Below are 131,786 nucleotides of genomic sequence, written 5' to 3' on the forward strand. Positions count from 1 at the left end.
TTCATTGTAGTCTGAAGAGTTAAAGATCTATAATCAATCAATTTGGTAACCAACTCTCTGTCATTTAGCTGGGGACCACCACCTGGAACCCCCTCAAGGACCATTGGTGGTCCCCGGAAAACCACTGCATTACAATGATTACAATGGAGTGAATGGACTAGAGTAAAGTAGGCCTACTCCTGTATCTCTGTCCGATTACAACATTTTTCTTTCTCAAGAGACAGCCACTTGTGAAATGTAGGATTGGAATACAAATTATACAATCATGACACAGGTAGGTTAGCAAAATAATAGAAGAACTGACTGTATCAGACTGGGCCAAAACGTATTACCACACACCTTTAAGTTGTGTAAAGTAACTTATGACAGGCATTGACAGCAGTTACCTGACAGCCAACTAACTAGCCGATCACAGTGCGACCTGCCGTCTCGTCTCTACGGGCTCTAGGATCCAGAGTCAGAACATAGCCAGACAGACTCCGCCGGTCGGGTCGGACTCGGCATCGTGTTCGTCTGTCCAATGAGGAGAGAAGAGGCCGGAGAGGGGCGTTCTGTTCAAGTTAACGGCAATAGCTACTGTTGTGTTGTGTCCTCATTGCTCACTGGTAAACAACATCGTGAAACGAATGACACGCGATTGTGAATTTAAAAAATCAATAAGGTAAGCGAATAAAACACTGTTCACACAATGCAGACAGTCCATTGTAGCCTACTATTAAATGCAACGCTATCACGACACGCACAGTAGGCCTACTTTTAGCAGAATAATATGACAACATTAAAGCGTGGAAATGTTCGTGCACATTGTACGACATATATGTGTGCGGAATATTGTGGTTAGGCAGCGAAATCTAGACTGAATGACGATTTCCTTTCGGGAGGTACATTGTGTACTTATTGGAGAAATGTCTGAGCATGGCGGCCACACAGCCGCTCGCTCAGTGTATAGATTAACCTCGCATCACCAGGCTTTCTGCAGGTCTGTGGAAATCCGGGTTTCCATTTACTTCTCAGTACTCTGATCCGGTCTACCTGCCGCCTACTGTCTGACTCTGTATCTGGTTATCCGCTGTAGACCGGATCTGCAACCTACTAAGCGAAATGATCCTATCCTAGTATAGACTGAGCGAAAACGTAAACATTACGCTGACACAGGGTTTTAAAGAACTTCATATGACCACCGCGCTCTGACTATAGGTGCGTCACCCGTTCAAAACATATCAAAATAAAGGGTAGTGGGTCGCACACACCAAGACTGCAGTTCAAATATAGTTCATTTGAAAAAATGGACAAACGTTTCGGCTATCCAGCCTTCATCAGTGTCACTGATGTAGGCTGGATAGCCGAAACGTCTGAAAAAATGGGACAAACGTTTCGGATATCCAGCCAGCCTACATCAGTGACACTGATGAAGGTAGCCCTGGTCCAGGGCCCGGGGCTATGATGAAGGCTGGATAGCCGAAACGTTTGTCCATTTTTTCAAATATATTTGAACTGCAGTCTTGGTGTGTGCGACCCACTACCCTTAATTTTGAGGGTATTAAACCGTCCTAGTCCAATTTCACATTCACATTCTGAATTAATTATGTGACTTTCTGTCCAAATCAACATGTTGGACTGACTGTTTGTTCAGCAGAAAGCTCTCGGTATGGGCAAGTCACACTCCCTGTTGGCCAAGCAGAAAGCCTCAAGCAAGGAAAATCTGACAACGGCCGATGATGGAACAGATGCACAGAGTGAGGAAGATAAGCATAGAGATGTCTCTCAGTTCCCCTATGTGGAGTTCACCGGAAGGGACAGCGTAACATGTCCTACATGCCAAGGCACAGGCAGAATCCCAAGAGGTGAGACTTAATTGCTGCTAATAATTAGAAATGTGTACCTAATTACTTCAGCTGTGACTGCGTTTAGTACCACTATCATACTGCAAAATCCTGAGTGATTTCTCCTTGTAGCTACAACTAGGATCACTACTACTGTAAATGCAAAGTGCAGCAAAAAAAACTAAAAACATCCATTCTAAAATTCGGTTCAAAATATGATTTGCACATTGGACCACTATTTCCTTTGTCAATAGGCTATGTTGTTGTTCCAACAGGTCAAGAGAACCAGCTCGTTGCTCTTATTCCATACAGTGACCAGAGGCTTAGGCCCAGCAGAACGTAAGTCTCAGCATACTAGACTTAGCATGCTTTATTTTGTGCTGAAAATAGTTGTATAAGTGGAGTTGGCACTGTTTTTCCTAGAGGATGATGCTCTCTGATATTGAGTAAAAATTAGCCAATAGTACTTCCCTAAAATAAGCGGTTTGCGGCGTGTCACACTTCTGTTTTTCTTTATCCCCACAGAAAGCTGTATGTCTCTATATCAGTTGGCCTTTGCCTGCTGCTGTCTGGCTTGGCTGTTTTCTTCCTTTTCCCTCGTTCTATTGACGTCTCCTATGTGGGAGTTAAGTCGGCCTTTGTCTCCTACGACCAAACCAGACGGATTGTCTACCTTAACGTTACAGTAAGGCTGCATTGTCATCCCCCTGCTGTTTGTCGAACCAGGATTCTAGTGTCTAGACTCGAGTCTAACAGTCTTCCTTCTTTCCGATAGAGCACCCTGAACATCACCAATAACAACTACTATGCCATATCAGTGACCAACATCACTGCACAAGTCCAGTTCTCCAAGACGGTGATTGGCAAGGCCAAGAATAACAATATTACATTAATTGTACCTCTGGATAAACAGCAGGTGGGTCCTAACACTCTTCTTTGTACACATGTACTGTAGATGAGCTACACTAAAATAACTAAAACCACTATTTATAGTACATCGTTTCTTCCAAACCATTAACCAATACAAAATAGATGGTAAGAAACAGGTTGTCAGAATTTTCATGTGACCAACAAAATATTTAAAATCAGAAGTAATTGATGGTCTTATTGTCCTGGAGTCAAATACCAGTCAAACAACACCCTAATACCCTATTCAGGCACAGCTGAATCAATGCATCTGAAGATGATGACATTAATTGTGGGTGTGTTTTAACTGTACAGGGATTAGTTACCCATGCTGGCACAGTGCAACCTAAATGAAACATGCACAATGAATGTTTATAACTTTAGCTGTGTTTTTACAAATAAAAATGGTTGCTGTGGACTGTTGCCCTTTGAGTCAAGCACTTACAGGAGCATCAATGTTCAACCACTGACTGAGTCAACATAGTTCAAGATATAATTATAGAAAAACCCTACTGTTGACCTAGTTATGTATGCCTTGACATATCTATTTTACAGGTTGATTACATGGTTCCAACTACAATTGCTGATGAGATGAGCTATATGTTGTAAGTATCTCATTAAATAAGATGCATAAACACAGATCAATAGTGCAATAACACAATTAAACTTCCATTATGCCTTAATCCCTTCATTATAGTTAGAAATCTTAAACTACTTCTTCTTTCCTTGCAGTGACTACTGTACCCTGCCGTCCATTAAAGTGCACAACATTGTAGTCATGATGCAGTAAGTATGGCTTCATATGCTACGCCAGCAAAATAAACATTTGTCGCTTCCAGCCTGCATCCTTGTTAAAGTGTTCTTGATTAATGTATTCATTCGTTTAAATTAACACCCAAAAAAAAAATACATTTCGAACTATAAGGCCAACCTTCACTTGAAAAAATATATATAATATATATATATATATATATATATAAAAGTATATGAAAGCCATTTAAAATGTTTATAGAATACACAGGTGGTCCCAATAATTAATTACACCACTGCACTGCAAAAGACAAAGGTTGGTCAACTGTCAATTAACTACCGGTACCTGTAGATTATTAAAATAGCCAATCTATATACCCTGGTGAGCTGCAGACCAGCTATTTTCAATGAAGTTGAAAATTGAGTTAACGTGGAGATTAACAATCAATAAAAAAAACGCACCAGATCTAGACCTATTATATATTGTTAATAAGTGTTCTTGAATCATAGCCTACCATGTGTTATCATAGAAAATAAACGGCACTCAACTAGAAAAAAGTATTGGCGCTTTTCTGTTTTGCACCCACCAGCAGATGTAAAATAAACATGGGGCGGAGATAAAGCTCTCTTCCTTAGCTTGTACTTTGCCTCGTCTTTCCATTAGTTTTCTGTTCAATCTTTAGTTGGCAAATGAGTCATTTTACAAACGCAAATCGTGTGAATTGTCATTCACACCGTTCAGCTAGATTCAGTTTGCCCCACAACACGGCGAGGGGCGGAGATCAGAGAGAGGGGGCTCTCTATGACGAGACATTGCTGGAAACTATAGGGGCATCTGGGTGGCACAGAGGTAATTCACTTTGTGTGTGGGAGAAGACTAGGTGGGTGGGACTAGGGAGAGTGATCTATGTTGCTGGCTGCCTTAGCAACTCCTACAGGTTGGTCTGAGTGCCTGCTCAGCACTGAGCAGAACTGAGAGGGAGTGTGTTCCAAAAGGTTTGCAAAATATGTTTTGGAAATCTGTGGTGGGAACACTAAATGGGGGTACCTTCGGGGTTTGCCTACAAAAATATGTCATCATCCAGTACAGTATCACTCGAACTATTGTTATTGATGAGATGTTTATTGCTTTACAGGGTGACGGTGACGGCATCTTACTTCGGCCATGCAGAGCAAGTTTCACAGGAGATGTACCAGTATGTGGACTGTGGGGGAAACACAACGTCACTGCATGGTCATGTGAAGGTGTACTAATAAGGCTAGTGACAGCCTAATGCTGAAATGCTTTGAGTGAGATTTTTGTAGGGCCCTACTAAGCTGGATTCCACTGAAAAAAATAGGAAAGTAATGAAGTGCCAACCAGGGTAGAAAATGTATTTTCTTCCATGAAGTACAGCTGCTTGTGGATTACAGGATGTTTCAAGAACTTAACAGCCAAATTGTTGCTGTGCCTGTTTGTTCAGTTCCTTCCTTGCATTGCAGGAGTATTATTCCCATCCTGGCGTCAAATTGTATAGTAAAAGAATATAATTTAATAATTAGGATTCATTATTTTACTATTAACCAATTAAGTGACACTCCTTATTGATTAATAAGTTAGTGGTTCTCAACCTTTTTAGGCTGTGACCCCCCAAAACTTCACTGTCATCTGAGGACCACAATGGTGTTCAGATGTGATGCACTTTATCTTGGGAATTTAAATGTGATGATCAAAAAGGAAAGAATGTTAATTCAGTATTGTACCGGTACTGTATGGGATGTTGTACTTTATGCCACTGAGTGACCATAGACCACTTTTAAACCCTTCTAAGGGAAAATGTCATCCTAGATACATATGACAGAACCCCTTTGACCAAGTTAATAAAACCGAATCACTTTATTACCTTTTCCCAATCCTTCCTACACAAATACTTTCACTTTGTTTCCTAGAAAGACATTTCTTTCTGTCTGAAAATCTAGTTGTATGTATTTAATTTCTTATATTTTATTTGTTCAGAGTTCATCTATATTCAACCTATTTTGGGTTTCCATATCATACATATTTGGATGACAAAATAAAATGTGACTACTGTGAATGCTAGCATTACATGAGCACTTTTTTTAAAGGATTTTATTTTATATTATAAGTTTTCTGCCATGCATCTATGTAATAGAACCCAGCTCAGAAAGACGCATCAACATGTTTTGACATGCCCACTTGACTGGGGATGCATGATGTTGACATTTTGGCCGATATTGATTGAATAACCAATAAATGCTTATACAGTTACTGATTCCGGGTGCCGATGTAGAACTGCTGGCCTATTGATGCTCGTTCAAACAACTTATTTATACTTTTTCCAACTTCTTTTCTTTAATTTGTTCCACAGTTGGACTTTTGATAGCTTCCCCAGATAACATTGATTACATTTTCACATTCAAACAAACAAAATTAAATATTGGATTATTTTGTCTATACCAACCAAATGTACCGTTTTTAAGTAGTCTACCGTATATATCAACTGATGCAGATAGGTTGAACAATTAAGTGTACATCCCTAGTTGATGCCTCCAGTATGGGTGCATTTAATGACAGTCCTTTAAGTCTGTTGGAGCCTTTAGCCTTCACATGGTATGTGTGCTAAAAAGCGAGGTGACCCACATGAGCACCTTTTTGATGTTTAATAGATTTTCTGCTCTTATAATTTTATGTTGAGTATAAAAAATTCTTGTGTTGAAAACATGGGAGTGTGGTTGCTGTATGTAATTCCATATTACTAATAGTGTGTCTTGCATTGCCTCCCTAGCTTCCACAGTATCTTAGCAGTAGCACATGTTGGAACACAGATCTCTAATGTTGCAACATGTTCTGGAGATTTTGTTTTTGCGAACGCAGTGAGCCACTTACTATGACAGCAAGGGCTGAATGTCTGTGTATGTGTGTGTGTGTGTGTGTGTGTGTGTCTGTCCCGCTGTTACACCACCCGCCCACCACCAGAGGGCGCAGCTGTAGCACACACACACACACACAGGGCGCAGCTGTAGCACACACACACACACACACACACGAGCTGCGTTCGCTTCCCGCGTTTGCGCGTCTTACTTGTATTTTTGTGTAGGATGTGGTGTCATTGTTTTAACACTGTTTTAATTCAAAATAACCTTTACTGTATCATGTATAGATGGGTAGCCTTTTGTCTTGACTATCCCATACTATAATGCAGTGTGATAAGTAGTATCATTTTCTAATTGCATTACACATGTTCTAAACAGCAGTCTGTTCTCAAAGTGGGGCCTGGGGACCCCCAGGGGTTCTTGGGAAGGTTCCAGAGGGTCCTCAGCTAAAATCTGTTATTACAATCAGTTGAGCCAATTTAACGCTATTTTATACTTCGGCTACTCAAAAATAGTAGATATAAAAGAGAATGTAGATCTGCTATTTTGTAAGAATTTTGTACAAATTTGAAAGAGAAAAAAAAGTAACACAAATATTATCTTCTTGGGCTCCCTGGCACATTATATTTTCAAATGGGGTTATGGCCAATTACATTTTGCAGTTTGGGGGTTAACATGAAAAGGGTTGAGATGAGAATCAATGCTGTGCAGAACTGTATATTAAATGTGTGATGACCGTTTGTATAACAAAGGCTGAGGGCTCATGTCACTGCATTATAGATCCCTGCTGGATGGCCAAGAGTGCCTGTTCGAGGCGGGGTTGGCGAAAGGGCCTTTCTGTGTGGAGCTTGCATGTTCTCCCCTAGGGTAGGTACCTTCACAAAAAACATGCAGTAATCCTGGTCTCTAAACTGCCTCCCCCTGGCCAGCCGGGGCGCCTGATGGAGGGGAAAGGAACTGGTTGGAATAACGTGTTCCTTCCACGCGCTATGTCCAACCAGGGAACCCCCCCCCCCCTGTCGGGTGTAAAGGAGCGACTTGGACACTCATGCATGAAGGAAGCATGAGTTCAAGTCCGTTGCTCTCCCCAGGTTGGCGGAGGGTGTGTAGAGCCCAGGATCACATTAGATAATAATTGACACAGGGACAGGGGTGAAAAATGGGTTGCAAAATCGTGGGATGGAAATTATATATATAAAAAAAAAAAGTGTGCCTGTTCACCAGAAGATCTAGGGGGACATCATGTGAACGTGTGTGTTATGCGCTCCTGGTGAAACTCCTCACTGTAAGAAGTGGCTGCACTGGCTGGTTACTTCATATTTATTGGAGGGAGCAGGTGAAGGTTACTCATTCCAGTTTAACCCATTTTAGACCTGAGACCAGATTCTACAAATGTTTCTATATCAGTGGTTCTCAAACTATTTCATGTCAAGGACCCCAGAAATATCTGTATTTGGCTGCGGACTATTTTCAAGAGTTTTCAAAACAGTACCCTTCTGCTTGTATTTGTAACAGTGAAGACCATGAGAAGCCTGCTGCCTGACCTGCTTTTCTCAACCAAATCCATGACATTATTTTGTTCATGTAAATGTGAATACTGTACAATCATCCACTGTGGTGTAGTTTTAGTAGTTTACCTGCATGAAGCAAAAAAATAAAATCACAACTGATTTAGACAACTTTGTTTTGCTTATTTTGTTTAATTGCAGAGGACTGCACTACAGCTTGCAAACACTCGGTGGTGCTGAGTTGTCAAGAAATATAGCCACTAGCGTGGCTCAGTCACTTTGTACACAGCATGAAAGCATGAAGATTCTGGGTAAAGTATTTCAAAAGCCATGATCCATGCATTTACATCAAATGTAAAGAGAAACAAATCTATTATGAAATGGTAAATGGTGCATTTATATAGCGCCTCTATCCAAGGCACTTTACATAGATTGTGCAATGTGCATTACATTCACCCATTCACACACACATTCATACACTGATGGCGGCGGAAACCATGCAAGGCAGGGGTTCAGAGTCTTACTCTGGGGGAGCCTGGATTGGAACTGGGAACCTTGCGCTTGCATCCAGCCACTCTACCCCTGAGACACCGCCGTGGGGGTGTCTCAGGGTCTCCCCATATCTAGCTCTTTAGTAAACAAACTATATTTCCAGTTTGGGATAATGAAGCTGATTTGATCAAATCAGAAGAGATAACTTATAGTCTTATACAGGACATAAACAAGTGATATTGGAAAGCGATGAAGGGGGGAGGGGGGTGGAATGATAAAATTGGAACTGGAACACTATAAAATGTGCAGATCTTTTATGTTTACTAAAGAGCGGTAGGGATGGGGAGACGTGTCTCTGATAGCAAAAATAACAGAATATAGAGCTTTCATAACAAAAGAAAATTAAAACACTTTTTTACTCCAAAGATATCACTTAACACCCCCTTTAACATTGTGTATTATTCTTTGTCTCTATCTCTATCTATTTGGCATATATATGTATAAGTATAACTATCCCTTTCTTTGTCCTTTGTCTTTGTCCTTGACCTCATCAGTCGACCAGCGTGTCCCAAACTTTATAGCTCAAGACCCAAAAGACATATTTTATGGGACCCAAACTAACGGTGAAAGTAGCAGATGGGCTATTTTCACTTCTTAAAAGCTAGATTTGTGGAAAATCATTTGAAATAATAATATTAATAATAAATCACACTAGGTGTATAAGTCCATAGACTTGGCTGGCAAATTATTTATGTTATTTATTTTAGTGCTCTAAACAAACATTAAAGGTATATTCAGTGATTTCACTCAAAAAACCTTAGGTTTCGTTTTTGGCTGTGGGACCCAGCCTTTCGTCCAATCAGGATAGAGAGTCAAAAACGAAACCTAAGGTTTTTTGACCCCCAGGGGTTAACTGGGGACAGGGAGGAACTCCTTATATGGCCAGCACACTCTATAGTAGGGAGGAGTATCACAACAAAACAAAAAAATAAGTGATATTTGAATTAAGTGAAATCACTGAATATACCTTTAATAAGTCCATACACTTGGCTGCCACATGTTGTAATCTTCAAAAGCCATGCATTGGAACAAAAAGAAAGAAAAAAGTGGGATAGTTACTCGTGACTCACAAACATCGGTCGGCAACGCACAAATGGGTCCCGACCCACTGTTTGGTACACAGTCTGCTAGACAGAGCTGGATGCATGTCACTGTGCTACTCTGTTGACTTCCACACCAGATATCCAGTGAGTACCGGTGTGCTGCCTTTGGAATGGCAGTTTGGTACATGTTTAACTAGAAAAAGTGCCCTTCCGGGCACAGGTCTCCACCAGGTTATCCACAGATCCGTGCAGTTAGAGGTAAAAACACTTTTCGGCCAGTTATAGCGCCACCTTGAGGCTGAGTTGAAATTGTTCATGTGGCATTTCGTCCTCGGCCTAGTGGGAATGTGGGTGCACAATTTCACGGAAATCACGCGATGTGTTCATGATTTGCAGCATTTTGTTTGAAACTGAGCACTCCTGTGAACTTTGGAAGCCAATCTTAACCAATCAGGATGGAGTCTGATAAATCTGAAAGACCCGTTTCGTTGAATGGCTCTAGAGAGACTGTGTACCAATTTGCGTGATGTTTGGACAAAATCTGTAGGTGTACTGTGCAAAAACGTGTTTTGCACAAAGCGACCTCCTGGTGGCGCTATAACAGGCCGTTCTGGAAAGTTTGGGGCAGAGGTTCATGGTTGGCATCCAGGGAGTGTGTGTGCAAAATATGGCATTGAAAAACTTGTTTTGCACAAAGCGGCCTCCTGGTGGCGCTATAACAGGCCGTTCTGGAAAGTTTGGGGCAGAGGTTCATGGTTGGCATCCAGGGAGTGTGTGTGCAAAATATGGCATCGACCGGGTTAACGGTGGCCGAGATTAGCTGTTCACGGACACACACACGGACACACACGCGGAAGGACGGAGTGCAAAACATACTCTCCCCACATGCCTTCGGCCTGGTGGAGACAATAATTCTGTCATTTAATTAAGTTACATTAAAAGGTGAAGTGTATTGTAACAGGTTTTACTGCCCTCCAGTGGTGGAAGTAGAAAGTGAAACGAAACTCAGTAGGGCCAGCATTTCCCAGTAAAACGAAACTCAGTTGAGTCAGCATTTCCCCACAGAACAGTGAGCTGTGCACATGGTCTGCTGAGAATTCTTCTTATATGCCTTTGCCTTGGACATTATTTGTCTGTAAGTACATTTTAGTTGTAGTTAATCAATGGGATGTTTATATTTCATGATGAATGATGTTTGCAACTTTCCTATTAGCTTAACAACATTTAGCTTACTGCAGCAGTGGCTGCAGTGCTTTCTGTGTTTCAACTTTGTGTTCCTACTAGTTCAATGCAAATAGCCTACAAGGCTTACTATTACTCACACACATTTACCTGTGTGGTAATTCCTTTGTTGTTTATTTACAGTACATGTGTGCTAATTCATTTTTATGTTTATTTCTGTACTGTTTCAGTTTTACAAAATTACCTGTGGAGACTTCAGTAAATTCAAGAAAAGTCTTGTCTCTTTATTGGAGGATTTCAGAAAGTGTTAACTAGCTGTCTAGCTGCACATAGGCACGTGTTGCAAGGGCAGCATAACCGGTATGTTCACATCAGTTGGCCTTTGCCTGCTGCTGTCTGGCTTGGCTGTTTTCTTCCTTTTCCCGCGTTCTATTGACGTCTCCTATGGGGGAGTTAAGTCGGCCTTTGTCTCCTACGACCAAACCAGACGGATTGTCTACCTTAACATTACAGTAAGGCTGCATTGTCATCCCCCTGCTGTTTGTCGAACCAGGATTCTAGTGTCTAGACTCGAGTCTAACAGTCTTCCTTCTTTCCGATAGAGCACCCTGAACATCACCAATAACAACTACTATGCCATATCAGTAGTGACCAACATCACTGCACAAGTCCAGTTCTCCAAGACGGTGATTGGCAAGGCCAAGAATAACAATATTACATTAATTGAACCTCTGGATAAACAGCAGGTGGGTCCTAACACTCTTCTTTGTACACATGTACTGTAGATGAGCTACACTAAAATAACTAAAACCACTATTTATAGTACATTGTTTCTTCCAAACCATTAACCAATACAAAATAGATGGTAAGAAACAGGTTGTCCGAATTTTCATGTGACCAACAAAATATTTAAAGTCAGAAGTAATTGATGGTCTTATTGTCCTGGAGTCAAACATCACCCTAATACCCTATTCAGGCACAGCTGAATCAATGCATCTGAAGATGATGACATTAATTGTGGGTGTGTTTTAACTGTACAGGGATTAGTTACCCATGCTGGCACAGTGCAACCTAAATGAAACACGCACAATGAATGTTTATAACTTTAGCTGTGTTTTTACAAATAAAAATGGCTGCTGTGGACTGTTGCCCTCAAGCACTTACAGGAGCATCAATGTTCAACCACTAAGTCAACATAGTTCAAGATATAATTATAGAAAAACCCTACTGTTGACCTAGTCATGTATGCCTTGACATATCTATTTTACAGGTTGATTACATGGTTCCAACTACAATTGCTGATGAGATGAGCTCTATGCTGTAAGTATCTCATTAAATAAGATGCATAAACACAGATCAATAGTGCAATAACACAATTAAACTTCCATTATGCCTTAATCCCTTCATTATAGTTAGAAATCTTAAACTACCTCTTCTTTCCTTGCAGTGACTACTGTACCATGCCGTCCATTACACACAACATGGTAGTCATGATGCAGTAAGTATGGCTTCATATGCTACGCCAGCAAAATAAACATTTGTCGCTTCCAGCCTGCATCCTTGTTGTGGGGCAAGTAGGATGCATAACAGTCAAGCACTGGTCATTTAATTAAGCCACATACACAATTATATAATCTGAGGTTTCTATTTTAATTGGGTGTCTAGCTGGTAGTGAGCTTGCAGACCAGCTATTTTCAATTAACAGATTTAACAGTTTAAAAACCACCTGATCTAAATTGTATTGTATCTTGTTAAAGTGTTCTTGATTAATGTATTCATTAGCCAATCTACATACCCTGGTGAGCTGCAGACCAGCTATTTTCAATGAACAGAGTTAACGTGGAGATTAACAATCAATAAAAAAACGCACCAGATCTAGAGGTAGGCCTATTATATATTGTTAATAAGGGCGGCGGTGGCTCAGGGGTAGAGTGCCTGGATGGTAACCGTAAGGTTGCCAGTTCGAACCCGAGCTCCCCCAGAGTTACTGTCGAAGTGTCCTTGAGCAAGACACTGAACCCCTAATTGCTCCTGATGTGCTGGTTGGTGCCTTGCATGGTTTCCGCTGCCATCGGTGTATGAATGTGTGTGTGAATGGGTGAATGTAATGCACAATCTCTGTAAAGCGCCTTGGATAAAGGCGCTATATAAATGCACCATTTACCATTTAATAAGTGTTCTTGAATCATAGCCTACCATGTGTTATCATAGAAAATCAACAGCACTCAACTAGAAAAAAGTATTGACGCTTTTCTGTTTTGCACCCACCAGCAGATGTAAAATAAACATGGGGCGGAGATAAAGCTCTCTTCCTAATAGCTTGTACTTGTGCGTATGTTGAGCGCAAGCCTCGTCTTTCCATTAGTTTTCCGTTCAATCTTTAGTTGGCAAATGAGTAATTTTACAAACGCAAATCGTGTGAATTGTCATTCACACCGTTCAGCTAGATTCAGTTTGCCCCACAACACGGCGAGGGGCGGAGTCTAGATCAGAGAGAGGGGGCTCTCTATGACGAGACGTTGGACACTATAGGGGCATCTGGGTGGCACAGAGGTAATTCACTTTGTGTGTGGGAAGGAGACTAGGTGGGTGGGACTAGGGAGAGTGATCTATGTTCCTGGCTGCATTAGCAACTCCTACAGGTTGGTCTGAGTGCCTGCTCAGCACTGAGCAGAACTGAGAGGGAGTGTGTTACAAAAGGTTTGCAAAATATGTTTTGGAAATCTGCGGTGGGAACACTTCATGGGGGTACCTTCGGGGTTTGCCTACAAAAATATGTCATCATCCAGTACAGTATCACTCGAACTATTGTTATTGAGATGTTTATTGCTTTACAGGGTGACGGTGACGGCATCTTACTTCGGCCATGCAGAGCAAGTTTCACAGGAGATGTACCAGTATGTGGACTGTGGGGGAAACACAACGTCACTGCACTGCAGTGAGATTTTTGTAGGGCCTATTAAAGTAATGGAGTGCCAACCAGGGTAGAAAATGTATTTTCTTCCATGAAGTACAGCTGCTTGTGGATTACAGGATGTTTCAAGAATTTACCAGCCAAATTGTTGCTGTGCCTGTTTGTTCAGTTCCTTCCTTGCAATATTACTCAGCATTTTTAGTATTATTCCCATCCTGGCGTCAATGTATAGTAAAATAATATAAATTAATAATTAGGATTCATTATTTTACCATTAACCAATTAAGTGACACTGCTTATTGATTAAGTGAGTGGTTCTCAACCTTTTTAAGCTGTGACCCCCAAAACTTCACTGTCATCTGGGGACCACAATGGTTTTCATTTCAGAATGTTCAGATGTGATGCACTTTATCTTGGGAATTTAAATGTGATGATCAAAAAGAAAATAATGTTAATTCAGTATTGTACCGGTAATCGGAGCAAATACCGGGCAGTGTGTATGAGCCATAACGTGTTGACTACACTACACTACACTAATAAGGACACATAATAATAACTAATAACCCATCCGTTACTACATGTGGAGTCAACTCCCGCAATTTCCTTCTTCCCATAGTGCGCGGCAACGTAACTCTGGGATGAGCGGCCGCGAAATTCTAGTATTATACGTTTTCTGCCATGCATCTATGTAATAGAACCCAGCTCAGAAAGACGCATCAACATGTTTTGACATGCCCACTTGACTGGGGATGCATGATGTTGATATTTTGGCCGATATTGATTGAATAACCAATAAATGCATATACAGTTACTGATTCCGGGTGCCTATTGATGCTCGTTTCAAACAACTTATTTATACTTTTTCCAACTTATTTTCTTTCATTTGTTCTACAGTTGGACTTTTGATAGCTTCCCCAGATAACATTGATTTAATTTTCACATTCAAATAAACAAAATTAAATATTGGATTATTTTGTCTATACCAAATGTACCGTTTTTTAAGTAGTCCACCGTATATATCAACTGATGCAGATAGGTTGAACAATTAAGTGTACATCCCTAGTTGATGCCTCCAGTATGGGTGCATTTGATGACAGTCCTTTAAGTCTGTTGGAGCCTTTAGCCTTCACATGGTATGTGCGCTAAAAAGCGAGGTGACCCACATGAGCACCTTTTTGATGTTTAATTGATTTTCTGCTCTTATAATTTTATGTTTAGTATAAAAAAGGAGTGCATTTCTTGTGTTGAAAACATGGGAGTGTGGTTGCTGTATGTAATTCCATATTAATAATAGTGTGTCTTGCATTGCCTCCCTAGCTTACACAGTATCTTAGCAGTAGCACATGTTGGAAGTAACACAGATCTCTAATGTTGCAACATGTTCTGGAGATTTTGTTTTATTTTTGTGTAGGATGTGGTGTCATTGTTTTAACACTGTTTTAATTCAAAATAACCTTTACTGTATCATGTATAGATGGGTAGCCTTTAAGGTCATTACACACTGGCGAATTAGCGACGCGATGCGAATAAGCGATCTGAAAATGCGAAATATTGCATGTTGCAGTTCGCCTGCGAATCTCTGCAAAATACGACACCAGAGCGAACAAATAAAAGCGAAAACGGTCGCATTTTCGCACATTCGCACATTCGCCACTGATGTGGAAGCTTGCATGGACTTCAATTGTTTTTTTTTAAATGCGAATTATTCGCACGAATATATCGCGTCGCCAATTCGCCAGTGTGTAATGACCTTTAGTCTTGACTATTCCATACTATAATGCAGTGTGATAAGTAGTATCATTTTCTAATTGCATTACACATGTTCTACACAGCAGTCTGTTCTCAAAGTGGGGCCTGGGGACCCCCAGGGGTTCTTGGGAAGGTTCCAGAGGGTCCTCAGCTAAAATTTGTTATTACAATCAGTTGAGCCACTTTAACGCTATTTTATACTTCGGCTACTCAAAAATAGTAGATCTAAAAGAGAATAAGAGATAGTTTTGTAAAAAAAAAAAAGTAACACAAATATTATTTTCTTGGGCTCCCTGGCACATTATATTTTCACATGGGGGGGTTAACATGAAAAGGGTTGAGATGAGAATCGGTGCTGTGCAGAAGTGTATAATAAATGTGTGATGATATGCCATTGCCCAGAGACCGTTTGTATGACTTCATAAAAAGAAAGGCTGAGGGCTCATGTCTGTCACTGCATTATAGATCCCTGCTGGATGGCCTAGAGTGCCTGTTAGAGGCGGGGTTGGCGAAAGGGCCTTTCTGTGTGGAGTTTACATGTTCTCCCCGTGTCCCCTAGGGTAGGTACCCTCACAAAAAACATGCAGTAATCCTGGTCTCTAAAACTGCCTCCCCCTGGCCAGCCGGGGGAGACCTGAGACCAGATTCTACAAATGTTTCTTTCTATATCAGTGGTTCTCAAACTATTTCATGTCAAGGACCCCAGAACTATCTGTATTTGGCTGCGGACTATTTTCAAGAGTTTTCAAAACAGTACCCTTCTGCTTGTATTTGTAATAGGGATGCACCGATCCGGCTTTTTGGCATTCGATACCGATTTCGATACATGGGGGTCCAGTATCTGCCGATACAGAGTACCGATCCGATACCCCCCACAAAGAAACGTAATAACCTATTAAGCTGTATGCCTCACTGTGTGGAGTCTGGAATCATTATTTTGTGTAAGGCAACATCAAGGCTTAAACATTACTTTCCCAACTTTGTAAAACAAAATGTAACAAACACAGATATAAATGCACTGAATTATTTATTAAATAACTGTGCAACAATTAGACCAGGTTAATGTGTGAGCAGGCTAGCCTGGCTGCATTCCACATGTTATACTGTCAATACTACACTGCTGTGTCACAGAGGAGGTAGAGTTGTTTTCATACTGTAATTACACATAATTATCGGATCGGATAATGGATCGGCCCATTTGCCACCGATACCCGATCTAGAATTTTAGCCTGGATCGGCGCCGATCTCCGATACGAGTATCGGATCGGTGCATCCCTAATTTGTAACAGTGAAGACCATGAGAAGCCTGCTGCCTGACCTGCTTTTTTCAACCAAATCCATGACATTATTTTGTTCATGTAAATGTGAATACTGTACAATCATCCACTGTGGTGTAGTTTTAGTAGTTTACCTGCATGAAGCAAAAGAATAAAATCACAACTGATTTAGACCTTTGTTTTGCTTATTTTGTTTAATTGCAGAGGACTGCACTACAGCTTGCAAACACTGGGTGGTGCTGAGTTCTCAAGAAATATAGCCACTAGTGTGGCTCAGTCACTTTGTACACAGCATGAAAGCATGAAGATTCTGGGTAAATTGGAAAAGTATTTCAAAAGCCATGATCCATGCATTTACATCAAATGTAAAGAGAAACAAATCTCTGAGCCGAGCTCTATTATGAAATGGTAAATGGTGCATTTATATAGCGCCTTTATCCAAGGCACTTTACATAGATTGTGCATTACATTCACCCATTCACACACACATTCATACACTGATGGCTGGAAGAAACCATGCAAGGCAGGGGTTCAGAGTCTTGCTCTGGGGGAACCTGGATTGGAACTGGGAACCTTGCGCTTGCATCCAACCCCTGAGACACCGCCGTGGGAGGGCCTCCCCATATCCAGCTCTTTAGTAAACAAACTATATTTCCAGTTTGGGATAATGACGCTGATTTGATCAAATCAGAAGAGATGGTAAATGGTAAATGGTGCATTTATATAGCGCCTTATAGTTTATCCAAGGCGCTTTACATAGATTGTGCATTACATTCACCCATTCACACACCGATTGCGGCAGAAGCCCTGCAAGGTACCAACCAGCACATCGGGAGAAATTTGGGGTTCAGTGTCTTGCCCAAGGACACTTCGACATGTAGACAGGAGGAGCCGGGATTCGAACCGCCGACCCATGGATCATTGGACGACCTGCTGAGCCACAGTCAGAGAGATAACTTATACAGGACATAAACAAGTGATATTGGAAGGGGGGGGGGGGGGAATGATAACATTGGAACTGGAACACTATAAAATGTGCAGATTTTTTATGTTTACTAAAGAGCGGTAGGGATGGGGAGACGTGTCTCTGATAGCAAAAATAACAGAATATAGAGCTTTCACTTTTTAACAAAAGAAAATGAAAACACTTTTTTACTCAAAAGATATCACTTAACACCCCCCTTTAACATTTAGCATTACCATTAACTGTACATTGTGTATTATTCTTTGTTCAACTATCTATTTGGCATATATATGTATAACTGTCACTTTCTTTGTCCTTGACCTCATCAGTCTGCTAGACCAGCGTGTCCCAAACTTTATAGCTCAAGACCCAAAAGACAAATGGACACAGTCTGCTAGACAGAGCTGGATGCATGTCACTGTGCTACTCTGTTGACTTCCACACCAGGTCTCCAGTGAGTACCGGTATGTTCACATCTGTTGTACACATTAAGAACGCCAGTTCACTTCCTTTGTAGGATTCAGGTCAGGAGCTTTGGAGCCTATCCAGTCCGATTTACCAGGTGCACTGCAGACAAAATGCAGGAACACATACTGCACTAAATTCAATCAAGACCACCGTTTCTCTGGTAGATAGAATATCACTTTTGGTACAGAGGAGGGTTAATGTTAGTATGTGTGAATGCATTTATTTCTCCAACATCCCACGGCCCCATGCATGTGTCCAAAGAGCTGAGTGAGGAAGTGGTTTCTGAGCCGGTAGTCAGCCAAGACTGGATTCTGCATTAATCCTTAGTTCTTGTATGGCAACTGACTGTGCGTTCGTAAGTAGCCAATTGGCCCAATTGAATTGGGTAATTTCCAAAGGACAAAAAAATTCCACAGACCACATGTATACATATAGATATGACCATAAGAAAAGGGAAAAAATGCACAATGCATGTTCTAGTGGTTGGCGTAATGAAAATGGCTAAACATATCAACAAAAGCCACTACAGTATATAGACATGGTCAATTTCATTTCGGCCAAGATGAGAGCAGCATCCTAGATAGATTTGTCTTAATTATGACAATCATAGATCATAGAGTAGACTCAGAGTTTCCTCTCTCCAGGCATAAGGAAATGGCTTTTCCAGATGTAGCCTATACTACTCTATATGGACCCAGGACCGCCATCATAAAGGAAATCATGCCAACTTGTCTCAAGCTATTGGTTAACCATACTACTATATAGCCAATGCTTACATGAACTGAGGTAGATATTATTGCATTACTCTATTCCTCTTGAAGTAAATATGAAGTGTGTCAGAAAAGTAACAGGACTGTGGCAGTTACACTCATGACTCAAAGCTAATTGAGTAACCACTTATTTCACTGTGCAACATCTCACCACTATTCTGCTCTAATTTAGTTCACTTCTCTCTAGAGGTGCTCCGATCCATTGGCCACCGATCAGTGATCGGCCGATGTCGTTTAATCCAATGTAAACGACTTAGGACTTGACAATCTGTGATCGGCAAGATACTCGATCTGGAGAAGCCGTTCCTTTATTTATACCATTTAAGTGGTCTAAAAGTCAATCAGATATATAGTATAATTTCGTTTTGCATCTTTGTGACAGGCCTGAATATTCTCCCCTTCCTCCCAACACACACAGGAACAGTTTTGACGTGGGTTTTTGACATAATAATTTTGGAAATATTAATATATTCCCTGTACGCACAAGATCGGTATCAGCCGATCGTGAGAAAAACAATCGGGATCGCGGTCCCAAAAAACCTGATCAGAGCACGTCTACTTCTCTCACTCTGTGCTTCTGTTCCAGGCTGCGGGGTACACTGCCACCACCCTCTGTCATGCAACCAGGGGTCATTGCCATGCTGGCTTATAGTGGACATTTTTGTCAAAATATTTTTTTTTCCAAAGACATACAAGCTAGCCCAGAATGACCATAACGGGTCTGTAACTGAGTGTTCAAATGGTTCCATTTGTACTCTCTCAGAGTTAAGGGGGCCCTTGCAAATAAAACATTTGACAACCCGGGTCTCCAAATATGCCATAGTGTCATATAGTAGTAAATAAGGTTTAGACATATTCTGAAGAAAACCTTCAGAATATGACTTTCAGTAAGTAAATAAGAACATTATAATGGTGGGTACAAAATAAATTTGCCACGGACAAGACCAAGTCTACAACGGACACTGCATGGAAGGAGGCACAAGCATGGAACAAAGAATGAATTTGAAATTCCCGGTCAAGTTGGGTTAGGGTTAGAGCCAAGGCGGGCTACTAGAGTTAGGGCTAGTCCCTAACCTTCCACTACGACCCGGATGGAAACCAAGAGACAGAGCCTGCCACAACTTCACCCACAGACCCAAAAAGGAGTGCATGTCCATTGTCCATATCAAACATCAAGGTCATGCTCATCATTGCTGATGGCAGCCTAGTGGGTCCTCAGCTAAATGATTAATAGTTAGGATAGGGCGGGTGGAGAGCCCAGTGTTTCCATTTGTACACTTCCTGAGTTAAATGAACGCTTTAAGATTTAACAGTAGGCCTATAGACTTGGGTGCCAGCCATAGCTTAACCCTTTTTCGATTTTGACATTTTCAATCTACAAGAGTCGTGTTCATTTCCCGGGGGAGGGGACAGCACTATAGCTGCCACAAATGTTAGAGAGGACTACGGGGTGCTTCAATGCTTGTGCAATGTACTTATAGTCTGTACTTTTAAATAAAGAAGTGTTTTAATCCCGTTTGTGGTCGAACGCCATTTCCCCATTGTTTACTTCCTGTTTACGTTGAGCATAATTCCGGCGTTCACCGGAATCTGAAAATGTCAAAATCGATAAAAAGGAATACGTCTACGAGTCTAAATCTTAGTGCCAGCCAGTATCAAATGCATCAAGTCCATGCATGACCTTGACTGTGACAGTTTACTAAATAGTGGCCAAAGTAACCCACCTGTACAGAAAGGGAGCAACAGAACAAAATGTGGAACGCCCTACCAACAGTCATTAAGACATGCGAATTCCTTGACTCCTTCAAAAAGGCTCTCAAAGGGCGGTCTACGGACGGCTGCAATTCGAAACTGGCCCCGGAAAAACGGAATCCCCCGCCCCTTACCTCCTCTATGATGATTTCCTGTTTTTGGCTATAGTGTTGTGTATATACGTCTCTAAATGTTATGATGAATTGAACATGGTGGAGTGGACCCTGTTGTAAACAAGTCATGGAGTCGTCCAGTTTCTCCAATCTGTTAATAAATTCAAAAGGTTGGGAATCACTGCAAAACTTCCACATTTTGCACTAATAGCACACCACACTGCACTGCTGATATAGCACCAGTGAATCACTATAAACAGCACTTATTGGATCTGTTCTTTTTTGGTAAGCTGCAGTGCCATACATCTATGAGCAGTAGGCCTACAACAACATTATCTTCCTCAGGCCAGCCCCCAGAAAAAAGCAGACCACCACCCCAACCCACCCACCCACCCCCGTCCCCACTCCGTCCCCTGCTGTGCTGACATTGCCTCCACTAACCTTGTTCGTAGATTCTATCTTTCTAGTTGCAGCCACTAGCCAGGGGCGAGGGGGAGGAGAGGTGGTTGTTTGACAGACTTTCTGCACGTCGCTTTTTTCTTCCAATTCCATCTTCTTCCAGAGTTTAACTCAAAAAGTCGCGAAAAGCCAAATTCATCAGTTAATAATGGGTCTCGCTGTGCGTCTTTCATCTCCTTCCTCAACGGCGTTGAGTAGGACGAGGCGGCTCGCACAGCTGCTGCTCTTGCTGGCGGTGGCGTTCGTGGCCATGTGCGCCGCGCGCGGCTCCGACGCGCCTCGAGGAGTAGCGGTGGGCTTCGTGTTTGATCCCGCTGCGCGGTGTGATCCGCCGTGCAAACACGCAGGAATATGCATCCGCAACAACACCTGCTTCTGCTCCAGAGGTTATGAAGGAGAGACCTGCCAGTATGGTGAAGTTACAACCTTTTGGTTATTTCAACCTTTTTGATTTCAAGGATCCCCAGTTTAATTATGCATTATTAGGCCACGGTGTCTATTTGTATGTCTCTAAATGTTTTGATGAATTGAACAATGTGGACCCTGTTGTAAACAAGTGTAATGCTTAATTGGGTCGTCCACTCACAGTTGACAGTCTTTGTATTGAGTTTGTGCTTAAAATGTACTGTAAATTCTACAAACTGTTAATAAATATTTCAATCAATCAATCAAAACGGATAAGATATTTTATTAATTTATTTTGTAATCTTAGCCTAGTAGCCAAAAAGACATGTTGAGTAGCCTACACCAACGTTTTATGTTCAGTATGGGTCCCCAGCATGTAGAAACTGCCAGATGCTAACTTGCATATGTTGAGCAATTTTCATAATTGGCATAATATGTGACCATACCATTAACAACCTATAGAAGGCAAAATATTTAAAAGAAATCATTATGCTTTATCTAGCATGTGATGTGTCAAACTAGGGGGTTTTCATGATGCTGAATCCATTCCAAGCATTAGTTTTGCAAAAAAAAAACACTCATTGGGCTTAAAACGGCAATGCCCACTTGCCCAAATGTGCTGACATCATCAATTTGTGATGACGGCATTGGCCGTTTTTAGTCACATGCTACATAAAGCATGATGACATTTTGAATATTTTGCCTTCTAGCCTTAGGTTGTAATTGTTATGGTCACATATTATGCCAATTATGAAAATTGCTCAACATATGCAAGTTAGCATCCGGCAGTTTCTACATGCTGGGGATCCATACTAAACATTTCTAACATAAAACCTTGGTGTACTCAACACGGGTTCACAATGGGACTCTATGGGCTGGCTACTAGACTATCTCTGGGACCCCAATGTAAGAACATTTGGCCATGTTACATGGTTTGGTCCGATAGTTTGTAATTTGGTGCACATTTCCTTATGTCTTAGATAGGAAAACTGTAGCCCTATAGAAATAATAACTGCATGTGAAACTCTTATCAAATGATTGTACGTTTTCTAATATAATTTCCCCTAGAATAATAAAATAACCCCTAGGACTCCAGGGCCCATGCAGATATCTGTCAGTGTGGTTTTTATTTGGCAGTGTTAGAAATGATAATTGATTGATACACGGTAAACACAGACTAACATTACATTTATGTGTTGAATGGGATTGAATGCTCTTGTGTTGAATGCAGCTAATTGTTATCCCAAATGTAAGAATGGAGGAGAATGTCTTCGTCCAGGGAAATGCAGGTGTCGCCATGGATTTGGAGGGAAATACTGCCATAAAGGTAATATGTGTTGTTTGCAACTTGTCGGAATGTTTGAATAAACCGACTTAAGAAATCACTTTATTATGGCATATGTAGGCTATTGAAATCAAGTGCAAAGTTTCAGTTTTTAGTAAATTGATTACAATGTTTTCCCCCTGAATTTCCAAATTTGCCACTATGAAATGATCAATCCTTCGATCAATCAAATCATTCACAATATTAAATCAAAGTCTCATTGATTCCACTGCTGTGTATTTGTCAGTGACGTGTATTGGTGGATGCTGGAATGGAGGGGAATGCATTGCTGTCAACGGAGTGGCCAAGTGCATCTGTCCATCAAGCTGGTCTGGCTCCAAGTGTCAAGAAGGTCTGTTTATAGCCTTAAGTACCCTATTAGCACCAAAGGTCAATGTCCCCAAATGACTGGCTGATGTCTCAGCTGGAACTATTCATCAAAAGTTGGCTTGCTGACTTTGGCCACTTTCAACCAGCCTTCCCTATTTTGGGCATGTCGAAATAGCAGATCTACAACGTCACTATGTGATGTGACGCATTGTGAGCTTGTAGATTCACTAGATTGGCTTATTTCCCCCTGTGACACAACAGAGTGTAATTGAGGCTAACGTGGCTAAAGGCTTTCCCAAAAGGCTTTTCCCAAGGCCAAAGTTACTGCCATGTGGAGTATCATCTGCCACAGTAACAGTCAATCCAGTTATCATGAATGGGATATCATTTTTATAGCCTATACATACTCCTATAGAATGTATTCTTCTGGTGAATGGTGATTTACAGTATATCCGGTATTTTGAGAATGTGTTACTGTGGTCCGTTTCCCAGCTATCTGTCCCCAAGGGTGTAGGAATGGAGGAAGCTGCGTTGCCCCAGGAATCTGCAGCTGTCCAGAAGGGTGGCTTGGTGGAGCCTGCCATACTGGTTAGTGTCTGTCCGACTTTTTCTCGCACACGCACACGCACACGCACACACACACACACACACACACACACACACACACACATGCACGCACACACACATACACACTCTCTCCAGTGCTAAATAATACTGCAGTAATCAGTCTGTCAACAGTTTAAGATGAGGCCAAATGGTTTCTGCTTTTGCACTGAATTATACTGTAAATCTGCCACCTACCTACTATAAGGCAAACTGTCCCTCCGCTTATCATTTATTTCTCCAGGTGCGATAAAAACAGATGAGTTCATGAATTCTCTTTAAAGTTGTCATTGGGTTTGTACGATGAATACCGGAGAACTCGCCAGTTTACCAAGACAATTCTTCATCAATGTCTTCATCGTTATGCTAACATGCTGTCTTCATCAGTGTAGTATGTCAAACTCACAGATGTTATAGTTCATTTCCAAAGTGATCAAATTATTTTGTGCAATTAAATGGTCAGCTAGATGATGATAAAAAGGTGAGTATGTGAATACCAATGATAAGTAGGCCTACCATTTCAGGAATTGTTTACTAATGTGAATTACATTGTTTCTGTACTTTTAGCATTCCTACTTTCTCTACTGTTAACTCTAAACAACTATCCTCTCTCTCTCTCTCTCTCTTTCAATTCAATGCAATTTAAATGAAGGTGAAGTAAAACTAAAATGCACTAAATCGTGGCGATTTCTCCGGATACCTGTACTATTAGGTTTTAAAAGTTCCTAACTGTTTTGTTTCTTATTTCTCTTATCTCCTTGTTTCTTTCCTCAGTGAAATCCACTGTCCTTAACAATTTACTTTTGGCTGAAAGCACACCACAGACCCCCAAAAATGAGTATTTAACCCTAAAAAGTGGCATTCTTTTGACATTCAGTCAATTTTGAGTTCAGCTACATTTCCACGATGTAACCTTTTCACTGAATATCATTTTTATTTGGACTGATCTGTATAGTTGAGTATGTTCATCTAATACATCTAACACAACTGCAGTGGTTGTAGTCGAGACATTTAAGATCCTGAGGTCGGGTTGGACTGTAGGACCACTACTGGTTGACAAGTGGTACTGCCTGAAGGTAAAACTTATATTTCTCCCCTGAGTAAGTAGATGTGCTCTATTAGCTCATTGGTAATAAAAAACATCAGCACTTGTGCAGGGGACCCAGATTCGAATTGTGGGTAGGACAAATTAATAACAGATGCTTTTTGCCTTGGTTCAAAGTTGCCGCTTTAACACAGGATTTTTAGTACACGATCAACCAAATACTTTCCTGATTGTTTTCCCTGTCTCTCTCTGTTGTAGCTGTATGCAGTCGGCCCTGCCTAAACGGAGGGAAGTGTATTTCTCCCGAGACTTGCCGCTGTCGCCCTCCTTACTCTGGCCCTCGCTGTGGGGAAAGGAAAAAGTCTCACTAGTTTGCCCTGTATGCCTGTTTTAAGCTTGGTGCAACAATAGCAGATCTACAAGATCACAACACATTGCAGTGCAATGCATTGTGAGCTTGTGGAATATTACCAAATGGTTTGAACTGCAGGTGCTGTGGTAGTTTTGTTTTAACATGTGTAATGTTTCTGTAAACCATTGAACCCGTTTAAAATGTATCTTTGAACTGTATAAACACACTATGTACTGTATTTTGCGACATTAAATGAATGTTTGTGAAATGTGTATATCATTGTGATCAGGTATAGTAAATTTGAGCAAAATACCTCAGTCAAAGAAGGCATAAGATAAATTAAATAGTATAGATCATTTTATTTTTTATGTATGTACAACACAACATAAGTTTGTTAAGATAATCTTTTTAACAATAAACAATACAAAAAACTGCATACTGTAGAACACCAACAAGTCATCATTTTTGATAAATAAGTCTTCAGTGGAATAACAATCAAAATGTAGACAGATTAACCAAACACTATTAAATCACAAAAAAATAAACAAATGCAGTCTTTGATATGTTCATAATACAACAATTGAATGTGTGACATGAACGTTAATCATAATGAGCATAAGCAAAACAAAGCTAGTGGATTTGAGAGAAACAGTGCACATTGGTGACAGATCAAGCAATACTTGACTATTACACAGCAAACTACACAATACAAAATGTAGGAACTAAAAGCATCATTATCTAGAAACAATCTTGTATTTATCAATGAATCATCGCACATGTCATCTGATTCATTTGTATTTTGCTTCTATTACATAATATTGTGTAGTAACACCTAGCTTCTGTATAACATATTTGCATAAAAGCTGCTTTGAGGCTTAATGCAGGCAACAGATGTGCGACTCCGAGTCCTGAGGTAGTGATATACAGGAACCATACGACAAGTGCAATATATCAAGTCACTCTGTTATTGTTTAAATATGCACAAAAACACAAGCAAACAGGCATTTTCTCACTCACACACACACACACACACACACAAACAAACTTGCTATTCTTGCTTTGTGCATTTTGTAGTCACTTTAATTTCATTGTAGCATTTCATTTCCATCATGCATGTGGTGCCTGTAAATATACAGACACAAATATTATACAAACTGTATTGTAGGCCTACTTTGTATTGAACAATAAAACAACATGGCGACAGTATAATCATGAAAAGGTGCTGACCTTTACTCCACAGGCGAGTCCCTTGTAGCCTTTACGACAGTGGCAGAAATCAGGAAGGACACACCTCCCACCGTTCACACATCGATGTTTACAGATCGCTAAATATGAAATACATTGGACAACATCAGATATTGTTCCACATGCATCTTAGCATCACTATTCTGGGGCAAACATTCACCGAAAATATCAGAGTGTTGTGTTGTGTTTAATTGTGAACTTTTAATAAATTGTGAAATTCTAATAAAAAGGGACATACGTTTCTCACTTTAGATACACACACCATAATGGCACATTAAGGAACTGCTGCATAACCTTTTTTTCTTCTTTTTTTTTACCCCACCCATCTGGATGGTGTTTGGGTCCCTCTCACCATTCAAGAGTATCACCAAGGGATCAAAAGACTCACGAGTTTGACACTGAAGGCCCTCCCAACCAACTGGACAATGGCAGGTGTTTGGTCCCACACATTCGCCACCATTCTTGCACTTTTGCAGACACATAGCTACACAGAAAACAGATTAATGTACGAAAACGTGAAATATACACAGCATCCTGTGAAAATGAGTTCCAGAGTATGGTTTGGGGCTTAAATTTGAGCGGAAACAGGCATGATTTATTTAGATAATATAGGGTGTCACTCACGTATGTTACACCGCTTTCCCTTCCAGCCAGATGTACAGGAACAAGTGTTGGGACCCACACACTTCCCTTTGTTCATACACATGGGCTCACAGACACCTGGAACACGTATGTAGTATTTATAATATGTTATGAGATGTCCTATAGCATCAAACATCCATTCAGATAAAACCAAACTAAACTTACTCTTTTGACATCTCTTTCCTGTGTAGCCATCAGGACAGGAACACACATTGTTTCTCATACACTGACCACCATTCTTACAAGGGGGATTACACACAGCTGAAAGACATAACACGCATAATGGAATCAGCATATGGGATGAAGAGAAGGGGGGATAATAGGAGGATTTGATACAAGGCCAGCAAGTATACATGGATATGGAATCAGGGGCCTTAACTACTATACCATATCTGGGCACAATAACTTGGATTTTTCAAAGTCTTACCAATCTGACACTGGGCGCCATAGAAGCCACTGGGACAGGCGCAGATATTAGGCTTAATGCATGTTCCTCCATTCAAACAGACAGGACTACAGACAGCTATGGAAGATACAGAGAATTTCAAATGCCAAGTTTGCAAACACCTAAACTTGTTAAAGATATAACTGATGTGTTCTGAATCTGAGCCACTTTCAGTGCCATCTGAAGTACCTGAATTACATGTAGGTCCATACCAGCCAGGCTTACATTTGCAGACATCAGGGGAAAAACACTCACCACCATTTTCACAGTGTCGATTACACACCACTAATTATGGAGAAAAACTATTAGTATCCACACTTCTATCTCATATAGTCAGTGATAAACAAACCTGTGTCCAAACTTGTATTGTAATCATCTTAATATATAACATTGCTATATCACATAAAAACAGAGTAATGAAATGAGTCCTCACTGATTTCACATCTCGGCCCTACATAACCGTAGGGGCAGGTGCAGAGATTTCTGGCCAGGCAGGTCCCACCATGTTGACAAGGTGGCTCACAGCTAGCTACAAAGCAACAAACACATGAGAAGTCCTATTCATATTCAATATTATATTAAGCATTGAAATATTTGTGTTGTGAACCATGCATGTCCTGAAATTATGTTATGTTATATTATGAAAATAATAATTATGTTCTTCTCTGATTCACTTGCACTGCTCTAAAATGACAAAGCTGTCAACCTAAGAAAAAAAACACCCTGACATTTTAGTGGTGAGTTTTTGTTACACAGCAGAGCAGTGATTAACACTATCTTCCGTATTCCATGACAGCGTGTTCGGTTTACCTTCATCACAGGTGTGCCCATTGTAGCCCACAGGACAATCACAAACATTAGGTCTCACACACTTCCCTTGATTCTTACAGTCAGGCCGGCATACCGCTAGAAAGAAAAGGAAGATCTTAGAGGTGGTACATTGGTCATTTCACTCGCCTCTGCTCTCTCTCCCTCCCTCTCTTTCTCACCTATATGGCAGTTGTATCCAGTGTAACCTTCTTTGCAAGTGCATGTGTTGGGAAGAGTACATTCCATCCTCTTTCCACATTGATACCTGCAAACAGCTGAAAAAAAGTACTTTACTGTACTCGTACTGTACTGTATTCGTACTCATACTATACTCGTACTGTATGCCAGTGTACGGTACTGCACAAGTACTGTACACGTACTGTACTGTACGAGTATGTACTGGTACTGTACAGTACTGTACGATTATGTACTCATACTGTACTCGTACTGTGCACAGTGTGAAGCTCAACGGCACCACTTTGTCACCTGTTGGTACCCTAAACAGACAGACATAGGAACACACAAAGCTACATGATGGAGACGGTGTGCCACCGCTCAAAAAGAAAACAGTTTCTAGGCATCCATCCATTATGGTATTACTTCTCCTGATAAAGATATGGGAATAAACTTCCATTATCATAAACAAGCAGAGAATATAATAAACTATCATGGAAAGTTTTGATCAACCCTTGTACACCAAAGTAACTTTTGTGAATCTATTGTAGTTCAGTGAGCAAGCTCAAGAAGATACTGAACGCTACCTTTACATGTGATTCCATCCCCAGTGTAACCATAGGGGCAGCGGCCACACCTGAAGGATCCTGTGGTCGTGGGCTCACACTGCACACCGGAGAAGCAAGGAGAGTCAGCACAGGTCACTATATGTGATGAGACAGTGGGGGAGGACACAACAGTGACCGCTTGGCTCACTGGGCTGGTTGCCGTCTTCCTGTCTGCAGATGACACCCTCTTTGTAGAAACGATGTATGCTTCTGTTTTTGTCCTTCTGTCAAGGGGTCTTCTGGGTGCAGACGGTGAGGATGAAGATGAGATGGCAGGGATTTCTTTGCTGGAATCTGGTTCTGTGACTTGAAATCTTCCATTTGCTCTGCCGGAGACTGTTCTCTGCCCTGAAAAACACTGGAAGTTAGAAGATAGGGCTTGAAAATGTACACACATCACCTTGAGATGTGAACGAGAAACTATTTCCTGGTGAAATTAGCACGAGTTAGCCAATGGACTGCATTTATATAGTGTCTTCATCCAAAGCGCTTTACAATGTATTTCACATTCAACCATTCACAGCATTCACAGCACCATGAATGGGACCAAACTGCTCATCTGGAGGAGGAAGAGCCGGGGAACAAACCAGGATCCTTCCGATTCCAAGACGGACACTCTACCTCCTGAGCCACTGCTGCGCAACTATTTATTCTTACCAGATCCAATGAGCTAAGCTAATATATTAAAAAAACTAAAAAAACACAATCTATCAATTTATTTCTTCCGATATCCTCCTATCCACTTCACCAGAGGGGTCAAAGCACAGGCGGGTTAAGTTATGATTGGGAGGGAATGTAATCTCTGACAGTGCTGCCATGCCATTGTTGTAGTATTATTATTATCAATGATACATTACAATAATTGTGTCATTCTCACCTATAGTGTAACTCTTGCTGCATGTCTGTCCATTCCCTTGGAGCCCAAGTGGACAGGGTCCACAGATGAAACCCGTTGAGACGTGGGTGCTCTCAAAGCACTGAACACCAGGGTGACATGGCCTTCTAGAGCAAGGAGAATGTCCAGAGGGTTTGGTTTTGCCTGAACCCTGGGGTACTCTTGCTGGTGTGAGCACATCCTTGCCAAGGGACTCTGTGTTACCTTGACAAAACAGAAAGAGTTTGTTTTTTAAATCTCCCAATTAGTCATTGCGAATTCCACCCAGGTTTGTAAAGTCCCTGCACCACCCACCGCGGATGTAGGCCTACATTTTGCACTCCTGTAGGTTGCTTGTTGTTGCAATGAATCTAAATTTATTCTACCACTGCCATCATCCAGATTCAAGTCAGTCTAAGATCTCTAAAAATGTATTGTAATATGATATGAAACATGGAGGAGAGCAACAGATTTGTGTGAAAATCAACCGATACTCACCGATACTTATCACTCAAAAGCAATCGAGCCAGCGCAGAGATGTCGGACGTTGGTCACGTTGTCCAACTATTATCTAACTAAATTTATCTAACTAAATCTAACACGAAATCTAACCCTAACCTCAGTCTTAACCGGCCACGTAATTCCCTAACCTCATATCAGTCTTAACCGGCCATGTAAGTCAGTTTCACGATTGTTTTCGCTTCGACGGCAGTAATTTCACTTCCGTGTTTCCTAATCGCAGCCAGTATACATGCAGTAGGCTCCAGCCAAGCCTGTTGGCTCTATTGCAATTGAGCGCTAAGTGACCTGCTGGTTCATAACATTCAAAGCGAGAGAGGAGTCTAGACTTACGTGAACAGCTTTTTCCATCACCGCTGTAGCCCTGTGGACAGGAACCACAGACAAAAGAGCCCAGTGTGTTGTTACAACCCACTCCAGGGACGCATGGTTGGGAAACACACTCATCAATATCCTCTCTGCATGTATGACCTGAAAACATGCAATATTACAATTAATTAACGTACAGCAAATCTGTTTAGTGATATTTTATGTATAGCGTGCTATTGTATTGTCTATTGGCTTTGTCACCTTGCATTGACTCTGAGTTTGTCCATTTGTTCTGTGTCAGCTTGTTTATGTTGCTTACTTGATTTATTAGTTAATGATTTGTCCTTGAGCTAATGCCATGAAGATGAAATCCAGTAACTTCAATGCTCTTCAAAGCTATTCTGATTATTTTTTTGTGCAAATTAATGCACAAAAGGGGACAACAGGAATACAACAGCATGATATAAAAATAAAAATAAACTATGCATGCAAGTAGGCTACCTGTCATCCCAGGGGGACAGATACAGGAGAAGGAGTTGGGGCCATCTATACAGCGACCCAGCCTGCAGGGGTTGGGTTTACAGTCATCAATGTTCACCTCACACCTGTCCCCTTTGAATCCTTCCAGACAAACACATAGGTACTGCCCGCTGCCAGTGGGGAAGTTGATGTTGGTTACGCAAGAACCTCCATTCAGGCAGTCACAGGAGTGCACAGACACCTGGGAGGAATGGGGTACAAAAACAGGGCTTTGGTTGTTTGTCTAACTCATTCATCTTTTAGAATCCAGTTTGAAATGGCCACAGTGGCTCACTGGCTCCTAAGAAGAGGGGAAATGTGTTATGCAGATGCTTGTGGTTTATCAGATTGTCCAGCTACTCAGCAAGTGAACATTGGATGCACTTCTTACATTAGTAGTCTTCACATTCAGACTGCACACACTGAGCTCCCTCTAGTGGGTAACTAACAACTGTGCCATAAGGACTACAAACAAACCTTTTGAATTTGAGATTGGAAGCGTTTCAAAATGTCTATAAATGGTTTCCTATGCCAGTATATGGATATAGATGCAACACGTACTCAATTGTTACAAAGACATTACATGCACATAAACTCCCACCAATACCTGTACAGAGGCCCTGGTCTCAGCATTGCAGTCATCTGTCATGGTGAACTGGAAGGTGTGTGTTTCAGACGTGTCGGTGCTGGCCTTCCAGGCCAGAAGACCAGCAGGAGACAGTGATGCGTCTGCGGGACCGGACTCTAGGGTGAAGAATACCAATGAGCCCTCGGGGTCCCGGGACTGTAGCTGGTAGACAAAGTCTTCTCCCTGGAAGGACTGGATGCCAGACGGGAGCGACTGGAGCTCTGGAGGTGCATTCTCTGGTGCAGTGGAATGAGCAAGCGTGACAGTGAAGGAGTAATTTAATGAATTAATTAATGGATAAATGTTTAAATGGATATTGTATGCACTGGTATTAATAAATAATGAGTAAAAGATGACACATCAAGCACATATGACATTATTTATTACCACACACTATACAATGTATGTTGTGTGGCATTAGTTGATGAATCTCACGTAAAATTATAAATTATTATACATTTAGAAGAATACTGTCTGTGCAATTTTAAGTTGAAGAAATAAAGAAAAGATGGTCTATAATTACAACTATCAATTTCTTTATAATTTATATTTTTTGTCCCACGATTTTGTAACCCATTTTTCACCCCTGTGTCAATCATCCTGTGATGTGATCCTGGGCTCTACACACCCTCCGCCAACCTAGGGAGAGCAACGGACTTAACTCATGCTTCCTTCCTTGAGTGTCCAAGTTGCTCCTTTACACCTGACAGGGGGGAGTTTCCCTGGTTGGACGTAGCGCGTGGAAGGAGCACGTTATTCCAACCAGTTCCTTTCCCCTCCATCAGGCGTCCCGGCTGGCCAGGGGGAGGCAGTTTAGAGACCAGGATTACTGCATGTTTTTGTGAGGGTACCTACCCTAGGGGACACGGGGAGAACATGCAAACTCCACACAGAAAGGCCCTTTCGCCAACCCCGCCTTCGGGTATGGGCACTGAGGAGGAGGAAACACGCCACCAGGACCCACAGCGCCCCGAGCGTGAATCGAACCCAGGACCTTCTAGCTGTGAGGCGACAGCACTACCAACTGTGCCACCGTGCCCCTACAACTATCAATTTCTGTCTCATAATTCCAGGTACAGTGACGGAACAACACTGACTGAACTGCAGACAGAACTGCATGGAAAGGGATCTTTAATTTGACTGTCTTTCTAAGTGTCTAAAAAGAATGCAGCATAATTATTATCTGTCTGATCATTTTATATATTACTTTTGTGAAATATGAAAAAGCTTGTTCTTGTTGTACATACTGTCTACAATAGACCATGTGTGTTTGGAAGATTCTGGTCGGCATATCAGGCAAGGACTGCTGGGATTGTGGTCCCCATCAGCATAGCACTGACCATCAATGTTGCAAGTTTTCTCCTAGGAAATAAAGGCAGCAAATTGAAATGAGACTGAAATTAAATCAAATTCAATGTTTATTTTAAACAAATTGACACAGTATAATACAGTTACTTGCCATGCAAACAACTCAATTGTGACCAACATCCAGTAGTAAGAAAAACCCAACAAGCTGATTGCCAAACATTCGCCCGCTAAGCATTCAACCCATGTGTGTAGTATTTACTTCCTCCCTACGCAAAATTACTAGCAGATCTTTTCTGATCAACAGAACCCCATTTCAGTTGAAAATTGTATTAGCAATTGTATTAGCATGTATGATGTTTTTCACAATGGAACGTTAGACTGAAACTCTTTAAATGTTATCGCTGAGTACAATTTTTAATACTGAAGACCATTGCTGACCAAAAAATCATATCGTTGCAAATTGTTTCCATAGACAGTTTTGGATATCGTGCCACTTACAGTAGGTCCTCATGTTTGACAAATTGTCCTAAATGCTATGTGTTACAATTCAACAGCATAGAATTAGTTCCTACTACTGCTATACTTACCCTCAGTGTACAGAGTACTTCAGAGTTGAGACTACAGATCTGACAGGCTCCGTCATACAGTGTGAGAATCTTGGCATTGCTGTAGCCATAGCCATCATTAGACACCTGTGAACGGTAAGGGTTGAGTGCTGTCAAATGGTGGGAAACGAGATTCCTAAATGGTTATAAACTATTAAGTTATTGTAAGTTACTCAAAGAAGTCTCAAGAAGTTCACTTTAAAAATGTAACATGAGAAAGTAATAATAGCCACTATTCAAAGCAAATCAATCAATCAAGTCAAATGTTTTTTTCTGTAAGCTTTCATTTGATTTTTTCATTGTAAGGCCAGGAAAATAGATAACAAGTTAACCACTAAACCTTATATACTTTGTTGTATGTCAAATAGTGAAAATAACCGATATACACGTTTTACACGCTATTTTCGCTGAGTTTTTGTCTATTTCCGTTACATTTGCCTATTTTTATCGAGTGTTCACCTATCTTTGCAGAAAGTTCACCTATTGTTTGTCTATTTTCACTTATTATGACATGCCCAGAATAGGGATGCATATTCAGTATATGCTCCGAGCATGCTATTGCTGTGAAGTTGTGACGGCTGAAATGGTGATAAATGTTCACATGAGCTGATAGCTGTGAGAAGGCACGAGCAGGCATTGCCATCTTGCAGCCACATGGCACTTGCGTACACTGCCCTTTCTCCATTTTTTCTCACTGTTGAATACAATACAATTCAGATTCTGAACACTGAATAAAGCCTCTGTTCCACAGCTGTACTCAGTGGACTGGTTCCATAGCAGCAGCTCGTAAGTAGACTATCATCATCTGTGACTATTTTGCAACGTTTTCAGCACAGATCTCTCTATTCAGATCTAAACTTGGCTGCTCTCATCACATCCAGGAGTTGGTTTTGAGATGGAGAGAAAGTATGGGAGGGAAAAGAAACAGAGTACAGCCAGAGGAAGCGGGGGAGACCCAGGGAGAACTGTTTGCACAACAACAATGTACAGTATTTTCAACTGAAATTAATTATGTAATTTTTGTTGAGCGACAAAGCTGTGCAATAAAAGCATGAATCAGTGAAGAGACATGAGCAGCATGTGCTACAATATGTAACTGACTTTGATCTGCCACCGGGCCAGAGGTCTGTCTAGTGTGGCCGTCTCCAGGTCCAAGCCTGCAAGAGCTTGTCTGTCCTCCAGGGGGAGCTGGCATTCCAGAGCCGTCACATCCAGGAAAGTGGCCAGGGCGAACTGGGGATCATCCAACACCCATTCCCCATCCACAAACTGGAAAACAAATAAGGGAAGCAGGGATGGAGGAGAGGGTAGAATGACAGTAGAGATGACCAGGGAGGGGAGAGAGAGAGTAAATGTATACCTTTAATACATTTATTTCATTATTAATTGTAGTGAATATTGTCAGTGAGCCAGTCATATGCAAGTTATAAAATTAATTTGCTCTATCATATAAAAGATAAACACTATAAAATTGAAGCTGATAAATAGGTTCTCTTCTCTCTCCTGACTGGATAAAAGAGCTTTTGTTTTACCTTTAGAGTAAACCTTTATAGGATGAAGTGCACATCATTCATAATAAATACTCATCACAGAAGTATAAAACCAAAGTACCTTTTCTTTAACAAACTCACACTTGAGCTCATAGGAATCCTTAAATCCCTGGCCATATATGTGGATGGTGGAACAGTCTCCCTGTCGAATGTCACACAGACCATCCTTCTCCAACTCAGTGATTTCTGGGATCTGGTCTTCACCACATCAACAACAACAAAAACACAGACAATGTTGTCTAGACAAACTGTGGTTTAGTCATTCAATGGGTAAGCCTAAGATTTAGACTCGCGTAGATGTATTTATGAATTCTGACATTTTCAATCTTGAAAATGTCAGAATCTTAGGCTAGGGTTGACAATGACATTAATACCATGCTAAAATACATGCACTCATTTTACTGTAAGAAGCTTGGAATCAAAGGATCCAAATCTGAATTTACATGTGAAGTCAGACTATAGACTAACAAACATAACATAATATTAGAGAAGTAACTGGGTGACCAGACAAACATTCTGCTCATTTCGAAATTATGAGCAGTCTTCATGAATCCTGTAGTTTTTTTATCCCAAAACCCCATTTTGATTCGTTATAAGTCTTATCTGTAGCCCACATTAATTCATATGACAATTGCTCTGCCTATATGCACCAAATGTGTGTGAGAGAGTGTGTGTGTGTGTGTGTGTGTGTGTGTGTGTGTGTGTGTGTGTGTGTGTGTGTGTGTGTGTGTGTGTGTGTGCGTGCGTGCATGCGTGCGTGCGCCACTGTTGACACTGAATGAAATGTACTTGCGTAATGTAGTAGCAGTCTGCTAACCCTAACCCAAGTGAGGGGCGATCTTATCACCGTACCTCATCATACATTATCTCATTCCAGCCAATCAGAATTTGTGTCCTCACCTTCGTCTTCAACGTTTGTGTTACACAATATTTGTGTTTACACGAACACTCAAAACTGGACATAGGAGGGGCTATCGCACCTCAACAAAATGTATAATCCTCAGTGTTCATTTATTAATATTTTCCTGTGTAGGGATGTACAGTTCTATAACACTTCTTACCAGACAGCAAACTGCAGTCATAGGATCCAAATCCTGGGAAGCACACACAGCCCCAGTCAGAACACTGGCCATTCCCGCTGCACAGATTGGGACACTTGAGGGCAGACAGCACCTCCTGGTACTGCCCCTCTATCCTCCTCTCCTCCATCAGCCTCCTCTCGCATTCATTCTCCAGCAGTGGTAATGTTGCATTGGCCCATGTCTCATCATCCTTCAGCTGCAGGTCACTAACACACATGGCCACAACACGGCCAACTAATGCCCGCCCTAGTAGGCGTCCGCATGCTATCGTTATGCTGGAGTTAGCAACCGCTCGCTGGCAGTGGGCCCTGGCTTGCCGATGGGTTAGTCCAGAAGGAGTGGGCCATGTTGGAGGAGAAAAGGCCTCAGGGAGTCCCACTGGTTCATGGTCCTCTGGGAAGAAGTAGGTAAAGCCTTCTAAGTCAGCCTGGCTGAGGCTCTGGTGTGCTGGGTGGGAGATGTACTGGTAGGACTGTCGTCTGGCTCTGGACGTCTGGCGGTGGACTGCGGTTGATGCTCCATTCCTGGGGGCTCTTCCACGTGGCTGTGCGGCGGGGCTTCCATCCTTGTGCCCGTCAGAGAGTCCTGCTGTTTCTTGGCCACTGAACAGTTCCACTGATTTAATATATTCAGCTGTGACATCTAATGTGGGGATGATGCTACGGAGTCTTATATTACTACGTTGAGAGCAGGTGGAGTCAGAGGAGGAGAGGGGTTGAGAGCGGGTCCTGGGGGTTGAGAGGTGGGGTTCTGACTGACAGCTACAGTACTTGTGGGAGGCTGGAGTGCTCTGATAGGACGGAATTGTGTCAAACAGACTGGTACCTGGGGAAAGCCTGGCATGGGGGAAAACAGCACTGCCATGAAAGCAATGACAAGAATGGCCTAAGGCCAAGCTCTAACTATACAGTAGTAGTACATTATATCCATCTGCATAAAACAATCAGGAGAAACTGCTGCACCCTTAAAGAACTGTTGAAATTTTCTTTTCTTTCTCTTCTTTACACACGGTAACAAAAAATAGTATGCTTTCAGTATACACATTTGCACGTACAAAATGTGTAATGACCAATTATATTTGAGTACTACTGTATAATGAAATTGATTAATGAAATGAATATGGTACATCGGAATCTCCCTCTGAAGGCTTCAATTGTCTCTGACTACTAGATATCTACCATAGAGTAATTCTAACCTCCATTCAGCAAGGAAACCATGTATATCCTCCAACGTGTTGCCCCCTGCTGAGTGGAAGTCATTGTCCGACTGTCCATCATATGTCCCACAAAGCCCTTCGGTGTGGTCCCAGTCTGAACTGGAAGCTCGCAATGTCAGACTCATCCCCCAGTCAGACACATCAGCTCGTATGAACGCTCCAGATGAGAAGGTCACCTGCGGCATTCACAAACATGTCAAATCATAATGACAGTATTGTAGAGTTGCACATACTCTTCCAGCTGAAAGTAGAATTTTGATCATTTAATACAGTTTTACTTTGTGTTCTTGTCTATCCATTTTTGATAATCCATTATATTTGGAGGCTGAAAATGCAACTTGGTTTCAGTTCAATGGTAAATGACTTAGTTCTATGCTATGTTATAGCGCTACATAAACTTGTTGAATGTACTGTATTGTCAGACTCACAGTGACTTTACGTCCCCGGTAAGACTCAGTGATTCGAATGCCGCTCTTGCCCAAGTCTCTGTTCTTGACGGACAGGTTTGGTTTTGTCTCACCCATTTCCCCGTTGCACATGTCAAAGGAAATGACATCACCCCCATCCCTCGCCACAAAGCCACACACACAGGAAGCGGCGTGCACCACACTGCCACACTCCCACTGCCGGACGTGGACCTCAAAAGGCGACACATTGCTCTTGTACAGAACAAAAGTGCCTATTTGGTAGTTATCATAGTGTCTGGAATAAGCAAAAAAACAAGGCATTATTTGGTATGTATGCAATCATATAATGCATTTCAGCATATTACTATAAAAAGGAATATCCTACAGTGCTCAACAGGAGACTTAAGTACCTGCCATCAAATGTGATGAGGTGAGGGTCAGTGAAAGCGTAGCAATATGCAGAGGGTACATCCTTCACTACTATCTGAATACAAGGCAAAAACAAAACAAAAAAACACAAGTTGTGTACTGTGAGTATTCTAAAGACAAATTGAAGTGTGGATCTTTAACCCAAGGCAATTACTCTAAACTGTGGGTTATTGGGTTAATACATAATATTATGAGTGTGAAACAAGGTTAGGTTAGCCTTGGCTTGTGCATAGCCTAGGCCTAGGACTTAGATTATCCCAAGGCTAAGTGTGAAAAACCCAATAGATGGAGTAAATGCCATTTCACAGGAGAAGAAAAATAAGTAATTTAAAAATCTGCCTGTACCTGAATAGGCGCTGGTGAGTATCCATTCCAGAGGAAGTTGTCTGTGACAATAGGTTTGACAGAGATCTGGGTGCTCCTGTCTCCATGCTTGACAAAGTCAACAACAGGGCTGAAGTGGATCAGAGCTGTACTGCACACCCCATTCCTACAGGGGGCACTGGCCAAGTCCACCACACAAGAAGACAGAAACAGATCTGGACCCAGCCTTCCTTCACTTGCTGTATAGAGGAGCAAACATCCAACACTTAAACATTGTATTTGTCAATGAGGATAAATGTAAAGGACAACCATAAATGTTTGCCTGCCGTCAGCAAATAACGAAAAGCAGTGTACTCGAATTGCAGTATTCAGTGACAGTATTGTTACATTTACATTACATTTACATTATGAAGAATCTAACCTTGATTGCTTGTGCTAAGCTGTAAGGTGAGGGTGCACTGCTCTGTAGAGGTGGAGGTATCTCCCAGACAGGGGATAGCAACAGTGCTCTCCACAATCAGCTCATACTGCCTCCCGTCCTCAGACACTGTGCTCACTGTGGGCCTTAACTGAAACATAGTTACTGTTAACAGTGTGTGATAGCTATGCTACAATGTGCCGTTTCCTATTATAAACATAATTTGTGACGACAAATATAGCTCAGTCAGGACAATAAATCCTGTCATTATTCAACATACTGTACAGTAAGATATCAAAAGCTTTTTACATGCACCCACCCATGCACACACCACAAGCACACACACAAATACAAATAAACTCATAACAGTTGAGTTCACACACACACACACACACACACACACACACACACACACACACACACACCTAATATTTTACATCAATTCTAACATTTTACATCCATTTTAGATACCCTGATCCCAGCAAAGAACTCCTGACTCTCTACTGGAGCTCCCTGTATGTCTGGAGAGTCCAAAAAGAAACACGAACTGATGCAGTATATCTGAGAAACATGAGGGGACGGGGGACGGAGAGAGAAACAGGGGAAAGGGAGATGATGAGAGAGAGCACAGATTGCAACAAACTGAACAAAGCAACAGTCTGAAGCAACACAATCAGGAGGTATTAAAGGTCTTTTATAGTTTAAGCCAGTTCACAAATGGCAACCTTTATTGACATATTCTAAGATTTACAAATAAACTCATAACAGTTCGCACGCACGCACATATGCGTGCGCAAGCCATATGTTTTTTTCATAGGTCTAATTTAGTGTGTGGGAAGCCAACTGTGGTAAAAAAAAAGAAAGGTTTGGGAAACATCGTATGAAATATTGTATGAAAAGATATTTATATCTATGGCTTTCAGTTTTACAACCTTATTTTATGTTTTCTGTCTCATTCAACTCTTTCAACATCAGTTAGTGATTTATTTTAACAATGGGCTTCAAAAGCCATTGGTTAATTTGATCCTTTGCCTCATAGAAATGCTCAAATATTGAAACGCTGCATGGGAAGAGTCTGAAAAGAAAACAGGCAAACTAATGATTATACCTCTGATAGGCTTAAAATGTTACACGTGTTAAACTAGCCAACACCTGTACAATCCACATGTCATCAGACCTTGTCCCCCAGGCGGAGGTTGAAGCCATCCAACTCAATGAATGCGAAGGTCTGCATGGTGGTCTCCTGTTTGAGTTCCTCCTTCCTGCCTTCAGGGGACAGGCGGGACCAGGCGACCACATAACCGAGGGAACTGTTGGTGGTGGGACCCTCAAAACTGCACTTGAGGTAGGTGGTACTGCCAGAAAGCTCAGATGTGATCACGGGGACAGACGGAGAGCGAGGCTGCTCGGCTGGATAGGGGAAGGAGAGATAAGGGCTGGGATAACATGTAAGGACTTGTTTGTATTTTTCTGCATGGTACTGATGTTTCTGGGCATTATTGATGTTTTCTGTTCCAGATTGTGTTTTGTGTGTTGTAACTTGTAACATCTGGAGTGGTCTGGAGAGAAACCTCATTTATTTATTCACTGGTCACAACGTTGACAGCTTTCACTGTCCACTTTATCAAAATAAACGCTACATACTTCATTATAGGACCCCCTCTAAAATGAGATGCTGCATCTCAAGGGGCTATCCTCTAATTAACTTCTGACAAAAAAAAAAGGATTCTACGATGATATGTAAACTGTAGTAGTGAAAATAGCACAATAAACACAGGTACATCACCACAGCAACATGTTTATCCCTATAACCATTTGAATGGTCCCCAGCACTCTTCTGGAGGGAACATTCAGAGAAAATAGCAGATAGCAGACAAGCTCACAACATGTCACACTGCAACACGTTGTGAGCTTGTAGATTGGCTATTATATTACTATACTGTAGAGGGAAAATAAGTGAATGAACTAAGTATAGCTAATTAAAACACCTCTGTAGTCCCCCCAAAAGAAATCTACAGTGGGATAATTCATGACCTGGCTGAGGGCTGTTACCATGGAGACAAAGCTCTGTGGACGACAGTACACATGCTCAGCTCATTAAGAGCAGCAGCGAGGGGGCCAGTGGTGCATTCCTTGCCACATGGCAACTGTCTGACCTGTGATTGTTTGGTATTCGCCCTAACACGAGGAGACGGGTGGTGGGCCATATGTACAGCAGTGGGTTCCTAACACGAGGAGACGGGTGGTGGGCCATATGTACAGCAGTGGGATCCTAACATGAGAGCCGGGGTAGTGGGCCATACAGTATGTACAGCAGTGAGGATGATCCTCACTTTTACATGATCCGGCGTCCACGTCTGCCTCATCAGGACCACAGGGTGCCGCCGCCGTAGGAAAGGAGACATCTGATATCTCTGATGCTGTAGACAGACAATAGGAGTTCAATAGGAGTTCAAAACTAGAGTTGAGGTTTCATTAAATTAAAAGGTTATTATTGAGGCGTGCCTGTGGCTTAGGTGTTGTCATATGTCCATATGTCCATAATGGTTGTCAGTCCATCACACCTCGTGACATCATGCCTCGTGACACGCTCCATATATGGCAGTCTCCATATGATTATATGAAGATCACGACATGGACAAGACTGGATCATCTACATCTGCATATATGGAGCCGGCCAGCAAATCTACATCTCACTGACACCAGATTAATAGTTTAACTCCTGCTTCTCAACTGTGCCGTATTAAGAAGCTTTGTTTCAGCGCTTCTCGCCCTCAGGGCGTCTTACTGGTGTATACTTTAGTACAATATCAATATGAATGCAAGGACATCAAATAATAGTTTCCGACTTCACTTATTGAACAGACTATATTTATGCACACAGTCGTCACACCTTTTGCACTTAAGGAAAGCCCTGCTCTGTGGGAATCATCATTATGTGAATGTGTGTTTGACTAAACTGATTGCTTGACTGAACCTACAAACCTATACAAACTTACCTTGGGCACAGTAGCCCATGCATCCCTGAGTGGGCTGGAGCAGGTAGACATAGAAATCCCCACAGTTGCGAACAGTGACAGGGATGCGGAACAGACAGCAGTCTTTGCTGGCGCTTGGGAAGAACTGCCAGGCAGCACAGGCTGTGAGCTGCCTTACTTCCAGCGGCCCAGGCAAGGACTCCCCCTCACCCAGGGAGAGCCAGACCGGGGCTTGAGTACCACAGTGGTTCACCTAGGGGATTATGGAGAGAGACAGAGGAGACAGACAGACAACCAGAAAACAGTAGAAGAGGTAAATATATATATATATATATATATATATTATATATGTATATATATATATATATATATATATATATATACACAGTATATATATATATATATATATATACACACACACACACTAACACCACTACACTATCACCCAGGTATTTGTCATTGCCCAAGCTTATCCAACGGTGGTGGGCAACAATGAATGCTGTGTGAGGCAGAAAAGCCAAAAACTATTCTTAAGAAATGGCTGTGGGGCTGTTTCCACTCTCTGTGTTCCGTTTTCGTTTTATCAGTGTCTTTTTTTGTGCCCTCAATCTGGCAAGACCCAGCAAAGAGTCCCTGTGATTGGCTAAATACTATGCCTAACCTTAACCTCAACATCACAACAACCTAACCTTCACCCTAAATTTAACATCCCGTAGGGAAGATACAACAGCTGACCACTTAGTGCAAGCTTATCTTGGCCCGTTAATCACTCCCTTCACCAAGGGAAAAGAAATGCTTGGTGTGTGATTATAATATACATATATAACGTATACGGTATATGACTAAAACATATGGTTGTGTTCAAACACAATTGTTTTCTATTAACAATTCAAACTGTTCAATAATATGTATTCAGGCCGGTATGTTAATGGGGCACATACTGTAGATTAAACAAAGTATTATGTTGAATATGACTTTCACTTAATCCTGGTTTATGATAACACATGATCATAGCCTTCCAGAACACACTTCTGTGGACAATCATCGACCAGGGAGGGAGGAATCCAGAGAGAGGCTGGACACAGCAGGCTCCCCAGAGGAAATGAGCAACATTCCAGCCCACACTCTCCTTCATAAACGTACAGTAAAAATGAACAGACAGACACCATCCGCACACACAAATCACAGGCACATACTGTATCAATTCACATCAATCAAACACACCTACACATATGTACAGTACATCTCATCATAGTTGACCTGCTTCATAAGGCATTACCATTACTATTTGCTGTGTACGATAAGGGGAAACTCTATACTTCAGTTTAACTAAGGCCAGAGACCTGATGTCTTATACGTGTTCACATTGTATTATATCGGTCCATCAACTGTTTCACCCTCCGGGTTAGAAAAATAATCATTTCACAGTTATCACATAACAAATCTACTCTCTAAATGTAATGTACAACAGTCTCTGTGGATTTGTCCTCAGGTGCCCTTATAGAACCCACCACTGCCACTCACACAAGACATTCTTTCTCACTCACTGGCTGTAATTTGCTTTCAAATAAATTTTCCTTATTACTTGAAACAATTTCCAAATCACTAAACAGCACGATATAACCTGGCATACTGAGCACCCTTTCTTTATTAAACCCCGAAATTTAAAAATAAATTGGGTACTATTTTTATTTGTATATCAAAGGATTGTTGTAACATTTTGTATTTGTACATTACATATGATATAACCACGAGTGTCAACAACAGAGTGTGGAGGGGTGTTGTCCAGGGGTTTTCTTTTTTTGACTGCTAGGTGTGTTTTGTTTGTTTGTTTTTTCTTGTCTTTTTCTTTTGTGTAAGTCATGTGGATTTTGTATGCTTTATTTAAAATCATTAAAAAACTTTGATGACAAAAAAAAAAAATTGGTTGACACGCATTCAAATTTAAATCCCCCATCTGAATGGATTAACCTACAATGTTAGATCTCTTAGATATTATAATAATGCTTCTTATGAATTATTCTTGTTCTTAACTACTGTTATTGCAAATTTGTTGTATCTAATGCATTGATATAATATTTCTAAGGTGTGTGTGCTGCTGTATTTCAATAATAATGCTTGTACCCTGCTTGCGCATGTTAATGCATGTTTGTGTTCATATAGTTTTATATTTTATATGTCTCCATATGACGTTTGCTACTTTGTGGATTAACTTGTGGGGTGTGAGCGGCTACTTTTGGAGAGCTCTCGTCTTGTCTGTCTGAATGGATAACTGTGTTTTTTTACCAGCTTCAAGCTGGTCAATATCCTCTCGATCTGCCTATGAGGACCTTGTTTACAAAATACCATCATATACTGTATTTATTCCCCAGTTGACTGGCAATAGAGACCATGTATACAGGAACAAGGGCCAAGGTGGTGACCCCAGATGGCAACAGTGAGGAGATTGACCACTTCAAGGGGACACCCTAGCCCACTTTCTCTTCATAGTCCTGGACTACACGTTAAGGAAGGCCATCAATGGTGGTTCTCCTCCTACCTCCACAACCGGACCTTGGAAAGGTTTGCTATCATCCCCCGAACCCTCCAAACTGGGGTCCCACAGGGATTTGTACTTGGTCCCCTCCTTTTCTCACTGTACACTAAATCCCTTCGCACTATCATCTCTGCTCACAATATATCCTATCACTGCTATGCCGATGACACACAACTGTTTCTATCCTTCCCCCTCTCTGCCACTCAGGTGGAAGAGCGCATCACTGCATGCCTGGCTGACATCTCACAGTGGATGTCTTCCAACCACCTCAAGCTGAACCCAGACAAGACTGAGCTTCTCTTCTTCCCAGCTAAGTCCTGCCCTATGCGGGAGCTAACTATTTCCGTAGACAACGCCCTGGTTACGCCAGGAACCTTGGTGTTGAACCTTGGTGGACAGTCAGCTCAAAACACACATCACAGCTGTCACTCGATCCTGTAGATTCACACTCTATAACATACACAAATTAGACCGTTCCTCACTCAGGAGTCAGTCCAGCTCCTAATCCAGACAACAGAAAATAGCAGCCGGGAGAATGAGACTAGCAGGACACTGCCAAAGACATGCACCAAGAGCTGCCTGCCAGCAAAGTAGTGCTGTGGGAACCAACACATGGGCACCGGTCACGAGGACGTTCCACATTAACATATGTGGATGTGCTCAAGAAAGACGCAGGAGCGCAAAACACCAACGAGCTGGCCAGATGTATGGAAAACTGGGATGACTGGAAGCAACGATGGAAGGCTCGTCTGAGTACGACCTAGAGAGATAACATTTGGAGATTGTGGAATAGTATAGAGGGTATGCGCATGCATAAAGTGAATGACAGATCGAGTGGCAAAGTGAGTGACAAAGTTAATTTAATGTTGATTAAAGTAATGTAATGCAATCAAATATGACTTTTCTGTTTGGATGTATGGGCTGTCAAGGCCAGAAAGTAGTTTTTTGCCACTCAGTAGGCATTTCCGCATAACTTCCTGGTATGATGATGATGTCACGCGCATACTCTCTATAGTTGTCTTGCTACGTGATCCTAACATGAGAGAGTGTGGCTTGTACTTGTAAATGGCACATTTATATAGTGCTTTTATCCAAAGCGCTTTACATAGACACACATTCATACACCATGCAAGGCACCAACATGCTCATCGGGAGCAATTAGGAGTTCAGAGTGTGTGTGTGTGTGTGTGGAACTAGCAGGATGGTTTTAGAAAGTGGCAATTAATTTAATCTTTATCTACAACATACTGTAGAGTGTAGAGGTCTGGCCTTCCTTCCAGCCATGTCGTCTCTAGGTTCTGTGCTTTTCCTTTGTCACAATGTTAGCTATCAACGAGAAGATGTTATTTACCTCAACACACTGCGTGGGCATGCTGGCAGGCTTGTCAAATATCTGAAACTGGTACCATCCTGGTGTTAGAGTGTGGTCGCAGATGAAGTCCTGCAGGGCTGACTGCTGTAGCCAACTGGAGCTGAAAGTGGTGCTGCGGTAGGGGTTTTGGAGCAGAGCGTGGCCTCCTGGAACACATTCAGGGGGGCGCACTAGAGAACCAGTGAAAGTGTCAGTATAAGTACTGGATAAATGTCTATATCAACGAGCAGTTTGGATGAACACAGAAGTCTCATTAAAGCATCATTTTTGTACTGACACACACAGGCAGAAGAGCGAAGAATATCACACAGATTTTGTTCAGCATCAAAACTGGGTACAATTTGCAAACATATGGCCAAGCTTCAGAGTCAAATTAACTTTGACATAAGGTGGCGATCCGAGCACTCAAAAATGTATAACAAAGATGAGAGGGTGGATGTAAAATCAAGGTACTTTATTAATAAGTGTTAAAACGCCAACATGTTTCTTCCTACTTGCCCTGATGAAGATTCCTTTGTGAGTCGAAACATGTTGGCGTTTTAACACTTATTAATAAAGTACCTTGATTTTACATACACCCTCTCCTCATTTTTTATACTTTTTTGAGTGCTCGGATCGCCGCCTTTTCTTCAACATTTTTGTTCTTTTGATCTTTGAAGCACCGGCCTACTTTTTTAACGTTTTCTGCACCTCCATTGAGCACCTAGTTGATTTTTTGTTTTTTGCTTAACTTTGACATAGTTCATATATCTGCACCTCCATTGAGCACCTAGTTGATTTTCTTTTTTTGCTTAACTTTGACATAGTTCATATATCCTTGTCAGAATAAGCATAATAATCACCGGAGGTCATCTGAGCTTCTGACAAACAAAGCTATTCTTTGTATGAAAACCCCATCGACTTTGAAGACAAAATTAGTTACAAGTTTCTCTCACGTCTCAACAGGGTAGTTGGTAACTTAAGCCTTTGATGACATGTTTAGAGTATGACCATTGTATTTTATGGTATTTTATCTATATGGTTTGCCTTCTCTATTGGAGAGAATGGGTTTGCAGGTGTTTACTGCAACTGACAAGTATTCCTTTATACTAGTTATGAATGGATCCTTATAATGAAATGACCCCAGCTGGGACCTGTCTTAGTTGGGAACTGGAAGTACCCAGCATGAAGTATCAGTTTCAGAGTGTGGCTTCCTCAATAATGATAAAAAACTAAGCTGTATCCAAACCAAACATCATTATGATTAAAGTGGTTCAAAGTTGAACAGAATCATTTCAGTGCTGGCAGGACATGACTCAAAATGCCCATATGGTCCATGTTAAGATATGGGTTAACATAAGAGGTATTCTAAAAGAGGAAGCAAACGTGAGGCACTTGCTTTTCAAGGGCCTTAAAAAAACATTTTGATTAGCTTTTGATTAGCATGTCATCAAAGAAAGCCAATACTTTCAAGGCAAATGTAATTTTAAAACAGGAGTGCAACCTATTTGTTTGGACCATAACTAAATAATTAAATAGGGTAGACATCCTTTATAAAGTAAATGTTGCTGGCATAACTTGCTTCTGCTGGTGTGCCACTAAAGAAGAAGCTTGGGCCAAGACCAGAGTAGCCAATTGAAAAGTGATAGCCCAGCTAACTATGACATATTGGCGTCAAGCAGACATGCTGCTGCAGGAGATGACAGGAGTTGTCAGAGCTGTCCGGACATCCATTCTCAGCAGCAGCACCTGGTCACTTCACTCCTTCTCATGCACTGGTAATGGACGAGGACTTTCACAGGCAACGAGGTATAGTCGTTTCGTTTCCCTGTCTGAGTGGGCATGCTCTTCCCACCTTGGCACCAGGAGTCATAGGCCCATGTGGGTGAAAATACAAAAAGAGGGGCTCTGCTTTCCCTGACAGCACAATAGATTACAGTGACCGTGAGACTATGGAGGTATGTGCCCTTGGATGACAGCACTATGATGAATGGGAAGCTATCGAAGAAGAATGCCACACAAGATATTTTGTAGACGGACAGTTGGACCAGAAAAATCATTTTGACAATCTAAAAAGCCTACACACATGCACACACACGAGTTTATATCCACTGTAGCCTATCTCGCATTTTTAACATGCAGTTATCCAACTTAGTTTCGTATTCGCTAGCTATAAAACTTAAAGTCTTCAACAATAAAAATAGAAAACTGTCAAAACACTGTATGAAAATAACAGTAGCCTATTTGGGTTCCAAAATCCAAATACACAATTCACTGTAGGCTACTTACCTGTTTGAGGATGCGTTGCATTAGAAAGTAAAAACACTAAATACGGAAGAAGTTTCAAAACAAGTGTAAATCTCATTGTCTGGCAACCAACAAGAATGGCCACTATAAAACAGTTTTACGATAGGCTACTCGGTCGTTTCGCCCAACTCAAACAGATGATATATTCCAGATTGGTCAAAGAAGCTCTTGATAGTTGCCACATGAGTTGGTGGAGTTGTCCGGGACGCCGGACTACAGCAGCGCTGCTTCCAACTCCGTGAGGCAACAGCATCACACATTAGGAGGAGCGTCCAGCTCAGCTGTACACCTTATCTGGACCCAATCCTGCAACTATATACTGTTATACATTCATAAATTAATTAAAAAGAAATCCATTTAATATGGTAATACTAATAATAACGTTAAAAAAAACACAGTAAACGTGCAAGGCGCGCGCACGCACACACACGCGCGCGCACGCACACACACACACACACACACACACACACACACACACACACACACACACACACAAAGCATTAGGTCTATTATAATCACTCATCGTCAGGGTGCGGTGAACAAGACGTTTTTTACTTTTAAATATTTATTTTAACATTAGATAGGCCTAATAGTTGGCGTTCAATCAAAAAGCTTTAGAATTTCACATTATGAACTGAATACATACAGCAGTGCAACACATATAGGCTATCAGTTTTTTTCTGTTACTGCATGGTGGGAAAAGACAAATGATATAAGGATGTCTGTTCACTAGCCATGCATGTAATATTTCATTAGTCACTGGGCCTACTATAAACCACTAAAACAGATGTCACAGTCACACCATATTTTTCAGGGAAATTGACTTAGCCAAAGGCTAAGCGTGGGACTTTGGATAAACCAGATATCACACATCGGGGTCTCTGTCAAACATGTTTTTTTTTCCATTCTCACACTTTAACTGCCAAGTAGGCTAAAGCCTTATCCCTGAGATATAATGCCATTGTTGGAACTGGAGACTTTATAATACAGGCCAATAGTAGCATAAGCCTATAGTGTGACAAATGTATTTGTCAGTACTTGAAATTGACCTCCTTCTACCAATATAATAATAATAATAATAATAAATAAACTTTATTTATATATATACCTTTCATGACATAAATGCAGCACATTGCTTTACAGAACAGCAAAAAGAGAAATGCAGAAAAAGTAGCATAAAAACAAAAGCAAAAAAACACAACATCATCAAACAATATCAAAGAACATACAATGGCAGCAAATCAGGTAGAGCAGTGAGTAGGCTACATGAAAAAATAACGATTTTAATGTTATAAATATAACAAATAAATAAATAATAATAGCTCAAATGTATAGCGCTTTTCTAAATACCCAAAGTGCTTTACATAAAACACTAGGAAGTAGGAACAATCTTTATTCAAGAAAACAAAAACAAATAAAAGCAAGTAGGCCTATAAGATCAGTGCTGGTTAAAAACATAAAAGGATAAACATGGGATGAGGGGGACATAATATGGCATTTCCTTTCAACTCACTTATTCGAAACTGGCCCCAGTTTATTTCAAACTGTTTATAAGATGTTTTTGCCTAGTACTGTAGGACTATACTGTACGTTGTTTTGCTGAGTTGAGTAATGGGTTTAAATCCTCTTAGCAGACCTTGTATTGAACTGTACTTTCTTGTGCTGTTATAAAGTATACAATCAATCAGCCAATTATGGTATGGAGAAACATTTACAAAAGCAGAGTTACACACATCTTCGTATTGTAATACCTGTGAAACAATAATAATACAATTAATTAATAACTACCTCAATGTTAATGTTATGAGTTTTAACCATTCACATACTGTAGCATGCACAACGTTCTACATTGCAAATTGAACCTTTTTCTCAGGCCATATACAAAGTCCCAGTCACCTAAATAAACTGCCAATGTCAACAAATGCAGTCTGTGGGAGGTTGAAAGCTGTCCGGGTCATAATATTATGTTCCATTTGGACTGGAGCACCTTGGGAGAACAGGAAACTATAGGGCTTGCAGGACGGTGCCTGACTGTCTTCTTCAGGACATTGGGTTTGACTCTCAGGCAGAAAAGAGAACAACACCTCCCTCATAAATCTCCTGAACCATCAACCTGATGAGAGCCTGGAATAGCTATCAGGTACAAAAATCTAACCCACTTTCTTTACCCCCTCCTCGTGCTTTCTGCTCCACCAGTAATTAGCGGTTACAATTAGTCCTATAGATCAAAAACACACTAATCAGTGAACATGATTATCATCTATGTATAGTCATGTATTAGTAGGCCTACATGCAACCATTTATGTACTTTTTTCCAAGTTAAATCCTGTGAACAAAGTTAATAGACAAACAGAGGTAATGACCCCAGTAGTTTAATCTCAGCAGAGTTCCTATATATTTTTCTCATTTTCTCCCATTACAATCAGTATGCACACATGGCACAATTAGAAAATAACACTTCCAATTTCTCCCCAGGGAAATTTGATATTAGGTCAATTAAGCAGGCAACGCAAAGTCGCAAACTGTAGGAATCTCCACCAGATTAACACAATTTGTATACTTGATGCTACATGTCCTCAGATATGAACGCAGAGTATAAAAATTGACCCATGAGTGAATTGGTACATGACAGCAATCAATCAATACAGTTATATTAAACTCCCACTTTTAATTGTTCACGGCTGCAGTTTGGCTCCATTCCTCACATGACAGATATGTTCTGATTCAGAGATTTGACATTTAATCACTTTCAACCAGGTGCCCCTATTTTTGGCATGTCATAAACATTTCAAACTTACTTACTTACTTATGCCTGACACCCTTTCCAGGGTATAGACCTCCAGAGTTCTCTGTCACTGGCGTTCTTTTCTATCTAAGACCAGGTGCCTCCCAGCCTCTTGGTGTCTGCCTGGAGATCCCTCCGCCAGGTGTTTTTGGGCCGGCCTCTGTTTCTCTTCCCCTGAGGGTTCCATGTCAGAGCCTGTCTGGTCGTATTTGACACTGGCTTGCGTAGTGTGTTCCCGATCCATCTCCATCTTCTTCGTCCGATTTCATCTGCTGCTGGGAGTTGTTTGGTCTATATTGCTGATCTTGTCTGGCCAGTGTATTTTCAGGATTCTTCTGAGACATTTATTGATGAAGGTTTGCACTTTATTTGTTGTGGTCTTTGTTGTTCTCCATGTCTCTGCCCCATAAAGCAGGACTGATTTTACATTGGAGTTAAATATTCTTATTTCTGTTTGTTGCTGTATCTCTCTAGAGCACCAGATGTTCTTGAGGAGTAGGAATGCTGTTCTTGCCTTGCCTATCCTAGCTTTCACATCTGCATCCGTACCACCCTGGTTGCTGATGATACTCCCCAAGTAGGTGAAGGACTCTACTTCTTCCAACGTGTTGTCCCCTAGAAGGATTGGCTCTGTGCTGGTGTTATTTATCTTCATGATTTGTGTTTTTCCCTTGTGGATGGAGAGTCCTACTTGTGAGGAAGTCTGCCAGTATTTTGTTTTTTTCTTGCATTTGGTGGTGTCTGTGTGAGAGTAGTGCCAGGTTGTCGGCAAAGTCCAAGTCGTCTAGCTGTGTCCATAACGTCCACTGAATTCTGTTCTTTCTTTGTTCTGTGGTTTTTCTCATTGTCCAGTCAATGGCAAGTAAAAACAGGAATAGGGATAGTAGACAACCATTTCAAAGCATATATAAATATCAAACATTCAAAAACAAAATCCAAAACAGTAAAAATAACAGATCTATCAATGCAACACGTTGAGAGCTTGTAGATCTTTTAGTAAGTATATTGGGCTTAAGTGACCATTTGAGTAAACCTAAATGGTGATTTATACTGCCAGTGCCACATCAGCTTGTAGATGTAGATCAGCTATTTTCTGTGCGAGACACGGCATGCAACCAAGTATAAATCAAGCACAACTTTCCAGTATTCAGCACCTGTACAAGTCTTTTGCAGAGCATGCATCCAGCCCTGTCATTCAGTTGCCATAGGCCTATTCAATAGACAACACCTTGATTTACAAGACACCTGCGGCTGCTCACTATAAACGAAAGGTCAAAGTGCATAATCTGTACATGCTCATGCTGTTGCCCTTCCTTGGTCCATATGGAGAATATTTGTCTAAGGACTATGCTATATTTAATCTTGTTTAATACAGTATGTGCTTAATCATCGTCATCATCATCATCAACATCATTAGTCAAATACAGTAACAGCTAGCTTTTATTTCTATAGGTATATTTGCTTTGAGTTACACCATGTCTTCTGCCATGGGCGCATGACAAAGGTGTATTGAAAATAGAAGGTTCTTGATTCTAGGATATGGGCAGGAATGGCAAACACACACACTCGTGGCTTTGCTCAAACAATGGTAAAAACAGATGTCGGGTCCTGGCACACTGTCAGACGTGGCCTGTGGCCTCGAAGACAGACAGAGACAGAAAGAGGGCATTGGGGGTGGGGGTGCAGAATGACCTCGGAGGAAATACACAAGAGCTGAGTAAAGCAGTCCGCCTCTATAGCTCTTGCTTCTACTCCAGAAACTGCCTCTTTCTGCTTGTGTATTTTATAAACTCAGGTAAAACAAAATTAGGCTCAGTTTTATTGACCTTCCACCATCACCATTGCCCAGGGGTGGGTTTTCAGGTTTGACAAAATGTCCACCTAATTGGTTATGTCAAGCTACTGATTGCATGGCAGCTATAAATGTCACTTGATACAATGGTGAGCCATTTTCAAACACACAGCTGAGAGGCCAAAGGTTGACCTCAATGGAAGCTCTCAAATTTATAGGGGCAAAGAGGTCATCTCCTTCACGGAGAGTTTTTGGCCTCAGCTCGGGTTTCTTGTTGTCTTTCCCTCCCTTGTTTGTTTGTGACAGCATGTGTCAACTGTCCTGGCAAGCACAAACAAAATGCCCACTGTGACAACTATTTGGATAATCTCTCTTGCATGCAGATGAGTGTTTGTATGAAGCTTTATCCGCTCTATTTAGCAGCGGGTCCTTATAAATCACAGCTGTGATCGCTGACTCCACTGTCTGAGGTCAACCTGACACCACATGCACATTTGACACACTGTACGAAAGCAAGAACGTCAGGCATGCAACACGTCACCTTTTTTGCTTGAGTTTTTGGCGAGTGACACTGTGTACAACTTAGTATAAATTAAGGTTGAATCCCTCCCCCAAAAAATGAATCATATTTTTTTTAAAGTTTAAAATGAATTATTAATAATAAATGTATACTGAGCTAATATTGCCTGGGGATGTTGGTAAAAAATACTCTTTATAGTCTACTCTTTATGGTGTTCCTATCCAGAACATCTGTCAGGGTTATCTGGGAGGTTTAGTCTGTAAAATTGTCCTTATGTAGCTACAGTAGACAACTAGACATTGAGCAGCTGTCAGGTCAAGCATGACTGCAACTTGAAATCTGGAAGATGTATCATCTGATCTCTGCATGCCAAGCCTTGGTCTGTCTCTTGAGTGTGCCTACAAGTAGGCCTATTCGTTATTATGCAGTTAAAGGGATCTCCTGAATGTGAAGCAGTAGATTATGGGCCGAAAACTATTAATATATTAAAATAAATCACAAGTAAAAGTACAAAGTAAAAAGCAAATAACTGCCATAGCAGTAAAACAAACATGCAGTTTGTGCTGACATCATCACATTTGTGACGATGTCAGCACAAACTGCATGTTTTGTGTATTTGTGTACAGTATGCTTTTCTGTATTTTGTTTGTGTATGGGTCCCGCTTGAAAATGAGATGCTGCATCTCAAGGGGCTGTCCCTTCAATAAAAAAAGTGGCTATGGCCGTTTTAAACCCAGGGAGTGTTTTTGTGCAAAACTAATGGATTGGAATGGATTCAGCATCATGAAAAACCCCTAGTTTGACATGTCACATGCTACCTAAAGCATGATGAAATTTTGAATGTTTTGCCTTCTATAGGCTGTTAATGGTATGGTCACATATTATGCCAATTATGAAAACTGCTCAACAGTTTCTACCTGCTGGGAACCCATACTCAACATTTCTAACATAAAACCTTGGTTTACTCAACATGTCTGGGTTCACAATGGGGCTCTATGGGTTGGCAAGTAGACATATGCCCAGTTTGCCCACTGCTCAAGAAGAGAACAGCTAGCATTTGGTTGTTTATTATACTTTTTTACAATTATTCTTTCTCCCAGTGCTGATGTATCAGATACGTGGTCCGAAGTGTCGAATCCTACTTCATGTACAACACCCCATATGTGTCTCCAACATATCACATTTCTCAGTTTTACCCAGAGGTTTTACCTTTATATGAACCAAAAAGCACTCACTGTTTAGTATCTCCGGAAACATGCGAGACTATTCACTGTTCAGTATGTGCTGCCATCTAGTGGCATTATCTTTGTTCTGCTCTTGTGTGGCTGTGCATGTGCAAATATTCATATTGAAAGGTAAATATTTACATGCAAATAAATAAATATTTATAATATATTCTCTTTGTATTATGCAGGATGTCTAACTATCGGATGTCTAATTGTATGTCCTTCCACCTGCTCCTTTGCCCACCCAACTCCCCTGCATGCTGATGAGGATCTCTAGTAGCAGCCAATTCAGTGGTCTGTACAAAAACCCCTCTTGGCTTCAAAATCATGCTCATGTATCTGGAACAGGAAATCCTAAGGAGAGGGAACATTTGACAAAGTCAGCAAGTGTGTCAGTAGACTGTGAGGCTAATGAAAGTCATACTCCAGATTTCATCTGGGTCATGAGTTTGTCTTTAATTTGACCTGCTGAGACCTGTCTTCTAAAGCTCATTGCAGGTGACCATGCCACATGTTCTGTGTCGCTACATACAATGCACAACACTATACCAGACCGTCTAGTGGACACAGGCATAGAAACCTGCTGCCCCCCCCCCCCCCCCCCCCCACAGAAGTGGAGACCTGTATTGTACAGTTCCATAGTCCTTGATTTTATCTAACTAGCCTCTTTCCAATATCTGTGCATTTATAGGTTTGTTTATGTTAATCTGTTTAGATCACCCGATGGTTGGAGTTTAGGACAACTCTGTTAGTGTCACAGAAATAATAAAAACAGGTGCATCAGAATTAATTGTTACATAATTTTTATTGTTTTTCTTTTGCATTTTATTTCCTTTTACATGTCAAACACAAATACAAATTAATCACATACATGCACACACGCACATGCGCACGTGCACACACACACACACACACACACACACACACACACACACGCACGCATGCATTCACGTGCAAGCACAAGTGCGCACGCCACACATATACACACTATCACACACACTTGTCATTCCTTTAATGAATCTCCATCAGAGCAGTTGAATCATTCTTGTGCCAGTGCTGGAGATTAGATGGGAAAACAAAGAGAACGATCAAGACACAGAACCGTTTGTGTTGGATGATGCCTGGGAGAGGACATGGACATTATTTAAATCTCTACTAAGATATCTGTGTTAATAACTGCAATTTACTGTTGTAATGTAATAATAAAGTGTATGTGGCACAATCAAATGTAAAGGTGTGTGTATTATATCATAACTTGAGAAAACAACATTCAAAAAACAAAAGCTTAAAATAAACTTGTAGGCTTGTAAGGCTACATGACGTGTTTGTTTGTGAGCCACACGGACATGAGTCTCTCTGAGTGTGTGGCCGCTGTGGGTTAGGTTTATTTATCTCAAGTTCATCACAGTCTATCAACTAACCTTTCTCAGCTTCATGGGCTGTTGGAGAAGGCGGGATCATGTGTGAGGTCTGACATAGGGGAGACCACTGGTTTGTGTATGTTGCTTGGTAGGGGAGAACAGGGGATTCCAGGGCTGTTTGCGAGAAGTTCCATTCTTATCCGACTTTGCCAGAGGCGTCAAATGGCAGGCTGAAACTATGTCCCTGTTAGACAGACAGACAGACAGACAATAAAGACATGGCAGAAAATAACTATGTCCGTGAGCAAAACTATATTCCATGTAAAATAAGGACTAAGAAGTAAGAACCATGGCTGTGTCAACATATATTTTGGTTTAATTCATGGAATATTATAGTGATGCACTGAATATTCGGCTAAAAGGGCATTTTCGGGCCGAATAGGCAGAAAATATATCGCCGAATAGTGTATGGTATGCAATTAATGCATTCAAAAGAGCTGAATAAATGTTTTATGGACCCATAATAGTGATTATTATTTAAGTTAAGTTTTGCCATAACCATTTATTTTGCCATAAATCAGGTAGCTTTAAGGTATGGCCATGACAGCAATTGTAGGACAAAAGATGTATATAATATTAATCATATTCGGATATTCGGTATTCGGCCAACTGTTTCCTATATTTGGTAATCGGTTTCGGGCCAAGAATTTCCCTTTCGGTGCATCCCTAGAATATTATATTGTTGTTGGCGTTGTCTGATTTTGAAATGGAGGGGCTGAAGTAGCCTACTTAAGCCAGCATGAGGACATTTAAATAGGCCTATGAAAATGTGTCAAAGAAAGGAAAAACTAAACAGATATGGAAAAACATATAACATATAAATGTTAATGTCTTTTTTCATTTTTATTACTAGCCTTGATGTTCTCATTTGTTGGCTATTTGCACTAATTGTTTCACGTGGTTTTGGCACGTTTAGGCCATATTCGTTTAGGTTATATTATATATTGTAATGTCCCTGAAGTTGCATAGGGCCCAGCAAAATATACCAAAAGGGGCGTAAACATGTGTCGCTTCCAGTTCCAGCCCGCATCCTTGTTGTGGGGCAAGTATGACTTTTGGAGAGACACAGATCAATCACTTTGCTAGAGTGACATGTGACTTAGCCTACGTTTGAAAATGTCCTTGTCTATTCTTGATGTCCATTCACCTGAACTCTTCATATGATCCCACTTTCTGGCTCACGGCTCGAAGTTTGGCGTCGTTCTCTCTATGGTATCTCCGGTCAGCCTCCACCGCCGAGGACAGCTCTCTCTCCAGCGCCGAGAAGTCAATCACATCGTCCGACCTCTCCATCATCAGATTGAGCCTACTCAGCATAGTATTGATGTTGTGTATTAGCCAAACTAATTAAGGATATTAAACCGTTACTTGGTTAGGTAATCAATAGCCCCGATACGTTCCCTCAGTCCCTGCTCAGAGCCTCAGAGGGAACGTATCGAGGCTAGGTAATCAACAATATAGCTACATTTGAACTGTAGGCTACATACTTTACTAACGTTGTCTAGGTCAGAGCGTTATCTAACGCTAGTCAGACACGACGGCCTAGCCTACTGTCTGATAATTAGGAAAATTAAATTATTTTCCGGAACGCTTTCGCGTATTTTGTTAGCTTATATTATTTGGGACGTGACATATGACATGAGATGAAATGTAAAGGGCACTTACTTGAATGCCGGTTCCTTGAACTGAGTGAACGGAGTTTGTTTGGAAATGTGTGAAGATTGCCGTCTTTGCCGAGGTAATAGAGAACAAACATGCACTTTGGGGTAGGCTACGCGACGGTCTCCATGACAACAACAAGCACATACTGTAGGCTGCGCTACGCGTCCCGGCCGCGGGTACCGAAGTCAATGCCCAGAGCAATGGCATTGTGTGAACAGAAGGTGGCGGTGCAGTTCCCATCTTGACACTGGCCTCCATTCCCATGATGAGCCCTAGTGCCCATGCACCTAAAATCTATCCTGTCCATGCTATCCTGTTGCCAATAAACCTTTAGATTTTCACCAATTATACTATTGTAGGATTAGAATAGCCTATAGTTTCTAGATCGCAAAACATGTGTAATAGCTTTGTTAATTATAATAAGGGTAAGGGATGAATAAATATAAAGAGTGAAACACTAGAGATAATTTGACTTGACACTATTCAGAGTGTATGCTGTAAATGTACCTACTAACAACCACCCTCCAGTCCCCAGTTCTGGAATACACTTCTGGAGCTCTTACCAGCAACCCTGCCACTCCAAATCTATCACCCCCGGCTTTGGAATTTATACTACATTCATATTCCTGTGAGCATTTTTCAGTATCTATTTACATTTGATTTAATCTAGGTTAAAACATTGACATATGCCCTAAATAAATCACGAAGGTTGTCCTACAAAGTACTCCACCGGTAAAAAATAAGAGAAACTAAAGCAATGTATCTATCCACTCACTGTGGAAAACGAATAGACTATAGTTACCGGTAATTCCCTGTTTGACCACATGCTATTCTTCCCTATTCTATATGTGACCAACGAATCTTTTGGTTTTAACCTTCTCAGTCACAAGTGGCCATGGTTTATGTTCAAATCGCAAGTTAAATCTAAATAGATTTGTACACAACTGCTGTAATCTTTTTTTCCAGGAGAAAATGTATATCTAAAGTTCTAAACAATTTCATTCACACGTTTGTGTTTGTTTGTTTTGTATTTTGTCCCTGCAGAGTAGGCGAATCACACAAACACACATACAACAAATCATGAATGAATGTTCTCAACAAGTTAAATAACCCAGTGTACTGGCATTCAGAGGGACACATTGTTCCACTGTTGCTAGGTTCCTGTCGAGAACCCTACTGTGCACGTGCTTAATCTTTATAACGTTTATAGTGAAACTGGTCACCAAGCAACCCTTTTATTGCACTGGCCTTTTCTCTCTATGCTACTGCTGTGCTGCTGAAAGAGGACGAATTTGTTAAACTGTACTCTAAACTCCAAATCTGAGATTTGGAGGAAAAGATTGGCCAAGCAGTGAACAATTACCTTGAAATTCAAGGTAAGGACACATTATTTTTTGTTCACAAGTGTACTCCACAGATTAGCAAATCAGATTCTAGAGTTAATTTTAGCCGATATGTACTGTAGGCTTTAAATCAAGATGACTTCAGCAAGTCAGCTGCTGTCAACAGTCAGTTTTGACAGAAAAATGATGTTCTCTGCAAGACAGGATTTGGCCACCACAAGGAGCAAATGTTTTCTGATTCCTGTAAGCAATGACAAGGTTGATGTGTGGAGTATGAAGGCACCAGATTTCTCTTATAAACTGTACCAGTCTCTGAAAATCCCTCAAAGGAAGAGCAGAACTACATATCAGGCTGTATCTCAGCCCAGTGAAACACACAGGGAAATTAGAAAGGTTATTAATGAGGGTTTGATAACTGAAATTATCAACAAAAAGATAGAACCTCCATGCAAACCATACAGGCCACCTGATACTTTAGAGTCCAAGCTGATATTCGTCAAAACTGGGAAATATCCCTCTGGACCCTACAAGAATCCCAAACCGCACAACTTCAGACTGGTAAGGAACTAAATGTCATTCTATAAATATTTTACTTTAGTATTAACTTATTGCAAGGTATATTTAGCACACAAGATGGATGAGAAATATAAGATTGCATAAGAAAGAAGGCACGCAATATCACTTAAGTATAGCCTTTTCTTCTATTCTGCTTCTGTGTGCAGTTTGTAATTTCTGGCTTGCACACAAGATGGCATTGGCGATATACAAATATTATATATTTCTGACATTGCAATTAGCTGGAGGAAGACCTACCAAAGATAATAACTACACCTGACAAAGATACTGGAAAGCTGTACTTCAAATCACAGCACCTGAGTATCAGTAAGTAATTTGTTAATTTTGTCGTCTTATGAGATGCAAGATCCAAAATGGCACCCGCAGCATTTCTTTCATATATGCATTATTTTTGTTTGAAAATGTTGGGCATGAGAGCTAACAGGGGCATCATTGATAACTTTTCTGTAGGCTATATGCCTACAGGGACGAGGGGGAAGCGGTGGCCGAACGGTTTGCTGAGCGGTCTTGATATCGGAAGGTCGCTAGTTCGTATCCCCGGACCGGCACGTTAAAATTACCACCGTTGAAGTGCCCTTGAGCAAGGCATTGAACCCCTACCATGAAATGTTCTATGAGCAGGGCCTGGCTGTAAACAAGTTCTTGAGCTTAGTCCAGTTAAGCTGGGTAAACATGGTAACTTTGCTTTGCTTTGCTTTGCCTATGTGTCAGAGTCAGCCAACTTGGCTAATGGCTTGCTGACAGATGCCGACACCGTGATTGTCTATCGTCCGTTTGATTCCAGTACAAACTTCTGCGTCTGAGACAGACTTTACTTCAAGAAACACGATGTTGGGGATGGACACATACAAACTAGCAGAACCCAGATGGGAGGCCAGGCTCATACTCCCAAAGCTACCCTGGCCTCCAAAGTCAGCTTCTTATACAGTGAGTGAATGACGCTGGTGGTACATCCATCAGAGGTGTCTAATTAAAACCTGCATTTCTGCAAATGTCATGCTCAGTAGGCCTATCACAATTATCACAACTGCAATTCTGTTCATGTAGGAATATCTTTTTACTCACCTCTTTCTCGCTTATTAATTTTGTTATTCTGTCTTGGATACATTTATTGAATTTTTACATTTTCACATGAAGATAAATCATACATGTATACAGATAAAGTAAGACAAACTAGAAAGGTATAAATTAAAAGCACAATACAATAAAACACATGGGCACATCAGAAGGCAAATTTCAACAGTATACAGCTGGGGCTCACCAATTCAATGAATCACTTCCTTTATAAATCAGAGTAGATAGTAATCTATCAGCGGCTGCCATATATTCATACAGTTATTTTCTCTCTCTTTTATTTGGCACTGAGCCTTTCCATTGGAAGTACTCTGTAGATTTCTCTATACCACTGAGCAACATGTTGGATACATTCCTGATAATTATAAATTAATTTTACAGAGGCACAGACGAAGGAGAGGAGCATACAGTGCATTCATGGACAGGGTGGAGGAGAAGCTTTGGACATCATGGAAATAGAATGCTCTCTCATGATCCACACAGTCAGACAGCTGCACATAGCCTATATACCCTGAGAATTTCAACGATGTGATGCCAGCAATGTTCTAAGCATAATAACATAGTCCCATACAGTTTTGTGATTCATCTGCCCTGATCAACTGACACTGCAACTGGACATAGGCTAAATATAGAATTTGTAATAAATTATTACATAGTTACACAGTTATTAATAATAATCGATTATTACTTTATCTAGGCCTATGTGTAATAAATAGCCTATAGTTTCTTATTATTTGTAAATAATAATAAAAATGAAATAGCCTAACTTGAATCTTTGTCACACACTAACTTTGTTACCTATTAAAATGAATCCACATTACAATTGTGTTCTAATTAAATTAAATAGTCTTACATACATAGACTTAATCTCCACAACAATAGGCGTATCTAGTGTGTGTGTGTGTGTGTGTGTGTGTGTGTGTGTGTGTGTGTGTGTGTGTGTGTGTGTGTGTGTGTGTGTGTGTGTGTGTGTGTGTGTGTGTGTCACTAAACGGGAGACAAACAATGTCGGAAGAATGTGTGTATTGGCGCTAAACCTCGCGTCACCAACTTTCCATTATGGTGCTTTTCTCTGCCCGTTGACCAATCATTTCAAACATAAACACAGGGGTGCGTGCGGGGCGGTGCTGTGTCAGCTGCACAGACAGTCGCCTGGGAAAGCCACAGTCACAAGCACACTGAAAGGGAAAGCAAGCTGACCACCCGTGTTGAATCAACACAGTAAGTAAGTTACAATTTAACCTCCACTAATGTAGCTAGTCCTACACCATGTGACTGTGACTTCTGACTTGCCTTCTTCTAGATATTATTGTAGGCTAGTGTTTTAAAATAGCCTACTGTAGGGCAGGCGTGTTTGACGGGGCTGCATTCACATTTTGCAGAGCATGCATGGCTTGTAGCGGTACGGTAGCCTACACATCGTACACGTTACAACTACTGACGCCTGACGGGGAATTAAAAACGAGACGTAAAAAACGAGACGTGAGTAACAGGTGATGAACCATTTGGACCAATCGTTAGAACACAGAAAGAACTTGGTTGTGAGGAATATGAACAGCACCGGATAGAGAGCGACGTTTTCGGGATAGCCTATAATTTATGCACTGAGTAGGCTTCTTCAGACTGAAAGAGAGGGGGTTGTAAATTCTCACACAGGCGACTCGAACTGGTAGGCGTTTTAATTAAATATAACGAAATGCATGTATGCTATATACAGTACCCGCTTCTACAGGGATAATGATAATGTGGATAGTGGATAATTATGAGGAATGATGTTCTTAGTTGATTATAGGCAATAGCTGTCTTGCACTTTAACCACTCAGGTAGCCTAATGCTGCTTTTTTGTGTGCAAATCCATCATATAAGCTGATTAAGATCATCAACTATAGTCCCCAACTCCCCTGCTCTGGTGTTTGTTTGTTTGTTTGTTTGTTTGTTGTTAATTGTTTGTTTGTACTATTTTAAATATATAGGCCTATCTATTTTCTTTTCTATCCTCCAGTTGCTATTCATCAATACCATCAATACAAACAAACAAAAAGTCACAGACACGTCAGACACATGACATGCCACCACATATAGTAGTAATAATAGTAGTTATTAGTAATAACCAAACAGATCACACATAGGCACCCAAACACAACAAATGAGAAGTAATCTTCACATTTCCCAGGTCTTTTTCATAGTCTATCCAAGGGGAGGGTTCAAGCCCACCACATTGACCTTTTTAGAAGGATGAGAGAGATTTCGGTGGGAAAGTAATCTGGCAGTCAGGGCAGGCCCACAATTTACAAAAGGAAGCTTTGTTGATTTTAGTAGCTACTCTGTTATAAAACTCAGTTTTATAGCAACAATAGCCTAACTCAAATTAGTATTTGCCACAGATAATGCTTTTATGTGCTCCACAAAAATAACCTTGTGAACTGTGATTTCAGGTCGATACTGCTGCCTTTCTGGAATATAAGCTGGGAAGAACAAGTAGTTGGATCACATGTCTATCATCTATGCTTGCGCATGAGAAAACATGGGGAATGGATTATCAGAAAAACACAATGCCTTCTCAAGGATCCCATTCTTCAAGTCTTATCACATTGCCATCCTCGGCCTGGACTCTGCAGGGAAAACAACAGTCTTGTACAGGCTGCAGTTCAATGAGTTTGTCAACACTGTGCCCACCAAGGGCTTCAATGCAGAAAAGGTGAAAGTGTCATTGGGCGGACACAGGACTGTAACCTACCACTTCTGGGATGTTGGTGGCCAGGAGAAGCTACGTCCACTGTGGAAGTCGTACACACGCTGCACGGATGGTATCATATTTGTGGTGGACTCTGTGGACGCAGAACGCATGGAGGAAGCTAAAACGGAGCTCCACAAAATTGCTAAGACCTCAGAGAATCAGGGGGTGCCATTGTTGGTGGTGGCCAATAAGCAGGACTTGCGACACTCTTTGGGACTGAGTGAGATTGAGAAGTCACTTGCATTAAAGGAACTGGGCCCGGCAACACCCTGGCACTTACAGCCTACCTGTGCCATCATAGGAGATGGGCTCAAGGAGGGCATAGGAAGGCTGCATGACATGATCCTAAAAAGGAGAAAGATGCTCCAGCAACAGAGGAAAAAGAGATAAATGATTGTTGTTTTTTGTATGTGAAGGATTTATGGAGGATGTTCTCCTGAGTGAATACAGGTGTTGAATTGATAATTTGATACCAATGCAATGGTCCAAGTCAATATACTGAGTTTTATCAGTCTAAATGTTGAGCTTTGGGATAGTTCAGAGTGTTTTGGTGAGACTGTTTTATCAGGATGTGCTATAAAGGAATCCAGTATGATGTAAAGAAGGAATTTTGAAATGTTTGAAAGTTAAATGGAAAGCTTATGGTTTTTAAAAAGGGGGGGCTGAGGAGGGCTTGAGGTCAGGAGAGGAGAAATAAGTTGTGTATGACTATGAGATTGATTATAATTCATGAATGGTCAATGGCTATTCCAAAATATTGCCAAAAAGGATTCACGAAAATGAAGATGCATTTGAAAGTTTGGGGATGAACTTGTCAATGAGTGAGTATTCTGATACCATATCATATGATAACGGCATGGGATGTATTGGTAAAAGGACAACTACTTTGTCTCTTTTAATCTTGGAGATCTATTATCAAAAAACCTTTCTGTGTGTATGTTATTTTGTTTGTTTTTACACTGTACTTTCATTATGAAAGTGTTGACATGCATTGGTGTCATGAATTTACGTCTACTGTCTGATATCTGTTTGTTAAAAGCACTTTAGATTAAATAATAAGTTTGACCTTTTCTTATGGGTTTACAGTGTTCCAATAGAGTTTATTGTGTTGGACTTAATATTTATGCCTAGCCTGAATGAAACAAGACACTGTAGGTGGCCCACCTTGGTGACAATTATTAGAGAATTATGCATAATCTTTTCCTAAATAAAGCCTTATTTACATCAATTTGAACAATGACTATTATGGTTTGAATACATTTGTATTAAAACACACAGAGTGTGGGGTGATGGATGGGGATTATGATTATTACTGTAACTACTTTTCTCGGCTTCATTGTTGCTTCAAGTGTTTAGACAACTTGACAGACAGCATGAACTTGGGAAGTACGTAAATCCAGGACATGAAACAGTTTTTCTATTCTTGTTTTCTATTTCTATTCTTGTACGGAAGGATAAATTAATATATTCATGAATATTGAGGAACAGACATCAAAATATCTCTTCTGTAAAAGAGACAGGTTAAATAAACACCTTTATATTCATGCAATACATAACAAGGAAAGAGGAAAACCATAACAGGTCTGCCTTGTGGCATAGAAATGTGGTCAGGGCAGTCAGAGGAGAGACGTACAGACCTAGTACAACAGGCTGAGGCAGGAGATTAAAGCTGGGGGTGTCCTGGGTATTTTTGGATAATGGACAGCTTATACTGGATGGAATCACGTGCCAAAAATAGCAGATCTACAACTTCACAAGTGGCGATGCAACTGTCATTATTGTGACAGGGAGTTTATGCCTGTTGCTCTTTCATTCCTTTGAAACAATTGGAAGCTGTAAGACCAACGGAGCAGATATTACTAAAACACCTGAGCTCTTGTATGTGATCTACGAGGCTACACAGTACTGTGCAGTTTTATCATCTTTCTTAGGATTGTGTTAGAGAAATGTACTGTATTAGCAATAATCACACAGAAAAACCTATATGCTGCTTTGGAATTGCGAAAAGATACATGGCCCTTATCTGCACACACACCACAGTTTGTCACCTTGTTTGCCAAGGAAGGAAACTCAGATGGAATTGGCATAATTACACTTCTAATATTCTCCGGAATTCAAGTGATTAAATGAGAGAGATCACAAGACTGGGTCCTTTCTTCTCCCTCCTTTACCCAGCCATCCTTTTTGAACAAAATGACCTACCCCTTTATGTGAAACGCTTTGGCCAAAACACATTCTACCTTTCTTACTGTTGACTTCCTTCAGGGAAATGGTGAGGTTGGATACGTTCAAACAGATTCCCTGTTCAACAGCATTCCTATAATCCATTAACTTCAGCTAGTTACTGCTTGGTAAGTGTACTCGTTGTCTCCACCAGGCCGAAGGCATGTGGGGAGAGTATGTTTTGCACTCCGTCCGTCCGTGTGTCCGTCCGTCCGTCCGTCCGTGTGTCCGTGAGCAGCTAATCTCGGCCACCGTTAACCCGGTCGATGCCAAATTTTGCACACACACTCCCTGGATGCCAACGATGAACCTCTGCCCCAAACTTTCCAGAACGGCCTGTTATAGCGCCACCAGGAGGCCGCTTTGTGCAAAACAAGTTTTTGCACAGTACACCTACAGATTTTGTCCAAACATCACGCAAATTGGTACACAGTCTCTCTAGAGCCATTCAACGAAACCGGTCTTTCAGATTTCTCACACTCCATCCTGATTGGTTAAGATTGGCTTCCAAAGTTCACAGGAGTGCTCAGTTTCAAACAAAATGCTGGAAATCATGAACACATCGCGTGATTTCCGTGAAATTGTGCACCCACATTCCCACTAGGCCGAGGACGAAATGCCACATGAACAATTTCAACTCAGACTCAAGGTGGCGCTATAACTGGCCGAAAAGTGTTTTTACCTCTAACTGCACGGATCTGTGGATAACTTTGTATGCCAACTCCCTAGAGGCCAAGGAAAAACCTTTGCCTGGAATTTTTCACATCTGCTCTTTATAGCGCCACCAGGAGGCCGACATATGTAAAACACATTTTCTATTATTACTCCTTCAGATTTTATCCAAATTTCACGCAAATCGGTATACACTATCTCCATAGTCATGTGATCAACACGGAGCGCCACCATTTCCCATCTTCCATCCTGATTGGCTAAGATTGGCTTCCAAAGCTCACACGATTCGTCCATTTCGAAAAAAGGCCACAAATCACAAACACAGTGTGCAATTTCCGTTAAATTATACACGCACATTTTCACTAGGCCGAGGACGACATGCCACAATTTTTTCCTCAAAATCAGCCTCACGGTGGCGCTATAACAGGCCAATTCCTGTTTTTAGCTATAACTGCATCTATCTGTATACAACTTATGTATGCACACATGGAAAAACATTGTACCTGCATCCCTCCAACACGAACCTCCGGCCCAAATCTTCCTCAACAGCCTGTTATAGCGCCACCATGAGGCCACAACCTGACCTGCCCTGGTGGAGACCTGTGCCGATTGGCACTTTGTCTAGTTTCCATTGTGGTCCAGGGCTTCAGTCTGTAGCTCTTAAAGAGACACTATGACAATTTTCAAGATTAGTGTTGTAATAATAATCTTTATTGTCCCGAAGGATATTCGTCTTCACAGTTTGTTCAAAAACCCACAGAGGTCCCCACAGTATACAGAACCATCCTATCGGCGCGTTTTGGCTTATAACTTTTGAACCGTGGATTCCTTGGGTCATGACGCATCTCCCAATATAGGCTACGCCCATTTCCGTCATGATAGATTTTCCGCCATTTAGAATTTTCTCCAAAACACACTTTTTGCTTTTCCTCCTACAGATTTTGTCCAAATCTCACAAAAATCTGTACACATGATCTTTTGATCGTATCGTATGGTCCGGCCGTAATCGTCGTCCGAAGTTAGCAGGTGGGGCCTATTATACAAAACATGCCACAAATCAGGAACGGAATGTCCAATCCAACCCAAATTTGAATCACTTGTCACGGGTGGGTTACTCAACCCAGAGCCAAAAGCAAATGCGAAACATCTAACCGCTTGTCGCAAAAACATGATTTTTGGGGGATAAATACCCTCCGAATTACTTACGCATGATCACAGGGGTGACGTAACATTGTAATTGGCTGGCAATATTAGTGGGAGGGGCCTATGTAAGCGACTGCGGCAACCACACTTTGCAATTTTTCTAGTGTTCCATTAGAAGCCATAAAACTGAACTGTCCATCTCTGAAATGCAGCTTGGGCTGAAAAGTGTACCGCCAGTGATGTGAAAATGTGAAAACTATTTTTGGTTTTAGGCAGCTAACTTCAGAAAATATAGCAATGGGAGCCATAGACTGCATGGGCATCAAAACATGACAGTTGAGATAAAACACATTTGGAATCATTCCTGTAGCCAAATACAAAACTAATGTATAGCCACTGCACAGTTTTCAAATAAATGTTACTCAAGAAACCCTATTTACGGAACTTTTACCATATTAAGCTCTGCCTCTGTGATTCTGCCGTTTTGAGATTTCCCATGTTGTGTATAACGAGAGAAGTAGCAATATATGCATACTCCCTCCCAGATTGATTAATATGCAAGGTTATCATTGCAGGATTCATTTTTCTTCCTGCAGTGAGAGCAAGTGGCCTATTTACATGTGAATTCATCTCGTGTCCCTGCAGCCTCGCTTAAAGTCGCAAACGGGGCCACCTGCAATGGGAGACGATGGAGGTGGAGTAAGGCTAGCTAGAGAAGTGTACTGTAGGTTATTACTCCTGTTTTCCTTCGGTGTGGGGAAGCTCACGGTAATAAACCTGGAGATAGTTGTTTTGTTATATTATATTCTTGTCTGAAGCTTTGTTATTGTGTGAGGAGTTTGTTGACCATGCCAGTTTTGACAACATCCTCAATATTCTGTTACCATAGGTAGTTTTACAACATCTGTCAAAGCATTAGCATTATATTTTATAATTATCTGCACTCTAGTCAAAGATTCAAAGAATAACTGTATGCCTCTAATAAGCTACTGACTGAGTACTGTGCGATTCTGTGCAGCAGTGTTTAGGCATGGATGGCTGACTGTTCATGTGATGGCATTCCATGGATCAGCCTGTGTGAAAGACTCATTGTCAAGGTGATGATTGCTCTTTCACCTCTGCCTCTGTCTGATAGAGCATGAACTTCAGCAGCTGTGGGGTGAATGGGAACTCTCTCTCTGTGTGTGTGTGTGTGTGTGTGTGTGTGTGTGTGTGTGTGTGTGTGTGTGTGTGTGTGTGTGTGTGTGTGTGTGTGTGTGTGTGTGTGTGTGTGTGTGTGTGTGTGTGTGTGTGTGTGTGTGTGTGTGTGTGTGTGTGTGTGTGTGTGTGTGTGTGTGTGTGTGTGTGTGTGTGTGTGTGTGTGCGTGCGTGCGTGCGTGCGTGCGTGCGTGCGTGCGTGCGTGCGTGCGTGCGTGCGTGCGTGCGTGCGTGTGTGTGTGTGCGCGTGCGTGCGCGTGCGTGCGCGCGTGCATGCATGCGTGGCGGCGTGCAGATTCCTTTTTCATTATCTGTACCATTTTGACCTTGAACTCTCGGGTAGACTGTTACACCCACACGGTGCATCCATATCCAGAGTCAAAATGTGCCACAGATTGACCACACAAAAAAGCGTGTCCTCTGCAGTCTGGGTATTGTGAGGCACAAGCCTGTGAAATCTGTCTTTGGTCTTGTTTGGGCATGAAGGATTAGGGTAGTGGCAGGCCGAGGTCCCCAAAGCTCTATGTTCTCCCATTGTCTGACAGGAAAAGTCAGCAAAAGCTGTGGGCTGGAAAAAAAAGGTGGATCAAGTATCTTTGATAGTAGAACAAAATAGATCGGATTGGCAAACTCAGCATTAAAACATTTGACTATAAAGATACAGCAGCGTAGTTACGAAACCCAATACTGAAGCCCTCTTCCATTTGCCACAAACATGAACTTCAGATGTAAAATGATAAGTGATTTATATTTTGTCGTACTATTAAAGTACGACAAAGTACATCTTTCTCAATAATTCCTTCACATTAAATCAAAATGAAAATCAATTGGACCATAAACAAATGTTTGTCTCTAGTGTTCAATGAAAGCGGAACAACTAAGCCTCAAACAAGAATGCCATAGTGTTTCAACTACTAGCTCAGGAGGTATAATAGAGTAAAGTGTCCTTGAGCAAGACACAGAACCCCTGGGTCCCAATAAGCAGGTTTGTGCCTTGCATGGTTGCCTCTACTGTTGGTGTGTGATGAATGTGAAATACACTGTTCGTTAAGTGCTTTGGATAAATGCAGTCAATTTAATGAAACTAGATTCACCTAACCATCTCATGGAAACACAGCATGGCACTCCTAATCAGCAGCAGCCACCCCATAAAGGGCTCTTCATAAACCCACTGTGAGTAGTTCATTAACAGCAAAGAATGATGAGGTTGGATAATAGATAAGGGCCCAGGCCATTTTAGGACAGATGAAGGGGTCATGTTTCCCAAAATGGTAAATGGTGCATACTGCATTTATATAGGGCTTTTATCCAAAGCGCTTTATAGATTGTGCATTACATTCACCCGGCCATCCACACACACATTCATACACCAATAGCGGAGGAAACCATGCAAGGCACCAACCTGCACATTGGGACCAATAGGGGTTCAGAGTCTTGCTCAAGGTCATTTCGACAGTAACTCTGGGGCAGCCCGGGATCGAACTGGGAACCTCACGGTTCATTCCGTCGCCTCGGAACGGTCGCCACCAGGTATTCCTAAACATAACCTCAGCAGTAAAACTATGAATGTGTTTTGTCAGTCTGTCTCAATTTCCATGGCAATCCGGTCCAACCTTTCACAGTATGAGCCCATATCTTTCTGGCTCATGTCATGAGCTCTGCATGCCCAGTTACAATGATGCCCCCAAAGCGGCATACAAGTCAGAGACAAGAGAAGATTAATTGGGTATGGTGTATGCTTTTCACCGGAGTCTGTGTACTGTGCAAGCATGCTTCCTCGTCTGTCTTCTGAAGTCACGCCAGGGCCCAGGCACCAGGTTGCCTATTTTATTCAGTCAATCAGGGAAAGAGAATATACATAAGCAAGACATCCTCGCACGTTGGGTGGTCTAGAATAGACCAGGGGTGTCAAACTGGTGGCAGAAGTGGGGCAGGGACGGTAAGTTGACAAGAGTCAGAGGTAGGTTGCTCGCTCTGCTCGTGCACAAGTAGGCCATTCATGGCCATATTGTGTGCAGAGCTGAAGTTGGCAGCTCGACAGAGTGCATTTCTAGTTTGTCCTGCAAAGAAAGGTCTAAATAATATACAAATACAAAGTGTAAAACTACGGAGATAATAATATACAAATGTAAAACTATGGAGATAACAGTGCATTCCCAGTCAGGTAATAGTAGTGCAATATTCCTAGGGGTAGAGAAGTATGGCCTAGTTAGAAACAATTCAGGTCATAACTTGACCACACTAGACACACAGTATAGCATTGTTCATAATGTATAGTTGCAGACACATAGTGTTATCATTGTCCAATTAAAAAAGTTTTATTTTGTACAAAATATGATCTACCTCAGGTAACTTACACACGGTATGGAAATTCTCACCATTCTCACAAGCCTACAGTATGTTTGTAGCTTAAGTGGCTGCTTACTTTTCAAAGCCATTAGTCATCATGTGACTGGCTGAAGAAAAGGTTAATTTGTTTCCCTGCTTCAACATCAGGCAGACTGATGGAGCAGGTTTGATACAAGAAGCAGACACAAGACTCCCTCCCTACTCCACTCAAGTAAAACTCCTGAGGGGGTGGAGTTATGCCCTCTGGCCCTTTGTGCTATCAATCAAAATAAATTAAAGTCACAAAATCCTAGTCCATCTGGTGCACTTGGTAACAGGGCGTTTGACCTGATTTACAAGTTTCGTTAAAATCCAAGCCAGTATTGTGGAGAGAGAGAGAGAGAGAGAGAGAGAGAGAGAGAGAGAGAGAGAGAGGGAAAACATATACATTTAACTATTGCTGGTGTAAAATATATCATTTAGATTTTATTTTATCACCTTTTGAAATAATTGGAAGATCAAAAAAAATATTTTCTTTTCATTTAAACTGGTTTGCTGTGGTCTTTATTCATTACCATCTCTCTCTGAAGTGTCAGCTCTTATTTAAGATTTTACAATTGGAAACTTGTTTCTGAGACTCAATGGGTATACTATCCAGACAGGGGAAAAACAGATCACAGTAGGGTTGGGGATTATTGGACATATTCAATAATCAGCCCTAAACTACGACAAACTAGATACGGTTCTTATCAGGATGATTAGCTGCAACCAGCAATAAGCCACTCTGTCTGTCTGTCTGTCTGTCTGTCTAACTAGTTGGTCACAGCTCATCATGAACTATTAAAGTGGTTCTTTTCAATGTCGTCCTTCACAAAATGATTGCAAATAGGATGGTAAATATGTTTTTGTATAACATTTACTCAGTCTGTGTCGCATAGACCTGTGGACACAGAAACCTATTGATGACATAATCATTAAGCATGATTTTTGACATACAGCTTTTATCCCCACAAAATGTCCCCCCCCCCCCCCTGACTTCCTGAAAGTTCATATAATGGCCTGTTGTGGCGCTGTCATTGGGCCCAAAAAAACCCATAGCTCCATAGAGGTCCATGTATTTGGGCCCAACTTCACCTAGACTGTATTACCTTAATAAACATGGTCATGAATACTTTCTGCTTCCAGTCACTATAGTTTAAAGTCTCATTTCTCATGTCATAATATTCTTTTTGGAAAATTATGGTCCCATTTATTAAAAAATGACCATAAAGTCGAGTATGTTCTGAGGGGCGTGGCTACCTTTACAGTCTATGATCGGGATCCACCCCCCGCTCGAGTCAAAATAAAAACCAATAAAAAGCCAATGTCCAGCTGGGCCCAAACGGATCTAGAAAGATGGCGATTTACAAGATGGCTTCATCTTACGTCCATATCAGACCCCGGAGAACGCTTTGTCCATATTTTTTTTGTCTATGCTCTCCACACATTCCAGACTCTTCTCTTTTCTTTCTCCAAAACTATGGAATGAACTTCCCACTGAACTACAGTAGCCTCGATGACCTTACAGGCGTATGCAAAGGCTAAACTTATGTAGTTTAGATAGCATTTTATGTAGACATAGCACTCTATAGTATAGTGTATAACGTTCTTGACTTGCTTTTTAATTTTTTAAAGGTATATTCAGTGATTTCACTTAATTCAAATATGCTGACCATATAAGGAGTGACCATAAGCATAATCCTCCCTGTCCCCAGTGAGCCCCTGGGGTCAAAAAGACCCAAAGAGAAAGCCTTCATCCAGTCTGAGAGGGGCCTTCCTCCAATCATGACCGAGCAGGTGTGCGTGCTGTTGGCCTGTTGCGCGTCCCTTCACTGTAGAGCATGTGCGCCATGTACACATCTTATTACCGGGGCGGACCGGGGGGGTTTCCAAATCACTCTAATCATTGAATGCTCCTCTTAAGCCCCGGCTGTCCACCTCATGAACAGCTCTCAGCGGGAAAATGGGGCTGGTCAAGGTCTCAGGTTCCAACTCCAATATTATTTGATTTTCCCTACCGGACCCCCCTGGGGTTTAAGAGCCCAGAACATACGGACATTTAACCAAAAATGTCTTTAAATAGGGTTCATGAACCTCATGAAATCTAAGAACCCCTAAAAGAGATCTAGGAAAAAAAGTTATTTGTTGCAGAAATGAGAACAAATGCAGTGATAAAGACTCTTTTCCCCTGCCCCCCCCCCCCCAACACACACACACACATACACACACACAGACACCGAATGTTAGCTGAAACCTTAGACTAAGGTCCCAAAGCCAGATCTGAGCTCAGACTCATTACAAATACATCTTTGTGCCCATGAAAAAACAAAAACAAGGTACCTTTGTCTTTGGGCAGTCTTTGATATGCTACAGTGGCGCTCAGAAAAATAGGACTGAAAGGAGAGACTTCAAAAGAGCAGGCTCCAACCCTACCTTTTTCTGAAACAAGAGAGGGCACGGATTAAGTCTATCTGTCATCCTTCACATCAGTAGAAATTACTGAGGAAAGAAATTAAATTACTGTACATTTCAAAAACATCCCTATATTTGTATGATACTAAAATCATTAGTGTCCTAATGCATGAAACACACTGCCAACATGTGGCACAAATCCAGACTCTAAAAGCTGGCATTTGGTCATGGTCCAACATTGCTGAAGACATTTCAGTCAGGGGAATTTAGGGGAAGTTTTGCTTTCTCCCAGCTGTGGTTTGTCATGCCTGTCATGGTGTTTGATGGTTAAATGCTTCCTCCTTGCAGTACAATAGATTTTGTAGGTGCATGGAAAAGCTGTACTGAGGGGAAAAGTCACTGACGTAGAAACCAAAATAAAAAGAGCAAGGGGGAAACACTCAGTAATGTAAGGCAATTAGGCAACAGTTGCCTTAAAACTGAAATTGCTGCCATTATAATATATGACTATCTCGATTGATTCACTTTATTATTATGACTTAGATGCTTGAGCTCAGCAATTTCACAGTCTGAATATTGCTTCCAAGATGAAAAAGGAAGTAGGCGAATATCTAAACTGTGGAATATTACGGTACTTTCCATTTCCATAGTAATATTCCACAGTTTTCACATGAAAAGGAACTACCGTAAATTACATGTCAACAAATTACATTTGTTGAGTGTTATTAAAGGGATTGTGACATAAAAAAAAAGGTTTTGGAATTGTTCTTATTTTTGTTAGGTTTTCTAATCTCAATTGCACCCAAAAAACATGAACTTTTAACATTCAGTAGATTTTCTGTGATCTGGGGGTTTCTGGCTCAAACAGGTGCTCTGATTTGCCGGCAGTAAGTGATGTAAGACCCTGCAAATCCCATATATGTCAATGGGATTTGCCAGCAGATGTCACTGTTTTCACTGTGTTGCCTGTTTTCATTGTAGCTCAAAAAGCTTCCAAACCCCAAAGAAAACTTCAGACCACAGAAAATCCACTGAATGTTCAAAGTTCAGGTTTTTTGGGTGTAATTGAGGTCATAAAACCTAAAAGAAAAAAGAAAAAGAAAAAGAAATTAAAATGAATGTCATAAAACCTTTAAAGGCAAAAGTCTTCCCTGTTCCAACAATAGGAGCCTCCATTGGGACAGGTTTGTATGACGGTTGGCAGCGCAGTGAGTGATTTAGGCTCACAGTGCTGAAGACCTCTTCCACAAGAGCAGGTGCATCCGTCAGGCAGGAAGTCAGTGCTGCATGCATGCCCCTCACGCTCTCAGAAGAGCAAACATGTGGGTAGTGGGGTTATCGGGAAGGAAAACATGTGAGCGCATGAACCCTCATCAGCTATTGTCAGTGTTCTTTTTGTTGTTGTTGAAGGCCTAATGTGATATAATGCCTGGAGAATTTCACACCATATATATTGGAAGGGCACAGAACATCACATCTGTCTGAAGTCTAAAATGCTCTGAATGCCTGTCTGGTAATGTTGATTCCATTTTCATGTATTTTGATCTGTAGTTAGTTGGCTTTTCCACAAGTTGTATATAGAGTTGATAATGCAAGCTATTTGTAATAATTCATAATACAACACACCTTGATAAAACACCCATAAACAGCTTGGCATTGGTCTGATAAAGAATTCTTCATCTCTTGTACAACATTGATTGGACCTTTGACTCCTTTATACAACCCCATCATTTAATTTAAGTTCAAACCATTATTTATGCTCGAAAGGCGTTGAGGTTACCCTCATTTACAGTGACGACGAACAAACAATCAGTTGAATTTCACATTGCCTGCTGTAGAATTGCAACAGTGACACATGTCTATGTATGTGCAATCATTGCACATACTTATGGATGACAGTGTTCTATTTGTGTGCTGCTGATGGAGGGGAGTGAGAATAATGTTGGCTGGTTATGTTGCAGCATGTTTGCCCTCAGCTGTCCTGTCTCATAGCAGGAGGCATACCACAGTTCCCCCTTTTACTTTCATACCCCCTATGTACGCCTTTCTTTTTCACGTTGCCCTCACAGACAGAGACAAGTTGGACTCGGCTAGGCAAGTAGGTCAACCTCCAACCATTAAACCCTTGTGTCCATGTTGGGACATCAGGACAAATGGATCCTACTTAAACTCAGACAAAAACTAAAGGAATTCTGTTCTGTGGGGACCTCAGCCACTTGCATCTTAATGAGGTAACAGTGGAGAGTTACCAGTATGCTTGTTCAGAAAAACAAAAACAAACAAACAACCAACAATGGGCTACAATGATTAAGTTAACCTCTTATTAGACATACTGTACCACAGAAGAACCACCTTAACATGAATTAATAATTAGTACTCGTTACTCACATTAAGGTTTAATTAAGGTTCCTTTATAGATTAACTATTAGATCGATAGATTACACTGATAGGTTTGGGTCTTATAGGAAATGTTAGATATCTGTGTTTTAGAACAAACAAAAAGGTAGGAGCGCACACCAGTAGTGGGGAGGTGCTGACCGCTAGCCTAATATCACCAATGGCTGATTCACGTCTGGCTTTAGCCAGTCTAGCTGACCGCAGGAGACTAAACTTTGACAAAGAAAGAAAAGAGGCCACACAGCTCGTAGTCACGATGCTAGAAACTTTATTGAACCGATGTTTAGGCAAGCAGGATGCCTTGTTCAGGTAGATATCTGTGTTTAGCAATGCCCCTCTACAAATTGGGTAACTGTCCTGTCTATTATCATGGACTGGACTGGACCTATAGCAGGAGACTGTGATTACACTGTGCAACATCTGGGTTCTTCTGAACAAGATTGTATGATGTGCAAACCTTCCACCAAATTCATACAAGTTTAAGATATAGATATAGTTGAATCAGACTTTGAAGATATGGTGGTGCCATACATTTGGTTGCTTTGTAGGCCAGGCTGGCCAGCATCAGTGTTTTGTACTCTGCGGGCAGCAACTGGGAGCCAATGGAGGGAGCGACATGTATAATACATTGAAAAAAACAAAACAGAAAGGGGCCTTTATATTGTAGAGGCCTAGAATTATGTTACAGCTTAACCTGTCCACTTCACCTTAAGCAAACAAATCTCCATTCATCACTGTATAACCTACCATGATGTCACTGAGCAAACACAGTAACAAAAGCTAAGAGACTAAAATAATAAAGTGCTTCCTGGACCACAGATTGTTGATGTTCTCCCTACCAGGTGCTGTGTGCTCACTCTGTGGGCTACAAAGTGTAACTCAAAACCCAAAATTATGTGCTGTGGAGTCTGGCAACAACATGCATTAGTGTTATGTTTGTCTGATAGTCTGTCAGAGGTAGGCTGGCAAACAGTGGTTGCACTTTTACCATTTTGCATTGTGTTCGGTGACACATTAATCAGTAAACATGTGGCTGATGAGTGGTGACCCTGCATCATTTGTCACTGACGCACATTCTTGCATTTGCAGGTACGCACGCACGCACGCACACAAACACACACACACACACACACACACACACACACACACACACACACACACACACACACACACGCGCACACACACACACACAGGACACAAATGTTATATGGTGAATCATCATGAATCATCATCCTGGATGGCTTTATTCTAGGCTTAAAATTTAAAATCACACATGTGTGAACTGAGCTGCTCAGTGTGAATGGCCGTTTCAAGCTGATCAACAGTGCCACTTTAGTTCACCCAGCGGTGTTGCAGCTTTTCATACCCCAAAGAGACAGACAGACACCTGCCTATAACCGCTCAAAAAATATATATTTTTTTGGAAATCTCTGGGGAAATTCTATCTAAATGAGAAACACACAGAATCAACAGCTATTCACACCAAATAGCTGCATTTGTCTCGCTTGCCAAAGTGGTCATAGTGCATTAGCTATTATACATGAGAACACACACCATAATGACTGACTGCACTTTTGTTATATGCAGTTATTAGTGTTACTACTGTAGGTCATTTTCAAAAGTCGTTTTGTTTTGTTTGCATGCAGCTTTGGAATAGCTGAATTGACTTAAATGGCTTTTTAACTTCATTTAGGCCAGAAGTTGACTGCATGTTTCCATAAGACAGTGAAGCCAGGTATACAACAACAAACTTGTAGTACCTGTAGTTTTACACAATCCAAATATTGTGAATGCCATTCCGGCATACCCAACATTGGTTCAACATACTGTTGCACTCAAAGTTGACATACAGTATTTAGATTCTCTTCTCTAATAGCCTTCAACCTTTTCATTTGGAGAATAGGCTATAAGTGTGGCAAATTGAGACTAACTTATACCATCCTGTGGGATGTGAGGACCCCCCCATTACCTTGATGGTATTTTGGTTTATGTGTAATGTCAAATTAGCGTCAAGCTATCTGTATCTGCATTCCAGTGCGGATAGGAGAGAGAAGGGGTGAAGGAGAGCATTTGCGTGACCTTTGAACACAGCATTACACAGTCAAATGTACAGGTCAGTATAGTCAGTGTAATACAATTTATAGCCTAAAACAACATGTCACGGTAAGGGTTCTGACTCCCACTAGGGCGTCCCACGCCTTTGTGCACAATCTGCACATGGTACGTGCAGTACGGTAAGGAGCATTACTGTAGATACAATCTGCACATGGTACGTGGTACGGTAAGGAGCATTACTGTAGATACAATCTGCACATGGTACGTGGTACGGTAAGGAGCATTACTGTACATAAAAGCATCCACCAAATGGCTTTACGTCATGTCGTGTCAGAACTGGGTGACTTTGAAATATACAAATAAAGCAAAGCAAAGTAATGTAAATTCACAATTATCTGTCACTTGGCATGCTTGCACTAGATAATTTGAATTATATGTGCATGTTGGAGGTATACATTTCCATACAGTAAAAAATTATAAATATCCCACTTTTTTAACATATTTCCTTCCTAACTTATTTCCCCTCAAATTGAGATATTTGAGACAATTCCCCAGAGAATACATTTAGAAAACAAACCTTTGCATGTTGCCATTTCCACATTAGGTGTGGCCAGAAACCCCCGACCATTAACGTTATGCATAATTTATCATTGCATAAAAGAGCCAATTAGAACATGTGTGCTTTTCACCAGACTGGGGCTGTAAGACTAACATTATAACTACATTAAACAGGACACAAATAGAACCCTTTCATATTAATTCACTTGGGGGTTGAAGATGGCAGCAACATCAACAGTGCCACAGTGTGTAGGCTATAGGAATTTTTAATTCCCCAATTACACGCTAAGATCCATAGTTGTTTATATATATGTGTGTCTAGAGGGAATTCTCATAGTGTGAGGAAATGGAAGCCAGGAGGGTGTGGGTGGGTATGTACATGCAAGTGTACAGTGTGTGTGTGTGTGTGTGTGTGTGTGTGTGTGTGTGTGTGTGTGTGTGTGTGTGTGTGTGTGTGTGTGTGTGTGTGTGTGTGTGTGTGTGTGTGTGTGAGACAGGAGTCACTAATTTCTTAGACCCGTGGGGGAGAAACAGACCTAAGTGCTGGGAGATGTCGATATTCTTTGTTGAAATTTGTTTTGGTGAGTGACTCCCATTGCCCTCTAGGCCTCAGAGCTCTTCTGTAAGTTCTGCTAAGTGTATGTATGTGTGTGTGTGTGTGTGTGTGTGTGTGTGTGTGTGTGTGTGTGTGTGTGTGCGTGCGTGCGTGCCCGAGATGTGACAGCTCCTGACACAGCACGCACAAGTTGGTGGCAGTTTCTCAACCTAAACTAACTTGTTTTAGATGTATTAACATCTAAAACACACCCATTGTAACTGCCATCGTTAATGTTAATGTAGAGCAATGCTTGGAAAGCTGCTCCTAACAATGTGTTTGTGTGTGTGTGTGTGTGTGTGTGTGTGTGTGTGTGTGTGTGTGTGTGTGTGTGTGTGTGTGTGTGTGTGTGTGTGTGTGTGTGTGTGCGTGCGAAGCAATTACATTTTCCCTCCAATAGGATAGTGAGACTGAGGCCCTGAACTGGACTCAAAAGCATGACATATGTATCATAGTTGTATGTCCTACTGGTTGCATCATTATGGCACATCTCAATTCATTCCATATCAAGTTTGAGCATTCATTTTGATCTCATAAAAATGTAAATTTCACAGAAATGCCAGTGGACTGGTTACCAACCTGTTATGATTGGAACCCTTCCATCTGACAAACTCACAGGCAGAGACATGCACATTGCACGCACACACTTGACTTGCATATGGTTGTCCATCAAATCCGCTGAGGACGTCTACTTATGCCCAGTTCTGGACTGGTGGTGCCTCACCGTTCATAAGTCTAAGGACATAACTATCCTGGAAGCACATGTTCTATTGCAGCCAAGTGGGGCATGTGTATGTTGTAATGGTGGTAGTGGTAATGGCAGTCACGGGTGGAGCTCATACCACATACCGGGCGAGCTCGTTCTGTTTTTGAGTGGTGCAACCACTCCCTTACGGAGCTATGTGTGTGTATGGGTGGGTCTGAGCACGAAAACAGCATGGTTGTTTCTCACCACCTGTGCGCAACCTAACACACACACACACACAAACACACACGCACATATTAACTAAGTATATATGATGATTTCGGGTGTGCCAGTACAGTACAGTGATAGTACAGTACAGGGTACAGTAGAGGGACCCCCACACTCTGTCATTGCACCACTCACTTCACACGGGTGTGATCTTTCTAGCTTCTAGACAACACAAGGCAACTTAGGTCTTCTGATAAAGGCCTTCTTATCATCCCTGCAACTAAGATGAGAACTAAAGGCGATCGAGCTATTTTATCTTGTTCTGCCTGTATTTATTTTTATGAATTGTTTTCTGTTGCTTGTTTCTTATTGTTTTCGCTGTTGACTGTGTTTTTCGTGTTTTACTTTTATTATTTTACTGTGTACAGCACCTTGTAACAATTGTTTTGAAAGGCGCTTTACAAATAAAATCACCTTACCTTACCTTACCTAGCGTTTTAAAAGTGGTATGAACCACTTTGTCAAAACGTTATACCATTTTTTTTTTTTTTTTATTCTTTATTTACCCAGGGAAGTAGCTGAGCACAGGTGCTCATTTTCAGCAATGCCCTGCACATAGAAACACACAGACAGACAGACAGACACACACACACGCGCACACACACACACACACACACACACACACACACACACACACACACACACACACACACACACACACACACACATTAAAACCTGGGAGCTGACCAGTACAACCACAGTCTTATACTGTTGGCCACTAAGCAGCTCCAGGGGGAGCAGTTGGGGGTTCGGTGCCTTGCTCAAGGGCACTTCAGCGGTGTTGGGTGAGTGATGACAATCACTTCCCCACCCAGATTCTTCCTGCCCGTCTGGGGAATCGAACTGGCAACCTTTCGGCAACAAGGGCACTCCTCCTGCCGAGGCGGTGGCGTAACCGTCTGGGCACCCGACTGGTAATCCAGTCGCAGTGTGCCGCGGGTTCGACTCCCGAGCCCGACACGGCCTTTACTGCATGTCTTCCCCCATCTCTTCCCCCATGTCTCCCCTTCAAAAAACCAATAAAAGGCGTAAGCCGCAAAATAATATCTTAAAAAAATAAAAACAAGGGCACTCCTCTAACCCTTAGGCCACCGCTGCCCCAATTTCGTAGAGTGGTATACCATACCACTTTTGGAGCTCGCCCCTTCCTCCAGTCTTCTGGCAGTCCTGTCCTCCTCCAGCCTGTGAGTTCTGTCTATAGGCAGGGCTGAGGCCACGAGTCGCAGTCTGTCTCAAGGTCTTCAGGCCTGATCTGATCCTGCTCTTCCTCGATGAGGTCTTCAGCTTGTCCTTATACCTCTTCTTGGGTTCAATGGTATAACTGGCCATACAGTACTCTGTGGGGCAGTCAGTCTTAGGGCATCCAGATGGACCGGATCACATGTCCGAGCCAGCGCAGTTGGTGCTGGGAACTCATGGCCTCAATACTCCTGCAGTTGGTCTTGCCAAGTATTTCACTATGAGGCACATTATTACGCCAGGTGAGGCCAAGGAAGGATCCATGCACTGAAGGAATCCGATATGGGAGCACTCTAGCTCTAATGTGTTAGAGCTATGGACCAGAGCTAGGAGCACTCCAGGGACTTGGTGTGACGGCTGTACTGTATGTAGTCCGTGCTTCACATTATGTAGAGGAAGGTGATGATGCAGACAGCCTGGTAGACCGCGATGGAGGTTGTTGTTCCGGAAGACCCGGCGCCGTATAGTCTCCCAAAGGCACGCTGATGCCCAGGTAGACTACTTGAAGGGTCGAGTTATTGTTAGTGGCTTGTGGTCAATAGTCAAAGCAAGGACTTAGTTAGGAAAATGATGATTTTGTGCAACATGTCACACACGCGCAGACACACACACACACACACACACACACACACACACACACACACACACACACACACACACACACACACACACACACACACACACACTCTCTCTCTCACACACACACACAATTAAATGGTCCAATCTACTTAACACTACTCGCTGTTGTTTGCTGCCATCTGGTGTACAAATGTGTTTATGAAGTTTAAGTGTATGACTTTGTACTCTGTACTTGTACTCTGAATACATGCTTTACTATGCTCAAATACTTCAAATGAACATGAAGCATGATATAATAATTCAAATTTAAGTCAGTTTGTTTTTGAAGTAATTTGTAAGGTTTGCGGGTACTGATATTGAGGGCAAAGCCGCACTGATTGTAACGTTATCTGCTATAGGCTACCTCATTCGTGTTCTTGGGTCCCCATCTCTAAACCAGTGACTACCATGCTGAGTGTGTATGATAGTTGGTACAAATATTGGTGTCATGAAATATGGCCTCAGCTGCCTGACTCAGTGACAAATCAGCATTTATCAGCATTAGCATATTGATAACCGTTGGTGTTTGTGCTATGCTATAGGCCAGGGTATAATTCCCCTTTTACACAGAGTAGGTTACTAGGATGTTTCCTGCTAGGCATTAGGTTATTATTGTAATCAAAGGAGGTGGGCCTACTTCTTTTGCTACTGGTACTTGTGTGTGCGTGTGTGTGTGTGTATATTCAGAATACCTGAAAACAATATGAAAAAAATCCTCAATACTAAAAGCGGAATTTCTTACAAATAAAAACTATGCTGGTTACAGGAATGGCCTATACTACTTCCCCTTCTATAATATAGAATGCAAAGTAGTATTATCAAATAAAATATAGTAGCTTGAACAGGTCTCAAACAAACTATGTTTGTTAAGGAAAAATTCCAGATTACATGACAAATATCATAAACTCTCCCGTAACAACATCCAACTTTAACAATGTAACAATTCTTCATGACCTTGTAATAAGTGCGCACACACACACACACACACACACACACACACACACACACACACACACACACACACACACACACACACACACACACACACACACACACACACACACACACACACACACACACACACACACACACACACACACACACACACACTTTGGACAGCGGAAGGCCTTCCTCAGTTTTCTGGCAAGATGTGCATTATGTTCGATTAATCACCTGCTTTGCATCTACAGCGTACATCACTACATATGCTTTAAAGTTCCAACAATCTTAGAAACAATCTTTTTTTTTCCTTTTTTTTCTGTTATGTCGTCTCCATGAGGTTGACTTTAACGGTACAACTTAAACCCTGCATACTTCCCCATGGGGTCTATACAGTTTACCTCTACACCAAATCTCTTTGGTGAAAATATATATACAAGCAAACAGCAACTTGTTGTGTTGTGAAATGTTGTGAGCTTGTAGATCAGCTATTTTCACAGAATGTTTTCTATTACGACATGCCCAGAGTATAGGGATGCTAGGGTTCATGCAGCAAGAAAAAATTCCAAATGATTTAAAAACGGTTTACTCAAAACAATAGTTCATCAGTTTCTGCTGCTGCTGAAACTGATCCTCATGCATCCTTCAATTTCCTATAATCTTTCTTCTTCCTCGTATTCAAGTTCCTCTCCACAAGTCCTCAGAAGAGGGAGCTATTGTTACTCTGATGAACACAACAGTGCACATCAACGTCTACTTTGTGAGTTTGTTGATCAACTAGTGGACTGGACTCATTATTATGGAGCTTTAATATATGTTCACATATGGATTTGTTTTCAAGTGAGATGTTTTGTACTTGTTTTTCTCTCTCAAATGCATAACTCAGACCTTGCATAAATTATATATTCAAGCAATTTCCTTGTTTTTGTTTTTTCCCCACATTGTGTGAATAATAGTTTGTGTTGTCTACATTTCAGTTACATATTTTATAAATTGAAATATCTAGTAGGTATAAATGTATAAATGAACATTGAGAATTCTAATGTGTAAAAAATTTAAAATACTGGTGTATCTTGCTACATAACAAAGTAGGGAGTGTACCGTAGCCTATGTGTAAATGTGAAATGTTATAAAATGGATATATCTAGGGTATAAATGGATAGGAACATTGAGGATTTTACTGTGTAAAATAATACAAATACTGGTTTATATGTTGCTACAAAACAAAATAGTAAGTGTATACTGTAGCCTATGTGTATACATGTGAAAGGATAAGGATTATTATATATACTGTATTTTTATAATGAAAAATATTGTCAAAGATTTATGTATTTATGTGAAACCCACAGCAAAATACATGACGCAAAGGCATCCATGCATGAACAAATTGTGGGGATAAGAATTTCTCTTCCTTTAGCAAGTGTTAATTTTACTATTTTAGGTGATTTAATTAAGAATTCACATTCTTTATACACATGTATTTTCCAATCAACATTACTAAGCCCAATGCCGCAACTAATGCAACTTTCATCTGTGCCTGTCCTATAAGCTTCTGTGAAAGGCTGCTGCAAGCCTGCAACTATTATTTACTTAGTGATTATTCTATCGATTACTTTTTCAATTCATAGAATAATGGAGTAAATAGCTCCTAAAGCGTCATATTATAGGCCTATATTATATCTACAAGCCCACAGTGCCTTACCAAGTTACCAGCTATAGTAGATACGCTATTTTCTAATTTATTTTAATCCTTTGAGACATTGCCTACTGTATATATAATGACACAAATTGGGATAGAATATTTTATTAACTTATCGATTAGACTATTGATAATTCTTCTTTTTAAAAATATATATACACAATCAATTAATAGTTATGCTATTATGCAGCCCTAAATCAGATCGTTTGGATTTTTCATCTTGCTCAATGTTGAATTGACACACACACACACACACACACACACACACACACACACACACTTTGCCACTCTCTACCATCTCCTCACAAGCAATCAGAAACAAGTTCAATGCCTTCATGGACGGTAAGAGCATTCACGGCTGCTTTGTATGCACACTCACTTTTGCACGCCCGGGCCGTCGTTATCTGAGAGCAGTGTGATTAATTAGCTTAGAGTTCATAACCCCCCAAATTAGCGCCGGAGCACTCGGGCTAATGAGCTGACTGTGATACGGAGGTTACAATAACCAATGCAGCTCATCTGTCAAGACTCAAGACCTTAGAGTAGGGCAGGCCTCCAAGCAGGAATTCTATGAATGGTGCATGCCGTGAATGTGGGTAGGCTACTGAGTAAGTAGGCTATGTGGATAGGTAGCCTAGCTGGGTAGGTAGGTAGGTATGTAGTACTGCATGGGTAAGTAAGTACAGAATGTGGGTACTGGTGTAGGTAAGTATACGTAACTAAGTAATAGGTTTAATTAAGTAATAGGTAACTGTATGCTGTGCAACTAATGCCTAAGCCTATTAGTCCACTCACTGACTAACTGCCACGTTCTACAGTTTTATTCATCAGAGTGTGAAAAATAATTACAAATGATGCATATACTAATAATTATGCTGGCAGACAAAGTTTATTGGCATACCTGCATTTAAATGTATTGCCAACAATCTAAGAAGTTCTATAGGTGAAACACAGCTCTGGGTGTGTACAAAGGCAATCAACCCACAATGCAATTAACACACCAGGAAATGGGGAGGAAATGTTTGGTTTTCCTTTAACTCTCATTGAGGTTTGACCCACTTGGCCAGCATGGGCTGTGTGGTCCGGTCCAGTGCTGCCAGCTGCAGTTGCCACGGGTGATGATGAAGATGTTGGCACAGGCAGCGACTCAGGTGCGATCTCCAAGGGGACCAGCGGGGCTGTGACAATCTGATCAGCTCTGCGGCGACTGACACCTGACCGCCCACCCACCTGGAATGGCTAACACCACCAGCTCTCCCCAACAGGCCTGAATCACATAGACTGAATGACATGTGATCTAATGTGACATGCCACAAAAGGTTGTAAGTAGGTCATAACTGGAAATGGACAATATAGGGACAAAGGGTATCAAAAGACGGTGATTTGGGCTATAACAGTGACTGATGAATATAACTTTAGGCGCGTGCTGAATATAAAATGTTAGCTTGTAATACTTTTTGAATTTTGTTAATTGTTCATTGTTAATGCAATTATGTGTGTTATTGTTACGCTGTAGGATGATGATACTATATAACAAAGTTTTCCAAGTCGAGTGGAAATATAGCCTGTTCGGCTCTTGGGTAGCTCAATCAAGTTAATTAGACTGCAATCAAGGCTTTATCATTATTTAACATTTTCCCCCTTTGATGTTGATGTTTTGGGTTCATTGCTCTGAGCAAGACACACACAGACACACACACACACACACAGTCACACACACAGTCACACACACACACACACACACACACACACACACACACACACACACACACACACACACACACACACACACACACACACACACACACACACATGCACACATGCACACAGGCATGCACACACACAGGCATGCACACAAACTCAATCCAGCACTTTGAAATGAGGTGATTTGTCCTCCAGGATCTATTAGGCAGAATTAAAAATTGTATCTTTCTCATATCTTTAACTTAATTAACTTAAAGAAGAAATAAATAAATAAATGCAATGTAATTTCATTTGAAGATTTGGCATTTTGTGTGTCTGTGCGTAAGGGGGTTAGCTATAAGAAATGCTTTAAGAAATGTCAAAAGCACAATTGTGTGCGCATCACCCCTAGCCCTCATTAGTAAATGTGCCATTTTTGATTTGTCATTGGTTCATGTGATAACCAACCAGGTTGATTTTAATTGGATGAGGCACTCATCAGAGTTGCCTCTCATTGGTGCACAGGCCATCCAGAGTGCTTCCTCCTCGGCCACCTTACTTCTTGTCCCACAGGACACTATTAATCGCTGCCAGGTCCGAGCCTGTTCGTTAAACCATGTCACGCTGTGCACGCTGCCGCAGACAACAGCACAGAGAGAGCAAGAGAGAGAGAGAGAGAGACACACATACACAGAGACAGAGGGAGACCGAGATTTTAAACTCCCTCTTTACAACTGTAATGCTATATTTATAAGTTGGTATTTATAAACACATTTGCATATATCAAGATGAAAAAGTTGTTTGAATTGGAGGGCAATTTGCATTTGGTGAAACATATGGCAGAGCCGCGGAAGCCATGGGCCATGCCTTCATTACCCGATCTCCGTTTCATCAGCTCCTCGCTCCCCCACTGAGCCTCCCCACGGTGGAGCCTTCTGTCCCCGAGGTTTCAGTGACAGGGGACAATATGTCCCCAAGGTGAGGAGCAGGGGGAAAGCCGCACGCACACCACTCCTCCAATGATTATTTAATCAGACTCTTCACTCTGGATCTAACAGAGGAGAGAGGTACAAAGTGGTGCTTATTACCCATTTGTTCAATGCAGGGAGAAGAGAGGGAGTAGGGGTGAGGGGAGAGGATTGTCTGGAGTGGCAGAGCAGTTAACGGGACTGAGGGATGGGACGAGACGGTACAGGAGACAGGAGTATATATGGGATATCGAGGAGACAATTAACACTACAGAGGAACAGTGAAAAGTCGAAAAAGAGACCACAAAAAAGAGAAAACATAAAGAAAGACCAGATGTAAATGACAATAGAAAACAAGAACAAGGAAGTAAGAGAGGCAACAGAAAATAGAGAAGCGCATACCTTAAATGTATTGAAGTAAGTTCAAATTATGTGTGTGTGTGGGGGGGGGGAAGGGGGTGGGGCATTGGTGTATACAGTAGGTGAGAGTTCAGCTAAGCAAGCTCTCTTCTGCATGGGCTATCTGCTGCTCAGTGTACACTCAGACACATGCCCTATTTGCATGTGCAAAAAAGCCTTGAGTACAGTACATGTGCCATAGTGGTAGCCTCTATATCCCCTTGGCTCTACCTCCTATGAGCATGTGTGGTCTTCCTGTTGGCAGTTTGTTTAAATGCTTACAAAAATTCCTCATTCCCAGCATCTCACGTTGTGCCCTGATCAGTGGTGGTCAGTAACAGACAGTACATTTACTTGAGTACTGTAGGCTACTTAAGTAAATGTTTGGAGTATCTGTACTTTACTTATAGTAATTATATTGTTGATACCTGTGACTTTCACTCAGGTACATTTCAAAGGCTTACAGTATGTCTACACTACATTTCAGGGGAAGGGGAAAGTACATAATTTGACTGAGCTTGTTTTGATATTTGATATTTTCAGCCTACATTAAAAATAAAATGTACTTTGTAATGTGTACTTTTGAATAGCAACTACTCCTAGAACTTTAATTGTAGAGTAATATTTGATCAGAAGTATCTACATCAGAGGCACTGCCCACACTTTTTTGACTTGAGAGCTACTTTCAAAATGACAAGCTCAACTAGACCCAAAAAACATTATGAAAATAGTTAAACAATGTCCCTGAGTGGGCTTTGGAATAGTGGCGATGGTGTTACATACAGTATAGACTAATGCACTTGGAATTGGAAATACAGAGGGAACATTTTAAATTGGTAGGGTTTTCTTGCATATAACTTTCTAACGCTACTGACGTTTGTGATACTTGAAAACAAAGTATTGCGTTGTAGGTTTGAGCTAACAGGCCCTGTCTTAATACAAGTTGCAGATTATTTATTTATTTTTACATTTAAATAATATATTTTTAGGGCATGTCATGTTGATCTATACTGCACAGCCTTTGTGATCTACTGGTAATCACAATGTACCTTTTGGGCACCCCTGATCAACATATACACATGTCTTACTCAAGTACTGGGGTTGAGTACTCTGAGTCTGCTGGCTGTGGCTCCATGTTATTTCCAGGTGCTATCTGTAGCACTAAGTGCATGGGGAGGGGCAGCAAATAGCACGTGGGCCACTGGGCGGCTGAGCCACAGCTGTCTGTCACGGTTTCTGCCCTCAATGTTTGCCTTGCTATTTCCATAGTCCATTCCATTTGGATGGTGCTGAATTTAGAGCCAGGTGGTTGTTTTTTGAAGGTCATGCCGGTTATTTCGAGAGTACCTGTCCACAAATGTACACCTGGGAGTCTAATTTTAGGCAAATAAGCAGGTTTAAAACCTGTTTTGTAGGTCCTGTTTTTGACACGTTATGAATAGACAACAATTATTAAATTACTGGGTTGTGGCCTATAGCCCTGTATAAAGAGTAACCAAATTAAAGTAACTGTTCATAAAGAAGTAGTTATTTTTATGCTTTAGCAAACAGTTTTTCCACTTCAGGAGGTATATGTTATTATCCTTATCTACTACTCTAATATTAATATTCAACAAACAATTACTGCCATAACACATTAAATACAATTAAAGTAAATACATTGGCTTTTGGCCTTGTTTGTTGTTCAAGTGAAGTGAATCATGCAGGGTTCAAAGCATCAACAGGCCAATGCCTGAAGAACCTGGGTTAGTACGCCCGGCACAGACAAAAACACATTACTCAGCTATGTACATACCCAATTCAAAATACTGGTTTAATTAATCTCCCTTTATGATAATAATTTAATGTGAGCCAATAAATAGTAATTTTTGCTCAGTATTTCTCAGCACTCAAAAACTCTAATGTTTAAACTGAAATGGGGAGGGCAAACAGGATGGGTGCGACATTAATGCCACAAGACTGTACGACTAGGGGAAAAAAGCATCCAGTCTTTTAATAAGTAATGACTGCCCAAGATCACAGGAACCTTACACTACAACAAAACAAGTTAAGAAAAAGCTTTGATAATGGCTGTTAATAATTCAATATGTGTAATTATTCTTTTACAGGAAAAGCACAATGGTGGTGGCTCGCAGTACGGGGTCATGTCATGGTAGCAATTAGAGCAAGAGATCAGGGTCAATAGATCAAGGGAGGTGTAGGTAACTTGTTGAGCAGAACATTACATATTATATTGTTGACTGCATCAAAGGTGTTGCAGAGATGCTGCCAAGAGTTGAATAAACTGGATCCTCCTCAAACACACAAGATATAAATAAATGGGGCCTAAAGTATAGATTTTCTTTTATTGACCGTTATCGGGTTGTCTTGCACATTTAAACATTATTGCTTTAGCTTTTTCAATTGCTTGGCATACGTAGCTTTCCGCAGCTCTTTGTTGCATGGGTGTGTCTTAATTTTTTTTTTGAAAGATCTGTTTCCCACAACTTCCTCATATTTTGTTTCCCCATTGTCCCCAAGCCCTTGATTCACACAAGCCAAATGTCGAGGTTACACACATTTGCAACTCAAAACTAGCCAGATCATTGGTGAAGCTAATCATTCTATTTGTCATCACCAGATTTGAATTTCATCAGGATGTTTTTCTTTTCTTTTTTTTAAGACTGGCTGTTGAAATCAATGTCTTTCAATACCCTTTCTCTCCTATTTGACAGGAAAAGGCCATTCATATGCATTTGGCGACCATTGTTGGCAGCAAAATGACTAATCATAACATCATTGACATGTAAAAGAAATACTACACGACAGTGCCATTGACAACCTTTGCTCCTATCCAGAGTGAGAGTTAATTTGATCATGATGACACCAGCCTTTTCCAAGACCCTTTTCAGGCCAACAGCAGCTGGAGCTGGAAGAGCAACCGAACGGCTACACAGAGTGAGGGGGAGAACATAACAAGTAGAGTCATTATTACATCTCCATTTTGGGCCTACGAGAGGTTTCTGAATTGCCCTGGATTGCACTCACGCGTTAGCTCATTCCAGCGCTATAGCTAACGTAGCGATAGGCCCCTCAGAGCAGCAATTGGGCCTTAAGCCAGTATTAAGCACTGGGAGCTGGAGCAAGAATAAGATCACAATTGCATTTAAAGCCCAAAGAGGCGAAGATAGGCGGCAGAGTGTGCACGGGAGAAAGAGGGAGCCTATGAGCCCTAATTGCCAGATGGTGAATATTTTCACTCCCTTTCAACAGCGCATTAATTGCAGGGCTGCCCGGGGGTTGAGACATACTGATCAGTGTGGCAGAGGAGCCTGACCCTGATTATCCCCCCATCCCAAGACTCCCCCCACTACAGCGAGAGAGGGGTGTTGGTGTTTGGGGCGGGGGGGTTGCAACAGTTACTCACCCAATCATTTGCCCATTGAGCCACCTGGGCCTTGACACTTTTGGGTTGCGAGTTTGGATGGATGGAGGGAGGGTTGGAGAGTCTCTTTTAGGAGGGAGGAGGCAAGAGGAGGGGAAGGCTTGGGGGTGTGGCACAACTGTGATGTGAAGGGGGAGGGTTTACCGCTCGGACCACCCCCTGTTCTCTCATCTCCCATCGTTATTCACCTTCCATCCCCCTGTACCAGTATGCCCATCCCATCCTCCGGTACAAACCTGACACCCCCCTGTGCCCCAAGCTCCTCGTTTACATATCTCCCAAAGATGTAATTGAATTAAATAAAGCTTTCCTCGGGGGCAGCTGCCACAGCTGCTGTTTGTGGCATGTCAAAAGGCCCGCCACTTTAAGAGCACTTTACATATGCTGCAAATTAGCAGGTCAGATAGGCGGGTGCTCAATGACAGGGCTGAGGCTGCCAGCGCGACAAGGGGGCCCACAGCTGTGAGCAATTCAGTGCTGGAGAGAGGGCTTGTTCAGAACCCCTGATTATGAAGGGCAATAGCATACTTGTAAATGCACATTCATGGGCATTTGAGCAGACAACTGCGCATGCTCACATACCGTACGGTACGTATATGTGAGCATAGGTCCGACTCCTACACTCCTATGCACACAGACACAGGTTTCTGTTATTTTTAGTGTTGCTATATAGGCACTCCAATGAACAGCTATGTGTGTCTGTCTGTCCCGACTCCCTATGCATGTACGGTATAGGTATGTCTGTTCCTGTGTATGTCAAAATGAGTACGGAAATAGCGTTGCTTGACCACCAAGTGTCAATGTTGAGCAGCCTAAGGCTAAGCTTAATTTTTTGACGCTGTCCAAACGCAACGCAAAGCACTCAGTGGAGCCGGCGTTAAAATCCTCTACAACTTTTAGTACGGTACATACTATTGTGCAAACGTTAGAAGAAGGAATGTTTTTGGCACAGGACTGATCGAGTAAAAATGTTCCTTCAATTCAGTCCATTTTTAGGTCACTTTCATTCTGACTGTTGGCATTGTCAGTCATCTGTGTCGTGGCTGATGACTCTGTTGCTATGTGAATCGGTTTCCTGAAATCTTGTCACCAGTTTACCTTAGTTATGCATCGTGTGAGATGTGCCTGTCATACAGTAATCAGCTGTTGTGAACAATTATCTAATGACTTGTCACTCAAGGTCTGTCTGGCAATTATGCTGCATTTGCATGGCAGTGAATGGCGCTTATGACAAATGATCCATTCTATAATTGCTTGTCTGTTTTCCTTTAGATGTTTACTGCTGATAAGATGTGATTAGCTGTATGTGAGACTGACAGAGTAGACTGACTCTAATTTAGCATACCGTTCTTATTCCATAAACAATAGTGTATTTAAGTGCTAGTTGAGTAAGTTTGTATTTGCATTATCACATGATCAGAATTGATGCATTAGGATGAATTAAGTTTCAGTGGCATGAAATTAATAAAATGTTAGTAGCATTGTTCATTGATAAGACTACAAAAGCCATAAACTAGAGCAAGTTGTAATAATGTAAAAGAAGTTTTGTTCGATGATATCGCAACACAAATAACCATATTTTTCAAATTTTCTCATACATAAATCAAGGCCATTTGAAAAGGTGTTGTGCCAGGGACCCCGTAAGAGAACATCTGTCAAAATCTGTCAACATTTTTCCAATAGCAGATTGCCAAAAACATTGCCAAAAACAAGTGTTAAAATAAGACAAGTGTTTATTTAAACTGTTCCTCATTCTGCTATGGAACCCCTGAAACCCACTCAAAACCCACTTGGAGAACGAGTGGTTTTAGAGAGCTACTGAACACTATTTTCTTTACAGTATATTTCCAGTTAGACCCTGATACATTGAGTGAGTAGACACATTAATGGTGCCATTTTTTTCGAAAGGTGGTTTCTGTGTGGAGTTTGCATGTTCACCCCATAGGTACCCTCACAAAAACATTACAACAGTAACCCTGGTCTCTATACTGCCTCCCTATGGTCAGCCTGATGGAGGGGAAAGGAACTGGTTGGAATAACGTGTTCATTCATACTCCCCTCTGTCAGGTGATAAGAAGCGGCCTGCTCACTCCTCATGCATTGAAGGAAGCATGAGCTCCGTTTGGGGCTCTCCCAAGGTTGGCAGAGGGAGAGTAGTGCCCAGGATTACATCTTAGGCAATTAGCAGTAGCACTGGGTGAAAAATGGGTTACAAAATCATGGGATAAAAAAAAACTAAACAAATGGTGCCATATCTTAAGCCCAAACCACACCAATGATCCACCATGCAACTCCTTGCAACATGCAACCAATATCCCCAATGGCAGTTGCAAGGAGTTGGTGTGTGTGTGTGTGTGTGTGTGTGTGTGTGTGTGTGTGTGTGTGTGTGTGTGTGTGTGTGTGTGTGTGTGTGTGTGTGTGTGTGTGTGTGTGTGTGTGTGTGTGATGCAGTGCTCATATATGGAGATCTCTGTGTCTGTCTGTCTCCCCTGATGTCAACAACATGACATATTGACCTCTATACCGGCCTCCAAGTAATATCATAATGGGTGCTGCAGTTACTCCACAACGGGTACAATGGGTATTGCATAACCAGAGTGGTGTTCCTGTACAGGCATTGTTCTCAATGAGCATTGTTTCCAATGGGCATTATGGCCTAGTTAGTAAACTAAATTGGACCACCGCCCCTCATTCATGTTCTCACCACTGTGTCAAGTACAGCATGGTCTTTATATGGCCAACATTTCCAGTGACATTTTAATTGACGGTTGTCGGTCTCGTTTTGAAATCAAAATAATTCTTGACCATATGGTTCTGGGCTGTTTTATGTCTGACACCGGGAATTTGAAGGCAATATGGTTATTATTGTCCTGTGGTGTGCAGAAAGGCTGTGACTCAGCTGTTTACGTGCAGCTCCGGCGAAATAATGGATGTGAAGACACACCAAACAGGCCCTTGAAAAATGCATGAGTACCCCCCGCTCCCACCCACTGCAACCCCCCCAGAATAGAGCTATCACTGGTGCCTGTTATCTCGCTGAACCCCCAGGTAGAAAATGGTAATGATACCGCTTAACATCGCGGCACATATGGAGGGAAAATGGAAATGCCAACAGCACCTCAACTATAAAGCAAATCAAATTGAAATATTAATCCGCTGATTAATATAACATTATGAGAGCCCATTCTCTTTGTTGTTAAACAACAAAGGGTTGCAAAATAAGCAACTGCCTAAGAGGTAAGGGGTTTAAAAGAGTCCCACAGAGGTGCTAAAGCCCCCTTTCAAACATCATTACTGTGCATAATGTATTCCCTTCCACAGTGCTGAGATTTGATATTGATGTTTACTCATTTATTTTTTAATTAACGTTCGTTGTTAATGAATTCTTTGATGAGAGGCATTTTGTAAATCATTATCCTTGGAAGAGGAGAAAAGGGTTCTACTCCTTATAGTTGTGACAGAATTTTTTTTGCTAGGTGTAAGGGGAAAAAGTTGACGATGAGAAGTGGGGTCATTGTTGAAAGTTTGTTTTTTGATGCGTCGATTTTTCCATCTCTCCTGTGTTGTTTGGTGTGTTTGTGATTGCAACTTCTATCCACACGGGGATGTGCATAAGAAGACACCAGGGATCCGTGCAGGGGCTTCAAGAGAGCCAATGTAGATACTTAGCTAATTACAGGAATATAACTCAAGGCTTTCAATGAGTTGTTCCAATATGGGGAGCGCATGCAGTTGTATCAACAGAGCCCTTGGTGGAGCTCTGTCCTTCCCCTCTTAAATATTGATCAGTAGGGATCTCATGGAGGACACAAAGTAGACATGGAAGCAAACAGCAGGAGTTTGTTGGCTTAACTGTCAGTGTTTACGCCATCTTAAGCGTGACAAACATTGAATAGTTTTACAAGCATTTGATATAATTTTCATTTAGCTGCATTTGCATTCTGTATCATAGCACCCTGTGCTCTGTCTTTGTATGATGCCCAACTTGTACTATATTTCATTTGACAATATTTCACTGAAAAGTGTTTGTTTCACATTTGAGGCAAGGGCCTCATGTGACAGCTTGGGCCGGGGTCATATTCAATTTAATAGAACATTAGTTTCCCACCTTTGCACAATTGAAAGACTATGTCCTGTAGTAATAGCACGTTAAAACATGTATGCTCTCAAAGTGTGGGGAGAGGACAGGAAAATTCCTTCCATTGGATTGTGGAATATTGTCTAATGACTATGCTACTATAGGCAATCTCAGTGTGAGGTTTAGACCAGTTGGCCACGGTTGAGTCTCAATCCCCCAACCCATCTGGAGCCATCTTGAAGATGAAGCGAAAACCTGGAGCTTGTCCATCTCTTGGCAGGGCCAGCATTATGTCCCTACACATACAACGCTGATCATCTCTAATCCTACCAAAGAATTAATTGCTTAATTGGATCAATTAGGTGTCCCAATAGGTCCTGATGATCTGCTGTAGGTGCATCAAATAATTATGATTTTGTGTTTGAATCAAATAAGTAAAGAAATGTAGTGCTGCAGAATGTTAATCACCTTGACGTGTTTGCCTTTACATGACATCAGCTCACAATCATTCTTGAGAATCTTGATCATTCTAAGCAACCATTTCCAACACCTTATTTAACAAGCCTTGACTCTTGACACAAAACTTGGATCTTATTCGACTGCTATCATGTGAACACGTAACGTTTTCAAGTTTGTAAGCTTGCCGACATTATGCAGTGCTCGCTTTTGAGACAGAAGAACTATTTTCATGACTTATGGTATTTGCAGTATCTCAAAGATCACTTTGCAATTTTTCTTCCTTCAAGCCAGTTTCAAATGAACCAAACCACACAGCTTTAAAGGCACATTCATCAAAACCCGAATGCGAGCGTTGTGCAGATGCTGCCACTTTCTAAAAAAGAGAAAAAAGGCAAGCAAGCAAGTAGAATTATGGCTTTTCATCAGCCGATAAATTTCACTTGTGATTAATTGCAACACTCACTTTTAGGATCATTTCTAAACAAAAGAGCATTTCTGCTTTGTAAAATTCATATAAAAGAAATGCAAATCAATGGTGTTCTTGGCACCAAACATATGCTGCCACAATGCCAACAAGCCTGCCCCTGACAACCCCAGCTGGAGGCTTGTAAGACTTGCTCTTGGCAAAAGACGTTTTTTCCACCCGCTTTGCAAATGATCACCAATTAATACGAACAGCATCCAATTCTAATCTTGCACCTGGTAAGATTGCTGAATATAATCTAAAGGTCTTCAAAGCTATGGAATGCAAAAATGATTTTTTTATATATATATTTTTTCTTTGTTTCCAGGCATAAAAACAATAGCGAACGTCAACTGTCATGAAGACTAACAGTAAAATATTTCAGGTAATACTTCAGGTAGTAAAGAAATAATATTTACAAGATCTGAAGAGAGAGAGAGAGAGAGAGAGAGAGAGAGAGAGAGAGAGAGAGAGAGAGAGAGAGAGAGAGAGAGAATAACAGAAGAACAGTGAATGAAAATATGGTCTCTAGGATTAACGTGTTTTCAAGAATTACTAGCTGTAAATACAATAAAATGTACCTAGTTTATATTTAAAAAAAAATGTTAGACAGAAGAAGCATCAGTGATTTAAATTATTTTTTTATTTAACAAAGAAATAAAACGATCAAAATCACAGTTCAATCACAAATAGTTCAAAGTTCTTGGCATCTTTTACAGTTTCCCTCCTTCTGTCTGTCTGTCTGACTGACTGTCTCTCTTTCTCTCTCTCTCTCAAACTGATACTCGCCATACGAGTTATGATGGATAGGAAGCTTTAATGAGCTCTTACAAGCAATTAAGTAATCAGGGATCCCTGCTGCTCCGTGCTGGAGCTAGCAAGAGCAGTGACAAACGGAGGCCCATCAGTACCGTAATCAGCACAGGACACAGTGAACCCCCGCTCTCCGCTCCCTGACAATGACATCCAACCAAGGGCAGCAATGGGCCAAGCAGCAGGCTCCATCTGATGTTATTGTTGCATCTGCCAACAGGTTCTGAACTTTCTGACCTATCAATGTGCTCCGGCTGAAGTCATATGGCAGGCTCTCAGCTCAGAGAACTTTACTGCATCACAGTGTCATAGAGTACACAGAAGGTTGGGTGTTTGGATAAAAGTAAAGACCATCGTTCCAAAATACCAATATACAGCTACTTTTAACAAGGTTATTTTAGTTTTAACCTACACAGACATAGCGTTTTTGAATCAAACTATTAAAGTCACTCACAGACTAAAGCTGTGTGTCTCTTAACTTTTCTTTTTCCTTTTTGTTTAAAGAAACAATTCTATATTTCCGTACAATTGTATGTGCAGCCGGCACACATAGGTTATAAATCTCCTCAATTCATGTTGTGACAAGGAAAATGAAATCTAATTGCAAGACTTGGCATGCTCAGCTCGCTGCTCGCCTGGGGCTTATGTGTTGGTGTGCTCCACATTCTCAACTCCACGTTCTCACCCACCCAAGGCATGTTGAGCACCCCAGGGTGGTGTGACACCTCTCCCACACTCCCAACTTCCCTGAATAATTCAGCCCCAACTGTACATCTCATGTCTCTGCAGGTATCATGCCGTTTTAGAGCCTGAGACAATACATTTCACATTGAAAATCAAATATTTTGCTTATTAATAGGGAGGCTTTGGTGAATGCTACCTGGAGAAATGCCTGGAGAAATGAAAGGGGGGACGAGGGCGTCCATAGTGTAATTCGCTTTTTCTATCTTGTGTGTGTATACATGAGGGGAAATTAGCTGAGGCTGCATATTTCTCAATGCTAAACTTGCACAGTTGATATAGACACACGCACGAGTGCACACGTGCGCACACGCACGCACGCACACGCACACGCACACACACACACACAGAGTATGGAAATAAAAGGGCCAGAGTGAGTTAACCAGTCATGTATGAACGGTCAGTCATGCACAGAGTTTGGTGTGTACGCAGAGTGAGAAAGAGAATGACAGACAGACAGACAGACAGACAGACAGACAGACAGAGGACAAAGAATAGGCTCTGAGCCTGCAAGCCGCTCCAACCCGCACTTGACCTATGCTTCGAGTCAAGGCAGGAGAAAAACACTGCACAGCACACACACGCTACAGTATGACTACCAAAACAACACATGATGTCTGGGTGGCAACACAATCACAATAAAACACTGGGCTTGTTATGTTTTGGTTAGCTACAGTACCATCTGGTCCAATCCCACATGGATTGTATTCCTTCCAATTCAAATTGGCACAAAAGATGGACTCATGATATAAGAAGAATACAAGAAATGAATCTTCTCATATACCATACACTTCATTACATTCACCATCACGCTGAAAGTGACAAAAAGTGTAAGTTGCTCTGTTAGCTTCAATCATGAAGCCCAACTGAAAGAGGCTGTTTTGCAAACATCAAGGCTGTCGTGCATCACAGACACAAACGGAGAGTGAGCTCTGTTGCGCTGCTAACTTGGCGTCATTTCCTCGGATTCCGTACAGATTGCACCAGCTAATTATGATCTAATAAGTGGCAGACTGTCTGTCTCAATATTATTACAGGAAGAAGAGGTTAAATGAATAGCTCATCATCTTCCCTCTGTATCAGTCATGTTGTTTTAATGATCATAATTCCGCCATTAAATCTTAATAATATGTCAAGATATTAAGGGAGGCATGTCAATTTGCAGCTTCAATGAGAATTAAGCCAAGTATTGTTGAAGTTCGGCCTGTTTTTCCAAAGGGACTTTATTTTGTTACCAACGTACACAGTCCCAGAACAGATGCAGGAGCACAAGATTCCCTCTGAGTCAATGTGATATTCAAGGAATTAATATCTAATCCCCGATTAATGAGTTGACGAATCACAGGATAAGGGTCAGGGTAATTGTTTTAACCACTTAGGCTATGCCCTATTTTATCCATTATCTGATGTACAGGCTCACAACGTGTTGCATTGTGGAATTTGTGGTGCACTGTGGGCTTCAATATCTGCTATTTTCTTAACATTTAGAAAAATGGGACAAATGTTGAAGGATTAAAAAACAATTGGGAGATCACCAGGGTGAAAGTGGCTAACCTTGCTCAAAGATAATTAGACATGCTCAAAAAACTTTAAAGGCAAGCAAATATCAGTCATGCTGTGCATTACATCCGCTTATACCATAAAGAAGTCACACTACTGACACAACACACATTAATTGTACCTGAGAAACTGTGTGATGAGAGAATTCTCATCACACTCCTTTTTGCGGCATCCTCAACTTGCAGTGGATTTGAACATCTAACATTGTTTACAGTAACCACGTAAACCCTGTTTTCAAAATGTTTCCTTTTATCTAAATAAATAAATCATTGCATGGTAGATCAACTATTTTCAAAAACGTCCAAAATTGTAACCCAAAATAGGGACTCTAGCATGCGCGTAGTTTTCTGTTTTTCACGTTTTAGAATAAACCACTGTTTGGTGGCAGTGGTAGTGTTCAAGACCACTTTAGGATATTGGGATTGTCCCTTATTACGTGAAATCACGAGATGTAAAAGGTAGATAGCCCTTATTTCTTTTACATAATACTGCCTGTCAGATTATCTCAGAAATTTAAATGACAGCCCATTTGGTGCTTGAACGTCATGTCATACCTTGAAAGGACTCCAATGACCTGCAATAACAAAATCTGGCATATTTGGCTGGATGTCTAGAAGAGACAATCACTATTAATCACTGCTTAGAGGTATAATCGTATATTCTAATCATTGTTCCCTACAGGGTTTTTGTTGATGAGGGTGAAGCAGTCACTGCATACAGCTCCCAGCTAAAAATAGCTGTAGGATATGGAGCAAGTAGAGAGAGAGAGAGAGAGAGAGAGAGAGAGAGAGAGAGAGAGAGAGAGAGAGAGAGAGAGAGAGAGAGAGAGAATTAGAAAGAGAAAAATAGTGGCAGAGGGAGACAGGAAGAGGAACAATGAGTAAAGTGAGAGACAAATGGGGGAAGGGACAACAACAAACAAATGAGTAATATAACCATGTATATCATACAGTATACTAGCCTGCCCTATAGAGCACCGAAGTCTGACGTCACTTTCAGTAGAGGGCGTCTGTCCCCAGGTTCATGTATTTTTTTAGTTGCATTGTAATCCCCATAGGGGGGATTTTAGATCGCTTCATATAAGAACTGTGTTTGAAAAATAAACATGTCATCCCGGCCGCTTCACTCATATGGATATGAAGAATCAACTGACTGAGAGAAAACGCTAATGTTACTGCTGCTGAATTAGTTAGATTTTCGCTAGAAGCAGACTGTATCATATATGAGTGACTGACTGTTGCAAATGATACAGAGACACCTCCCCGACAATAACGCAGAGACAGCTTGTTTATTTTTGGACCACAACGCTTATAGTAGACGATATTAAGATCACCCCATGTTATTCTCCATAGAGAAATTACTTCCAGGGGAATCGAAGGGATGGGCGAGTTACGTCAGGACTTCGGTGCTCTATACCAAAACATCGGAGACACATACTTCCCACATATTACATACACCCAAAGTGAGTTTGAAACTATGACCAATGACAAAAAACTCCCATACACAAAAAACACTCCTTGGGCTAAAAATGGCTATGGCCAACCTAGGGGGTCTATGGACAAACTAGGGGTCAAACTATGGGGTTTTCATGATTCTGAACCCATTCCAGGCATTCGTTTTGCACGAAAAACACTCCTTGGGCTAAATTAGGCCATAGCCACTTGCCCAAATGTTCCCTAATGTGCCAAAATGTGCTGACCTGTATGCTACTTAAAGCACAATGAAATTTAGAACATTTGCCTTATAATGGTTGTATGGTACCCCAACTTTCAGCACTCAGAAGCTGTCAAAACAGCATTCCCCTAGGATGGTTGAATAGAAACCAATGTGGGATATGTTAGTAGACACCTTTACAAACATATTGGTGAAGAAAACTATTGGTAAGAAATGTATTCCAAGATTTTATTAATATCCCCTGACTATTGGCAACCTGCCTGTAGAAAGTAACAGTACAGTAAAGAACTTGGGGTCATTATTGATTCTGAATTGAATTTTAATTCACACATTAATCATGTTACCAAGATTGCCTTTTTTCACCTTGGACATAGTGCACAAATCAGAGCCTTTTTCTCGGCTTGGTTACGGCAATGCACTTTTTTCTGGACTGCCAAAGAAAACAACTGACAGATTACAACTTGTCCAAAATGCGGCAGCTAGAGTTTTAACTAAAACTAAGATGAAAAAAAATATTACAGTACATCAATTTTAGCTTCACTGCATTGGCTACCTGGCTTCCGGTTGTTTTTAGGATTGATTTAAAAATTATTTTACTTGTTTATAAAGCTCTCAATGGTCTCGCACCTTCCTACCTACATGACTGCCTGCCTAAATATGTCCCAAACCGCCCCCTCAGGTCTTCCACTGCTGGCCTGCTCGCTGTGCCTAAAACAATGGCAACTAAAAAACACGGTGAAGCAGCTTTCTGCTTCTACGGGCCGACGGCGTGGAACAAACTCCCACTATACCTTCGACAGGCAGCCTAACTTTTAAAGCACAGCTCAAAACCTACTTCTACACTCTTGCTTTTAATTTATCTTTAAAATTCTTTGTTATTCATGTCCTCACTGTATTGCATTACTGCTATTATTTTAATATTTTATGCCTTTTGCATTTTTTCATGCATTTCATGTCATGAAAGGTGCTATACAAATAAAGTTTTATTATTATTATTATTTGGCGTGTGTATAACCCAACATTTTTCCTAACACAAACATTAAATGCCATTCACAATGAATGGACAAGTTTGAGTGTTTGTGTAAACACAAACATTGTGAAACACAAACATTGAAGACGAAGGTGAAGACGCAAACTCTGATTGGCCGGAATGAGATGATGTATGATAATGTATGATGATAAGAGCGCCCTTCACTTCACACGGGTGTGATCTTTTTTGTATTTAAATAGTCTTGAGAAGAAATGCTGCTATTTGTCCCAAAGTGACTGCAAAAAATGCTGCTATTTGTTTCAAACAAGCTTTATACCCTGTATAACATGTAGATAATGATGCAATGTGACATAGCTCTGTTTACAAAATGCTGTACCCCTCCAACTTGATATACTTTGATTACTTTGATATACTTTTCAACTGTTTTTATTGTATTTTGACACTTGCTTTAGCAATGTAAACATATGTTTTCTCATGCCAGTGAAGCTCATTTGAATTAAATTGAACGAAAGGAAAGAAGAGGAGGTATGGCAACCTGAGAGAACAGCTCTGTCACAGAGTCAGATACAGTAAACATCATGTGACTGGGCCTGGCTCGGAACTGAACCTGGCACTGCAGTGGTGATGGGACGACCACAGAGAGATCAATCTAAATCAATCAAGTGTCATGGGGGCTGAGCTGGGCGGTAGCAGGGTGGTAACAGGGTGTACCCTGCCCCAGGGTCAATGCTATGGTCACAGAGAGGGGGGAAGAAGTGTGTGTGTGTGTGTGTGTGTGTGTGTGTGTGTGTGTGTTTGTGTGTGTGTGTGTGTGTGTGTGTGTGTGTGTGTTAGAGAGCATTATGTATAGTGCTTGTTTTCTTGTACAATGTGTGTGTCAATTAATCTATTGAAGGATAGCCTCATGCAGTTAATAAAAGAGTACTGTACGTTGCAGGCATCTGTGTGTGTGTGTGTGTGTGTGTGTGTGTGTGTGTGTGTGTGTGTGTGTGTGTGTGTGTGTGTGTGTGTGCTCGCGCACTTGTGCATGTGTGTCTCATATGTGCAGGCCAGGCGACTAGAAGGGGCGGGGCGCCATGGCCGGCCGACCAACTGTGGTTCTAAAAGGGGAACAGACAGATAGACAAAAATAATAGTTTTCAAAGGCAAAAACATTTTTAGAAATGTCCTATACCGAGGTCGAAACATGTCGGTTTAATAAAAATTTCCTCCTTTTTAACTAAAAATCACACCCCTGTGAAATGCCTTCTCTAAAGTTCTCTCTGGTGGGCGCAAGCTGCATTCAATAGCCAATTACTGACAAACTGTACATGGGATCAATGTGTATTGTTTTCCTCCCTAAAAGTAGACATTCAGGGCTTTCATTCAGTGTGTAGTATGTATATGATATTATTTGTGTTATCTGTCTGTCAATGTCTGTCAACTTCAACCTTCCATATCTCTGCTGTTTTTTCAAGCGAGCAGAGTGCAGGCAAAAGCAGGTGTTAGAAAAAGGTCAATATCTCCAGAATGGAAGATGGTAAAATCATTGAAGTGGACAAGTTAGGCTTTCTTTTGATGTATGCGGTGTGATTCTCGCTATAAGAGAACATTTCGCTGTGGGCCCCGAAAAAGTTCCTTCGTCCAATGTTAATCGCTCAGCATCACCAAGCCTGAGCTCACAGAATACCCCAGCACACTAAGTGTTAAGTGTGCCCGGATCGCCCAGGCGGTGGCGTAACCGTCTGGGCACCGGACTGGTGATCCAGTCGCAGTGTGCCGCGGGTTCGACTCCCGGACCCGACACGGCCTTTACTGCATGTCTTCCCCCATCTCTCTCCCGTTTCCTGTCAGCCTACTGTCTGTCCCTTCAAAAACCAATAAAAGGCGTAAGCCGCAAAAAAAAAAAAAGAAAAAAAGTGTGCCCGGATCCCGATTGATCCTAGGAGCACCTTTTTTCTATTTTTCTATTTTGTATACCTGCAAAATCTCCTGAGCACCTGGTTGCTTCCTTGCCTTTGGCACAACATTTTTAAGTATTTTTCCCTGGACCAAACGGGACACCCCAAGTCCTCTCTTAAAATATTATAAGAAACAGGTTTAATGTTTGTCTTTAGTCCAATGTTTGTTTTGTAAACACCATTGACAATGAAGGAAGAATTTACGTCATAATGTGCCTCATTACCTACATCATATTGTCTCTTTATTGTTAATGGTGTTTAATGTTTGTGTTGGCACCGTTTGTTTTACATCACCATTACATCACCTAATCAACATGAGTTAGACTTTAATAGCACCCCTCACTTCACATGGGTGTGATTATTTTTTCACTGCACCACATCACAGTCACACGAAGCTCGTAAGATCTATAATTCAACTAAACTTCACTCCTCTCAACTAAGCTGCATTGCAGGCCTTACATGGGTTCATTGGAATGTCAAGTTGACGTGTTCTAACATTTGGAAACAGAAGAACATGTTCTGTGCAGTGCTGGAGTCTCCCCCACACTCAGGGGACTCCATTCATCAACTCATCTGTCTGTTGAAATAAATCTGAGGCAAATCAATCAGGGGGGCAACAGAAACAAGGCTGATCAATGACAAGAAAGAAAGAAAGAAAGAAAGAAAGAAAGAAAGAAAGAAAGAAAGAAAGAAAGAAAGAAAGAAAGAAAGAAAGAAACCCTGTCCACAACACAACCAAACACAACACAAGTTACACACATAACCTACTGTATCAGTCTTCAATTGAAAATTAACATTTGGAATTGATGACTGTTATAAAGCCCAAAACCTCTAACTCGAACCAAAAGGAAATAGCTAATTCACTCATAGGATTATTGAGCCACATACACATACTGTAGTGTATACAACTCACACCTTCAAGGCAGATACAACACAACATACAAACTGTAGATTCACATCAGCCCTAGAATATCTTTGATGTTGTATATATTTCATATATTCCAAAATACATTACACGCCATAGAACTCTTCTATAGACTCACGGTTAGCAATGGCAGAGTGGCGGCATACATTTTGGCATAAATTGACAGGTGCATTTTGAATGGTGCTGGGTAATTAATCACACCACCACCGTCAATTGTGTGCCAAAAACATTTGTGCTTCCCTATAGTCAATTTGTGGTGACATTTGTGGCGATCAACAGAAGTTTGGGTAAATTCAGTCCAGCTGTCATTCCAGGCCCCTTGCCCGGAGTGAAAGAATGTCCATGTGCAGCTTGTGAAAAAGTGGAGATATTTGACTAAACAAATGAAACAAAGGGCCATATCTGAACTCCAAGTCTTTGGAATTATTTATTGAGGGAGTACACACGGAGCGCCGACCACATTTATGCTGCCGTTCTGCCGCTGCTAACCTTAAGTCAACATTCAATTCCAGAGCCAGAAACAGTCACTGAACATGTTTCATTGCCACCCAGTCATCAGGTCCCAAAATTACAGTAGCAGCAAAGAAGCAAATAAACAAAGTTAGTACCTAGAGCCGTCTTCTACTTGACTTCATCAGTTATATAAGTGATGCCAAGGTCAAACTTTGGAACCCAGAGACAGAAATTAGCCTCCGGGCTCCGGCTCTCTCTCTAGTTCATGATGAGCCCTCCAACAGCGTCTCCAGCCATCTCCATCCTCCATACATCCAGCAGCAAGTAGTAGGAGGCAACATATACTATATAGTATAGCCTACCGGTATTATATCCTGACAGGATAATCCTGTCACAACATACACAGCCTATACGTATAGGTGTACGTATGACACATATGACAAATTGCACGCTGCGTTCATGATTTGAGGCTTTTTGTTCAAAACGGGCCAATCCTGCAAACTTTGAAAGCCAATGGTAGCCAAATAGGATGGAATATGAAATATCGGACAGATCCGTCTTGAACACATAGAGGGTATGCGCATGCTTAAAGTGAATGGCACATTGAATGTCAAAAGCAACAGGCAAAGTGAGTTTAACATTGTTTATGTTGTTTAATGCAATCAGATAGGACTTTTCTGTTTGGATGCAATGGGCTGTAAAGGCCAGAAAGTTGTTTTTTGCCACTCAGTAGGCATTCCTGCATAACTTCCGGGTTTGATGATGATGTCATCATCACACCCTGGATACATTGAGAAGACTGGAAGTTATATGAACAAACTGACAAAATGCATCATAAAAAGGCATAGGCCTATTTAGGCTACACATGACATTGGCAAGGCGCCGATATCAAAACAAAACATATAAATTATAGCCCTATTATACAACAGACTAGCCCCATATGTTCCCTCTCCCTACGCTCATTCTGTAGCTCCGAGATGAGGTCACACACTGGGCCCCTCCCACCGCGTTTCAGAAACGGCGCAAGTTTCCGCTATGTAAGTTTCTTACCCTGACGCCACGATTAATCCAAACGTGAAGGGGACGTGGAGGGTTTACACCAATTCAACCATAACAACGCCCAAGAAAATCCAACTAGAGATTTGAACCGAGCCTTTACGTCCCGTATTTTGTCAGTCGCTTCCATGTTTATCAAGGAAGTTGAAAAGCTTTAGCGCCTCCCCGGCGCCTCCCCTGGTCGAAATTTCCAACTGACTTCAGTTCACTCGACATGCACGCGCACACGCACACTTCCTTGATAAACATGGAAGCGACTGACAAAATACGGGACGTAAAGGCTCGGTTCAAATCTCTAGTTGGATTTTCTTTGGCGTTGTTATGGTTGAATTAGTGTAAACCCTCCACGTCCCCTTCACGTTTGAATTAATCGTGGCGTCAGGGTAAGAAACTTACATAGCGGAAACTTGCGCCGTTTCTGAAACGCGGTGGGAGGGGCCCAGTGTGTGACCTCATCTCGGAGCTACAGAATGAGCGTAGGGAGAGGGAACATGGGGCTAACAACAGACGAGCTGACAGCGCAGCGCACTTGGGCTCGGCGACCCAGGTGTTGTATCGTCATCATTCATCATAGATCCCTCCCCGTCAGAATCTAATATCTAACATTAAATTGCAGCAGCATTCAGCAATTCAGTTGGCACGGCGGCCATAGTAATTAGTAAATACTATATTATTTCTCACTGCAATAGTGACTATTAGAGAAATAATATAGTTAGTAAATGCTTTACCTTAAACCCCAAATGTGCTCCTGCGCTCCCGCCTCCCGGGGTGGTTAATTCATGGCATTTACTGTATATCCAACGTGTGTTACTTGTCCAGAATGTCATTATGTACGTGAGGGTAATCATGGCTGCAGGTGCAGGGGCCGTGGCGTGCAGGTAGACTCGAGCTCGGCCCCGGCTGGTGCTGCCTGCTGCTGCTATTTTTATTATTGTCCTCCTCCGACGACAACTTCACGACAATGTCCTCCTCAACGTTAGCACTCCCCTACTGAACACTGCTGCTGGTGCTCATGAAGGGTTCATGGACTAGACTTGATTTGGGCTTGGACCCACCAAAGAAATCACTCATTCTCTTCTGAGCCATGTTGACAACAACAACAACACACACAGCTGACCGGAGAAATTCAAATCCGTGCGCCCCGTGCGTAAAGGTAACCGGAAATAGCGTCAGCAGCAGAGCAGAGACGATGATAAATATAAAAACAAACCAAAAAAAGTGTAGTTTAAGAATACTATTTATTTTATCTTCTAACCAGTCCACTTTTTATTTATAATAACGTGACATTTCTATTATTCATATATATTTTTTTAATTTCCCTTTTTCCTTTTCCCCCCTCCTGTTCGAGGGGGGGCTGTGCCTGGGAGGAGGGGGTGCTTCAGCCCCTCCAGCCAGGGACAAATTAGTCATTGGGCCAGTGGGGCCGTGGCCCAGGGGCCCTTGGCTCTCAGGGGCCCTTCTGGGAAATTGGACCGCGCAGTACTAGGTTTGACGCCCTGAAAAGGGCTCCTGCGGCCCTTCATTGGCCATTGATTTGGTTAAATTTAGGTCAAAAACATGATAAAAACACGGAAAACCACAAAAATGTTGCGCACATGCGCTATGGGGGCCCTGCTAAAATGACCGGCCCAGGGGCCCTCTTTGGGGTTAATCCGTCCCTGCCTCCAGCACCCCTACTTCCCTCAGCCATGCCTGGTCTGACATTCCATTATGTTGATCTGACCTCATCAAACCCTGTACACTCAAGAGTAAGACACACTCCATATATGGCCAGTACAGAATTCATTCAATATGTTGATCTGATCCCCATGCCAAAGCGCCAGCGCTCGCCCAGCAGTCTGCCGTCACTCAGGTGAATGTGTGCTCTCAGGGCGGCTTACTGCATGGTATAATATGTATGGAATCAGCTTTGTTCGCATTTGTTTGTGCTGAAACTGTGATTTTGAGACCTTTCAAAATGCCTTTTTCACCATAAAATTTAACCACTACTCCGTGACAACACACGGAGTAGAGACAACACATAGCCTACGTGTATATATACAGGATGTTACACTGAATATATCACACAGTATTGTGCCACAAAAAGAGAAAAGAAACAAGACATAAAGATGATTGACAATTTCATCCAATCAGTAGAGAGAACTCATACAACATACAGGATAAACAAGTACAATTCCAAGTGATAAAAAAAAGGAAAAAATAGCTAACAAAATTGAAACTGGAACACCAACATTGAAGCTGTTAAATGGTTTCTCTCCTGATTGGATAAAATTGGCTTATACTGTTTCCGCGCTGGAGAGATGGTGAGACTCCTACTGCAAACAATGATTACTATTGGAATATTTTTATATATATATATATATATATATATATATATATCAGGGCATTGATATGCTGGACAAAGTAACTGAACAATAAGGTTCCGAGTTGGTACGGGTTCAGAATGAACAGAACTAGAGGCTTAACAGCAATTGAATCCTCTTTCTCTTATGTCAGACCCTCAATTAAAAAGAAAACAATATACAGCCAACACAACTGATGAAATGGACACTAAAATAGAGTCTGGTCAAAATAACAATGTCGACATGCTCTAAGGCCAGCTGATCAATTGTAATTACTTACCTGTGATCCTGGCTAGTGGAGCTTCTTGGGCCCCTGAGGGGCTAGGGCAGTAGACAGCACAGTCCCAGGTAACTCTGTAGGCCAGAGCTTTTAATTGCTTTGTTCACTGTGAGTAATTGAGGGTTGTAGTGTGTTTGCCACGAGGAGTGTGACTTCACTTGGCCTCCTTCTAATTAATCCAGTCACACAAGCCTTCTGCCTTTAATTTTCACTTGGCACACAGCATTGCGAGGTGCGAAAGCCACTGGAAATATAGGTTGGTAACTGTATACTGCATGCTGAGACAGATGCACCACAAATGCAACTTTATATAGATTAGGAGAGGGAAGAAGAGATTCAGTTTTCTTTCTTTTTTAATTATTTTTCTGATTCTTTATTCTTATTGCAGGTTTTTACCAGCTGCGAAGCAGAGCTGGTCTATTTTCTCTCGGTTGGTAGTGGCCGCCTATCTTTCTCATTGGCTGCCGTAGTTGGTAGTGACAACCTATGTTTCTCATTGGCTGCCGTAGTGACAACCTATCATCCTGATTGGCTGCCTCGTCTCTAGGCAACCAGACACTTTTTGCCTCTAGCTGACCTCTCAGCCAATGGCTGAGAGCATTCCAGCCAGCAAGTTGCAACAACAACTCACTAGTCTTTATCACGTCGCGTGCAAATGTTATTTCACCAAGGGATTCTAGTCTGCGGACCCCCACGTCAACCTCCCCAGGACCCCCGCTGTACCCGCGGACCCCCACGTCGACCTCCCCAGGACCCCCGCTGTACCCGCGGACCCCCACACAGGCTACCGCGGGACTTCTTTATACCTGCCAAGCCAATGTCAACACTACAACCGACAGCTGTGCGTGAGGTGCGATATAATTATATGATGGTTTGGAGAATGGGCTACATGAGAGTATATACAAATACAACCAAATGGACCCATAACAGTCCATTTGTACAGTCTCAGAGTTTATTGTTATAAAAGGGTCATTTGGTTCCATTTGTAGTAAGCTACACTCTCAGAGTCACCTGGACAGATCCTGTTGTTGTTTGCGCGCACACACACACACACACACACACACACACACACACACACACACACACACACACACACACACACACACACACACACACACACACACAAATACAGATAGACACAGATATTTACATTTCATAGCACAATTCTGCATATATATTAACGCAGCTGGTAATTATGACTATGTCATCAATTCTTGTTTATATTTTTATATTCTGGTATACTTTACTTTACTTTACTTTACTTTAAAGAGAGGGGGAGAGAAAGGGGGAGAGAGGGAGAGGGAGAGAGGGGGGAGATATAGAGGGGGAGAGGAGGTAGAGATGCACAGAGAGAGAGAAGGGGGGTGAGAGAGAGAGGGAGGGGAGCAAGAGAGAGAAAAAGAGAGAGAGAAGGGGGAGAGAGAGAGAGACGTGAGTGTTATGATTCTATACTAAGTACTGGACCCTTGTCTGGTTCTGATAGACCGGTCTTGTGTGTGTAGGCTGAGGTGGTGTGTGACGACCCGGTAGAATCATTCCTTGGTTCGGCGGCAGACGGACGGACAGGCCGGCCCGGGAGAAGCAATTAACATGACACGAGACTGTATCACGCTAAGACGTTCACAAAGTTTATTAGATAAATACAGAACATATATAGCTTGGATCCTCATGTCCTAATGACGTCACTGACTAGACATCACAATCACTGCAGCAGCACGCTTGACCTTGCTGCTTGCTCTAACTGTCTCCACTCCAGGAGCTGACTATAAAGTATGTCACAGTTCAGGCAGTACACAATACATATAAGTACATTGTATAGTTACGTACAACTACATTGTACAAGTACACAGCATGTTGTATATTACAACAGTGAGTACCGCGTAGCATGGATGTGCAGGCCTAGGTTGCTAGATTTGACTTTTGAGGGCCCTGGCCCCTGATCTTCTATTGAGACATTTAGATTGTGTCAGGGTCATATCTCACCTAGACACATGATCTGACATGAATTTGAACCTGATGGTCAAGATACATTTTATCCCTGAGCAAACAGGCAAGCTCTATTAGCTCAATGGTATCAGTACTTGCACATCAAATCTGGGGTAGAAGGGGAAAGTTACATACTGTATTGCAGCTTTAAGTAAAGCAAATCAGAGTATTTTCATGACTACTTTCATTGACGCAGCTTGTCCCATGCTCAGCCTTACAGAAGTGAAGTGGTTGCCTGGGCTATGAGGCTGGTGCTGGCACTGCCTGGCATGGGTGGCCATGCAACAGTATCTGCAGGCTGCCATCCTTCTGTTCGCAGAGCATCTGAAGAAAGCAAACTGCACTGTTGCTCGCACTCCTCGATCCCGTTGTTGTCATTGGCCAGCAGCCACCAATAGCGCGCCAACTGAGTTAACAGACACTTCCGCTCGGCACATAAGGAACCATCTGTTTTAAAAGCTAAAAAGAAATAAATAAAGAGCTCGCTCCTTCTATAGCATATCCGTTCTCTCTCTCACTCAACATTGTCCTTCTACCACAAAGATATTTTGAAAAGCTTAATCAGTTAAGCTTAGTTAGTTAGTCATTATTTGCAATTTGTTGTTGTCATCTCCTGACATTATTTTTGTATTACTGCATTTCGCAACTGGCCTTCCTCATTATGTTCCAGATTGAGTATTACTTTTGTTTGTTTAGCTAAATTATTTATGCTGTCTGTTCAGCTGCACTATATATACACACACACACACACACACACACACACACACACACACACACACACACACACACACACACACACACACACACAGTATATTTCTTTCTTTTCTTTTATCTTACGTGGAGTAGGTCTTCTGTTAATACAGTGTTAAAACAGAAACACAAATGACTTATTCTTATTATATTTGACTGTGTGAATATCATAGTTTATTCAAGCCTGATGTTTGAAATGTGTAGAAAATCATGGTTCCATGGAACTCTTGGCTGTGCAGAATGCTTCAGACATGCCAGCTTGTAGCTAAATAAATATTGGCTGAGGGGCATTTGAAAAAACATATTGTCCTGGATCAGCACTCAATCCCCCTGCCCTCTGTTGCCAAAACAAGACAACGGGGGTCCAGAGCACAATTTATCCTCACATGAATGGTTTTGAACTGGTCAACTCTGTGCCCCTACCTCGCTCATGTGGGCTTTGTTTCTATGCTTGCGAGACTTGAAATGTACAGCGTTTACATGGTTTTACATCATGTGGTTTGCGGAGGGTTCTGGAAGTGTGCCATTTGTGCTATCACACTACGCCTTTGTTCCCCACGTGGTTAACAAGAAGGGTGTACTTGTCTCGTGTGTTTTGCAGGTTTTGTGAAATTCTGAGATATCTTTGTCACTCCTATTTATGACATGTTTTGAGATACATCTCTAAATATGACCAGTCCACACAGTTTTATTTTTTGGCATTAAATACTTAAATAAGAACAGTTATTCCCTTGTTTTACTTCATAGACGTGTAGAGTACAATTTCAAGAATTGGTATACAACCAAATAGTTCTCCCTGCTGCCGTAGACTACAGTATATGGACATTTATTAGAACCCTGTTTGGTTCAGCTTTATTAACATTAGTCTTTAATGTTAAACCTTTGTGAAAAAGAATAACTTTAACAAAGATATGACTAAAACATTAACACCTGCATTCAATCTCAGAGGTGAATATCCCATGAATTCTGGTCTTTAAGAAATTAAGGTGTATCGTAATAAGTGCATTATTCAGTAGATTTGACATGGCTGCCATGTGGTCCTACACAGAATTAATACGCCTGTGGAAACTAAGGCAAGAAATCTAATGGAAATAATTAATTCTCAGCCTATTTCTAGTTCTCCTCTTAAGCATATTTAAAGCGCATTAGGTATTATGAATGTGAGGTAGTCTAAATTTACCCTTGTATCTGTCTTCATCTGACTACATTAGTATACTTTCCAAAGCTCTGCTTGAACCTCACTCGTCACTCCCTATTTAAGTCCTTACATGATTCTGTAATCCAGACTCATCTTTTGTCCTTTTTACGGTACTGAAGATTTACTTTTTAATCGCTTGATCAGGTTTGCAGCACCTGCGATCAACTGTACACACCTGAAGAGTATGCAAAAGTGACTGTATACTAGTAAACAGGATGTTAGGCATGCTGTAAGTGACTCAATGAATGAATTATGTACAGTATACATCAAAGTCATTTGAGGAAATCACCAGGCTAAACAGCAGTCCATTTTGTGTCTGTTAGGGGCCCTCTTGGAGGTACAGTTGCAAAGCTAATGGGCCCGAGGAGGTGGTCGGGTGGTGGGGGTGGGGTGCGACATGGGAGAAACAGGGAGGGAAGGTTGAGCCCTTTGCCGCTGAGGTCTCTGGGCTTGGCGACAGATGGTTATAGCCACCTCACTGGGTACGTGGTTGTGGCTAATAGAAGTTCTGTTGTGAGGCTGATCCACAGCGTTGACAGCATATAGCAAGAGATCAAACGACATTGTGGAAGGTGAAGAGACGCGTGGCGTGCCAGCCTGGTGGTGTGACGCCCAGAGGAGGAGAGACGGGATCGCTGTGGCTGCTTGGGTTTGACAGACGTCTGTTTGGGCATACAGTATGCAATGGCTGTAGGCTACAGCCACACGCTGGCCAGCAACGTAGCGCGTGCCACCTGGTGAATTATCAGTGGTGGAAAAAGCACTCAATTGTTTTGCTTATAAGTAAAAGTACCACTACTGCAATGTAGAGCTACTCCGTTACCAGTAAAGCATAAAAGTATCAGCATCAAAATGTAGGCCTACTTAAAGGGGAATTCCACTCATTTTCAACATTTTACTGCCATTAAAATATATTAAAAAAAAATCATTAACATGGTGTAACACGTCTTGATGACATCATCAAGATGTGATTCAACATGTTAATGATTTTACAGTATATGGGTAATTATGTGTTTTTAGATATTTCAGTCCACTTATTTCCTGGACTACATCAAGGTATATGAAATGGAGGTAAAGTCACCAACGTCATTTTCGCTATCACGCAATTCCAGACGGCAGATTCGTCGCACCATGGGAGCCAAACTGCACCCGGAAGTTGGGCAGAATGCACTGGAGTCAATGAGAGCTCAGTGACCAGCTCATGAACATGAGCTACACAAACAATATTTCTGAATGACATGAGATCTTTTGTAAATTAATCGCTTCTGGCAAAAAACAGAAGACATATAACATATTATTGTCTGCTGTGTTGCTTTTCGATGTGTACACTGTGTAATTTTATAGATGTATCTAAAGAGCAAAAAGTACGTTTATGAACGTGCCAAGTATCGCAAGACTGTCCACCGTTTTCCTGTCTGGCAGCCAAATCTCGCGATACCCCCGGAACAGAAACGATACCTGCTGCTGTTTAAATCCTCAAATAAAATGATGTACTGTGCACTCTGTGCACATCGAAAAGCAAGTGAATAAGTGATTAGAAAACAAACTGTGATGTGTCTTCTTTTATATGCCTGAACCGATTATATGACACAGGTCTCAATGGTTCATAAATAATGTTTGTTATGAGCTGGTCAAGCTTGCTCCATTTACTGCTTTGTATTCATGTAACTTCCGGTGCGAGATTTGTCTCCCATGAAAGTGTCATGGCCCAGCACAGTCACATGACCATGTCACTTCCTTCTCTAATCTTCCTTGGACTACATGTTGTCTCAGTAAGGGTCTGAGCACACTTTAGATTCCAAGTGGACAGAAGAAGCTGTGTTTTGCGTAATTTCTGTTTTTTTAGACAGCTTGTGGATGGAAAAGAAGCTCCACCCCGGCGGCAGATTGCGTCGGCCAGATTCCCGGAAAAGCTTGCCCCAGCGGCATTCTGCCGCGTGGGTGGAGCTTCTTTTCCATCCACCAGCTGTCTAAAAAAACGGAAATTACGCAAAACACAGCTTCTTCTGTCCACGCATGGAAGTTCAAGTGTGCCCAGGCTGACTAAAACAGCACTCCCCCTATCCACAAGGAGGAGCAGTGGACCAAAGCATAATGGGAATTGTAGTCCAGGAAGGACGTGAGCTTCCTGTTTGTTGGCTTCCTCAACAAAAGAAGCAAATATTTGTTTTGACTCAAAACAACATGCTTGATAAATCTTGATTCCAAATAAATTCCACACCACCAATACCGAACGCATCGGGTCCAGAGGATATAGAGGACCCTCAGGTGATTAACCCCATTTTACATTCCCAATGATCGGATTAGACTAGCTATTCCCACTGTCTGAAACTACTCTCAACCGGGAGCTCCAGAGAGCATCTCAATATCCAATTTCACAGCTTTCTAAACCTGGATCGGGGAGGCTATTTATTACTGTCATAGACTCTGTGTTGGGTTGGGTGGGTTGCTCTCTGCTCCTTGTGTTTCATTTGCTCTGGAGCAGGGCAGAATGATGATCAACAAGACAGCAGGGACATGTAGACCAGTGGCATTGCCTGCAACCCCTGAAACAGCAGCTTTCTAAATTAGTATACACTGCCTTTTTTCAGCTTATCCATGGCTTTAATCAGTGACGGATCAACCCCTTCCAGGGCCGTGGCACTACACTAAATCTGAGGGCATACGTTTGTTAGACATACTAACAGTACGGCAGGCATTAGACAACACAGTCGGTCCCGACGTGGTCATACAACTAACCTGTGCTGTGGGTTAAAACTCACCGTGGCTCCCGACATGCGTGGCAGGTTACAACTAACCCGTGGCAGGTTAAAACTAACCCGTGGCTTCCTGTGAGGTTAGGTGTAGGGTTGGGTTTTTGGTAGGGTGTCGGACTCATGAGTCATGACTGTAGGACTGTTAGTACGTCGAACCAAACACATGGACGACCAAAAACACTAGCATGGGTTCCTGTGTTGCGTTACATTGAAATCGGTGACCTATGAATATGGTTTCGACGGAAGCAACAGCTGTAGGCCTACGTCTACCTGAAATAATCTTGCACAGGGCCCTGCAGGCTGCAGCACCACTAAATTCCATTGTTAATCCGGGCCTGCCTTTGATCCACTATACACTATAGGCTATTGCTGACCATTGCATGCATGATACTATGATACTACTACCACATAAAGTACTGTGTAGTTTAGAGCAGCAGATGATACAAGTGTCCCAAAGAATAAGCTGGCATGTTTTCACATAGCTGATCTACAAGCTCACAAAGCATTGCAGCGCGACACGTTGTGAGCTTGTAGATCGGCTCATACAAGTCACCTCAGTTTTCATTACAATGACTGAGCAAAGCGCTGTTTGTCATTACAAAGTGTGTCATTTTGTGCAGAACGGAATTTGTGCCAGTTGACTAGTCAAGTGTGGGGCTAAAATTGAGCCCCATAGACAATAAAGCCATTTACAGAGACTGTCTTAGTGGAGCTCTGTAATAGGCCCTCCATTATAGAGCCTTCATTATTTCCCTGCTTTTTCCTCTTAGAGCCACTGTTGTTCCTCTGGATTACCCCTGAATGATTTATGCTCACTGGTCCGGCCACTGATAGACCCTGGCAACACAGATAGAAACACACTCAGGGCTTTTTGGTGTGTAAACACACTACATTAAAAGCTAACTTGTTTCAAACAGCCAAACACATTTACTGCGGCGGGGACCACATGGTGTCATTTCACTTGTCAAATACCACAGTGTCACTACCAATCTGGGGGCTCCATGGGCAACATAAGCCATTTAACCTGTGCAAACACTGTGTCACAAGGCCCGAGGACAGCTTAAGAGCCTCAGCAAACAGTGGCGAGGACCATCGGGCACGAATCAAGGCAGCCCGGGTGAGGACGAGTCACTCTCGTAATGGGTTTGTGATGACTCAAGATCGAACGGCCATCTGTTTGTTACAGTGGGGGAGGACCACGATCACAGTTCAGATACCCAGAATATTAGCCTGGCCAGGAGCACAGTGAACAGGAGGGGTTTGGCAAGTGGCACAGGATGTAAAGGGGAAAGACCATAAAAGGAGAGTTCTTATAGCTGAGGCTGGGAATCATTGAACAGAGGCCAGATAATAGGATTTGCATGCCGATTTTCAGCTTTGATACAAGGGCATTACAAGTTTGAAACCGATAAGCTCCCTTTCTGTAATGTATGAGGTTAAAATAAAATAGCATACTAGTCTTGCATGTTAGCAAGTCCTTCAATTTCTCTGATGACATGAAAGCTCACCACATATTTAAAGCACAAGAGAATTTTGCATGGGATTTCAATAAGAAAGTTTGAATAAACCACAGTCATTTGTATCCTGTCTGTAACCGTGAAGATCATTTTGTTCAGTGAAAGTCAACCACAGCCTCAGACACCAACCAAACCCCTCACACCTGACAAGAGACACCCGAGTCTCTCCCAATGAAAACAATGTTTTCTCACTGTATAGGTCTATGATAAATGTGATTTAAATCTGGGCTATAATTTTCCACACATGTTTTTACTACATATCCTTTGTCCATCATTGTGAACATAATATGTTAGCTGATTAACTAACCACTTCTATGCACACTATTCAATTTGTCAGCTATAGTATAGTCAATTTTTGCGTACTTGAAATAGTACACACAATAATGTCCTAATAGCTAACACATGTATACATTACATTGTCCATAGGTGTCACTTTCATCTGAATGAGGTGCCAAAAGTTTTAGTGCTATTCTCAATTTCTCATGTCGGATTAGATGTTAAATGCCTTAGGGAAGCAATCAGATGTAAAAACTTAAGGAGCAATTCCACGCACTGTAGGCAATCAATAAAAAAAAATCTAGTAGTGGGACCTGCAAAAGGGTTGGCTTGTAACCTTGTCTGACAAATTAAGGCAAGCAGTGTTTTTTCATTACTTACACATCCGTTTTCATTTTTCCATCAGTAAAACCAATTAAACAATGCTTCCTTAAATTAGTCATTGATTTTTAGCTATAGTGACACTTTACACAGGGCAATAATAACTTTAAGGCAATGTTGTTGTTTTTTCATTACTGACACTCTTGTAAGGGTATGAGAACAAAAGACAGAAACAATTCACCTACATGGAAAAAAAATACTGCCTTAAATTAGTAATTGATTTTTCCTTAGGTGTCACTTTGGCTAAATGCTTTGTGGCTAAGAGTAGCTCTCCAACCTGGAAATTGACAAGAGTCCATAATCTATTGCCCTTCAGTACACAGGCACATATGCTTGATTTAACTACAGCTTCCCCATCCCAATTTGTAAATGTATGGCCCACAACTCATCTTTTCTCTCTCAAGGAACAAGGGACTGGTGGGGAGATTGGCTGTGGAAATGACCACAAAATTGCATTTTCTATTATAAAGAAGCAAAGTGCTACCAAGGCCTGTCAAACTGCAAATTGTAAAAGAAAAAAAACAATTCCCAACAATTTCCATATAATCAAAATTAAGTGGATGGACTATCTAAGAGGTGTCGATAATTGAAGTTTTTGGAACTATTTTATTACAGAATCGTCGCTATTGCCAATCCCTTCCCAGACATGTACGGAACAAAAGTCAGACAGACCAACATTTTAATGCTCAGTTAAACAAAACAAAAAAACATAAAAAGACAAAATAAAAAATAAAAATGTAAGAGTCCAGAATAGCAGGCCATAGCTGCCGTATTGTTTTCTTTTTTTAGACTACAAAATACACTTACAATTCAAAGCAGCAACAAAAGTTCATTTACCTGATTATACAATGGAACACTATTTTGTTATAACATGAATCTTTATCACATTATAAAATTCTAAATATTTCTTATGCCTTTTTTTTACCAAAAAAGCGACCCTATTGGTGACAATGCAATGGTATAACAAAATATACACCATGTATTCACCAGTAAAAACAAATAAAAAACATACACACGCACAATAAAAGGAAGAAAAAGACCAAATCATGGGAAAATATTTGATTTTGTTTTATATTTAGTTTTGCTTGTTTGTGTCTTTGAGATGTTAAAAATAATATTGGCTGCTGGAACCTCATATACAGTATAATTATCAATACATTGAACAACACCCTGATGAAGGCATGAGAGGCAGCTGCGTAATGTAGGTTGCATCCATCATTGTGTTTTATCCTCCTTTCTGGGCATGCCAAAAGCATTTGTAATATTACTGTACATCAGTTCTCATTTTCTTTTCTTTTTATATCCAAGCCTTAATTGTTTCCAAAGAGCAACTTACTCTATACATTGGATTTCAGCTGCGCACATCTATTTGTATTTATTATGTTACTCATTTTACACATCCAAATGAATGAAGGCTGTTTTGTCATACATATATTTCAAAATACAAAGTAAACAGCTGTTTACAGTATATTCAACGCATCCATTGTTTTACAGTACAGTGTATGTTTATTAGTCATCCTAAATTAATATACTGTGTAGGTTATGCGAAACAGATAGTTTGTCCATAAAACTATGTCACGGGTGAATTTGGAGAATATCCTTTTGAGCCAGTCTCGCCTTACTGATCCATACGGTTTTGCACAGTACAGTACAGTACAGTACAGTACAGTGTTTCAGTGGCATTTACTGCATTTAAGTTATTACAAAAACACAATTGTGATGACAACTCTTTGTGGATGAGGGTATATGGACTGATAAAGGTGCCTCTTTCAACTGACTGCAAGGCAGTTCTTGCTTATATTCTCCATCACCCCCCCCCCCCCCCCCTCATTATCATATTACAGTTTCAAGTCTATAATTGCCACCATAAAATCCTAAATCCATGTTGTTACAATACATTGTAGTATACACTCAAATGGGTATAAAAATACATGATGAGATTGAGAGGACGAGGGGCAAGTGTAATTACTACCCAACAAAGGTGATCATCGAGAATCCTTCGCTTGCTGCTTGTGTTGAGGGAATCTTCACTTCCTTCTCGTTTAGTCTCGTTTAGCTACAAAGCTGTTCTTAGGTGAACGTTAAGCTGCAGAGTCCTGTCTTACCAGGGCACTGCATGCTCATGGAAATCAAGAAAGCAAAAAACAGAAAAACAATTGCCACTTTTAAGATACAAACAATCTGAAATAATCCAGCCAAATCGCTAGCCCTGGCAGGTTCACACAACACCAGTCCTCCTGTCCATAAAGTGCACTCTCCATCATCCTGCTTGGACATCAAAGAGACAAGAGAATGAAGAGGATTGTGTGTGTGTGTGTGTGTGTGTGTGTGTGTGTGTGTGTGTGTGTGTGTGTGTGTGTGTGTGTGTGTGTGTGTGTGTGTGTGTGTGTGTGTGTGTGTGTGTGTGTGTGTGTGTGTGTGTGTGTGTGTGTGTGTGTGTGTGTGTGTGTGTGTGTGTGTGTGTGTGTGTGTGTGTGTGTGTGTGTGTGTGTGTGTGTGTGTGTGTGTGTGAGTGAGAGAGAGAGAGGGGGAGCTCCACTTGGATTGCAAAGTCTTTTCCCCGGACTGACTGTGAATATACAGTTTCAGGTGTATTAGGGAGCAAGGAAGGGTGGTGGGTTGGAGGAGAGGAAGGGTATGAGCAGGGGGTGGGAGTGGGGGGCTGATGTTAATAAACGTAGCCCTCATGGTATGGGTGTGGCTGGCAGTAGGCCCCTTCCTGCGCGTAGGGCATGCTCTCGTCAAAGTGCGACAGCGGCACCGTGTCCTCCTCGTTGATCTGCCGCTCCATGTCTGTCTTCAGCACCGGCCGCTGATTGTCAGGGAACGCCATGGAGAACAAAGCCTCAGGGTCGCATACAAACTTGTACACATATCTCTCCCCCGCCACCTGTAGAGAGAGAGAGAGGGAGAGAGAGGTGAGAAAGGCAGGGAAATATATGGCCACTGTAAAGGCTGATTTATGAAAGAGGGAAAAAAAACATAAAAAAGTGACAAGAGCATGGAATTTTGTCACTTAAAAGGGTTGTGTGATAATCTAGGTTGTAACGTGGCTTTAAGAGGAGACCAACACGCCGTTACTCAGGTATGCTTTACCTTTTGCATGATCCCCTTCTCATAGTAGTAGCGTAACGAACGACTGAGCTTGTCATAGTTCATAGCTGGTCGATTCTTCTGTATTCCCCATCGACGTGCCACCTTTAAAACGTAACACACAGTCACCAAACACACACAACAAAGGGCCATTATAGCAGAATGTCAACAGCATTTTCCACATTATCCTTCGCGCACAATTCAGAGTGTACGTCACGTAAACAGAGGCCATGTTCAATTTACCCAATTTCCTGACAAGAAAGCTGCGACAGTTGAAATGTTAAACAAAGCTTACTAATCCATATTTCCTAATAACAACAATTAGAGTGCGTCCAGACTGGGGCAGACCTGATCAGCGATGTGTTCATTAGGAACTTGTCACACGCCCAGCGGAGGAGGCAGCAGATGTTACAGCACCTGTCAGCCAGACCTCCCACCACCCGGCCTTGCACTCCAACCCACAGCCCTGTAGCGATCTCTCTCTCTCTCTCTCTCTCTCTCTCTCTCTCTCTCTCTGTCCTTCTGCTTAGATCACATCCTAACAATTCCACTCTTTATTGTATTTATTTCAATTAATTCAGGAGTGACTCAGGAGGCAGAGCGGGTGTTGTGATTCCATCCGTGGCTTCACGTTGAAGTGTCCTTGAGCAAGAGGCGATGACTGTAGACCATTTATGCAGACAATTGCTCTCTCTCTCTCTCTCTCTCTCTCTCTCTCTCTCTCTCTCTCTATCTTTTGTTTCCTATACTTGCTCTGTGCTGTTCCCTCCACTATCCTCTTTGTTTGCTTCTATTCTATTCTATTCTATTCTATTCTATTCTATTCTATTCAAGACCACTATACTGGATTTCCAGTCCTTTCATGTCATGTCCATTCACATGCTACACCTGTGTTGGCGAAAGGCAGAAGCTGTGAGCTAACGGTTGTCCTCAGTGCTCATGCCCAAAAGCAACTGCATTCGGTCACCTGACGGCATGAATGGGCCCCCCTGTTTGTTGCAGCTGGTCCATGCCGCTGAGTACCGTTAAGGCAGCATGGACCCCTGCCAGGTACCCCCTCACCACCACTCTGCTAGTAGCCCCCCACGCTCGTCTTCCCTCAGTACATAGAACTGGGCAGCAGTGACTGAGCCTCGCTGTGTCTGATGTGGGCGGCACACAGAAGCCGACCCTGTTTCCATTTCAAAGGGACCAGCCGTCAACATAGCTTATATTTTTAGGAATACGTTCATTGAAATATTTATCAGGGCTGCGCTGCTGACTGACGGTGGAGGTGATTTGACTGGAAGACATGCTTTTACCATGTGACAGAGTCAAGGAATAAAGAGGAAAAAAAAGCGTCAGGAGAAGTAGCTTTTTATTTTACTGCACATTTTTAGTTTTTAAGTACCCACATTTCTCTGTGCACAACATTTTGTTAAGGTTCTCACCTCCTCTGGTTCAATGAGTTTGAACTCCATGCCACGGCCGGTCCAGGCGATAAAATGGGAGTTGGACGGGTCGTCTAGCAGAGCCACCAGGAACTGCCAGAGCTGTAGGGAGCCTCTGCGCTGGTACGATGGGCCCTCACGATACAGCCCTGACTCCTGCTTGATGTCACCTTCAGGCCACACACACACACACACACACACACACACACACACACACACACACACACACACACACACACACACACACACACACACACACACACACACACACACACACACACACACACACACACACACACACACACACACAGTCATTATTAGTGTCTTCGTATCACTCTGCTAATCAAAAATACCCACTTATTTTCCCTGTACAACAAATCTCTCTGCTTGCTGTTGTGGCAGGTTGACGCATTGTTAGCTTATAGGTTTGCTATTTTTGCCAAATGTAGGACTTTGCAGAATGTTCACCTATTATGAATATACAGTATACACTACAGTAATGACACCAGGGTTTAAGTGGTTAATGCTGCCTGTTGTCTGAACTGTGCTTGTATTTTCTATTTGAGTGGTCTATTAGGGCATATGATAATCATGTACTGTTCTGAAAAAGAAAAAGCATTTTAAATAAACTTGATGTGATCAAAATTACTGTTTGAAACAGACTTGTACAAATTAGAGTGGTAGGGGAGTGAAACACCCACCTTCAACCTTTTCAGGAACCACACAGGTGTCGTCGTAGAAATGCCTGGCCACTTTGTCGAACATACAGCCTGGTGACATTAAAGTACAGAAAATGGTAAAAATGTTATATAGTAGCCAAATAAACACCTCACCCAAAACGCACATATCAATCACATCAATCTCAAGTGTTGTGAAGCGGTACCTTCGGTCCTGTTAGCGTGGGCCAGATAACCGTCTTGCCGCAAGTAGACAGAATGGCAGCTAGGCACTTCTGCTGAAAGCCAGGGGAGGAACAGGAGAGAGGGTGTTAAAGGGCCAGAGGGCAGCATTAAGAACACTATCTGAGGTATTTGAGAGCAGTCAGACCCTGTTCACTCAACGCACCGCTGGCTCTGATTAAAGAATGTGTCCTCTAGCGCTAGTAGCAGCCTTCCATGGTGGCTCCCAGTCAAAGCCCAACTCTCTACTGCGCACCGCTAAACGCACCTTCTGAGAGCATAAAGCGCACAGGAGGATTTACGACTGGATAAAGCACAGTGCTATTATGAAACTGCCGTGGGTAAACTTGTCGAGGTTTTTTCCATGATATGAGTTTTCAAGGAAAGACCGTCACAGACATGTGATGGTCAGATCAATATATGGATCTAAGCATGATCTTTTTTCCATTTCATTAACAATTGCTTACCTGGAGCATCCTGTCCCTACAGAGACAGGTGAGCAGTGGACTCTTTACAAAATCGTAGTGCACATAATATGAGGAGCAGTTTGCTATATGTCATTATGGCCATCCTTGCACATTCCATTTTCCCATTGACTTAAATGGAAGGAAATTAATAGGAATTTCAAACTTATTGTGAATTATGTTAGTGTTTTGTTTGAACGCAAAAAAAATAAAAATAAAAAAATAAACTTTCATTTGTTTTCATCAGATCTGTTTTTTTTGTGAAAAGAGCAGGTGTTATATTTGATCTCATACAAAACAAAATGTTTTTTTTTTTTTTTTTTTTTTTTTTTTTAAGATATTTTTTTTGCGGCTTACGCCTTTTATTGATTTTTGAAGGGACAGACAGTAGGCTGACAGGAAACGGGAGAGAGATGGGGGGATGACATGCAGTAAAGGCCGTGTCGGGTCCGGGAGTCGAACCCGCGGCACACTGCGACTGGATTACCAGTCCGGTGCCCAGACCGTTACGCTACGGCCTGGGCCAAAATGTTTTTTTTAATAATAATTTAAAATAATAGTAATTTGTTTCTGCGAACATATTTGGCTTGTTACATTTTAATTGAAATGTCTAACTGAAAAATTCTCAGAGGTCTGAAGGCTTGCGGTTTTGAACGAGATCCTGCATTTACTATTTTGCTTTACACCATCGTCCAATTGAACTTCCACTCACTGCTTATATGTTAGAACCTACAACAAAGGCCATCACAGGCATGGCTTACGATCAAAACGGCCGATACGGTTACAAAGTGAATGCTCAATAAACAGACTGAGGCCCTTCATTTAGGCCCATAAACATTTCTCTGAACTTCATCAAAGTAATGGGCTTGTAGAGGAAATTACTGCTAATGAAATTACCAGCTCCCCTCCCATCCTCTCCAACAGGCCTGCTCCAGTCAACAAGCTCCACAGTGACTGCTAATAAATTCAGCCTAATGCTTAAATCTGGGATATACAGTAACTGTAGTCAGTAGTAGTTCAACTTCCTGGCTGTTAAACCACAGTGTGGTCATATACAGTGCTGTTGACGGATGTATCCTAAAACATTTCAGGGACAGGGAAATTTATTTTTGTCTTTTGAAGTCCATAGTCCATTTAGTTTAAAAGGAAATATACAATGCCTGTTATAACACCTTTCAAGAGCACACAGCTCATGAAACTCACTCAACACACAGAGACCAAGTAAACATTATTAAAAAAGAGAAAAACACACAAATTGCAGTTGCAAGGCTTTTCTTTGACGGCAATGGTGGAAAATTGCAGAGTTGCTGTTGAAAAAGAGGGCTCATGTAACAGAGCGGGCAGACAAGTGAAAGCCTGTGGTGTTTTTCTTGAAAGCAACGCCATAGGAGGCATCTGGGGAGACGCTGCTTTTCCCCTTGACTAGTCACACAGATTCTATCCCAGTTCTACCTCTCCGGGGCCCTGTCGGTCCGTCTTGTGAATGAACATGGCAGACCAGTGCAGGTTCATTCATGCCCTGCTACTGCTATAGTCCCAGGCCCAGCGGCTCTGGGCTGGGGATTAGGTCCCTTCACTTGCTCACTAAAGAGAATGGGGAGGTGTGTGGGCGGATTTTGGATTATGACCAGGCGTAGGCCCCCACCCCCACCCCTTCTCTATTAGAGCACCACAGGAAATGAAGACCAGCACAGACACCCGACCCAACCAGACCCCCTGTCCTAATAATGGGCAAACTCAATAAAAGCTACCCCCCTTCTCTCCCATTCCTGAAATGATAACGCTCTGGTAGAATATGAAAAAATAAGAATGCTGTATTTTATTTTATTCTATTTTATTCATTCATAAATGTTTTATTCTTAAGATGAAACTTCAGCTTCAATGATTTAGGAGTAATGATAAACTAGTTTAGATGGTACTGTCTGATACACACATGCACACGCACACACACATTTATGCATGTGCTTGTAAATGTCTGTCTCACCCGAGTCGTAGGTGAAATCCCTTGGCTCCTGCTTGATCATCATGGATGGAGGGTATGCGTGAGGCAGCGGGGCACCCACCATGGCTGGGTGCTCAAACAGGGGGTCGGGGTACTCCTGTTTGAAACCTTGAGGAGGAAAGGGGATGTTGGGATCTGACATCTGTCTGTGGTACATGGGCCGGCCTTCCCGGGCCATGGAGGGTGGGGAGGGGAACGAGTGGCATGGCTCCGACAGCTGACGCCGAAATCTGAACAAATTACAGAATAACTGGATTATTTCCGTCCGTGCGGGAAGAAGCAAAGACGAATCTATATGACAACACTGTAGGCTACCTTGCGCTGCAGCAGCAGCATTCTGGTGAAACAATATTTTGCAAATAATTCTTAGTGTATATCTTAACAATCTTGGGGGGAGTTTGCAAACATTGTGAAATAAAATAGGAGCCGAAATGTTTTTCATGTTAACAGCCTGGTCTAAATGTGACACTTTGTACAACACAATCAAAATCAAATCAAATCATAATCAAACACAGCTATAACACTTTGTACAAGTTTGCATAAATTAAGCAAAATCAAACACAGCTAAGTAGAGATATAATCACATGCCAGTTGCCCTCGCTATGAGTCCCTCTGGATAAGAGCATAACTGCCAACACTTTAAATGTGAACGCCATGCAGTGGGTTGTCATACCTGTGGTCCATGGAGTAGGCATTGTCAGGGAGAGACTGTGAGGGTGTCAGGTGGGGGTAGGTCCTATCTGGCTTGGGAGTAGGGGCTGCCGTAGGGGACGCCTGGTGGAGCGGGGACACAGGGGTGCTACAAGGGGGCGTAACTGGGCTGGAGGGCTTCATTCCTGTAGGCTGTTTCTGCTCGTAGGCACTGGGGGACAGAGTGAGTCATTAATAATAATAATAATAATAATAATAATAATAATTTGTTATATCAAATAAATGCTGGCTGACATTTAAATTAATTTGGATAGCTTCACTGAAGAAAATATCACCATGTCACCTGACATACATTCTGGTGATTTGATGGAAAGTACTGCATGGAAAATGTGACACCTTGTCTCCTTTTGTCTACTTTTCATCCTATTCATCTGAGCATGTGACGGCAGGTGACTTAATGAATCATACATGATTCAAGACTCACTAAAGGTGGGTTTATATGACGGCTTTCTGCATACATAGTAATTTCACAAGCATGCACAAGGAATAAATGTCATGTATTACAAATCAAATTGATTCAAGATTGAGTGTAACTAAGCAACACTCCGGTGCCATGGCCTCTGGGAATCAGAACGGAATTGACAGAATGTGAATTGTTGCAAGGTGGTAGGCCTACTAACAAGGATTTACTTAAAGTCCATCTTCAACATTTAGCATTTATCATAGCATATTTGATTTCATTTGCCACAAAATTTCAAATATGCAAGCAATCACATGTATCTGTAACAATCATCTGTATATATGTATATGTATACTGTATGTATATCCCCTTCACTCTACCTCTATCCTCACTCTTCTCACGGAATACTACAAAATGCATGCACAGGGGGAAATAAAGCACTTCTCTGAAACAAACACTGTCTCTATGACAAATAAAGCTTTAGTTAATTTAGAAAATGTCACACTTGGATTTGGAGGAGCAAGTTTCATGATTCAAGATACATCACTAAAACACTGCAGTTCCATTCTGCAAAAGTATTCAATTAGCCAAGGATTGAAATTGCCTGCATGTCCTTTAAACGTTATTACAATTAATGCTATCAATTGTATAAAGAAGAAATAGCAGGTTTTTGGGATGATGACGTCGGCGGCCAAATACATGTAATTTTGGGAGTACTTGACATGAAAAGGACCACTGACATAGTTTTACAGAAAACATGTTGGGATTTAGAAGACATTGTAGAATCTGCCTATAGTTAAACACTGTCAACAGCTTAACATTCTTTTGCCAGAATCTTTCCCACCTGATGTTGTACAGGCACTTCTCCCCATAGCGGAGTCTGAAGGGCCTCTCCTGGTTACAGTTAGCGTTCAGCTCTGAACACGGGCTATGAGGCTCCCTTTTGATCTTCAGCTGGAGTCCGTGGAACGCCACTACACCAGACACAGAAGGGAGATTGAGAGAAATCTGTTTAGATAGAAATGAAAATCACACATACTACATAATTGTTACGAATGCTACGGTGAGTTTGGAGAATCTTGTGTTCTCCAAACTACAAAACACCAATAATAGCAATTAGCATGTCACTGAATTCCCTACATTATGATGAGATGTCTGCGAATTATGGTGAAGAAGAATCAATCCAAAATGGAAAACTGAGCATCCTTCATGCTTGTCTGTCTGACATACCTGGTCATCAATCACACCAACAACTCACTTCAAATCATATTTGTATGGCCTCTTTCTGAGGGGAAAGTCATAAAGTCATAAAGCTAGGGGTTACTAAATGCTTTATCTGCTTTCAGCTGGCTGTCAATACGTTCCAGACAACAACAAGAGGGCTCATTGATCTGAGGAGAGCGCACAATCACTACCTATGGCCCCCGCAGTGAGCCCGGTGCATCTGAGTGGCTGTAAAGTGCCTGATCAGTCCTGATTAACATCCCATCATCTGGAGTCATGATCAACGCTAATCCAATTGGCTGCGCTGCTGACAAAGACCCAGTCAGTTAGAATGAAGTCGAGCTCAGGTTGCCTCGCGAACTGCCGTCTCACCGCAAGTGTACGCATAGACGTGCAAAGCGGCGAAGTTACTCTACAGCGCTCTGCTCTATCAAATCCCGCTGATGCATGACAGACGACCGGCTAAGCTCGAAGGGGATAGCTTTTGATATACCGACGGAATTGGGGTCTACTCTTTGCTTAATCAAGACACAAAGCAACCAGAGTTTATGAATGGATGTAGGAAATCCATCAACTCCATCCTACCACAAAACAAACAGCTAAAATGACATTCACATTCATGGTTTTGGTTTGCTGGGGTGAATATTTTCCTTGAAAGGCCCATTGAAACAGGACCATGTCCAGGGGACTGTGGGAAGCACTTTAGGGCCAGGGAGCTGAGAGAAACGGATGTTTTGGGGAGTTTTTCTCATGGCTGACTGACAGCTGCCATGTGTGCAGGTCTCTATGTGCAGGAGTCAATCTGCCAACACCCCATCTGACTCCCAGCCGGGCCCCTGGGGGATGGGCCACACGGCCCGGCGTGACAAAGTGTAGGGGTTGTTTGCGGCCCTCGCTGGGGGCCTGACCTTTCCAGGTCATCGATTGGAGGTCAAAGAGACACTTCCTGAGGAGAGACCTTTGGCAAGCTGCAGTGCTACTCACAGGCACATAAGACAGGATATTCTAAATAGCCTTGAAATACTTATTAAGTTGACAAAAATAGTCTTAGTTACTTAGTTCAGAATCTGCCTCACTCTATTGCCAATACATACAAGACATACAAATAATGTATCCATGTTAAATACAATAAATGCTAGAACCATTTGCACTGATTTCCAAGAGAATTGCATCTGTATCAGCAGGATTTATTTTTTATTTTTCATGGGTTATACTATATGCATAAATATTTAGGGGTTGATAATTTTGTATCTGGAATTTAATAGCGTCACATCAGCTGCAATATTAATAACAGGTTCACCTAGACTGAAGCATATCTTAAAATAGAAATGGAAATGTCACAATAGATTTTGTCAATGGGGTGCCAAGTAACACAAATCAATAGTGAAGGCATTGCCCCTAACTAGAACAGATACTTCCTTTTTCAGTCCAGAATGTCATGCCCATCACTGCTTGATTGCTCTCATTATCTACATATTGATTAGCCTAGATGGTAGGGTGTTTAAAAGAATACGCAGTTGAAACAATTACTGTCTCTATTTTGAATGCAAATGGATTTGTGTTATTAGCAAAAATATTCTGTCATTTGTCATTTTTCAAATGCAAGGCTTCAATAACAACCTTTCAGCAAACGTTAGTATGGGCAGTATTATTATTATTATTAGTAGTATTATTAATTATTATTCATTGTGGTAAATATTCTATATTATAGAATATCTTAATTATAATTACTTTTATTTTATATTTTGCCTGTTCGACTTCTATTTAATATTAAGCAGTTATAAACAAACAAGTACTGATTACCAAAATGAGCCCTTGGGGCTGACTAAAAAGTGTGGTTTGGCAGACCCAGAGTCTACATTTGGCAGATATGAATCCGGTCCATTCATAAAACAAGATGAAAAATACAGTTTTTGGTAGCAGTCAAAATTCCATTCTATTTTCACCTACTAGGTGCTGTTAAATAAATGTTAAATGAGACTCTGATCTGCTGGTGGCCTCATTTTACACCTCCTCTCCTCTCCTTCATTCCCTGTTAAGTTATGCTAATAGAAGCATCTGTGTTGGAGCTGAAGACAAAGAAAATTCTCCTCCATCATCACAGCCTGAGGACCCATTAGGTATCCGAGACCGCTCAGCCACCACTGGTTTGATGCTACCCACTTGGCCACTTGAAACCCAGCATCCCTTCTCTGGGAACATTTGGCAAAACATAGCCGATCTACAAGCTCTATTTCTGCCGAAGAGATTTGGTGTAGATGTAAAAAAGTGGTCCAAGTACAGTTGCAACTCTGTCAGTTCCATTTCACTGATAGGGGGTTAAGTGGTTAAGTCCTAAATACTTTGCATATTGAAAAACTAGCTATTTTCAGATATTTAAAATTTGTGCATTTCATCCTTTCAGTCCACCCAGTCATCTCCTCTCTCTCCATGCACCATGATGCTTCAATCCATTCAACCATCACTTGGTCTCTCATAACCCCCCTCTCTCCATGTCCATCCATCCATCTCTCTCTCCTCTAACCATGGTGAAAACCCATATGGGAGAGCTGCCGGTTGGGATGCCTGCTCGTGAGCCCAACCACGGTGCCCTCGCCCTCCCACCATCTGTTAGTGCCTCTCCAGTCTGCTGCAGCATGCCAACAGGACCATTCAGATGGTCAGCAGTCCCCTGCTACAGTGGCCCCCGCCACCCCGCCTGGGTGCTTCTGAAGGACAAGGGGACAGCGTAGGTGACCTCTGGTTCTCAGCTACTAGGGACCAGTCAACCATCGTCCAATGCACTGTAAATATATCTTTTTTTTTGGCTTTCATTTTTTGGGGAGGGGTCAATACCCAGGGATATGTGCTTTCCATACAAGCTGCGCTCACTGCTGTACACAGTCAAATCTGGAGTCTTAATTAACTTTAAATGGACCCTTGTGGGTAAATCTTTACACTCAGAACTAAGTTGATGCTCAACGAACACAGCAACTGAAAATAAACTATGTTTTTTAATGTAATATTCAGGTGAGTTGTATATCACAATCATCAATTATTAGATATATTTTTTCAAATGTAAATCTGTTGTTTGTACAAAACAATTTGTAAATAAAGATTTGTAGAATAGTTCAATAAGACAAGAGGGAATAGTGGTGGATATTGCTTGCAATCTCACAATAGATATGTATCACGATACAGAGGCCACGATACGATATATATCGATTATACGTTTATTAAAAATAATGACCATGTTGCACAAATACAATAAAACACTTTCAGGCCCACAGAGCTTGCAAGGGGGGCTTTGATAACGTTAAACAGAGGTACGTTTGTCAACACGGCGTCACCCAGATAATTCATGCCGTTGGATTGCCGTATCGATACAGCATCCTCTCGATCGATTCACCTATCGTCCGGATGTTTGATCGATATATTGCCATATCTATTAATTGAATGCACCACTAAGAGGGAAGACCAATATTTTGCAGGTTTCTCACAGTTTGGCTCATCTAAAAGACATGTGCTAGCACCGGTCCCCACTCAGCTCCACTCGGTCCATTTCTGTCCCCGTCTTGGCACTACCTCCGCCTGGGGAACGGCGTGCCAAGTCACCAGCCCTGTCTGCATTCGCTGACAGCGCTAAGTGCACGACCAGGTGAAGTTGTAACAAATAAACTAGCGACAGTCCATAAAGTAAATGTATGTGTGTGTAATAGGATTATTATGAGATTATCTGGAAAATTATATATGTTTTTTTTTTTAATTGCCTTTGAGTGGATTATTATGTGAGAGAGTGAG

At 41.6% G+C, this 131,786-nt stretch overlaps 7 protein-coding genes across 15 annotated transcripts in view; 5 read left to right on the plus strand and 2 right to left on the minus strand.

Moving 5' to 3' along the window:
- Nucleotides 1–505: 505 nt before the first annotated feature.
- LOC310855440 (transmembrane protein 106B-like) lies at nucleotides 506–5,915 on the plus strand. 2 transcript variants are annotated; one of them, XM_083760454.1, is made up of 8 exons: nucleotides 506–661; nucleotides 1,637–1,844; nucleotides 2,099–2,162; nucleotides 2,349–2,508; nucleotides 2,599–2,739; nucleotides 3,285–3,334; nucleotides 3,462–3,515; nucleotides 4,616–5,915. In XM_083760454.1, the coding sequence occupies exons 2-8, from the start codon at nucleotides 1,649–1,651 to the stop codon at nucleotides 4,731–4,733; spliced, it is 783 nt and encodes a 260-aa protein (XP_083616580.1). In that variant the 5' UTR covers nucleotides 506–661; nucleotides 1,637–1,648; the 3' UTR covers nucleotides 4,734–5,915. The 2 variants fall into 2 exon arrangements, with proteins under 2 accessions (XP_083616580.1, XP_083616581.1); XM_083760455.1 differs by having other exon boundaries at nucleotides 517–661; nucleotides 1,634–1,844.
- Nucleotides 5,916–10,374: 4,459 nt separating this feature from the next.
- Nucleotides 10,375–13,626, plus strand: LOC310856548 (transmembrane protein 106B-like; the record flags this gene model as incomplete). Its single annotated transcript, XM_083762019.1, has 6 exons — nucleotides 10,375–10,591; nucleotides 11,014–11,150; nucleotides 11,241–11,384; nucleotides 11,909–11,958; nucleotides 12,086–12,136; nucleotides 13,476–13,626. Exons 1-6 carry the CDS (start codon nucleotides 10,564–10,566, stop codon nucleotides 13,624–13,626), a joined length of 561 nt encoding a protein of 186 aa, XP_083618145.1. The 5' UTR covers nucleotides 10,375–10,563.
- Nucleotides 13,627–21,077: 7,451 nt separating this feature from the next.
- seraf (Schwann cell-specific EGF-like repeat autocrine factor) lies at nucleotides 21,078–25,431 on the plus strand. The gene is made up of 5 exons (XM_083760434.1): nucleotides 21,078–21,517; nucleotides 22,741–22,836; nucleotides 23,081–23,185; nucleotides 23,656–23,751; nucleotides 25,070–25,431. The coding sequence occupies exons 1-5, from the start codon at nucleotides 21,253–21,255 to the stop codon at nucleotides 25,180–25,182; spliced, it is 675 nt and encodes a 224-aa protein (XP_083616560.1). The 5' UTR covers nucleotides 21,078–21,252; the 3' UTR covers nucleotides 25,183–25,431.
- A 130-nt stretch (nucleotides 25,432–25,561) lies between these two features.
- On the minus strand, nucleotides 25,562–48,643 carry vwde (von Willebrand factor D and EGF domains). Its single transcript, XM_083760433.1, has 31 exons — nucleotides 48,430–48,643; nucleotides 46,141–46,331; nucleotides 42,275–42,506; nucleotides 41,609–41,695; nucleotides 40,453–40,685; nucleotides 39,747–39,836; nucleotides 39,279–39,426; nucleotides 38,879–39,096; nucleotides 38,515–38,588; nucleotides 38,126–38,399; nucleotides 37,677–37,873; nucleotides 36,461–37,317; nucleotides 35,461–35,597; nucleotides 34,951–35,118; nucleotides 33,832–33,936; nucleotides 33,184–33,298; nucleotides 31,916–32,172; nucleotides 31,291–31,510; nucleotides 30,814–30,951; nucleotides 29,965–30,186; nucleotides 29,067–29,435; nucleotides 28,485–28,580; nucleotides 28,306–28,401; nucleotides 27,929–28,024; nucleotides 27,685–27,780; nucleotides 27,478–27,573; nucleotides 27,216–27,311; nucleotides 27,033–27,128; nucleotides 26,797–26,892; nucleotides 26,391–26,488; nucleotides 25,562–26,285 (listed from the first exon to the last, which is right to left on the minus strand). Exons 1-31 carry the CDS (start codon nucleotides 48,503–48,505, stop codon nucleotides 26,271–26,273), a joined length of 5,289 nt encoding a protein of 1,762 aa, XP_083616559.1. The 5' UTR covers nucleotides 48,506–48,643; the 3' UTR covers nucleotides 25,562–26,270.
- A 10,736-nt stretch (nucleotides 48,644–59,379) lies between these two features.
- On the plus strand, nucleotides 59,380–61,305 carry cUnh7orf78 (chromosome Un C7orf78 homolog; the record flags this gene model as incomplete). Its single annotated transcript, XM_083762020.1, has 4 exons — nucleotides 59,380–59,754; nucleotides 59,994–60,078; nucleotides 60,557–60,699; nucleotides 61,228–61,305. 4 exons carry the CDS (start codon nucleotides 59,380–59,382, stop codon nucleotides 61,303–61,305), a joined length of 681 nt encoding a protein of 226 aa, XP_083618146.1.
- A 676-nt stretch (nucleotides 61,306–61,981) lies between these two features.
- Nucleotides 61,982–64,818, plus strand: arl4aa (ADP-ribosylation factor-like 4aa). 4 transcript variants are annotated; one of them, XM_083760686.1, is made up of 2 exons: nucleotides 61,982–62,071; nucleotides 63,282–64,818. In XM_083760686.1, the coding sequence occupies exon 2, from the start codon at nucleotides 63,371–63,373 to the stop codon at nucleotides 63,971–63,973; it is 603 nt and encodes a 200-aa protein (XP_083616812.1). In that variant the 5' UTR covers nucleotides 61,982–62,071; nucleotides 63,282–63,370; the 3' UTR covers nucleotides 63,974–64,818. The 4 variants fall into 4 exon arrangements, with proteins under 4 accessions (XP_083616812.1, XP_083616811.1, XP_083616814.1 ...); XM_083760685.1 differs by having other exon boundaries at nucleotides 62,020–62,067; XM_083760688.1 differs by lacking the exon at nucleotides 61,982–62,071 and adding an exon at nucleotides 62,229–62,314.
- A 55,428-nt stretch (nucleotides 64,819–120,246) lies between these two features.
- etv1 (ETS variant transcription factor 1) overlaps nucleotides 120,247–131,786 on the minus strand; it is a gene marked incomplete at its 5' end in the record, with an annotated part of 17,533 nt that continues 5,993 nt past the window's right edge. For 3 of the 5 annotated variants that reach the window (XM_083760695.1, XM_083760697.1, XM_083760696.1), the window contains 8 exons: nucleotides 120,247–120,673; nucleotides 120,880–120,981; nucleotides 122,307–122,476; nucleotides 123,008–123,076; nucleotides 123,190–123,258; nucleotides 125,654–125,901; nucleotides 126,345–126,533; nucleotides 127,627–127,756. In XM_083760695.1, coding sequence (XP_083616821.1) covers nucleotides 120,452–120,673; nucleotides 120,880–120,981; nucleotides 122,307–122,476; nucleotides 123,008–123,076; nucleotides 123,190–123,258; nucleotides 125,654–125,901; nucleotides 126,345–126,533; nucleotides 127,627–127,756 — 1,199 coding nt within the window. In that variant the 3' untranslated portion in view covers nucleotides 120,247–120,451. Of the gene's footprint in view, nucleotides 120,674–120,879; nucleotides 120,982–122,306; nucleotides 122,477–123,007; nucleotides 123,077–123,189; nucleotides 123,262–125,653; nucleotides 125,902–126,344; nucleotides 126,534–127,626; nucleotides 127,757–131,786 lie in introns of all 5 variants that reach the window. The other 2 variants (XM_083760694.1, XM_083760698.1) reach the window with 2 other exon arrangements.

The sequence above is a fragment of the Protomyctophum parallelum genome (genome assembly GCF_964188405.1).
Source record: "Protomyctophum parallelum genome assembly, chromosome: 3".
NCBI classification, from domain to species: domain Eukaryota; kingdom Metazoa; phylum Chordata; class Actinopteri; order Myctophiformes; family Myctophidae; genus Protomyctophum; species Protomyctophum parallelum.

Bases quoted from the DNA above. Each gene is read 5' to 3' on its own strand.
- arl4aa (XM_083760686.1), top strand. From the start codon at position 63,371: ATGGGGAATGGATTATCAGAAAAACACAATGCCTTCTCAAGGATCCCA.
- LOC310855440 (XM_083760454.1), top strand. From the start codon at position 1,649: ATGGGCAAGTCACACTCCCTGTTGGCCAAGCAGAAAGCCTCAAGCAAG. The intron at 2,509-2,598 runs GTAAGGCTGCAT...TCTTTCCGATAG, and splicing joins TTGTCTACCTTAACGTTACA to AGCACCCTGAACATCACCAA. The intron at 2,740-3,284 runs GTGGGTCCTAAC...TCTATTTTACAG, and splicing joins TACCTCTGGATAAACAGCAG to GTTGATTACATGGTTCCAAC.
- vwde (XM_083760433.1), bottom strand. From the start codon at position 48,505: ATGAGATTTACACTTGTTTTGAAACTTCTTCCGTATTTAGTGTTTTTA. The intron at 39,837-40,452 runs GTCTGATGACAT...CATGTTTCTCAG, and splicing joins ACCTCCGCCTGGGGGACAAG to ATATACTGCATCAGTTCGTG. The intron at 33,299-33,831 runs GTAAGTATAGCA...TTTATTTCCTAG, and splicing joins AAGTACTCTGTACACTGAGG to GAGAAAACTTGCAACATTGA.
- seraf (XM_083760434.1), top strand. From the start codon at position 21,253: ATGGGTCTCGCTGTGCGTCTTTCATCTCCTTCCTCAACGGCGTTGAGT. The intron at 22,837-23,080 runs GTAATATGTGTT...TGTATTTGTCAG, and splicing joins AGGGAAATACTGCCATAAAG to TGACGTGTATTGGTGGATGC. The intron at 23,186-23,655 runs GTCTGTTTATAG...TCCGTTTCCCAG, and splicing joins TGGCTCCAAGTGTCAAGAAG to CTATCTGTCCCCAAGGGTGT.